Here is a 121,896-nt window from a genome sequence, read left to right as displayed (position 1 = left end):
GGTTGCTTTATGGTTTACACTTTCTTTTCATCACTGATGTGTTACGTAACGTTTTCTTAAGAGTAACTTCATGTAAATTAAAATAGCATTACACGATGTAATAATACATGCAGATAGAATGCTTGTAAATGAAGCAGAAAAAAACTTACACTAAATTTGTGTCAGATAACACAAATGTAATTTATCCTGTATTATTAGTTCAAACATTTTATTTCTTATAAGCAGGTGTACGGCCCAATCCATATGGTAAGATAGGTTGATAATATTACCATAGGAGTTAACCTTACATGGCTTTGCTATAGGGAGACGAAAAAAATGTTTCAAATAAACAAAAAAGGACAATTGCAAGCTTCGTTAAACGTTAACTTATTTTCACCTATAACCTAACATGATCAGATTTTAACGTCTTTCCGGTTTTCACACCCATACCGTTCCTGTTACACCCTCGAAATGGATCAACTAACTTTTTGCGTTATAATTTCTTCTTGTTAAACAATGTTTCCCGCCAACTCCTAAAAGAGGGGTAAAATATACTTCACATACGTCAACATTGTTTCATTTTTGTTTATAGTAAAATATTGAAGCGAATGTAGCCCAGAACTACAGGTAAATAATGGAACTTAAGCACACCAATACATCCACCCATCCCCATCCCCTTCCCTCCACTTTAATCTTCCCGTGCAATATATATGGTGCTGCATATCTTACATACCAACGGTTGATCATGACGTCATATATGCTAATTATTCAAAATACCAAACCCAATCCACTTCCCAGCCAATCAACTTAATTTCACTTGTGCTAAACTTGAACTTAAGTTCGTGTTATTCCTTTACGTGTTTATTATCAGTAGGTGGTCTTATTAAACACTGACGTAAAATAAGATCAGCCAATTTTCCAGTCAAATTTTCTCGTTATACAACCAAATACCCCTAACGTCGTGCAAAAAGAGAGACTTTCGTGTTGTCAATCTTGAACTCTGATGTGTGTTATGTTGTATTTATTTATTAATTTAATGATCATTATCAGTACGTTGACTAATTAAACACGTACAAAATTAACTAGAAACAATCATTACCATATCACTGAACTTACATCAATCTGATACTTACGCTTGCTTAGGATGAATTGCCACAATATGTCAGCTTGCGGTATACCGTAAACTGCGCTGTTAACTAGAAGATATATCTCTTTACTGCAGACCACAAATCACACTATGAAGGATGAAATAAGCCATTTACTCAGTCATAGAAATAAAACGATACAGAATCATACATTTAATTGTGAGACATAAAATATTTTGCTTTTGAATTAAAAATTAAATCAAGTCTTTGGAGTAGCTGGTTTGAATGAAATCAAATTATATATTAACTTAAGTAACTTGGCCCGAATCATACCTAGTTTATACATGTTTTATCTCCCGGTTTCACTCAATTTCTCTCGAAGGTCATCTGAAGTCAGGAGGGACGAATACTTGTTTCTAAAAAAGTTTGGAATCAACTTGAAGAGAAAGTTTCAATTTAAGGCACACAGAACGATAGCGACACTTTTATCAGGAGAAGAAGAATGTCTTGATCACAACTGCAACTTTACCAGCCTCACCTGTTTTGAAAGTAACTGTATAGACATAATATTCTATGTGATCTTAATGCAGGCCAGAACAAGTTACTACATATACTACATGTTACATAAAGATAACACTGTTGACAACATTTCTCTGATTAGGTTTTTATTGCTTCCATTGGAATTACAACATCAATACATATCAATAATTTCATATTTTGATTCCATGATACAAACTTTTGATAGAGTAACAGATAAACGGGATTAATATGTTGTGATTGTATTCCTATGAGAGACCAGGATCGCCCCTCAAAGGGAACAAGTGTGTTTGTTGCAGAGAGCTTTTATTTGTACAAGCATACAGAAAAACGGAAGATACCAAGATCAATTACAAAATAAAGTAATAATTATTTCCTTGGAAATATCTAATATCATAAACACTGCAACGCGGTGATTTCATCCATATTTATCTGTCAATCTGAGTTTTTTTGTTATGTAAATATATTCAGTTTTTCGGGACGTTGCCTGGGTAATATTGGTAAACTTGAGGCTTCATAATATCCAATAGGCTTAAAGCAAATATGACAAGAACTAAATTATAATGTAGAGATCATGAATATTCATTAATCATCAAGCAGCACCAGTAATAAAAAGAAGCAAAATAATGATACAAGAAGAATGAAAGATATGTATGGAGAGCCGATCATTGCATTTAAGGTTCATGTTAAGTATTCAGACCATTATCTTCGTTACTTTTATGTTAAAATCTTACTATAATACGTCAAAGTCACTTGTTCCTATTGTCTTCAAAGAAACATCATTAGAGATCATAATAATGGAACACAGAACTGGATTAAAAATCAAAACATGTCATTGTTATTAATTAATGTCTAAAACAACGTTTTAGTATGATTTTGAGTAATACAAATCAATAGTTTAACGGTAGACAGCCAGTCATTGTTACTATGATAACATTTAACAATATTTTTCTAATATTCACTATATGACGCGTGAGAAATATCAAAGATTAATTCAGGATATAGAAAAAAGGGGGAACGAAAGAAAGCAACTAAATCTTGAAAGAAAGTAAAATTAATAAACGGATGAAGTAGAATGCAATCCAACAATTAATGACTAAATATAACAATAATTAGAGCAAGTATTAGTTAGTCTTACAAATATAAATCGAAGAAAAATATCGGAATATAAAGAAATAAAGAAGATCTGAAATAAAATGAAACAAGTAGACTCATTTATAAGACGCATTAAAATAACAATGTAAGAACAGAATGAGAAGTATATACTATACAGAGACGATCTTTTTATTTAAGAATTACTTGATTGTACTAGATACAAAATTATGTAATGATAAAACAAGAACTGTTTAACGTTTTGCTTATAAACCTTATAAAAGATACTGTTAATGAAGCAATTATTGTACACAAAATGAAAAAAATTAAAACTTATTCAAATATACGAGTCTTGTATCTTAACAAAAATTCAAGAATCGATACCTCCAAAATCAAAAATGTTTTTTTTTCATGCGTAAGTGACCTAAAGTGACTTGCTCGTCCATAGCTTACCTATCATATAATAGTAAATATGATCGATAGCCTACCTATCACGTAATATTAAAATGATCGATAACTTACCTATCACAACATTTTAAAATGATCAGTAACTTACATATCAAAAAATAATAAATATGTTCATTTGCTTACCTATCACATCATATTAAAATGATCGATAGCTTACCTATCACAAAACATTACAATGATCGATAGCTTACCTATCATATAATATTAAATATGATCGATTACTTTTCTATCAGATGATATTACAAAAATCGATAGCTTACCTATCACATGATATTACAATGATCTATTTATGCCAACATGTACCCGCTGTTAACCAAAATTGTATTCCAAGTTTGGATTTGATCTGATTTAAGGTTGTGGAATTATTTGCAAGTTTAAATTATTGGCACCTCCCAAAAAATTGGGCCCAACAAAATTTTGCGCTCAAATGGTTCCAAAAATATTGGGCTTCATAAATTCAGGCCCAATAATGTGTCCCAAAATGCATGTAGGTTTGTAATAAAAATTGGGCCCTGTCAGCGTGAAAATGTGCCTGGATTGTTTTGGGACTTAGATTGCCTACATGTACCAGCTATTAACCAACAACTGTATACCAAGTCTGGCTACAATCTGAATTCTTGTTGCGGAGTTATTTTAATGTAAAACTCCTTAGGTTTGATCCAATAATCTCATTAATATTCATAAGGTCAACGCCAAAACAATAGGGTACTCCTTCTTACTAAGAAACATCTACATAAAGCAAGTAGGAAAAGTATCCATTACTCCGCTGGAAATGTACATCCAATATTTCTTTTTCAAAATGAGGATTCAATAAAATATGAATATACTACAGTCATTTGGGTATTAAAATCTTCAAATCCCCGAAAGCAAAGTTGTAACCCTATACAATCCAATGTCATATCAAGAAAATTAAACATAGGAATAAACAGAACATTTGCTATCAGCGTGCTGTAACTATGACGTCACACCTGTTTGCTTCAAGTTCACTTATATAACAAATTGTGACAATTTCAGCTATCGATATCTCGAAAATACAAGGTAGGAATTAGATGCTTATTATATGATTAGTCAAATAAATGTTCCCCTGAGCTATCCTTTTAAGATTTGTCACGTCATCCTATTGTCATCATGTTAACAACGATAAAACATTGGAACAGAAAGAAATGAAGAAATGCTGGCATAGAACAAATATATCACAGATATTAATTAATATCACCTCTAAGTTCTCGTAGATCGATTTTAATAACACAATGGTATTGTAGATAACCAATGTATGTCATTTCGTCTTTACATTGACGCAATTAATGTGACTCTACTAGTGTGAGATTTAAGACATTACGTAACCGATACGTCACAGTTAAATTAGTAAAAGTAGGAACGAAGAAAACCACAGAAAGTTGAATCACGCAATCCTAGTTACTGAGTGTATGTGGATACAGTATGTACAGATTTTATCCAAAGCATTCCAAACATGTCTGCTTAAAAATAGTTTAGAAGTATTAACAGAATTAAGCGTTTATTTAATGCTCTAAGTAGTAAAGAGCTTGTCGGGGAATGAGGTGGGGGTTTGGATCGAAGATAGGGGTCTGGAGTTGGGATGAATCATACCATTACACACAATTGGACCAATGAAGGGTGTTATACCCTGCACCGAGAAGTGCATGGAGGCTGTGAACAGGTCACCAGCATTACTTGACCAGGGACACACGATTAAGGAAAACCTTTTTCTTCAGTTACCCAAGTAACAAAGACTTTGTTACATAATCGGGGGAAAAGAAAATTAAAAAAATAATGCACTTGACCGTTTAATTCCCATTATACAATAAGCGTGCTGGTTGTGGTGACTACTACATAAAATTACTTGGTCACCAATGTAGAGGGTACGTCATTTATCCCCTCCTACACTACCCCCACCCCCCCCCGCCCATCCACATATACACAAAGAATAAGATAGGGATGTATAGTCTCATATACTGATGACGTAGTGGTTGATGGATGACGTCATTAGAACCTTGATTGGTTCTTAGTAATTTGATGTTGGCTTGAAGAGCAAACACATTAAGAGTTAGAAGAGAAAGTAAATGTGAACAGTAATGTAGGTAATAAAACGTAAGGAATGACTTGTTGTACACTTTACAATACTAAGTAGCCTGTATGCTCACGCAATGTATCGAATCTTTGATTGGAGTTCTTTGTAGTATTTGGAGTTATCAACAGTTTACAAAGTTAACCTAATATCTAATATACCCCCTTCTGCGAATATAAAAAAAAAAAACGTAGTAATAAATTTAAATTATGTACGCTGCCTGTGGTTAACCCCGTCTGAAAGGTGGGTAATATCGTGCGCGAGATTCTCATAGTTACTCATTCTTTCTAACATGTACTTCGCTTTTATCTTTTTGTTTTAAATTTCATTGAGCTAAATTCAAAAGACATAAGTAGTCAATTTGTTAATTGTTTCTTCAACTTGATAATCAATGACGTCATCATACTTTTTAAGTAGTTGGCGAAAATGAGGGCGCTGTCTCTCATTATAAGATAGATCGTGATCAGTGAAGCATATACATCAGATTCAGAAATGGTCAAAGGATAACATGTATCTCCCAATCGCCTACCCCTCTAGTCCCCCGAACGACAGCAACGTGACTTCCAAAACATAAAAGGTTACAGTTGTACACTTTAGCGCACAAAACTAAGTTGTTGAATATGAAGCATATAAAGGATGACTTTGAGCACAACATTAATGTTGTTATGTCGTAGACCACTGACATTCAGTCTAGGTTGCTTTTGCTATAACATTTTGTCTAATTTTGAGACAAGTTACTTTGACCAGCTGAGTTAAAGGTAACTGGTCTATATAATATAATACGGAGACAGTTATGTCAGTTCATCAAATACAACAGAAAACACAATGAGATGAGAAGACTTTTATGGCCTCAAATAACATGTTAACATCGAAGTACAAATTCTACACGGACAAATGTTGTTGAAATCATCTAACTATGCTTTGGTGTAAGAACGAAACTACAAAACTTGATTTCGTTGAGTTATTGAAATGTATAAATCACATTATTGACATGAACATTTATTCCTGTACTGAGAGGCTGACGTCATCATCAATTTAGCATTAAAGGAGTATTCCAGACATTTATCTTACCAAACCAGGAAAGTTGAAGAAACATAAACAACACTCCTTTTTTGGATTATAACAATTAAAGAATGAAATTCCGCCTTGAGTTATCCATTAAAACAAATGTAAGTTAAACAGAACTCTTTCCGATTTCACTGCATTATTGTAAATGGAATTATTAATATGATTGTACAACCTAACCTCTCTACAAGATCCATTCACAATGAATGTAAAAGTTACAGTCTTCATCAAGTCACCATGCCGTTGTCTTGAGAATATAGGCATTTGATGACGTTACAATCATACTAGACTAATTGCATGTGTATTATACTGGAGCTCTATCTGGCGCTGTTTGTAGTATTTGGGAGATATTAACAGATTGAAACTAAAATCTTAATTAGATTCTTTCTCACTAAAATTACTGCATCAATTTGAGAATTGAGTGAATGACGTCATAGTCCTGCTGATAATTGGCATCGCCAGATGAACATGCAGTTTGCATTGAGCTGTAAAATAAAGATAAAAATGATATATAGCAGGTTATATTGGTATCATAATAATTGGTCAAAAAGTATACTTATTAGTAGAATAATGGGGAAGTGATACCTAAGCATACTCCTCCTCCCGGAAAAAGCGCCAACAATACCACGAGCCAATAAGTAATTTAACTCACCGGCTAAACAAAACACCGCAACACGGGAAACAAGCGAACGATGTTTTTGTTAATAATGGAAGTAACTTATTACAAGGGATCAGCTTTGTTAATGAAATATACAGTAAAACCAATTGTAGTTATTGGCCAGATAAAATTAGATAATCACAGATATAGGAATACAAATTATGGTTATTGATAGAGATTAATATTAATATATTAAGATTGTACAACTAAAGATAGCAGACAATCACTGTTAACAAATACAATGTTAAATACTAAGGTAGAGAGTATTCAGCTGTATTGACTTACAGTGACGTGTGCCTTGCCTGGTTGAAGTTCGTCAAGCTCGACTGATAACTCTTGTCATGGAATCCCTAAACAAGAGGAAAAATATAAGTAATGAATATGTATAAGAAAACAAAGACACAAAGACAATACAGTATATAGTTAAATGTTGTAAATCATCATATACATCCATATTAAGAGTGTTATTTCAGATAAATCGAATCATGTTACATTAAAATGTGCATGCTTCAAATGTCTTGGAAATTGTTGTCCTGTTCATTATTATTATTTCAGTTATTATCTTAGGGATTCCTAACGAGTACATCTTGCGAATATTGTAGTACTGAACATGATATACACATGAAGGCTTAATCCATAAAACCATGGTCACCTATGATGTGGTCGCTCTGATTCCATGCTCGAAAGGATTTGTGAAGATTGAAATCTATAAAAATGTTCTACTGTTTGCTTGAAATATTCCAAATAAGTATGTAAATAACAAAATGAATAACATATGTCAACCCATATTGACTCATAGCACAAGGATATACCTCTCCCTATATATAAAAGTGATTTCTGTGTAAAACTGGATTACTGTACAAGAATCAGTTCACTTATCTCCGCACCCCATCCTCTTCCCTGCCGGTAACCATCAAATGATCTACTCGGGGGATTTCACCTTGATATCACGATAAATCAATCGATGCAACCCAATGTATTATCTTACATTGAAGCGATGCAGGGAAATGTTCCGTCCTGTTTATAAGCTGATCCCGTCTAGCTGAGTAGCCATTTTCAATTAAGTTGCAAAGTTTAAAATTCTCTTCGTTATGAAAGTTCGACAATTCCTTCAAACATTAATGTAATCGTTACCGATCCATATCCAGGTCACTCAGCTCTCATCGTGTGCTTTTCATAAGAATTCATAAATGTAGGAGCCAAATCAAATTGGACATTGGCTCACGTTATTATGCAATACAAAGGTGAGAGTTCAGGAGCTGGTTAAAATTGCCAGTGTACCCCATTTCTGATAGTAACAAGTTTGAAGAATAAATGTGGTTTATATATTTCCAGCTGGACCAACCCCTCTCCCTTCTTCCTCTAGAAATTTGAAGCCAATCGTAACATTTCGTGTAAAAGTTAAGTAAACTGTTGGATAGGCCGTGTCACTATCTGACGTTCATACTGTAGTACCTTTAAAAGGAAATTCCCTGAATTGATCATTATTGACATCTAAACGGATAGTTATTTTAGTTGGTTCTCTAGACGATGCTAGACTGGGTTCTGCTTTATGTTTTGTTTTGACGGAACTTGTGTTATCATTAGCATAGTTTATCTTCAGTGGAAAGCTATTAACAGTAAAGAGGTTAATTATGCATAATAATAATAATGCATATTATAGTGCGAACGACTATTAACAGTTTAAGTGTTAAATGCGAAAGACAGAGTCTTTCTTGCTGGCGTTACTTTATTTTCCAAAACGATAATTTAATCAACCAGTATAAATAACCGTCCCAATAACACCATGTTAGAGATGAGCGGTGGAAGGGGAAGGGAGAGGGAGGGGGGCAGGGGGGACTCAGACCGATGTTCAGGGGTGCTGAAAGCGCTACCCTGTGATTGTTCCCACGTTCAAGAGCTCGCTTAATACACATGGTCAGTAGTCTTGTTGGACCCGGAGATATATTGCCTACGAAGCCGTAAAAAACTAATGATATTAAGTTTTAAAAGTATTTGATGCATCCCGGGACCCCAATGCGAAAATAAACACAACTATAGTGATAGAAAATCACTGTTCCGAAAAATAATTCGCGAACATAATAGACTCCTGTACCTTTCCCGAAGCATCCGGGCATCTCTGATTACAATATATTACCATAGTCTGGAAACCTGTTAGTTTGCTAGTAGTAGGGCTATAGTAACAGTTAGACATGATCTCGTTATTTTTTTTTTGAGAGAGAGAGAGAGATGAGAGAGATTGGATAGATGGGAGAAATTGAAAAGATAGTTATAGCGAGTAAAGAAGAGACAACGATTTGTTTTGCTTGGACAAAGAGGATCAAAATGAAAACCCTGTCAAAACAAGAAATTGAAAGCCAGATTACTTTCTTACAAATCCGGAACGATGAACGAGATATCAATATACTTGGGAGCTGTAACACATTGTAGACAATACACACTGTAAACACGTTTGGTGTCACGTGATGCAAATTATTGACATATATATGTTTTATATGCTCATTTTTCGCTCTATTGTTTTGACTTTACACTGTAAAACCCAACACGTCAAGACAACTTGAAAAAGTCGAGGTAACCCGCTGCCTTAACTTTTTTAAGTTCACTCTACTAACCCAGAAACTCCATAAGTAAGACTTGACAGTAGTGGTTACAACCAACTCACTGGTTTTACTTTGTTACACTTCATGTTCATCAGTTGTGGCAACAGATATCAGCAAAGTCCAACAAATTTAATCTTTATCTGTTTTTGAGAAAAAGCTGGGCAAGTTATGGTAACTAAAACATTAGAGCTGATACAGCATAGCCTTTCCTCGTTAAACTGACAAGACCAATTCAAGTTTTTCCCACTTTCCATTATCTCCAGAGTTAACTTTGAATATTTAAGTTGACGCTACTTGGCATATTCTAGGCAGCGGGTTACCTCAATTTAATTGAGTTATGACAACAGACAATTTTAGTAAAGAAAACTATATATTGGTAAGTTAACAACACAACTTTATTTTCAACCTCTGAAGTCAGTAACAATGTACTTTAACAAGGAAATAGAAGAAATAATCAAACGCATAAAAGTGCCTAATACTTTTATCGGTGGAAACAACGCCAAAATGTATCAATAATGAGACACAGAAGAACATGGAGCATGGGTACATGCCTGCTACAATCATTCATTTCCATGATTCATTAGAGATAGTAAATACCAATTTCAAGTGCATGTGTTCTTTGGTATGAAATACAGAAGTAAAATTAATATGTTATGGCTGCTGGAAATAACCAATGTTGTTAAAAGCCAAGAAGAAAGAAGTAACCACTCCTCTCAGCCATTTACAATATGATTGTTTTAGCTAAAGACTTTTAATTTTGTGGCAAATAGTTTTATAGGTGAATCATAATTACATCATCATGTAAATAGGCAACTAGGCAACGATGCTCAAAACAGCAATGTTTCATTAACTAAAGGAATGCACTTAAAGTTGTCATTAGCAAAGCTATAGTGATGCCACCAATTGTTCTTGCACCTGTTTCATGAAAAAGACTAGTTATGATGGATATGAGCATTGTTCAATTGTGAAAACCAAGCATCAAAAAGGAACTTCATCTTTTCAATGATATGAAAAATTTCTTTTCAGGATATTTTGATCCCTTATATTAGAAATTACCATGAAACTAGCTCCCATGAAAGCTAGGGATATGTTTGGGGAATCACATACAACCTTTCATCCTAGAAAGGGGTATATGAAATCAAGCCAGGGTTCAGCAAATAGCCCCCGTTTGGTCCTTTGTACTCAAAAACTTACATTTTAATCATAAGATAAAGCAACTCTGTAAAACTCTTTTAATAATCTGAGAGGAAGCACAACAGTCTTTACTCATGAAAACCTGCATGCAAAGTAAAGTCATCATGAAAAATGTTTGTTTATAGATCTTTACAGCAAAGCACTTTATTTTTACCCATTTGGAACACAAAATACTTTGAAAGAATTCCATTGTCAATCCCTGTCTTTTGCCAGTTTTTGGATCCTTCAAACACTTGTATTACTGTGATTTGAATAGTTTCATCACAACACAGATATCTGATGCATTTTCCTTTATCAGTATATATAATATTAATACTGACTTCCTGTAAATGATTTCACAGTACATCCCTCATTGGGCTTTGTTTAGGATGAACATGTTTGTAAGTTCAAATTTTGCAAATTATTTCTGAAACATATACTATGATACCAATCACATTGATGCAAGCAAGCTGTTAGAAATTCTCCATAACTAAGCAAGTACAAAGTGATTATTTGACAAACAATGGCTCTGAATAAAAATGAAAATGTAAACTAGAGTTTAAGCCTGATAGAATTTTTTTCAGACATTTTTGGACCCTTCCAACTCACTAGAGGTGTGGGCTATTATATCATTTCTCTGCCTGAAGAAAACATCGGTATATCATAAAATTAACTTTGTTTCGCTCTTTGATTATTACAATGATTATTATTAGTGCCTATTCACCCAATCAACAATTCTTCATAAGTTGAAATGTAAAAGCAGAGAAACAATTTCCCATGGCATCCTGTTCCATATTACAATTTGTTTCAACACATTTTCAAGATTTACCAAGAAACAAGATAATTACCAGTCAAATGGAGTTTGCAATATCTCTCTGGACACCACATGAACTATTTAAACACTTCAGATGCATGATAACTATGAATGTTTATAATGGAATGTAATGCCACAGGCATGGTTTCAAATTGTTAAGAGGGTTATTTAAGTAGCCTGACGGTTTATTTTTTGTTGATAAATTACACTAAAACAGCAATATATTAACTTCTTTAACTAAAGAATATTATTGTTTAAGCTGTCAATTAGCAAAAATATTCAGCAGTCCCTTTTTCTTGAATCTATATCCAGGACACAATTTGTACTTACGATGGATCAAATAAACCAATGGTGTTGTTAACATATACAGTAGAATGCAAAAATGAAACAAACCAAAATTAAAGTAAATTTCCTCCAAGGTGGTAATAAAAACAGTGTAAGAATTTTGACCAAAGGTGACCATATTTGAATTTCTGGTATATTTGGGGCAAATACAGCATACAGTACCTTTATGCTACCAAAGGTAACCATGTTTGAATTTCTGGTATATTTGGGGCAAATACAGCATACCTTTATGCTACTTTTGCATGTAATATTGTACACACAATGCAAAATGTAACTGCTAAATTGTCACAAGGTAATTTCTAATAAAAAGTATGTACTCTTAATTACTGTATTTTAAGTATTGCTAAAACAAGAATATAGATGAATGAGCGCTTGTATTATCTGATCATACCATACACTACAGAATGAGTTATATAGCCTACCCCTGTCTCAAAGTGAAACAAGTTCTGAAACTTTTGTCTGGTTGACAATATTTCCACCATTCTGTCAAGGTGTTGGTCTAGTGAAGAAAAGAAACTGCTGTCCAGAGCAAGGTTGCTTAACCTCGAAAACTCAGCCTTCAACTGAAAGAATAAAATGAGAAATGTAGAAAACAATATTTAGTTAAGTTTGCCCCATGAAAAGAAGATGGCTCCCTCTTGCCAGGTAGCAATATTATAGAAAGCCATTTCCAAGGTGAGAGTATAAATGCAACTTGTAAGTGCATTTGTCGATGGTAGTCAACTGCCAATCGGAATCCTGGGTAAGACCATATATAATATACAGTTATAAACTAATTTTACAGGTATTTAGTGCAGATATTAGTGACAAACAAAATAAGTAATGGTGACTGACATCCATGGGTTAAAAAACACTAATTACTAATGCTAAAAAATGCTTAAAATGCTAATTACTGATCAGATCACCCTGCTGCACCATATCAGACCACATACTTTGTATCTCTTTTTTTCTGTATTTTACCAAAATTTTATACATAAGAAATAAAACATCTCTAACACTAATCACCCACTGTGATTACTTTTACTACACATTATGCACTGCAGCTACTATATCATGAAAAATACAAAACAAAATGTCCAATTTTAGTGAAGGAGACAGCACCCCCAATAAATTAATGAACAATTAAGGAACTTACTTCACTGGGAAGAAATAAGGCGGGCATCTTTCTACCATTTCGTTGACGGCTGGCGTATTTAAGACCAGGTCCTGTCTACGGTATGCAGTCCTTATCATCATTTTTTAAATCTTGTCCATGTCCCTGTTTCTCTTTTGAACTTCTGTGCAAAAGTTTTCTCAATAAGACTCCATACTTGTTGCATCTTCTCCAATTGGAATGTCTGGTAAGTAATTTATTTCTGCTCTCTTTGGTTTTTTGTGTTTTGATGAAGACGGTCCAGGGTAGGAGCGCTTCCTTGAGTTAGCGTTTAGTTCCATGCAGTCCAACTTTCTCATTTTTGCTCTAAGATTACCCATCTTAAATTTGATGCTGTTAAGCATTTCATCATAGCCAGAGGAACTTCCCTTTTCAGCCAAACAAGGATAGGTCCTCATGATTGCTTTTGCTACTTCAGTGTATTCCATGTGTGTTGGATAAGCTTTGTACTCCCAAATGCGGGTAGCAATCGCATCAAGAAACTGACTTTTGTGATCTTTGCTTAAGTCAAGGTGCTTCTTTCCTTCTGACAGATACTTTCTATTACCATCTTCAAAAACCAGTTCAAGCTCTGGGCCTACTTTAGGTACCTGAAAGACCTCTGGCCAACACCCTTGTCTCAGTTTGGCTTCTACCGACTGTATGTCATCATTTGAACTAACACTCATAGTGTCATGTGAGCTTCCGAACGAACCGACAGATGACAGTGAGGGTGTACTACTCTGATAGCACTGATCTTCAGCAATTTCAGTGTATATCACTTGGACAGATGCACATGTCTCTGGTAAATCATTTGCATTAGTTAGATTCACCATCTCACCGCCAAAGTCTGGATCAGCATATTGCAAAGTGAAACTGCCTTCAAGGCTTAACTTATCTTTCAAAGTTTCCATAAGGTTTTCAACAGACTCTGGACGTTGCTCAAGGGACACCTTCTGAATGTCCTTTGGTGACAACACTACCCTCAATTTGTACATAGTATCAATTTCTGAGCAATCCTATGCATGAAAAGAGAACAATGTAAGTGAGTTAGAAGCTGGCTATATCGTTTCGTACACTCCCCTTAGAATTACAGTACTGTACCACATAGTAATATTTTAGCAGTAAGTGCAACAACCCATTCAGCTGCAGTATACCAAATGCACTGCATAAATATGCAGTATGGCAGCTGATCTACTGTACATCTACTCTTGGCTACTTGCATGAGCAGAAATTTTGCATGTAAATGTCATCCAAGTACTGCATCTTTCAACGTTTAGTAAGGCTCATGCTTTATCACAGACAACTCAACTTAGTGTAACTCCTATTGTTCTTCATGTATATCTACAGAGTGTTTCAACACAACCACTTTAGCTTCTCTCATAGTGTAGGAAGTTAGAGGGTAGTAATCTTTAAGATTACCTGGACAAACTACTTGATCATAGTTTTCAGTCTCTGTCACTTTGTATGCTCCAATGTGGCTTTGAAAATAGATTTATGCAATTTTACTACAAGCCATCCATTGTTTTTATCAACAATAATAGTTTGTATATTTGCTAGTACAGAATGACCACTATCACTGCCAATCACAACAAACATATCTCTAAATTATACCTCATTCAAATTTGCTAATCAGTACCATGTATTAACCACATGAGCTCATGCTGATGAACCGAATGTTTTACTCCTTTGTCTCACACTGCGCAACTGTTAATGGTTAGGCCTATCTGTAAAGCTCTATAGCCTAACCTAATGCACAGCCAACGTTCAACGTGAAATGGAGCTTATAAATTTTGTAGGCTAGGCTGTTGAAATAGTGACTTTCCTAATCCAATTCAATCACGCATATAATTTCATGCTGCAAGTTTTAAACTTTGACTTGGGCTAATTTTAACAACATATTTCAGATTCAGTCGAATTTTTGCGAATATCATTACTGTATTGAGCATTAATCATTCTAAATACGAACCGTAAATCATCCAAGACTTGGGAAAGCTGGCCCCTGACGTATGTTATCTACTTAGTCGATATACGCGCGCGAGCGATCACTTACCGGTAATTTTGTTGCAAATACGCACAGTCTTCTCTTTCCAGTCGTTTTCATGTAGAAATGTTTTGATACTCGACGATCACAAGTTGAAACAACGATATCTTCATACGTTGATCTACGTTTCCGCATAAAACTTACGTAAATCATGTTGTAACGCTTATTTTAAAATTATTGAGTCATCCTGACTGTCATAACCCTTGTTCAGAAAGCTCATCTACCGGTTGGGTTTTACAATGTACAATGAACGTGAATCCAGCGTTAACCATATGAGTCTCATAATTAATTAAAATGAATGTCACGTAAAACACGAATTACCTACTTTTATTTTTTACTATATTGTTAGTTTCTCTGTACATTATTAGTATAGCGTTTCATAATTCAAAATGAAAGGTAATCCGGACGTTGAAGGGTGAAACTGACCGCTGTTTATGAAAGTATTTTTAAAGTTTTGACGGTTAAATGTTCGACATCCAAGGGCAATTTGCTTCCTTTATCCATAAAAATAGCTATAGATCTAAGTAATTTATTAATATTGTTCCTGTATCTCCATGGTTACACCTTACCGTTTGGCCCAATATTTCTACAGACCCCATATGTGAAGATGTATTACAACGATTCTACTATGAGTGACTTCTTAACTTCGCCGAAGAAAGTTGGTGGACAAAAGACGTCCATGAAGAGGGATGAGGTGGTGTTAATATAACTTTTCATCTAACTTTGGGTAACATACTCTAGTTTTAAACAACTTAGTCCGACAAATCCTCCCTTGCTCCCACCGCCTTGAAACAATGGAACTACGAGCCGCTAGTTTTATGCCTTAAGGAGAAATACTTCATCACGTCAACTCATCCGTCGCATGCATGGTGAGTAAACACCCAATTTCCCTTAGTAAAATTTCGTATACACAATGCGTTATGTAGCAGTAATCACCTTAGCTGCAAGTGTACGCTGACGTCGTATTTGAAATAATTTAAATGAGACCTACGAGGAAAGATAAAATGTGCCTTGAAATCAGCTTTTATGTTCAATCTGAACAAACATTGACATGATACCAAACGCCCATAACAATATTATTTGTTAGCTGGATAAGTCGGATATATAATGTAACAAAGTCAATTAAAAAGCAAAATGGAACCTCGTTAGTTGGTGTTATATGTGTCACTTGTTTGTAAATGTGTTTAGGCAACGACATGTTAATGATCAATGTTTTTATTTATTTTCCAAAATAAAATTTCATGTAGAGAAAAAACTGTGTATAATTGTAATTCATTACTAGCTCATTTTGACTTACATTAGAAAGGTTTGGTACAATATTCAGAAATTAGCTTTCACATTGCAAAAGAACAAAAATAAAAAGAATAAAAATCACTGTAAAAAAAACTATAACATGATGTGCTAATAAATAATCGATTACTTGAGATTAGAATCAGCGTAAACCATCTCGAAATCTTACTTGAGGCATTAAACTGACACACATTTGGGAAGTGTATTGCAAAATAAATGTTTTTTTTTCTTCAAGTTTATGTTGTAAGAGAATCAACTATCATGCACGCAGCTTCATCTCAAATTACTATAGTGCCGTTAGCTACCTACACCGTTGCTGTCATGTCTTTTATATAAACGGACCTGAACTGGAACTTACTTGATGCACCCCTCCTCCTTTTAATCCACTCTGTAAGGGATTACGTTATGACGTCATCACTCAGTCACTAAAACATCAACCGTTCATTGTTTACTAGTTTCCTTATATGTCATATAACAACAGTTGGCTCCGAGTTAGTGATTGTGTAATTTTATGTATGCTCTCGTTTCACAATGATTCTATAACCCAACGGATACCCTCCTAAACCATCCCCAGCCCCTCCCCGAGCCCAGGGAATGATTATAATGATTGTATTATATCAAAGAATACCGGTTACACTGTTGAATCGTCATATGACATTTAACGATGTTAATGTATTATGTCAGTTCCTCTCACAGTCAATAAACTGTGAACATTTGTTTCGCGGAGAACTTAATGAACAAATGAGTTACCGTACTACAAGAAATTTACTAATAAATATATTTGATACTTTTTGAATTGGTAACGAATTATGATATGTACATCAGCAGAGTGAAACAAATTAAACATTAATCATCTGCCGGTGGGGGTGGGGTGGGGGTGGGGGTTGTCAATTTAAAAGTTATCTTCAAATATTGTGTGAGGCTTGTAACGCTCCATAACATCTGACTAAAACTTGCAGTATTTAAAAGTCTATCCGTTTCTTTGTTTAGCATTTCCTTATCCATGTTGCTGAAGGAAGATTATTTAGGCCTCACTTAAACTTGACATTGAGAACAGTGCTATCATCATTACCAGACAAAAACTCGTAACTGGCCTATCTAAATTGCCTGTTTGATACACGAAAATTATAAATCTTTCCTTCCAGATGTGAAAAATGTCTAATACTCTTTTGTCTTATTTCTTTGTTCCACGGTAATTAACACATTATTGCCTGCTACTAAATTGACGTCATCAATTAACAGTAACATGAATCTATTACCGTTACTAATTAACAGGGACATGAATATATGTCTCTCTTACCTCTTCTCCTGGTAGATTACCCCAACCGTCACAGGCCTGAAAGGAAGAGAAATATTATTTTCATGAGATTTTAAAATTTAATTTCAGGAAAATATAACATGACGAGGCAAAAAATATATAATTTAGAATGATATATCTTCACAAATGTCGCAATAAACTATTCCTGCCAGGTAAACACACATCTACATTGAACACCCTAAAGTCAATAAAGGAGACAGACTCGTCAATGTAAGATGCACGGACTTAAAGGGTGTGAAGACTCGCGCAAAAGAAACATCTAATGCCGGTTATCTGATCTAGTTTCCAATGAGGTGTAACAGAAGTATAAGACACCACCATCGATCCTAAAAAGTACGCACACAGCTACTACCGTCGGTTATTAGACACTAGTGTACATTCAGTACATACAGCTGCGGTCAATACCCACAGCACAGTGTACAAACGATACAGCGATTGACATCTCAGGTCCAGCTAAGATAACAAGGTATCACGTTTCATTACTGTCTGCATTTTGTAGCGACAAGAAAAAACTTCACTTGCAAGCAACGGAAAGTTAACTTTTGAAAGATGGCGGCGCGCTGTTTGGGGCGAGTCTTCGATGCCTTTAATAACATTAATATAAAACATCAGCTTTATAGGAAAGACATATTTAGTTTTAAACCCGTTATGAAACACTGAGTGACGTCATCAAACACTGAGTGACGTTATCATGACCAACTTCTCACTGAGATGATCAGATGGCTACCATGGAACGAGAAGATGACGAGGATGGTAAAGAGTTTAGTAGAACGTCGTTGTTGGATCGATTTAATGTCAGAAAAAAGCAAAATCTGGCTTAGCCCACAAAGCAGCATATTGGTTACACCCCCCCCCCCCCCTTCGTCTAAGATGGTCTGTTTCTATCGTATTGTTAGTAGTGTAAAGATATCTATGAACGTTTGGTAAATGTAATTGTCCGATCAAAGTATACAACAAGAGACACAGTGGAATAATTACATAGATTATAGATCTTTTAACATTTAAATATTTGATGAATTATAATAAACCTTGAACATATTTTTTTATTCTAAATTTACCCTGTCAATGTATGTTCAATTAGAAGTGTGTATATGTGCACATAATCAGTTTTCCAATAAGTGACTCTCTCTGTTCAATGTTAGGCAAGGAACATTTAGACCAGGAAGCGACGGTCCGTAAATTAAGGAATATTTAGAGTGGGTTTATGTAACCGATACCCCCTGTGTGTCTGTTAGACTAGTATTGGCAGTAACCGCGTGAGCTCTTCATTGCTGTGTCTCTATGTATTAGCTGGACTTCGTTCGGGTTGCTCATATACTCTATAGAAAGGCTGTTCGGACTCGAGAGTATCATACTCGAACCAAGTGGTCTCGGACTCGTCTCGAAATAAGAAATAATTTGACTCTACTACATCAGAGTGTTTCTTATCCTATAAGATACAGATATATATACAAGTTCTGATGGAAAGAGTAATAATAACAATAGGAACGATGTGAGGATACAAGGCCCGGATGTTGCATTATTTTATCATCAGTACTTGAGTATAATTATGAAGATACAATAGTTAACTTGCTGGGTGGTAATTTTACATAATCAAACACATAACCAGGTACTTTGAACACCCCCTCTCCTCCCACTCGGGCCCAAGCTCCTTCGAGTTATTATTTTTTTTTAATTTTATATAGCCGTTATTAAAAAGACGAAAGGAATAACAAATATTTTAAAAACACTATTACTTCAGATTCACCGTTGATATTGTTTGTATCATAATGATGCTGCTTATTCATAGCACTGTACAAACAATTAATTTTCCTAGTATGTTAAAGTGCATGAAGTTGAAGAGATCTTAAAAAATCCATTTGTTTCTAAGTTTTAAGTTAAACCCAGATACGTCCTTCTATATAGAGGCCTGCTTGGACCCACACATGCACATCAGTCACGTACAATATATATACATCAATCTAAATCAATAATGAAATATAATAAATAGGGATCCCTTAAATCCCATTACAACTCACACTACTTGAACCGAGTAACATTAAATGATTGTTGAAGGCATATTGATGCGTGCAGAGACGCCAGACGTAAAGATTCTAGAGATGAAAATTATCCATTGATATTTTTACCAAGAAAACATTTTTTGACAGAGACGGTGTGGAGAGAAACACTGGAAGCACGGTAGATTCATTTCGCTTTATATGTTTTTATCTGTCTGAATATTCTCTATTTTAAAATTGATAATGTTCATTGATTCACAAAGCAATTACTTCAATAAGGAGAGCATAAAGGGGTCTATATGCAGAGAAAGAAGGACAACAAAAATCAGGAAATAGGACGAAAGTGCTGGAGTACGAGCGTGGAAAGGAGACTTCGTTATTTTCATTTATTTGTACCAACCTCGTCACAAGGTTTCTAACGAATATTGTGTATTTTACGATATATATGCATCCTGGAGAAATAACTCCTCGTCGTTGGACAATTGCAAATTTAACTCTAAATGTAATTGTCGTTACTTCAGTATGGGGACGTAGGAACCCCCCCCCCCCCCTTTCCAATTAGAATCTCTAAGGAAGTTTTTTTTCTATCTTTTGATATATTATTTAAAAATAACGAATCAAACCCGAGAAAGTGTGCCATTACGATAAGTAGGCAATACGTAGATTTTTATGACCAATTGTCTTTAATTGGCTTCAAGTTTACTGAATTAGAATAATATCCTAAAGTGCACCGTGTGATTAAATGAATTACCACTTCAATAATGCGCACACATCTATCTAAACATTTACAGTTGCACAAGGTTTCGTTTCATGTTAAATTAATAATATAATACAACAACGGATATAGCTGCTTTAGGAACACATGAATATCTTTCCAAATCAGATGAAACGGTGTTGAAAGAGAGGAGTAGGGACAGTTTATAATACAATATGGAAAGTAGGTTTCTAGCACCAACAGAAAGTTGAGCAAAATACAAAGCTTGGATGATAGAAGGGTGATGAAAGCGTTGTAATATTATCACGAGGGTTTCTAAAGTATACTGTGAGTCTGACAGGAAGTAGACACTTGACAACATGTAAGATTGCGCTCATTTCAAGATTGTCGGGTAAAATGTAGATCATATTCTAGATTAACGCTCTGTCCTATCGTGCCCTGTATAACATACTAATGTCCAATTCCTCACTGTTATAACAGTTTAAAACACATTTAGTAAACAAAAAATCTTTTAAGTCAATATCTTAAAGTTAGAAAAATCACCAAAACTAATTTGAAGTCTCTATAGCTATGCATACTGTAGCACTTTCATCCATGTAAACAAACATGTCTTAGTCCGGAGCGACTGCAACAATATAGACCATAATTATGACTAATTGTTGTCTGTTATACCAGACAGTCGTATCTGTAATTATGGATCCATAATATTTCGCTGTGTGTTACAAATGAATATGCGTCTACACGCTCTCCGTCGGCGAACAGCGGCTTCTTGTCTTTGCAGGAATACTTCTTCCAATATGTGACGCCTGCTTCGTAATACAAATCTCATGATAATCAATTAAAGCGCTAAGGCAAATTGAGCTTCCATCGCCATCATCTACTAGTTACAACTAAAAACCCCGCGAAACATCGTCAAAACCGTGACCCTTGACAGACAGCTCTACTGAATCATCGGTACTGATTTACTCCACAGAGCCAATCTAGAGCCACTAAAAAAATTGCAAGACCTGCTTCTATACAGTTTATTCCAAATCACGAATATTATATTTTCACAAATTACAAAATACAGTAGTCTTCGATTTTCTTTCATTTTATCAATAACCGTATCACCTCTTCATTCGTTTATGTAATCGCCAAAATGTCCAGCATTTGCACTCTGGAAAACGGTGTGTCTGATATTCACAATTTCGAAAATTTTCGAAATTTCGTTTATCTATGCACTCCACACACAAACAATTGGCAATGTGAACCAGTGTCTAGTGTGGTTTTAAACCATACAAAGAACAACAATGTTAAATCGCGCTGCTTCGCATCGGTCACCATCTGTTATATTACCAGTTCATCCTCATTTCTGACCATAAACTACAGGTATTTAATGTCTTATACACATGAGTGTACGTGGAACCGTCGCAGAAACATTTACCTTGATAAATTTGAGTTAATAATTGAGTAAGATTGAACTTAGAAGAAAGGATATCAATAGTGCACTTCTGTACTAGTGTTCTACTGAATGTTGAAATGCTATGCTCGTTTGTTAATTATCATAACGATGCTCGTGATTTGCTTACATAGTTTTATTATAAACATATATTTTAAAGATATGTATTAGATATTTTGTGTAAAGATATTTTAAAAGTTTGTGTCTACGTTTGGAATAAACGTGATACATAATTTACGTGAGTTATTCCTGTATTTTACTTGGCGCCCTTAACTCTCCACCCAATCCTAGACACTAATGATAAGGTCCAGGTGTTGCAATATAATATCTTTAACAATTGCAGATAATTATAAAGATACAATAAACAATTAGCCGACAACAAATTATAAGTATTCAACGATATTATCATTAACCGAGTTGGAACAACTCCACTCGAACCCCCCCCCCCCACCCTTCGGATCCTGACACATTCAAAATCGTCTAATGTATGTTTGTTTGTGTCCGTTCCAAACACGCGGGAAATAGTACAAATTTGTCTTATATTTATATTTTATAAAGAGATTGCATTTGTTTTGGTTACCATGGTATCCGTACAAGATAACAACGAAGCGGATAAGAGGAGCTACACATATATACTACAGAGTTTCTTTCTGTTTTCTAATTTGTTCCCATTGTACACGATTACAAGGATCCTTATCCTCCGCCCACCGCCCCCCCCCCCGGAGTCCTTGAAATGTCAGTAATTAAAATAGCTCCTCTTTCCTCCATATATACAAATGACTAAGATCATGGCAAGCATTACCATTCAGAATATACCAGAGTCTATTGGTTTCAAATAAAAACCATACCAGTCCTTTCATTATATCTAAGCCTGTTGGACCCACACACTTATGTCAGTGACGTATACACTAATCTGGATAAATACTAATTTAAGCAAGTGATCCTTCTAATCCCCTGAAGCTTTCTTAGCAACACGGTTAATTTATTAGCAAGATTTAATTCACAAGGAAGAATACCATAATGGATATTTATAGCTTCTGTATTTTGTGTTGTTTTTGCTACAATCTGCCCATAACAAACTTGGTCGTTAAAGGAAAGATAAGGACCTTGAAAACTTAATATTACTTTATTTCACCAAAATCACACCAGGAAAGATGAGAGTAGACAGAATATTAAAGGTTTGAAACAAACAAATGATACATGACAATAAATTTGTGGAACCCATTATTGTCTGAATCTGATTAAACGATAAATAACCCACTAATAAGTAGGAATCATGTGATTGTAACAACAGATCTCTTACTTATTTGCAGTGGAATCCAGTTATGTGTGAATATTATATAGATTGGTCAACGTTATAACATATAACGTAGCATGCAGCTTTATTTCATTTTATCGAAACGTCTACCCTGTGACTTAATTCACAACTTCATTTGAGTTAAATACTACGAAAGTATAGAAACCAACTTAAAATAAGTTTGTAAAGCCAAATTCCGCATACATCTGTTCCAATTACAATTATCCCCATTACCACATGACTAATTCGCAAAATGCCATAGAAATAGTTAAATTTAATTTATTAGTAATTACTTGAATCAAGACCAACACTTTAAAGTAATATATATGTTAGTGTTACGGAAACGACATGTAAATAATTCGTATCCGGCAGAAAGAGTTTCCAAGGGTGTTAACGCATACAAGAAAAGATGGACGAGGTTTCGAATGGTATTTTGAATAATCATATTTCTATATTCTACAAATAATATGGGTAATAAAGGTGAATGGTACAAATAAGTGAATAACAAAAATACAGTTAACTTAAGGCGCCAGATAGAAAGAAATAACCTATCTATTAAGACTGGGTCTGAAGTCGATGAACTCGATGGTGTAGTAGAGCTGGGCCTTTGCGATGATCAGCGATAAAGAGTACTTCGTCAAAAGGAGCAGCACGTAATTAATAAATGATTAAAAGTTCATCCAAGGACAGTTGAAATAGTTATAAAGGGATCCGCTACAATTCACTGGATGGAAGTGAAATATGGTATGGAAAAGGGAAGTCCATTCCGTAGGAGAAGTGAAGATAATTAGATAAAAGAAAGTCACTAAAGACGTGAAGATCATTCAGTCAACACAGAATGTAGTAATTATAGGAATAAACAGGTAACGCATTGTTACGGCAAGACAACAAAGAACCGTGCTATTGGAACGGGGTGAGAGGCAATGGTTCCCCAACAATGGTTTATAGACCTCTGACTGGTATCAGGACGTGGTACTAGCATGGACTGTTACGAGGGCGATGACGTAGAGATGACGTCATTAGTAAATGTACAGTAGTTGTGAATATGCAAGAGGTAAAGCAAGCCCATAACAGTTAGTGTTTTAATAATGCATGGAAGACCCACGTCTCACGCAAACAGAAACAACCAAAAACCCTAAACATTAATAAGATTCATGAAAACAATGCTAGCATATCAAGACACTACTCCCCCCCCCCCCGCCTCCCTGCGCTCCGATCTGGAGAGGGCGTTGTGGTCAAGTGGTTAAGGCAGTGGACTTGTGATCTAAGGATTACAGGTTCGAGTCCTGGCCAGATCATTACGTTGTGTCCTTGGGCAAGGCGATTTATCTCCATTGCCTCTCTTTACCCAGGTGTATAAATGGGGACATGCGAAGTAACTTGTAAATATAGTTGCGTGCGCCGATTTGTGGCTGCACCTTATGGGAAGTCCCCCGGGGGACACGTGGTTGTGGTGCACTGTGGTGCCCCAGGAGAGATTGATTGAATTGTGCACACTTTGGTGTGTAGGTGTGACAAGTTACCAATGACCAGGGTTAAGTTGAAAAGTCGTTGGAGAGGGCCTTGGCCCTGAACCAGACTACAAACCTAAATATAAATATAAATATAATCTCTCAATTTTTCTCTCCTTTCTTACGCAGCGATCTGAATTCTGCTTTTCTCTGAATGTCTCAAAGGATAACGTTGGATCTTTACAAACTGAAACTACTTCGATCGAGTATTCTTATTCTTTGCTGCATGTTTACATGCAGTGACGGCTATCTCGAAATTAGTTTAGAAAATACAGAGTGATTTTGTCCCATATACTTAAATCTTTGTGAACTATTATGAGTATTCTCTGTTAGTGTATAACGATACAGTATTGTAGTCAGTGGCGTAGCTAGGATTTTTTGGAGTGGGGGCCATGGGGGCTGTTCTTTCTTGTGGGGGGGGGGGGGGAGCGGAGGTTACTATCTGAGCGGGGCGCCACCTAAGTTGGCGCGGAGCGTACAGAGAAAATTAGAGATTTCAGCACCCCCCCCCCCAGATCGCAGGAGATGGCACCTGTGAAGCAAAATAGCAACCAAAAAGATGTGCAACTTTGGTGACAGAAATGCAAAAAAAGTTTTTTCTCTTTCATGCTGACTGGCCTTGCCAACTCAGCCAGACTTTTAACTTGAGGGAAGTTGGCATCATAGGCGTACGGGACCATTTCAGTTTGGGGGTAGAACTTTTTGTGCCTGAATGTTCCCGTGACACTATCTAAGCGGAGCGCCACCATCAGTTGGCCCGTAGCGCACAAGAAAATTTTTGGCACACAATGCCTCTCAGGTTGCCGGAAACGGCACTTCTGAGGCCTCGCAAGTTGCATCTAAACATTCTTTATTTTATAATCTCACGTTTTAGAAATTTACACTTCCCCAAAAATTTGGTAAATTAGAAGAAGAAAAAATGGTAACATCACTTTGAAGGGGAAAAATGGGACAGTATATTTTTTAAGCTCCTATATTTAGTTACCTTATTTATTATTTTAACACAGTACTCAGCTACCTCCAGAAAAAAAAAAACATACATTATTCAACGACACGTAGACGCTGTGTCGGGTGAGACTGCAATTTGTCTCACAAAAAAGTATAAAATATAACAAAGAATATGATAAACCTGTACTTCTAGGCTTGTATGCACTTCCCCCCACCATCCATGCAAAAGAAATGCTTCTTTTATACACTCATGTCGGGGATTATCCAGGTCAAGGTCGGCGGAAGCACTTTTAATCTGGGGGGGGGGGGGGCACCGACATCAAAGGGCACTTTGCAGAAATTCGATTGGACTGATGCAGCCTTATATTTAGTACCCTATATAACTCTTATTGTATTATCTTGTTTGTGTATACACATCACTCCATCAACGCCCCACCCCCCCCCCCTCAAGGAAAATATGCATACTAGCACTGCAGTATCCAATAAGCAAATTGGGAAACAAGGAACAAGTTTTCTTTTGAGAGAAAATGAGGTGAAATCATGCTAGTTGCTAATGTAGGAATCTTCCGAATTAGAGTTTTTTTCTTGTTAATATCTTAACAAATTTTTTCCATTCGAAAATGTTTTGAGTTTGACTCACAGAAATTCGTTAAAAGTGACGGGCTTAGCCAGGATTTGCAAAGTTGTATGCACGACTATCTGAGCGGAGCGTCACCATCGGTTGGCGCGGAGCGTACTAGAAAATTTTTGGTTTTACAAACCCCTCAGATGGCCGGAAACGGCCCTTCCCGAGTGTTCATTCTGGTTCCCTGGCTTCTTGCTAACTTGAGGCACCTCAATTTTTATGTAGAAAGAAGGCGCATTTTTAACCTGAGGAAAAGTGGGGGAGGGGCACGTGCCCCTTTTTCCCCCCGGTTCCGCCCCCTTGGTCCAGGTATACAATTGACTAGTTAGAAAAAAAAATGATCGTGCAAAAAGCGTGGTAGCCCAGATGAACTGCACTTACGGTGATGTTACACGGAAATATTCGGGCATCATGATGCTAAATAAAGAAAATCATGGAATTGTCGGGCAAAAATTTGAAAATGATTCGGGCAAGTTACTGCATAAATACTACTGCAAACCCCTGTGGGCTATCGGTAGATTTGCAGGATATGCCCACATGTGGACTTAAATAGCATTAGAGAAAGGGGATGGAAGACTAACACGCATCGATGTTTCGGTAATGGTCCACATTGGTGGCTCGGTGCTAATTAGGCCATTTATTGGGTTTCTTGAGGCAGCTGTCATCAGAATCTGGGTTTTAGTGCCAATCGATGACCGATAATATGTATTGGTAGATATCGATATCGCGCAGCACATGCACAAGGTTCGTGGTGTATGGTCGCAATCGTCGCATCGACCATTGCCATGCATGCCATGCTGTGTGACCATTCTCATGATTACTACAGATATTGTATTATTCTTATTCTGCCAGATGCAGACGAGCAAATTGTGTAACTCTATTTCCCAAATTATTGAACAAAAAATATTAGTGAATCGAACTGATGAGTTTTTTTTTACAACATTTTGTTTTTACCCCATTCCCAGTGGGGGGCCAGTGGGCGGCCAGCCGATTTCATGGGGGCCCCGCCCCCAGGCTCCCCGTAGCTACATAGCTATATAGCTGGAGTACCAGTTTTTCATATTTTGTACGAAGTGTATCTTATTTCAGACACTTCTGTTTAAAAACATATTAAATCACATTTAGACGAAGAAACAACAGGGATGAAATGAAGAAAACTGTTTGCCATTGACGACCTGAAGTTTTTCTTATTAATATTAAAAATTTAACTTTGTTGTCTCTTTCTGTCAAAGCTGATTTGACAGTGGTAGAAGGAAGTAAAGAAAAGTAATCACAATTTTATATGTCTTTCTTAAAGGCATATATTCCACTTCTTTGAATGTGAAATGGACACCACGTCACTAACATTTAAACTTTGGTATCATTCAACAATCGAGCAGTATTTAAAGGATTTCATTATGTTATCTTTTCAGTTAACACTATAGTAGATAATACACATAAATATTCACTATGTTTTGATGAAGTAAGTTTCCTTCTACAATGTAAGCAAACATGAATACAATTCTGATTAGAACTTAGCATGAGTGTCTCGTTTCTACAAGGCAGTATTGTGCTTTTATATATACCTGTGAGAGAATATCTTGAATAATACAATTAATTTATGGTTGGGTAATAAGGGACACACGGGGTGACATTTAGGTAGAAAAAACAACGATATGGAAAGCATTAGACCAACGTTTGGGGAAGGGGAGAGAAAATGTCTGTTGTTTTAATTTCGTTTCTGTTAATCACAATTTAATTCTATTGCTACCATCAACTAAGTGCATTTCACCGATAATGTTATCACAATATTGATTTTATATTTACTGGTAAAGTAACACAGAGGGCAGCTTAGCTCAAATAAGCTGACCAGAATGCATTATGAGCAACATCTGAACGAAAGGTGCACAATCTCTTACCTGCCATTGACCGGTCTGTAGATTCAGACGGCGAATATTCCGCGAGTTCCAAACTGATAAATAAAATGAAAGAAATTGATGAACAAATGTAAGTGCAAGTTAATCTTCTTTGGTCTGGAATGAAATAATAAACATTATATTCAAGCGATTTATGTTGGCTCTCGATGATAACTTCATATCAGCTGAGTAATCAATCTAGTTGATTCCTTAATTTTGAACTTATCAGTTTGCTATCATTATCATCTCAGTAATATAGCCGATCAGTCTACAATCCTTATAACTCATTCAGATTACCGATCAGTTTACTATCATTATCATCTCGGTTTTATACCTGATCAGTTTACAACTAGTATCCTCTTAGTTATTAAATCAATCATGTTAGAATTGTTATCATCTCATTAGCATAACTGATCAGTTATCCTACCAAAAACATATGACACAACTCAAATAGGAAGGAATCTTGAATTAAATTAAGAACCAAATCATGATAGTCGAGTATTCGATGCTCATATCAAGAATAATAATCCATGAGACAATGAACTGATCAGAGAACACTCAACATCAGTGACGTCATCAGAAATCACAAGAGCCATCATTAAACACTGTTTACACAAGTTTGTTAAAAGAAGAAAAAGGAGATTTGTATAATAGCAAATTTAAATTAAATTATGTATGCAAAAAGAATTGTTGATAACCACGTAGCTAGTCTGCATGTAAGAGGACTGCTGGATCTATAAGAGCATCCCAGTTCGTTACAGGAAGGTTTATGTAAAGGATCTTTTTACATGTTTTTATGCTCAGGCTTCTTTGTTTAATGTTCTTCAGACTCTACTAAAAATACATCATAGGTGTAGGTCCACGGTGCAAGTGGCAGCTGACACCCTACTTTGCAGAGTGGATAGAGTGGTAAAAGAGGGGGGGGGGGCAGGAATACGTTATTAGAGTTCCAGAAAATGCAGTGATAAAATCAAATTTTGTACACTTCGTCACTCGTCTAAATGTCGGCGCTTTCGAAATTGTAAATGATGAACAAACTGACTTCGATAACATCATCTCTGAATCTCTCTCTAAGCTGTTATCACGAGATCATTTAGTAGCTATTTAACACACATCTGTCTAAAATGGTCAAACGTTTAATGAATCGGGGCAAACGTGTTGTTTACACTAACTAGTATACTGTCTTTGAAATTGATCAATGATGACATCATCAGCAGTGACGTCACTCCATCATTAACAATGAGAATCTCGAGGTGTCCTATAAACACAAAGCAATTAAAGAGCGTACAATGTGTACGAGTCCGAGAAATAATGTTGAGGAGTGGAGATAGAGTGGTTTGTATGTATTGATATTACTCTTAATCATTTAAATAATGAATTTAGGTAGAATCTTAGTATAGATGTGTTATTGTACAGAGAAATTAAACATTTGATTGCTCGTGATGTTTGTAAAGCTACCCGGTTATCAAGATATTCAGCTTTATATTACAACGCATTAGTGACGTCATCAAAGATCATGAATACCAAAAATTTTGATATTGATAATAGAAAAAGACTAATTGTTTTTGGAATTACATTATTGAGTTAAATTATGGAGCTACAAGACTAGACAAATCATCGTCACAATCACGTGATCCCATTTCCGATGTCCTGAGAGTATGTCAGTTGTGTAAACTAAGGTTATATGTCTTGTTTCCAGCCACTTTCTTAGATATGTTTTTTTTTAAACTGTATTAAGACTAAATACATCAATCTCTCTAGTTGTCCCTTATATGGAGGAGGAAGGTTAGTATAATCTAACATCGTGTTATTATGACTTGACATGCACAATTGTAACATTGAACAATAACACCTTCCACATGTCTAAGAAGTTTCAAGAAGCCTGCATTATCGACAGAAGTGTTGATGGATACGAACAAAACTTACATGTAAGCAACTATGAATGAAGATATCATATCAATATAAATTATGTTTTGTGTCGTGGTTTGTCTCTCAGAACATCAAAAAGGCCATGACAAAACTGCAAATGAACTAAACAGAAATATCAGCAGCAATTGTATACAATAACAATCCTTGTTGAATTGAAATAGAACAGACCATTGTAGCATCTCATTGTTTCTGTTTGTTTACATGTTCTGCTTCTGGAATTTGAATGCGAGCCTAGACTATTGCAGCCGATCTTACACAGATATCATAGTTGCAGTGCGCACTCTATTACATAATCGGCCGTTTAACCAGTTCAGATCTAAGCATCTGCTATAGCTAACTGCACGTCCCTAGTTTTACGGTTCTAATTCAGTAACAATACTGGTGACGATATGACAAATGCTCATTTCCATTAAACTCAAGAAATATGTATCTCGTTTGAATACCCACGATAATTCCTTTTTCATCAGAGACTACCATAGCCTGCAGCATAGTTACATCCATGATGATTTACTTGATCCAAGCGAAGGATGAAAACTTTCTCTTGAGCATTATTCTTATTTAATGAGTAAGAACATTCTAGGCCTGAGTCGGGTAACCGGACACCCGGGTACCCGACCGAACATTCGTGTACCCGAATCGAAAACACACAAAACGGGTACCCGTTTTCTGAGGGGGGGGGGGCGGATGGGATCGCGTATAACTGCTATGCGAGTGCTTTCATGATTTCATGTTTTGAGTAATCAAGACACGTGAATACGGAAGATTCATTTAATGAAATAACTTTCTTGTAGTGTAGATGGCTGTTTAATTGCTTACAATTTCTAATTTTTTTTTCGTGTGTGGATAAAAATCATTCAACACGGAAAACGAAAATATTATACTGGTGAATAATTCTCAAAATTGAAATCTTCAATTCAACAGCAACAGTGTACTTACAATACAACATTACCTCTTGAAAACATAGCACATACCTTCCAAACAATTACCGATTTCCAGCTATTTGAAAGTTGTAAACATCGCTATACGCTTTTGGTGAGTATGTGTATAAAACCGATGGTTTTAAGGCAAGATTTTCCCATTGAATTAGTGTGGTGTTAGGCTACCATGTGGTCAAAGATAGCAGCAAAAACGAAAGTATTCGGTGATTATTTTAGTGCGAGCTAACTGCGACACAATTTAAGCGAATAAACAGATGGTTAGGCTAAATTTGTGACTCTTTGTGATTTTAGCCTACCATGTGGTCGGTGCTTTGTGGGGATTTTACGCAAACATAGTTTGTCGAGTGCAGGTGTCTTCGATGTCATCAAGCAGCTAACTCTGGTAGTCCATAGCAAGTGCTTTCCTCTCGTATAGTTATAGCTACTGTATATGTTCGAGTGTGCGTAAATATTGGAATTCTCAAAATAGCTATAATTCTTCATTCATTTGTTAATAGAAGGAAAGACTGGCAAGGAAATGTACGGGATGTTAAGATGGATTACAGACGGGATAAAAAAACAAAAATATTCCTGGCTTTTTACTAAACGTTTATTCCAAGTGCGATAGTTTAGCGATGAATCGCTACACGGTCAGGGCCGTTATGTTTAATTCAAGTTGAGAGCTGATTTTTTTTACGGGAAATCCCGTCTTGGCAACTTTTGACATTCGGGATTTGAAATCAAATTGTGGGAATCGCGCAATCCCGCGGCTAATGCATACCCTTGGTCGTTATAAAAGAAACAGTTGCAATTTCATGCAAGGTGTTTCTTTATTTCATGTTCATTTGCATTATAATTTATTATACATCAAAACATGAAAATCAGTTGTACGTAGCAACAGGAGTATCGATTGAAAACGTATATTTCGGAGATGTAATGTAAGGTGGCATAGTGATGTTCCATTTATGGGTGACAGCCCGATATTCATAAGGTTCTATATTCATAAAGTTCATTGTTCATAAGGGTCATCATCCATAAGGTTCATTGTTAATAAGGTTCGCTATTCATAATGAGCAAATGGTTCATTGTTCATAAGGTTCGTCATTCAAAATTAAAAATAAGGTTCGTTGTTCATAATTGGTAAATGGGTTCGATATTCATAATGGTGAAAAGGGTTAGATGATCATAATAGGACGAAGGGTTCGATATTCATAATGGTGAAAAAGGCTCGTTATTCATAATAGGACGAAGGGTTCGATATTCATAATAGAGCAAAGGGTTCGTAACTCATAATAGACAAAAATGTTCTTTATCATACACAATGAGGAAAATGACCCACCCCCTTTAGGAAACGTACAAGTTTATGCCGATTCCGTACAAGTCGGTAGGAAAATGGAGAATGTCTTTTGCACTTGTATGACGCACTCCTCTCCTATTATGAATAACGAAACTTTTTTTCACGTTATGGATTACGAACCCTTTGATCGATTAGGAATTTCGGACCCTTTCTCCTATTATGAATAATGAACCTTTTTGTCTATTATGGATAACGGACCCTTCGCTCCATTATGAATATCGGACCTTTCTTCCTATTATAATGAACCTTTTTGTCTATTATGGATTACAAACCCATTGTTCTATTATGAATTTAGAACCCTTTGTCCCATTTGAATAACGAACCTTTTTGTCCATTATGGATATCGAACCGTTTTGCCCATTATGAATATCAAACCTTTGTTTCCATTATGAATACCGGACCTTATAAATTATGATCCCTTTCTGTTATGAATAACGAACCTTTATTTCCATTATGATGAGCGAACCTGTGTATCGAGAAAATGCACGTTATTAATAACGATCCTTATGAACAATGACCCCTATGAATAGCGGACCTTATGAATATCGGGCAGACCCCCATTTATGTACAAGTTACATTGTGTTTGGCTAATGACGTATACAACATTACAGTAAAGACGCACATATACTGTAGCTCCTTAGTCAAATCACCCCAACCCAACACCCCCCCCCCATAAAAAAGAGATACCATAACAACCAACTAGTAAATATCACATGATCAAGAAGCGCCGCGTGAAATATGTAACCCCCCCCCCCCTCCTGCACCCGAACATTCCGCTGTATCCGTTTCTTCCTAGTAATGCGTTCGATTAGTTTTAACTGACTTAAACGACTACAATGAATCCTATAACGTTTACAAACAATATTTTAGACGTATGTAGACAAGATGGTGGACCATACAGTTAAAAACATTCAATAGATCTTTTCGGGTATTTACGCGTTGGCCGATGAATAATACTACTTGAATTGTATCTGAATCCCTCTCTAAACTACTACTTGCAAGATCCGTGGTTACTCTAAAATTTAATTTTTCTTTATGACAGTATAGCATCTCTGCGAAAATCAAACACAAATATTAAGTTAAACATTCGACAGATAACAAGTGTTAAATAGAATAAAGTATACATCGTTACCTCAATAAGTATATAATACCGATGTAAAACTGTACCGAATCGATACACAACATGTATATTTATGGCTAGAAAATTAAACTAGTACTCATCTAATAAGCATAAAGCCTGTTTTATGCACATTTCGCTTTGTATGCAGATTTACAGACCAAAACTGTAAATTATATATTTCTCTTTGATAGTTTAATGTTATTAAAGGGTGTGATGCAAAGTACCCGGAAGCTGCATAATTTTTAGATAGGGTTGTCAGGAAGAAGCTCAACCTCAACATTTTACAGAACGTTTCTAAGAGCTCAAGCGGGGTCGGGGGCTTTCTCTGGAATATATTTCAAGCCCAGGTTGTTTCTACGAGGGGAAGCCTCCTGAAATTTTTACATTTGGTGATATCGCTTGTTCTCTCGTAGCGAGTTTAAAGCACTAAAATTCAAAACAGATTTAATCAATAAATTATAGTTATCTTTAATGTAATCCAAGCAGGCTGGTGGGGACCCGCTGGACCTAAGCTGCACCCTTTGAAGATTTTTTTTTCTTTTGAAGAAATTTTAAAACACAGACATCTATCTATGAGAAGAAGTAAATTTTCAGCGGATAGTAGTGTAAGGCCCCGGTTGGGGCGGGTTGGGGTCAGGGGGGCGAAGCTCTTACTTTTGTAAGTGTATAAATAAATGAATGAAAGAAAATAAAATATGGTTTTAAATTCACATATAGTTCTAAATGCTTTCCCTAACATCATTACCCAAATTTTATTTCTACTATTATTTTTTCTAGGCAAATAGTGCATGGATGTTAATGTCTGCCAATACATGTAGATTGTACTCTTTTCAAACTAACTTAGAATAGTTAAAACACAATGTTGCGATTAGACTTAGATATTGGACATAAGTCAAGTCATATAAGTCAAACTATGACTCAGAATGTATCATTTGAAGTCTAAACTTGCCATTTTTCGGGGGAAAGACTACAGACCCCCCCCCCCCCTCCCTATATATGAACTGTCGGCTTTGACGACCCTCTGTTCCTGTATAAAACTGCAGAACGAGTGTCTTATCTTTGCCTTTATAAAATCTTTATGCTAATATTACCTATTCATATATTTTGAGTACGATACATCTAGCACCAACAGTTCCGATACACTTTTGGTCTGTTTTGTTTTCGTTTATTTTGTAATACACTTTGCAGCAATTTTAGAGAAACAAGAAATTTGTTGCAGAACTTGGAAAAGAATTAAGTTAAACTTCGCGGCTTTATTCTGCAATTCAGATTGAAAGAAGGATGTTTGTTATGTGTGTGTTCGCCTGAGGGGGGGGGGGACTGGGGGCGGGGTGTTGGGCCGAGGGGCACAACATCACTTCAAAACCTTACACAATAGTTGTCGCTGTGTACTTAAGTTTCCCAAAGTGTATGATACCACTACTTTTCGGAAAGAGATTTAAAGCATCAATTGATGTGATGGCTACTCACACAATATATTATAGGGCAGGGATCTCGAAGGAGCGAATTAAAGGAATATGACTTATCTCTTAAATCAACTAAGCCAAGCAATATGAAGTGTTGTTACATTTCTATTATTCAGTTCGTTGTTTACTATCACAATTAGACTCTGTTCTGGGTGTCTCCTTCATATAAAATGGCAATCATGTGTTGCTGATTCATTACTCTCTTGTATGTAAATCAACAACAACAACAAGTCAAAAGAAATTCACATAGTTGGTAAAGCCTTAATTAAATGTAAGACATTATAGGTGTGTCCATTATGACGTCATTGTGACAATACCTTTCACATTTCTTGATTTCAAGGATGATGGAATGGATCCAACCGGAATAGTGTCTGGCATAGTGTAGCCCCAACGAAACCTATGGAGAGAAGTAGAATAATCATCGTGTAAGATGTAGAAGACGTAGAGGAATGTCCTCCTAGTCAGGTTAATTGTTTACTAAATCATAAAAGATAAACAAAGTAAACAACAAACATGTAGAAATACAACATTGTACACAATACACTAAGTAAACGGAGCAAATCCTTGTAACAACCGCTTGCCATTTTCCGCTCGGATCACGTGATTTTTATCGTATGTTATTTTCGGTAAATTGATTGATAATATAGATCGTTTTCGTGAACCCTTCTCATTTTTAAATGAGAACTAAAATGTCTGATATTGTTAGAGTGCAATGGTAAAATATAAAATGTAGAAATTATGAATCTTAAAACTGAAAATTGTTTCTTAACCTCAGAATAGTTTAAGATGCTACAAATTACAATTTTTCAACGTAATTTCGGAATGAGAAACCTGCACAATATTGCACTAAAACGGAGGAGAAATAGAAGGTAGAGGGATAGAAGGGTCGAGGACATAGCAACATTCTTTACTGGGCGTAACAATTTATCATCTCGGATTGAAGTTAAACACAAATTGTTACTATTATATGATATACCAACGTTATTTAAGTATTTATTCAATAACTACTTCAATAATTTTACCACATTGCGCGCATTGTTTTTTGTCATTGATCTAAATCAAATTGTAAAAAAATATAACATTTTTGTGGAGTTGATAATAATAACCTTAACCATTACACAATCGAATCTTCCTATTTAACTATGTTCTCAATGAAGAGTTGCATGTGTCTAAAATATCCAACCCCCTTCATACCGAGGAGCTATTAAGACTTCCTGGACATACTTTGTTAAGAATACACTAATGCCATCGTCTTTGATTCACAAAAGAAAAGTTTTATTGGGAGGGGAAGTGGAACAAGTGACTTTGATTTTACGCAAGAAACCACTAGACTGTCAAATTATCTGAAACCCTCTCAAAATAAATAATCTGTGCATTCCTTTCCACAGGTTCAAGTACTGTATTTGAATGTTTTTAGCAACAGTTGTCTTTATACCGGTACTTTTGAACTGCATATTTTATCATTATTATTATTTTGAAGCCAAATAGCAAATTTTTAGACATGAAGACACTTGTTACAAACACACAACAACAACAGGGCACTTGAGTTTATCGAGCATGAAATGAAATTATCTGGATTAACCGGTAACAGATAGTGCATAATATCCAATAAATATGTTAAAGTCTAGCTCAGTATCACCTTACCTTATACTTGAATTGCCCAGTTCTATGTAAAACACTGCTCCAGACAATGTAAAGAAAATATATAGGTTACGTACCTTGTATCTAATTAGCATAATTAACGCATAGATTTTCTATTTCGTATGTAAAACTTGTTCTTACAATCGTTAGTTTTCTGTATCTATCCAGTGACTGGTTAAACAGGCGCTTTTGAATATTTCATTAATGTTATATATACTGTAAGGGCTATAGCGGACTTAGCAACTCAATGTACACATGTAGGCAAAATACTGGAATTAATTGTTGAACTAGTAATTTATATTGCTACAGCATTGAAAACTATTTATTAAAGGCTATATTTTAATAAAAAGGGTTCTTCCCGTTTAGACCTCTCCCAACGGACGCAAGTCATATTTTGAGCCCACCCCACCCCTCCTTTCCAAAGATAGCCCGAATGCAAACTGCATTGAGATTTCGATGACTTCAATGCACTAGACTTCTTCTTGTTAGTATAACCAGAACAAGCTGTTACAATAACAATATGGCATGATAACATAGGTCAGTCTACTATACGTGGCTATACACACCTCCAAAACAATAGGGGTCTTGTACTCGATGTTATGAATCCACACACCAAGTATTAGAGGTATCCACGATTTTCATCATTATTGAAAGTAATCGCTATTTGGCGACCGTGACTAAAAATCTACTCGCCAAATTTCACTCGCGAGTAGGCCTATGATTGTTGTTCAAGTCTCCAACGTACAGAACAAAGGTTAGACAGTTAGGCAGATGCATGGTGCTACGTAATTGCACATTAGAAAGATATGATTCTTTGCAGTACGAAATTAAAACTTTTTCCCAACAAAAGTAAGTGTTGAACAAAGTAAAACATGACGCAGAATCATAAATATGTAGGTAGCAGGCGCGTATCCAGGATTTTCTAACCCGGGGGGCGCGAATTACCATCTAAGCGGAGCGCCACCATCGGTTGCCGCGGAGCGTACAAGAGAATTTTTGGTTTTGATACCCCCAGATCACCGGAAATGGCACTTCTCGGGCTTGAAAATGAGCAACCAGATGTACACTTTTGCCTGAGAACCAAGTATTTCCCAAAAGTTTTTTTTCCATCCATAACCTTTTTGAAGATTGTAACCAGTCACACATCATGTTCGACCTGATTGCATGTCCTATGGATCATTGCTTTTGTATGTGATTCTACGTCACGGCCCACAATATCCGAAAGCCCCACTTTTGAAGGTTTTAAGCCCATTATTTGTTGAAAATTTGAAAATTCACATTTCTCGTGAATAAAAATCACTTGAAAACATACCCATGATGTTGCAAAAAATTCAATCTATGGACAACCAATATAGAAAAACCTCCTTGAACCCCTAATAGACAGGTCAAAATTGCACGAGTAGAAGAAAGTATGATGAGGAATGGTGAGGAAATTTTCTAAAATTCCGACACAGTTAATTTCTTGGTGTAGAAATATTGCAACCTCTTATAATGGCTATTATAAAACTTGGTTGAAGGAAATGAAAAATAGCCAGATATGTCCGATATCAGGTATATCGAAACCGAATACTACACACATAGGCGTAGGTCCCGTAGGAGGCGGGGGCTGATATTGGCATTGATGAGTTGAAAAAATTTCGGTTTTTTTTTCGGGCAAGTCGTTACAGCCCCAAATCCAATTTGGCTCCTACGCCTTTGACTACACACATAAACAGTTTTTTGAGGCTTTTCATCGTGGAACATGCATTTCAATGCTCACTGATATGATGTTATATCTGCTCTTTGCTTTACAAATTCGAACAGGCGTGCAGCGAGTAATTGCGAGTAGTTGGCGCGAAGCGTACAAGAAAAATTTTGGCCGAAAATGCCTCCCAGATCGCTGGAAATGACACTTCCCAGGCCTTGTAAGTTGCATCTAAGCATTGTCTATTTTGAAATTACTAGCGATGTCATAAAGAAAATTTGCACGGGGGGGGGGCGGTCGCCCCCTTCCCGAAATGCGTCATGTTCCCCGACGACTCGGTCGAGTTCAAGACCAGCCACAGTTGGTTCCATATAGCACAATTGTACTACAATTTATACAATTGTTTAAGGCGTCCATACACACACACGCGTTATGATAGACCATATATAGTAATTATATAGATACATTAGTGAGAGAGGAAAAATGGAAACGTCAAAAATGGAGTTGTCGGTGTAAGGGGTAGGGTAAGGCGCACACCCCTTCCGTAATCCTTGATCTGTCACTGGCTACCCTGTGTATATAATAGGGATCAACGCTTTAACTATGACTGTTCATCTTTCTCTTCCCGAGGTCTTGGCTCTCTTTTACTCCCTCCTTTTCTCTCTTTTTTCTTTTTCTTTTCCCTTCCTTTCTCTCCTCCTTTTCTTTTTTTCCCCCTCCTTTTCCCTTTTTTCTTCTCTTTTTTTCTCTCCTCTTTTCCTTACCCGGGGGCGCGCGCCCCCAACGCCCCCCTGGATACGCGCCTGGGTAGTCCTACTGTAGTGTCTCAAACAATTAAAAATACAACATCTGTAAAATACCTACGAAGATAGCTTAGCTTCTGTTACATTAGGGCTCCTCTACTTTACTATTATATTGCACTCTTATGCCTATAGAGGTATATGCGTAGAGTATTCATGTTTCTCTTCATGCGTTCTGAAAGCGTAGATTCGCGATATTTAGACACAATTACTTTACATGTTTTCACCCTATTCGCTGCGATTTGACGGGAGGAAAACCCCGGATGTGTGGCCGACAGTATACAATTACCCACAGATCTCTACTTACTGTATTTCCAGGAACATAACTCCTCTCCTTCGGTTTCTTTTCTGTTTCATTTTCCTTCCTTTTTTCTATTGAGTGTTGAACATACATGTTACTATCACAATATACTTATGTTCAGTTTTAATCAGCATACCACCATGATTCATGTAAAAGTTTTAACATCGCAAATTATGACGTAATGAATTCATTTCAACAAGTGAATAACTGTTTCTTCTTTTTTCCTTCTCAGCAACAAAACTAAATGAACCGTGGCCATATTTACGACCTGGATATGACCCTGGCAGTTGTATAAGTGTTTATTCTGATTGTTAACTTGTAGGTTCATTCATTGTGTACCGGGGATAGAAATATGTACTTCATTTTGCTAGCGTGTGTTATAACAATACTGTAAACCATTTGGAAGAAAGTCTGAAGGCGATGATGACAGCCTTCTAAGCCTTTCTAAATTCGTTAAAAACATTTAAGTTGCAAATTTGAAATCCATTTCTAGTTGTCGTTATCCATTATACATTTTAAACTTCGATGGAATAATTTAATCACTTTCGCCTGTTCTGTATAGATAAAAAAGAACTAGTGCAGTATATAATTCGATATTTAAAAAGATAAAAGATCTCATCAAACGAATCTTTCTCCCTGCTAAACACGAGTAATATTTTATCTCCACCGTTTAACTGTTTAATCAACTTCACAGAACAAAACTTTTCTCCATAAACTAAGCAATTAAGAACCCGCAATGTTTATAGTCACATATTAGATATGTGAGTTAAATTAAGGGCTATTCAATTATGTGCTAATTGACTTCCATATACCAACGAGAAGTACATACAGAAAAAAAAAAACAAGAAAGGGAATTTAAACATTCCGTCTATAAAATTAGTGAGAGGCGCAAGTGAGGGATGTATTAAACAACCAAGGAAATCAAGTTTACTCATTTAAAATATATAAACAAAGAATAATAATGAGAACACGTTGTAATATCATGGCATATGACATGCTAACCCGTATTGAATAAAATGCATTATTCCCAGCCACTGCTAGACACAGACTGACCTACTTATCGTCAGTTTCCATGGTTACGTTGTATGGCAGTTACAACATTCCAGGTGCACACTAGACGCGTGGCTCGTTTCTATTCTATTCATTATCTATAACCCTGACTCGTGTCATCTATTATTATGCTAATTAGGTATTTACTGGAGTTCCAGGTGTGTCATCTCTACTGCTAACTTATTTTTCTTTAGAAATAAATAGTTTGAATCAATCGTCTGTGCAGAAAACTATGTAGAAGTAGAGTAGGCCTACTGTGTGTACTAAAACGGTGATGTTATCGGGTAGAAACATAGAATGGATTTGAAGGGCCATCTAAAAAACGAGTATGTACCACGGGGAGGGGGGGTGGCAAAGGGAGAGTGGTGACGGGTCCAGGTAAGGTGTCTGAATGGGAGTGGGGCAGAGGGGCGAGACTAAACTTAACCAAGAGCATACTGGGATTGGGGTAAGGTATTTAGTCTAGATAGGGAATAAACATTGTGTAATATATTTGTTTTATAGCCAGACCACAGTGTGTTATTTCCAGTGATATTTTTTAGTTAGTTATTCCTGGAATGGCGGTGGCTCACTTATAACATATGTAAAGCAGCTTTCTTTCTAATTTATTTCATTTATGTAACTACTAAATAGTTTTTGTCTTTTCTTTCGAGATTTGGGTGAGGCGCGGTGGGGAAGGAGGGGGGGGGTGGCGGGTGCGACTTAAATATATTCTTTTTTAGTAACACGTCAGCTGTAAGTTGAAGATGTTACTGATTACTTTCCGAATGGTGAGGACGGAAAGGAGAAACTTTAACGAGGTTTGATATGTAAGACCAAACGGGGCAAGATGAGGAGAGAGAGGAGGGGTTGGTTGGGGGTGGGGGGAGAGGGTGTCTTGGAGGATTAATTAACACTGCATTGTAAAGGACGAACTAGGGACGTCATGATCGAATCAAGTATATAGTAACATTAATACGAGGAATATTAAAATATTTAAACAGTGTTTGTTTAAAGTTATGAATTATACAAAGCTGAAAGCTCTTGGTTAAATTTTTAATTATTGTTGATAATTATGTTAAAATATAAGCATGAATATTAATTTAGCTTATTTTGTATAACATTGTATTTCAAACTATAGAGAAGAAATTGATGTAGTTTTAATTGGATTAAATTTGAACCTCTGGAAGTTATAAGATACAGATTTGCCTTTAATTATATTTATTGCAATAATTGTTTTTTTTAACTATATAGTTAACTCAATTTCAATTATTTATTTCCTTCTAGTTAACTTTTATTTTGTTTTAATTAGTTAACTTATTTTGCGTAACTGTTTTTTAAATTTCGACAACTAAAACTGTTTTATTGGTTGCTTCTTTTGTATACATTTCAGTTTTGCTAGAGTGTCATAATCTGATCACAATTATGAGGAGTTTATAAGAACAAAGTTATAAGTTATTGCTATTTTCATTGCCATCATTTTACTACTTTAAAATTAATAACAATTTTCAATCTCTTTTGTTTCTTAAATTAATTGTACATAATTGAAAATAAACTATTTCGGAGGTTTCAGTCAAAATTAACAGTTATTCTTTATAAAACTTTACTTTATAATATTAATTTCACTCGCTAGAATTATTAAAATCCAATTTCTTTGTCTATATATCTCTTATTTTATCCTAATAAATATTCCTGTAATTCTAAAACCTATTTCGTTAAATTTTAACATTAACATAAACAAAGAACATTTAAACCACCACCACCACCCCTGCACCCCTCCCTCTATTACAAACACCCTCTTAAAATATTCCCTATTTATCCATCATATTTTGTATTATTAATCACATTCTACAGAATTCCAATCACGATGACCTAATTATTGAAATAAATCCAACTAAACTCATTGAATCCAATCCTTGACATTAAAATACAGCAGACTTCACAGTATTTATTGTTAGTTTAATATTGATAATTTGTATTATTAAATTAATACCCTGTTTAACTGTTATAATGATTCTAGCATCTACACCGGAATACTTACTGCAGCTCCTTCAAGCTTGTACACTGTGAGGAGTAAGACAAGATGGCCGCCAACTCTTCATTAGTTAGTCTCCTGTTGTAGTCATAGATCCACAGCTCCTGGAGAGAACTCAGGATAGAGAGAGAGAGACGAGACTCAAGGATAAGGTTCAGACCAGACTTATCAACTCTAGGAGAGCAGGAAAATAGACGCACACAGGAAATAGGAATCTAGAATGAAAGAATAGAGTTACTGATAATAGAGTAGATGGAGATAAATATATTGGATTTGGTTAGGTTTAGAATAATTATAATAAAATAAAAATAACGAAAAAAAGATAAAGGAAAATAAAGCGATAAACTAAGACATTTAGGTCGTGTTTATTTGTAAGACGGAATCAGTTATTAGAACGGAAATAAGGGGCTGATTTTATGGGGACACAAATATAAACAGGAATAATTACATTAGATTAGAGAAAATACAGTGGTAATGTAGGATTAAAGGGTTAGTTTGATTGTTTTACAATTAAATTATTCATTAAAGTTTTTATATAAGGTTTAATAAAATAAGAATGCGAGGCTACATATTTTTATTTATTAGTTAATAGGAAACAAATCTCAATGACGGGTTGAGAATTTTATAAGAAATGGGTCAATAATAATTGAGATTATCTATCTTTTGAAGAAAAATATTGATCAAATTTATTTGTATTTTTATTTAGAACTTTCAGAAGGAAAATGTAATTTAATGTTATAGGAATCATGAAAAGGAAACTTCTACTCTAACTAATACCAGGTTTTTATAAAGTATAAGGAGAGTTTGAAGAATTATATTTAAATCAATAGGTTGTTTCTTATAATTAAAATGCAGTTTAGAGAAGCAGATGTCCGGTAGATCAAATTCAAGTTTCCAGAGAGAAGGTTGACGAGGCTTAAACTCAAAATTTAATTTACAAATTATTTCATTATTGATCCAAATCCGACTATTCTGCTTGAATTATAATTATTTCTAATTAATATGATTTGTTTAAAGATGATGTCCATCTGTGTTTAATTAGTTAATTATCAAATTCATTCCTAAGTTACGGTTTGAGTGTGACATAACTTCTAGTAGATTTTTTCGAAATGTAACATTTTTCTTTCTTTGTGTTTGTAGATATTCATAAATTGGGTATTGCTTATGATCTTAACTTTCTAAACTTTATCGTTTCTTCCAATTAAATAGTACCATCCGCTAATTATATATTTTTTTTTACAAATAATATTGTTATCTGTAAACACTTCATATCCTTGAGGGTTTAATTATACTAATTAATTATTACTTTTAAGTTTAATCGGGTTGATTGGGTCTTCATTGAAATATCTTCTGTTACATGGAGTTCATCGGGTGTGAACAGTTAGCGGAACATTTAACGTTTGAGCTACGGCTCTGGCGAACTTCTGCTATTGAGAGTTGCAGCAGGGTAAAATAGGTGGCGCACTTTCAATTCAAAACCATTTTACTTTTTAAACATAATGTGGCCATAAGTCTGTTGGCTTGGAAATGACGTACAGTTTTTATAATTATGTGGGCAAAATTAAGACAAACCAGCTGTCAGTAGAACACCACGATCTAGTTGCTCCTGGAAAAACATGGACGAAAGATTCCTTTTAATAACTATGTATTGCATTTGATTATTATTAGACTTAATAGGAAAACTGTTTTATAGAGGCTCAAAGCTCTGGGCCCTATACAGTATTTAACAAAGGTATATTTCATACAAAGTGTCAGGTATATTGGCAGGAGTATGGTCATTCAACTAATCAGTTATTAAATAACATTATTTCAGTTAGCCTGCTCGGTAAAAAAGCTGCAGGTTTCTCACACAAGTGGCTCAAATGTCCGACCTGGTAGATTTAATAAGTTAGGTGATTAAAATGATAATTTTGGAATGTTATAGATTGACTTGTATTAATGCGTATAAGGCTATGTTATGTACGATTAAAATCGAGTTGAACCATTTTCTGTGATTTAAATTTTTTTGAGGAATAACAAAGTTTCTAGAGTTTGTCTATTGATACATTTTGTTAGCTAGAATGAAGTAAATGTTAGGCATCAGTACACCTAGAATGTTAATCGCTGGTTTCATTCTTCGCTTAATTTAAGATCCCTAAAGAAAACTCAGTGTCTCGATTGTATTTTATTCAATTCCTTTATAGTTAAGATATGCTTTAACTTGGACTTTTCTGATATTCAGTCAGCAACTAGGCTAAGATCTCTACTATTTATGAGTTAGATTTGCTAAGCATGTCCTCTCGCTCAGGGGCGTAGCGAAGGGGTTTTTGTTGGGGGGGTGTGGAGAATTTGATTTGCCGACGGATCTGGAAGTGGTGACTGAAATGGGGGAGAGGTCTAAGGGGAGGGGGTCTACCCCTCCCCTTTGGAAAATTTTTAGTTTTGAAACGTCCTTAGATGCAATCTGGTGCATATTTTAAGTCAAATTTGATTTGCCGACGGATCTGGAATTGGTGACTGAAATGGGGGAGAGGTCTAAGGGTAGGGGGTCTACCCCTCCCCTTTTGAAAATTTTTAGTTTTGAAACGTCGTTAGATGCAATCTGGTGCATACTTTAAGTCAAATTTGATTTGCCGACGGAACTGGAAGTGGTGACTGAAATGGGGGAGGGGTCTAAGGGTAGGGGGTCTTCCCCTCCCCTTTGGAAAATTTTTAGTTTTGAAACGTCCTTAGATGCAATCTGGTGTATATTTTAAGTCAAATTTGATTTGCCGACGGATCTGGAATTGGTGACTGAAATGGGGGAGGGGTCTAAGGGTAGGGGGTCTACCCCTCCCCTTTGGAAAATTTTTAGTTTTGAAACGTCCTTAGATGCAATCTGGTGCATATTTTAAGTCAAATTTAGCACGGAAGAAGCTCCCGTTCTCCTTTTCTCTATTCAGCTTTCCTTCTTTCTTCCCCTTCATCTTTTCTCCTTTTGCCGACAGACCTTTGCCGACAGCGACCGAATTATTGGGGGGGGGGTGTGACACCCCCCACACCCCCCCGCTCGCTACGCCCCTGCTCTCGCTAAAAGTAGATAATTATAGTTTTTCGAAGGTGATGAGTGAGTTTTCTAACATAGCCTAACTTTATTACTACTAGTCTAGCTTATAGCTTAACTAAGTTTGGCCTGGCCGCTTTCCCCCTCTAGCCTATGCCTCTATACCATACCGTCAAATTATCTCACTTATCAATGAACGCTGTCTATTAACAGTGGTTCCTCTCCATTAAATAATCCATCTTATTAACCAACAAGTCAATGGTAACAAACAACTCCCAGTCTCCCACGAATATAATACGTACTCTGCAGCTCCACTAATGTAACACTAAAACATTCGTCGTCAGTGATATAGATACTAGATGTGAACAGGTATTCAATAGCATATACAGGTGTTTTCCAGCTGTTCGCGGGTGATGTTTGAAATTTGTAACAGACATTTTGGCGCCAATAGAAGTAAATGTACGAGAGATGTAACGTTATACATACCCGGTGAAAACAGACAGTTTATCAACTGACGTCGATTGGGTATGTCTTAAGGAAGGGGTCGAGGAAGTAAATAATACAACACAACCTCTATCAATTAGATCAAGCTATCATTGACATTTCTACCTAAGCGGTAGGGTGTTAGTTCCCGTGCACCCCCTCCCCCTCCCCCACCACCGGTTAAAATTTGGGCAAATAGCATTTCATGTACACATTCCCCCACCCTATTATCTGCTAGTGGATGCATAAACAAGCAATAAACACAAAAGTTTGAATACCGTCTGTTTCAAATGATTTAAAGAGTACATGTTTAATGAATAATAAAACCTACATGGAATAACATAATTTGAACAGCCTTGCTCCGTCCTACACATCTTGCAGACACATCGTGCAGACAAAACGTGTCTGTGTCAAGTTACATTTTTGTTTTTATATATATTCACTAAATCATCATGAAATTATCGGAATAAATGTAACTCAGGCGCGTATCCAGGATTTTCAAATCCGGGGGGCGCGAATTACTATCTAAGCGGAGCGCCACCATCGGTTGGCGCGCAGCGTACAAGACAATTTCTTGTTTTGAAACCCCCCAGATCACCGGAAACGGCACTTCTCGGGCTTGAAATGACCAACCAGATGTACACCTTTTGCCTGAGAACCAAGTATTTCCTAATAGTTTTTTTTCCATCCATAACCTTTTAGAAGATTGTCAACCCGGCACACATCATGTTCGACCTGATCGCATCTCCTGTGGGTCTTTGCTTTGTAGGTGATTCTACGTCCCGGCCCACAATACCCGTCAGCCCCACTTTTCAAGGTTTTAAGCCCCATATTTGTTCAGAATTTGAAAATTCACATTTCTCGTGAATAAACTCACTTCAAAACATAGCCATAATGTTGTACAAAATTTCATCTATGGACAACCAATATAGAAAAAACTTCCTTCAACCCCTAACAGACCGGTCAAAAGTGCACGAGTAGAGGGAAGTGTGATGTAGAAGGTTGGTCAGAAATTTTCGAAAATTCAGACACAGTTAATTTATTGATGTACAAATATTAAAACCTGTTATAACGGCTATTATAAAACTTGGTTGAAGGAAATGAAAAAAATAGCAGATATTTCCGAAACCGAACACTACACACATAGGCGTAGGAGGCGCGGCGGCAGTGGCGGAGCTAGGGGTATTGGTCAGGAGTGGCGAGAATGGTCTGAAGGGGCGCTTTCGACACTATCTAAGCGGAGCGCCACCACTGGTTGGCGCGTAGCGTACATAAAATTTTTGAGTAAAGATACTCCCTAGATCGCCGGAAATGACCCTTTCCGGGCCTGGCTAATTTGCAGATAAACGAAGAATAAGGTGTCATCGCCAAATTACACCAACAAAATGTGAGAAATGTCAATAAGTAGATGAGAGCGCAATAAAAAAGTCAAAAATCACGAATAAGTAGAAACTAGTAAAGAGCTGAAAAAGGCGCCAGCAGTCCTTTTGAGTCCGTCAGGGGGGGGGGGCATCCGCCCCCCTGACCATATGGACGCTCCGCCACTGCGCGGCGGGGGTGCAGGCCCTAATTCGCCATTACTAATGTAAAAGAGAGTTTTGACATAATTGGACCTCCATGCTTTTTATACATCTACATGAGACATGTCGTTGTTTACATTAGCATCCCGCGGTATACTGCGCAATTTGAACGGACCGTACGGTACATGATGGCATGCGATGTAATAACCGATACTTGCTTATATGATATTGACAAGAACACGTTGAACGCGCGCAAAGCGCGCGAAAATTTTTGGTTATTTTTTCAGGCAAGTCGGACAGTTTTGAGGCTTTTCATCCTGGAACGCCATTTTCATGCTCACTGATATGATGTTATATCTGCTGTTTGCGTTACAAATTCGAACAGGCGCGTAGCGAGGAATTTGCCAGGGGGGGAGGCGAAGCCTGTAGGCAAATTATCTAAGCGTAGCGCCACCATAGGTTGGCGGAAGCGTACAAGCAAATTTTGGCCGAAAATGTCTCCCAGATCGCTGGAAATGACACTTCCCAGGCCTTGTTAGTTGCCTCTAAGCACTTTCTATTTTGAAATTACTTAGCGATATCATTTAAAAAAATGCTGAATGGGGGGGGCGGGCGCCCCCATCCCAAAATGCGTCATGTTCCCCGACGACACGGTCGAGTTCGAGACCAGCCACAGTTGGTTTCATAGCACAATTCTACACACGCGTTATGATAGACCATATATAGTATATATATATAGATCATTAGTGAGAGAGGAAAATGGAAACGTCAAAAAAATGGAGTTGTCGGTGTGAGGGGTAGGGTGAGTCACACTTTTACGAAATCATTGATCCGTCACTGGCTACCCTTCAGCGCTGTAATGATGTCACTGTTCTTCTTTCTCTTCCCGGTGTCTTCGCGTTTTGCTTTTACTCCCTCTTTTTCTCCTTTTTCTCTCTTTCTTCTTTTTCTTTTCCCTTCCTTCTTCTCCTCCTCCTCTTTTTTCCCCTCTTTTTTCCTTTTTTCTTCTCTTTTTTTCTCTTCTCTTTTTCTTACCCGGGGGGCGCGCGCCCCCAACGCCCCCCCTGGATACGCACCTGTAACTACACGACATTTTTCATCCCTCCCCACCCAACCACCTTTGTAATTAATTCCATTCCATGTCAATGCTGGATTATTTAGCTAAATCTTTGCACCAGCAAAGAGAGTTTAAGGCAATCAAACGATGTTTTGTCTTTCACGTACCTCGTAATTGCTCAAATCAAAATACTATGTCGACATTTAACCAATAATTGTAATAGTCAATTCATGTAGCCCCCCCCCCTTTTTCTCCCGTTTTACTTATTACCATCCTCATCAAGAAAAGTTTATTTTTTGAGAAAAAATAGTTGAAATTTGCATAAGAAAGAAATCTTGATTTCGAGAAATGCAATGGCAATTTCGAGAGAAACGTACAAGTTTGAGATAAAACGCTAATATTTTTAGTTGAGAAGTCAACATTTCAATAGTTTAAATTTAAAACAAAAAGAAATCGACATTTTACACGAAGGGAATTAAAGAGGTCGAAATCAATCGAAGAGGTTCTAAATTTTAGAAAAAGTAGTTTAATGTTGAGAATTTCGGTTATATTACAGATTGCAATTTTAAGACAAATTTGATTTTCAAGAAAAGGGTTTCAATTTTGAAAAAGGGTTGAAATTCCCAGAAATATTCAAAACTTTCGGGATAAAATAATTAAAATTTTGATATGGAAATTTTGAAATTTTTCAGTGTTCCATGTGGGTCACAATAATGACAAAATGTGTATTGTTTACTTAATTGGGATGCCCCCCGACCCCCTCCCCAACCAATTCATTTTTTGCTCCCTTCCTACGCCAATCAAGTGATTTGTCACATGTCTACATAGATATGGGGAAGGGTGTAGAACATAAAGGAGGAGGTACATCTTGTGGCTAATTTGTGTATATTTCTGATTAAGTGCATGAGCGGTAAGTTTGCCTCTCCAATCCTGAAAACGGATCGACTCTCCTGTATGGTTTAGAACCCAGTAACGTGGGTTCACATTCCAAAATTCTCCCGATCAATTTAGGAAGGGGAACGAACATTTATGGTCAGACTATATGTGGATCCGAAAGTTTTGATGTTGTTGCTGTGGAGTAGTCGTTGAATGCAATTCCATGTACGGGGTTGTGGGAGTCCTCCGACTGAAACAATTCTGGGGCGTAGTTAGACTATAATTTTTGTCTAAACTTAAATTAAGTTTGTCCTAAAAAATACTAGTGTGAAGTTTAAGAACTGAACTGACCGATGTTAAAATCACTATTGTATAATTGCATAAAAAAAAATCAGAAAATGCAGTCTTGCTCGCGTACAGTTATTCTGTAAATAGCCGATGGGTGGACATGTTGCCAAACCAGTATATTATTCCTATATACAATAATGCCTGACAAAGAGGTACACATTATTGCATGTTACCTTCATGTAGCCATGTAACTGATTTTAATGGCAGATGCATTAGTTATCTACTACTTGAAATCGGTTTGCAGGACTAGGAGAATGGGACCCCTTCTCAACCCCCATTTTAATATAGGATTTCAAGGCCGGGGGGGGGGGGGAGCAAATCCCAACTGACTTAGGTAGGTCCTGCACTATTATGGAAAGGCTAGAGAATTTAAAAATGGCGGAGGTGTGGTCGTTGGCTTGTTGAAGGCAAATCTCAGTAGCCCCGTCTCCTGAATTCTTTTTGAAAATTGATGTTAACTGGTGCACCCCGAGGCATAATTAGACCACCAATTAGGTCTTAAATTGGCTCCATACACCATGCAGTTTTACCTATGAACAATGTTTTTGTAAAGTCGTAAGGGGGGGGGGGGAGGGGTGTACACTCGTAGCAGTGGCCTTCTTCTCAGCTGAATGTAACATTGCCCCCCTCCCACCCCTCCCCGACTTCTATCCAAGTGTATAAATTTAGAAATTTTCTGATTAATGTTGAAATACCAAAATACTTTCATCTCGTCATTTCAAAAGTCTTTAGAAATGATAAAATATTGACTTCTTTGTGAGCTCGTAGTAAACAATATCCTGAAAAGTGCCAAACATGTCTAATTTTCATGCTGTCTTGGTGACACTTGTAGTGACGAAATACTATCACGATAGATTTCGCTAGGCGATAGTACGCGTTTTTCTTTGGAACTTACACTAGCCCCTTATCTTTGCTTTACTGGAATGGTCAAGACCATCAAAATATTTTCATTATTTGCATATTGCGTTTTTATTATATATTTAGTGCCGGACCCCTTTTATATTTGGACTTCGGAAGATCTGTTGTGAATAGTCAAGATGCCGTCCAAATTGTAATTTGGTGAGTTGCAGTGTAATAACTAAGTATTGTTTTGTCTTTTCCATAAGACTTATACGCTACGACCCATAACACGTATACACTTCAAGCGGCTATAGAAGATTCAATGAACGCAAAATTACCAGAAAATTATCGAGGTGCAAAATGATGAATTGACATTTCGCAGCATAATGTTGAAGATCTCACTCCTAGATGCAAGGAATTTGCCATTTTGTTGTAAATTGCTATCAGTGGCGTAGCCAGGATTTTTTTCAGTGGGGGGGGGGGGGCGCTGGGGGGCTTGAACATTTTCTGGGGGGCTTGACCATTTTTTTGTTACTATCTAAGCGGAGCGCCACCATGAGTTGGCGCGCAGCGTACGGTAAATTTTTAGCTAAAAGGGCCTCCCTGCAGATCGTTGGAAATGACACTTCCCAGGCCTTCTTAGGTGCTCTAAAGTTTTCTCAACATCCTTTATTTTGAGATCCCATGTTATGATATGGTCATCAAAGAGTTTAGTGAAATAGAAAAAAAAAACAATTTTGTAAGTTACTTTGAAATATCATGACAAATCTTTCGTGAGTTTGACACCGGCATTGACAGTTTTCGACAAATCTGAAAATTGCGTGTGGAAAATAAAGAAAGATTGACTGGGCTTTCAGCCAAGTAACATACTGAAATGACCGAACTAGATTGCGTCTAAAATATTATTTGGGTGATAGACTGATTGGCGGGCAGTGGCGGAGCTAGGGGTATTGGTCGGGGGGGGCGAGAATGGCCTATAGGGGGGCTTTCGACACTATCTAAGCGGAGCGCCACCACAGGTTGGCGCGGAGCGTACAGATTTTTTTTGAGTAAAGATTTTCCCTAGATTGCCGGAAATGACTCTTTCCGGGCCTTGCTAATTGGAGGTAAACGAAGAATAAATATGTGTCATCGACATTTGTGACAAGTGGAAGTTTATATGGGTGTTGAAAGTACATGCGCTTCATCACAATCCCCGTGGTATCTTTGTGAGTGCTCATGTTTTCGAAAAAAATAGATCGAAAACCCCGTACAGTTCTTGGAAAGAGTTTCGTACACTGAACAGAATTAAGTGCCGATAAATTAAATACCGCCGTACGTTAGAGCATTTTGTCAGTAAACTACACCAACAAAATGTGACAAATGTCAATAGGTAGATGAGAGTGAAATAAAAAAGTCAATAATCGCGAAGTAAAACATGCTTAAAAAGCTGAAAAGGGCGCCAGCAGTCCATTCGAGTCCGTCGGGGGGGGGGGGGGGGGTAGTTCTCAATGATAGTGTTGCCTCCTTTCTTGAAAATTTGGTTGCTAGTGGTTTTAAGAGCATCAGGGTACGTCCCAGAAGTGAAAACCAGATTGAAAATGTAACAGGGTATTGAGGCAATGACGCGAGCAATGATGTGAGAAACATGTGTATGATGTCAGCATTTTTTACCTATTAACATCTTCTTTGGCATTCAAGTACCTGGAGACCACCTTTCTATAAGGGTATAGTATTGCTCACTAGCTTGTTTGATCAGTTAATACGCACTGGTTACAAGATAATGATAGGCTGTTTGTATTAGTATTTATTTGCATGTTACGGATTATGGATATTTAAAAAAAAGAGTGACAAAGGCAAAGTTTGCCCGAACAGTCGAACACACAGATTCAGTAGTAAACATTATGTGTTCTGTAGTCTTGTAGAGCAAGAATTATATTATTCGACGGTCGTTAACATGCGTTTTCAGTACAGTGCGACTACTGTAGACTTCTCGGCCTATGAGCTATGTCACGTCAGGTTTTCAGCAACTATAGCCTACTGCCGGTCCGCGGTCGAAGGGTCGTTCATGAGTGGTCATCATGGAGATTCGAGACCATTCAGACCAATGATATATTTTTTTTCGCACATGTAATTTTTTTTCGACACCCAAAATCCCAGTGGGGGGCGATTGGGGGGCGACGAGCTTTCATGGGGGGCTGTCGCCCTCACGCCCCCCGTAGCTACGCCACTGATTGCTATTATTTGATCATTTATCTGAAAAAGAGGGGTATTTCCCTCGTTGCCAATGAAACGACTTGAACAAGTCTCATCTTCAAAATCTAAACAAACCAACGACACAGTGTAAAGCAGCGTTTGAAGAACGGTTGTACAACTTGTACAACTTGTACTTCTCTGTTTGTTTAACGTGATTCCCTGAAGCTACAGTACTGGCTTACTAATATGAAAATACTGCAATATATTCCAGATGGTGATACTGAAAGAAACAGACTAAGTATATTGCAATTGCCAAAGAAGAAATGTATGTCGTGTTTTCCTTTCATATTGTTAGGCTATGTACCTACAAGGACAGGGACATCATAACGTTGAAGTTATGGCTTAGGTCTTCTTTAGTCATATAAGAAAAGTGCAGCCTAACGATGGCCTAGTCCAATGGTTTTAATGACAACATTCAACAGTTCGCAATGCCAGCATAAAGCGTGTCCTAGGATCAGCACAATGTAGGACTAGCTGAAATATGGTGATGCTAGCCTGTTAGTTGGTTACAAGTTAAAGGAGAGGGTTTCCTCCCTCAGAATACTGATCACATTAGTTTATTGAGGAAGTGTTCTACATTTGCGAGATCATCCAACTACTGTATCTGAAAGGTTTTATTCAACAAAGTGGCTAAATATTCTTACGACTAGTTGTAACAATAATACCCTTTTGCGCATGCACAGTTGCTATTTTTACGACTAGGAGTACTTTTTTTAAGACCAGGAGAAACAATAATTTCCGGTTAGGTTTAGGGTAAGGGTTGGATTGAGTGTTAGAGTTAGGGTTAGGGTTACCCCTACTACATGCGCAGTTGCTTTATTTACTTTTAATTCGCATGAATTCGCCGATGTCGTAAGAATAGTTTATAAATAATTGTTACGACTAGTCGTAAGAATAGCCACGGCCTTTATTCAAACTATGTAGTCATAAAAACCTACTCTTAAAGTACTCTGGAGTTGTTTCCTCTCCTGGTATATATATTGTAGATTTAAGTACTAACCTGCCAGTGAGTAAAGGTCAAATGAAGTGCAAGGTTTTCCAGAGATTGAGATTCAATATCCCATATCATATACAAACATTTTTGTAGTTTGTCACCCATAATACTGCAGTGCTTTAGACTTCCCTTGCTGGTCAAAGACAACCCATTATTGGAACATATCCAGAATTTCCAGGGTTTGTGCTGGTAATGCTCAGTTCCTATTGACGTATCTTTAGCTTCAATATATATCACAAATCAAATATGCACTTTACATAATTTACTTACTAAAGGTGTAGGGGTCTTTTACAACTAACATGTAAAGTTGATTGCTCACAAAGACTGCTGTAGTGTCACGTTGCTATCTGAATACAAAAGTTCCTAAGAACTTTCAAAAAGCTTCAGAAACCAAACACTAATCACTAACATAAAATGATCAATGATTGGATCAAAGTGGAACTGCTACCATGGGTTTTCTTTGTAAGTGAGTATACTTTTGTTTCTGAAGTCTAAAAATATCTGAATAACTAATTTGATTTCATGTTTAGTGTTTCACTTTTGATTTAGAAATCACTGAGGCTCAGTCTGACGGCTCCATGATGTAATAATTCAACGGTAGGAAGAAACCCTCTAGTAATTATGAAGACAGAGACTGTACTTGATAGAGGAGATCAGGACCTATGAACCTATCAAGCTTCTTCCAGTATCCTACACTTCTTGATGCACAGAGTTCCATAGGAATGGTAAGAATGAAGTAAATCTGGTTGTTGTGACTTGATTCACCAAACTGATGGCTAGCAAGCATGGTTAAGGAATTTAAATTTCCCTGCCACTCTTTATCAATATCATGTCGTGATAACATGTCTTCCTTGCATATTTGAGAGCTAACTACCATTTAACATAAACATATTCAAACATATACAGGCACTGGCATTAGGGTGGTCAGCACTTGGCCCCCCCCTCCCCCATAGGCTCCACTTGGTCTGCAAAATCACTATCAGAGAACATTAAATATCTGAAAAGTGAAAATGCCTCAGCTAAAGTCCCCAGGGACTCCCACCAGGGCTTAGATTTATACTTCATAGAAATTACATTTTTCTCTCTAACATGTATTTACATGCTTCATACTTAGTACAAGAGGACATGAAGTAGAAGAGATGTAACAGAGCTCTTCTGAAGCCCCCAGCACCCGGCCAGGGCTCAGCTATATATTCCACAGAGTAAAATCAGATTAAGTATTTCTATTACTGACATGTCCTCATGTGCTCAAAATGCAGATTCCAGAAAACTATGTGAAAACACTGTACTGAAGATTTGGAGAGCTTTGCATTACCCTTGTAAGTCCAGCCACTATAAACACTATAAACACAATTGGAAATACTTCCTACTAATCTGAGAATGTACAGCTGTGAATAAAGAATTGTCACTTATGCTTGTTTAATTTTTAAACATTGCTGAGCCAGTCACTGCAGTTGGATTTAAGAAATCTAATTGGTCTCAAGACTGATCTTACTTCGGCGACTAAGTACGGTAGCTTAAGAAAATATATAAGTGTCCCCAAATTTCAAAATTTGGAATTTGCTTTCTCAATATTTGGAATTTTTATCTCAAGATTTTCACCTCAAAAGTCAAAATTTTGACTTTTTCATCTCTCAAAACTTTTAACTCAAAATTTTGAGGTTTTAAGTGTCTTCATCTGCCAAATTTGTAGAAAGAACTAACCATATTGTATGGCTATTGACCAGCTGAACAGGGTACTTTATAAACCTTTGGTGATCTAAAATCTAGAAAGAGACCCCCCTTCCCCCCGAGAATGGTGTAACTAGGTCAATGTAGCCAATGCAGTCTCGAGGGCCTGGTGCCATTAAATAAAGAAAAATAATATGAAAACACATCCACCAAAGCTGACACACTAAATTAGATACAATTACAGTATCTCCTAATGAGTGGAAATTCAAAAGACATTCTGTCCTCAATACGAAAGAGAGGTGCGAAATCTCACAAATTTCTCAGTCAAGCCCAAACCATGCATGGTTGGGTTCGTGTGAGGTTGGACTCTCCTTTGGGAGCTCATTTATATCACTGCACCACACCTTTATGTGCCACTTCCACTAAACAACGGACAACCCGGTTCAAGTTTGATGCTTAACTGGCTAATTGTTTTTACACTTAATACCTGGTTATTGGAAACTGAACTGTACTTTCCTTCCTCTGTATTTTTTTCTCTGTGATTGTTCATGTATACATGGTAGTTAGCCAGAGACTATTTCTGACTGACATTCTCAATGTCTCCTATAATTAGGACTTAAATCTCATTCACATCACTTTCTTTTCTCTTCATTAGGTTAATTATGAAGCGAGCTGTTAGGGGATCACCTATTCCACCTGTAGTTACCAGTTTTTGATGGAAGTCACGTTCATACTGTGTTGACAAGGACAATGAATGGTTCATCATCTGATATTTCCTCCATGTGATGGTAATCACATTAATGGTAAGTGTTGAACAGTATTGATAACGTTTCAAAGATGTGTGGTAGATTTTATGGATAGCGTCGCAGATCGAGGAATACTCTTTTATCTCCATTCACTCTCACTAAAATAATGTATATAAAGTTTTAACTCATCTTCTCAAAATACAACTGACAGGATTACGCCCTAGTAAGGACATTAAAACGATCGGATTCTTGCTGGATTAATCCAGTACTTGGTATGTTTGTAATGACCTTGCTACAGTATGACACAATAGCTACCTCAACACCCTCTGGTACATTTTACCATTTGCCAAACTGAAATAAAAATTGCCTTCTAGGCTCATATGAATAAAGTCTTCTAGAACTCCTGACACTCCCAGAATTGTAAAACTGGAAGACAACTTGTTGGTTTATATGAAAGTAGCTTGGGTTACCTACAAATATGTCTTCTGTGTAGGTATTTATTTTCTTCAGATTAAAATAAAAAAAACTTGAAATACCATTTTAGATATTCCATAATGCTGTAGAAACATTAAAGAAGTCAACTAAGTCTGTATTGCTGAGCTTTGTGTTAGAAGTATTTGTAATGAACACTCCATCAAACAAGAACACCTTGATTAATTTAGGTAGGTCACACATATGTCACACAACTATGGATATAATCTTGAAATTTAATGTGTTATGTTTGTTATGATATTTATTGACTGTAGTACAGTAGAGATAACTGTTTTTAGCATTTGCTTAAATATTGGAATTAGGATTTGAAATATAAAATTGGACAGTAGAATGCAAATCAACTCCACCTTTATTATTCATCTCAAAGATGTCTATCATATCAGCTGAAGATTATGGTTGGGTTTGTATCTCCTTTCCTACTTCTTTGTTAATTTTAGCCAAACTCCTGATAAACTGTCGCACACCAGTTCTAAGATTCACAATCACATCTTGTGAGGCTAAAGAAGCATCATTCAAATAAGGTGTACACAAAATCAGTAACATAGAGAGCCAGGCACAGTTCCATGCACAGTTGTGTCACCAGATCCACTTTTTTTAAGTCTTTGTTTATCCAAAGTTAAAAGTATATCATTCTTGATCACATATTTCACTGGGCACTTAGCTGACGTACAACTGTAGCCTCCACCCAACCCTCACCCTCTCACAACAGGACTGGACCGAACAACATGGTATGAAATAACAACTATATGTCAAAGTCTGCAGATAGAAAAATATGTACTTTAACTCAATCAATTATAGTACAATGTCATCATTTCCGAAATCCTACAAATTCATCAACCTCTAGACAGTACAGTGAACCAATGGTTCCTAAACTATGTGACCGAAACAGTCATCATGTTTTCTTCAGGCTCCATCTGTTTTCAGGGTTACATTGTTATTACTTGTGTTTCTCAATTGAATATAAACCAGACTGGATTGCTAGTGGTATTGCTTAAAGTTTGTATTGAAGATTCAATGCTTGTCTCAATTTCAAATGAATGTTTCTTTATATTTCAATTAGTTTGGTATTAGTTGAGCTGTATATACACAGTGGGAAGCATTATGAGACCTTGAACTCATCTTGTACAGTCTATAGATTTGTATTCTAGTTGCATTAGTTTCTTTACATTGTTATTATAATTATAACTGAGTAATTTATTTTGAAACTACAGTAGCATACCATACTGTATGTTTATAGTAGCTGTGTTCTGTGTTTGACAATGTTACATGGTAGAATGAAGCTACTTGCAGACCGGGTGATGTCAATTTACATAAATAATAACATTATAACTGATGACCAAATGCATTTTGTTTTTTCTCATTATCAGGTAAACTGGAACTATTCAGTCCTGAGATCAGCCTGTTTAGGGATTTACCAGTTTCATATCCGGATTGCAGCTCTTTGAAGACATGCGTACAGTTTACATTATCAGGATAATGATTGTATGGTCCACCACCTGATTCTTACCCCTCCCACCCATCCCCCTCCTCCATGAGAATGCAAGTTTTTAATTGGATATATTTACTCCATGACATATCAGATGATCCCTCAAGGGAAATTTCCTCACCGAAAAGTCTATCATCCAGGACCCCCCAACCCCCAATCACTGCAAAACAAGACCTAAAATATGAACAATCTAGTTAGAACACTGCTAAAAGTTGTGTCTTAGGGATTCTGTGAGACCTCTTTTGTTCAGTGCTTCCCTAATTGTAGCATCATCTCTACAAATTGTACCATAATTGTAGTTTTCAATAGGATGCAATTCTGATGCCAAGGACATCTCTAATCTTTCAAATCTGACCAATTTTAATGGTCATTAGACATCCATTGTTTCATAATGTAACAGTTTCATTCCTGTGTGAGCATATAATGCTAATGAAGGCTTTCTATTGTCACATCTCCAGGTTGAGTGGATATTATATAATTTATGGCAAGGTCCACCTATCCCATCATATTATATAGTTGTCAAGGATGATGATAGGTATTGAGTATTGCACTATGTCTAGCAACAGTTTACGATTCTATCACAGAAGATCATACAACACAATATGACAAGTTCTTTTAGGATTCAGCATGTTATGTCATCTGAAATCTTTAATGCATTTGTATTATTTTTCTGTTCATAAAGTTATTGTGTAATTCAGTTTTTCTGTTATAAGAGTGTGTTTGGGTGGGGGGGGGGGGGGTGCATCATGTTGCTGCATATTGGCAAAGTTAGAAATTAAGTTACTGGGAAAGTTGTGAAAGCAAAAACACTAACATTTATGTAATAGAGCAGCCTTTGCTTCACACTGGTATGCAGATAGTTTGAAAAAAAAAGCAATCTAGACCAGTAATATTGCCTAACTTTGCTTGACTTCAAAGTAATAGAGTTAGAAATTTGGGAACAACTTTATTGGCCTGCTGCACCAAACAACGTTAAAAGTACCAATTAGAAAGTGTGCTGACCAAATTAGTCTAAACCATAGGATTGCAAACATGTTACCAAGTTTTGCCTTTTGTTTTCTTTATGGATAAATTTCCAAAAATTATTAAACTTTAAAATAAGAGCTCCTTGCAATAAAATGAATGAACTTGCAATTATTGAGTCATTTTAGCATAAGCTTGTGTATCTGTGAGCAATGGAATAACTGTTGAGTAAATATTAAAAAAGGCAAACTCAAAAACAAGGGATTTTATCGTTTGCATTAAAACATCTAGTTCAGATATGATTCTTATTGTCTTTGTCTTTATCTCCTCATTAGGTAAATGTGGATTAATCTTTCTTGAGACGATCTTTGGGGTCACATGATGTGTATCTTGCACAGAATGGTTTACAATATGCTGATGGTAATGATTAGTGTATAATTAGTGTATAGCAGGACTGGTAAGCTGGGTTGTAGTTATAATTAGATTTGATTCTGGGTAGAAAGTGACTTTGTTACTGCCTAAATCCTGGAGGAACAGCAATTGTTTTGAATCTTGCTTGACCAGCAAATTCCCTAAGGGCCAGAGGGGAAGATAAAGGCCTCAACATACAGTACATACACCATATGTTAGACACTGCATGCCATACATTGTATTGTATACCAATGTGTAAAACTACACAAAGAGGTGTATGTGTTTAATATCCAGGTCCATTTCTTTGTTTTGTGTATTCATCATAAATGAAGGAACAAAATATTCAGATGACTTGATCCCTTCTAATTTATCAGTTTGTCATACTGTAGTGCTGGGTGGCAGGTAAGCGTAGTACTCGGTCTTAATAGTGCAGCCAGACTCCTCTGTATTGTCAGCCTAATTAGGCAGTAAAATGTATGGCAGGCTCATAAACAATCAATTTAATTCATAAGTGCATGTGCCCTAACAATTAAATAGAGTCACTGCACACAAAATGAGACCCATACACACACTAAGTTAGAACCATACCCACACTAAGTTAGAACCATGTAGAATGACTAACAGGAACCATAAAAATCTCTGTTTCCATCCTAACCTTTCCAACCCTTCCCCTCTCAGTACATATAATACCTAGGAAAATTGATGTCAAATTTAAATCAGAAGATAATTTAGGTTTTATGTCATTTGTCAATGAGCTATATACTAAGGGATTACAAATGGAAGTCTTTAGTGGGTTTACTGTAATGTGTGGATATGTTGTTGTCAGTCAGTAATACAAGACATGCATGTAGCTTCTGGACCATATGCATGTCCTCAGAGTAAAAACCAAAGTAATTCAGAATTCCATTCTTAGCCATTGGTCAACAGTGTTGAAGGATTCTCTTAATGTGTTCTGTTTAAGATGTACATTATTTGCACTTCAGTTATAATACTGGCCGTTTAAGAGATATTTCCAGGAAACTCCAGCACATGTGCTTTCTACATATATTTTCTGTTGCAGTACTATGGAAGATAGCCCACAAATTTGTTAGAAATATTCCAGCAATTTTCCAAATATGTCTTTTATTGGGGGGGGGGGGGTTCACAACTCATAGACCGTAACATGGAGTCGATCAGATACCACTTCAAGTGTTGTAAATAACTGTCTGTATTTATTACCTCAGATGCAAAACATATTCCTAAAGAGCAGCTTTAAGATAAAGGCAAAGGTGCTTTTAATAATGATATTAGTCCTGTGCTGTTAGCTATCTGTATGTCAGTCCAACATACCCAAAAATAAAAACAGAAATATAAAACAATATATATGCTGCCCTGATATTACAGCTATATAAAATATTCATATATACTTATTAATAAGAAACAAGGGAAGACGTTGATGTCTGTTACAAAAATGATCACAGACCCGACCAATTTTCATCTTGATAAATCTAGTGAATGGAAAGTTGAGTTATTTTATATTTTTCTTTAACCTCCAGGTGATACCATTTTCAACATTTCTTTGGTACATTTCCTCCAAGAAAATAAAAGAAAAAAGCAAGTGGGAACACATCACTGATGACATAACTTCCTTTGTGGCGGAGATTTTGGTGAGTCTTTACATAATAATTTCTCAACAGTCAGTTTGTGAAATTGTAATGGGTTGTGTTGCATACTTGTGATCAAATCTACAGGCCATATGTACGTAAGGACATCTTGCCTAACTAGTTCTATAAATAACATCAAATGTTTTTTTGATTCAAATTGTTTCATTGTGTAGAACTAACAAAATGTACTAAGAACAATGACTAGTATTTGTATTTGCAAAGAGGTAAATAGTATACTGTAGCATGTTACCTTCATGTAGCCATGTACCACATTTTAATGGCAGATGCATAGGTTATCTACTACTTGAAATCGGTTTGCAGGACTAGGAGAATGGGACCCCTTTTCAACCCCCATTTTAATATAGGATTTCAAAGGGGGGGGGTAGCAAATCCCAACTGACTCAGGTAGGTCCTGCACTATTATGGAAAGACCAGAGAATTTAAAAATGGCGGAGGTGTGGTCGTTGGCTTGTTGAAGGCAAATCTCAGTAGCCCCGTCCCTGAATTCTTTTTGAAAATTGATGTTAACTGGTGCACCCCGAGGCATAATTAGACCACCAATTAGGTCTAAAATTGGCTCCATACACCATGCAGTTTTGCCTATGAACAATGTTTTTGTAAAGTCGTAAGGGGGGGGATTGGAGCGGGCCGGTAGGGGTGTACACTCGTAGCAGTGGCCTTCTTCTCAGCTGAATAGAACATTGCCCCCTCCCACCCCTCCCCCGACTTTTATCCAAGTGTATAATTTAGAAATTTTCTGATTAATGTTGAAATACCAACATACTTTCATCTCGTCATTTCAAACGTCTTTAGGAGAAGTCACGCCTAACAATGTCAACAGTAATAATTCTCGTATTGTATAGCATGTCATCGGGAAGCGATTAGAGGGGTGGGCATAGGGTTGTGAGTCGCACGTTTTCATGCAGATGGGAACAATCTCAAGAAGTGATGGGTGCGTCAGCCCCCGCCCCGGCAATGATACGCCTTTGGGTCAACTACATGATATTCACAGGAAATGTGCTCAATTCTCAAATCTCATGCAAAATTTATTTTTAGATTAATTGTATGAGTTACGGTACTAGATTTGGGGTAACAATTAGCAATCAGGTTGGAGTGTATTACATTTTATCTGTGGATGGCAATGTTGCATCGAAGAACACATGAATAGTGCAGTTCGCATATAGATCCTGGTCTAATACCGAAATGCGCCATGTTCCCCAACGACTCGGCCGAGTTCGTGACCAGCCACAGTTTTTTGCATAGCACAATTGTACAACTGTTTAAGGCATCCATACACACACGTGGGTTATGATATACCATATAGAGTATATATACATTAGTGAGAGAGGAAAAATGGAAACGTCAAAATTGGAGTTGTCGGTGTAAGGGGTAGGCCGAGGCGCATGCCCGTTCCGAAATCATTGATCCGTCACTGGCTACTCTGTGTATATAATATGGATCAGCGCTGTAATTATGTCACTGTTCCTCTTTCTCTTCCCGGTGTCTTTGGCGTTTTTCTTCTGTTCCCTCCTTTTCTCCTTTTTTCTCTCTTTTTCCCCCTCTTTTTTTCCTTTTTTCTTCTCTCTTTTTTTCCTTCCTCTCTTTCTTATCCGGGGGGCGCGCGCCCCCAACGCCCCCCCCCTGGATGCGCGCCTGCACAAGTTTAATAAACACAAGTTTTCACTTGTTTGTAAATGCGGCGTACCAAATGTGTGCAGTTCGCATGTAGGCTACTTGTGTACGACAAAAAAAAACAGTTAAGTTCTATGCCGGCAAACAATTTACCTGCGTCCTCTTCGATGCTAGGTGAATATCACGTCTTTAACTACGATTTAAGAAACGGCTGTTTGAAACATCTCACTAATTCTTTCGGCGACTTTAACCCCTATTCATTGAGCACAATAGCATAACCTGCGTATAAACTCGTACAGGGATTATACGAGGTGTCTACGCGGCAATTTGTTTGTCAACGATTTTATACGCGATTGTACTTGTTTATACGATCCTGTGCGCGTACACATGTCCAGTTATACATGAGCGGTACTGTAGACTATTTATTTAGGAGTATTTATATAATTTCAGTTGAAAATGACCAACCTCCCTATTTTCCCCTTATTCTCCCGGTTTTTGGCCCTGAAAAATGTTATTCTCCATATTTTGGGGTCAAACAGATTAGGTCTGTATGCATCTATCAAGCTTCTTTCAGTATCCTACACTTCTTGATGCACATGAGTTACATAGGAATGGTAAGAATTAGGTTAATCTGGTTGTTGTGACTTTATTCACCAAACATATGGCTAGCAGGCATGGTTAAGGAATTTAAATTCCCCTGCCACTCTTTATCAATATCATGTCATGATAACATTTCTTCCTTGCATATTTGAGAGCTAAATACTGTTTAAAATAAACACATTTAGATGGCATTAAAACATGTATGCACTGGCATCCATAAGGGTGGTTATAACTTTCCCCCTCCCCCCCCCCCCATTGGCTTCACTTGGGCTGCAAAATCACTATCAAAGAACATTAAATATCTGAAAAGTAAAAATGCCTCAGCTAAAGTCCCCAGGGACTCCCATCAGGGCCTAGATTTATACTATATAGAAATTACATTTTTCTCTCTAACATGTATTTACATGTTTTAAACTTAGTAGAAGAAGACAGGAAGTAGAAGAGATGTTACAGAGCTATTCTGAAGCACCCGGCTAGGGCTCAGATATTTATATATATTCCACAGTGTAAAATCAGATAAAGTATTTCTATTACTGACATGTCCTCATGTGCTCAAAATTGCTAGCAGATTCCAGAAACTATGTGAAAGTACTGAAGATTTGGAGAGCTTTGCAGTACCCTTGTAAGTCCAGCCCTATAAACAGAGAACACAATTGGAAATACTTCCTACTAATCTGAGTATGTACAGCTGTGAATAAAGAATTGTCACTTATGCTTGTTTAATTTTTAACATTGCTGAGCCAGTCACTGCAGTTGGTTTTAAGAAATCTAATTGGTCTCAAAACTGATCTAACTTCACCGACCTAGTACGGTGGCTTAAAACAAAAAATAAGTGTCCCCAAATTTCAAAATTTTGAATTTGCTTTCTCAATATTTGGAATTTTGATCTCAAGATTTTCACCTCAAAAGTCAAAAAGTTTGACTTTTCCATCTCAAAACTTTTTAACTCAAAATTTTGAGGTTACAAGTGTCTTCATCTGTCAAATTTGTAGAAAGAACTGTCCATTTTGTATGGCTATTGACCAGCTGAACAGGGTACTTTATAAACCTTTGGTGATCTAAAATCTAGAAATAGACCCCCCCCCCCGAGAGTGGTTTAACTAGGTCAATGTAGCCAATGCAATCTCCAGAGGCTTGGTGCCATTAAAGGAAGAAAAATAACACATCCACCAAAGCTGACACACTAAATTAGATACAATTATCTCCTAATGAGTGGAAATTCAAAAGACATTCTGTCCTCATTACGAAAGAGAGGTGCAAAATCTCACAAATTTCTCAGTCAAGCCCAAACCATGCATGGTTGGGTTTGTGTGAGGTTGGACTCTCCATTGGGAGCTCATTAATATCACTGCACCACACCTTTATATGCCACTTCCACTAAACAACGGACAATCCGGTTCAAGTTTCATGCTTAACTGGCTAATTTTTACACTTAATACCTGGTTATTGGAAACTGAAGTGTACTTTCCTTCCTCTGAATTTTTTTCTCTGTGTTTGTCCATGTATACAGGGTAGTTAGCCAGAGACATTCACATATCTATTTCTGACTGACATTCTCAATTTCTCCTATAATTAGGACTTAAATCTCATTCACATCACTTTCTTTTCTCTTCATTAGGGTAATTTTGAAGCGAGCTACTAAGGTATCACCTATTCCACCTGTAGTTACCAGTTTTTGATGGAAGTGTTCATACTGTGTTGACAAGGACAATGAATGGTTCATCATCTGATATTTCTTCCATGTGATGGTAATCACATTAATGGTTAGTATATAACAGTGATAGTAATGTTTCAACAACCTCTGGTAGGTTTTTTGGATAGCATCTCAGATCAAGGAATACTCTTTTACCTTCATTCACTCTCACTAAATTAATTTTGTATCAAGTCTTAACTCATCCACTCAAAATACATCTGACAGAATTAATCCCTAGTAAGGACATTAAAATGATCGGATTCTTGCTGATTAATCCAGTAATTGCTATGTTTGTAATGAGCTTGTCATGACACAATATTTGCCCAAACACCCTCTGATACATTTTAACATTTGCCAAACTGAAATAAAAATTGCCGCCTGAGACTCAAATGCATAAAGTCTTCTAGAACTTCTGGCACTCCCAGAATGGTAAGACTAGAAGACAACTTGTTGGTTTGTATGAAAGTAGTTTGGGTTACCAACAAATATGTCTTCTGTTTAGGTATTTGTTTCCCTCAGATTAAAACCAAAAACTCAAAATATCATTTTAGTTATCCCATAATGTTGTAAAAAAAAACTATTTCAATGGTTCTAACTGAACACTATAGACTCAAGTACATGCCACAATAGATACTTTGAGTAAAGCACTCTTCCTTACTGTGGTCCAAAAGTTATCACAGACCTCTTGAATTTTCACCTTGATAAATCTAGTGAAAGAAAGGTTGATTTATTTTGTATTCTCTCTTTGACCTCCAGCTGGTACAGTTTTCAACATTGCATTGCAACGGTTTTCCTGTATATGTCTTTCAAGGAATTGAAAAAGAAAATTCAAACATCCAACATCACTGATGACATTACTACTTTTGTGGGTGAGTGTCTTTACAACTCAATTCTCAACTTTCAGTTTTTGAAGTGGTAATGGGTTTTGCTGAATACCTTTGATCAAGGCAATAGAGCTGTATTAAGTAATTATATTTTAGTGTATTTATGCATATTTATGCATATTAGACCACCAGACCCAAACAAGAATACAATGGGATGTATAGTTACAGCCCTGATCATAAAGTGATGTGCATATTCATGTGTGTTCTTATTTGAAAGGAATATAATACATTTATGAACTACATGCTGTCAACTTCCGAAAGTGATCCCAACATTGTGACAAGATAATTATTTCATTGGTTATTATCTTGCTTTTCCACAATTTTCTTTCATGGACCAGGCCTGGGCACTAACATATTCTTTACCACCCCAATGCAATTTGTTTGCTTCACATGTGTACTTATATAGTTCATTCCTTTTCATTTAAAGCTGAGAAGAAGTCAACCCACAACAGCATTCCATAACAAGCACATCAGTATTATTACAAAGGATAATTTAAATAACCTGCTTTCGTGTCTTCCAAGGTTAGCCAAGAACCATTTACCTTTTTTTTAAGATTTATAATATCACATTTGTTTTATCAAATCATTGCTGCTACATTTAGACAATGAGACAATGGTCATTTTTCCACACAAAATAATAGGTGTTTTGTGCATGCGTGCTGTCGGGGCCTTTTTTTTTGATGTGCTATATTTCTTATATTTCCGACTAAGGGATTGAGATGAAAGAAACTTATTCAGAATGTCCAAACTTTTCTGAAAGGAAATTTAATAAGTTAGTAACGTTGTTGTCTATCCACAATGAGAAGAAAAATCAAAACCCAAATGATTAAAAACAAAAAGAGTTGAACTGTTAATTGCAATAAACTGTTGTAATATAAATCTAAACAATGTGTATGGTAAATATGAGTCACAAATATTAAATAAATTAAACCAAGACGGGTGAACTTTTTCAACTTAAGAACTTATTCTGGTGTAGTATCAATACACAAATTGATAATTACCTGATTAGCTGAAGCAACTTCAAGGACTTGTATGGTAGAACTCTGTAATAATTTGGAATCATCCCAGGAAATGTCAATATACCTTGAAACCAACTTCTTAACTGACTGCCTGAATTGGTCTGATTGTTCTTCTTGTTCAAGCATACAAAGAATTGCAAACTGACATCCCTCTTTGGTTTCTTGCAGGTGTTTGATGATGATGTCTGCTGCTGACTTGTTGAGTCCACATGCAAAGCGATAGACATACTGGAGGTCAAGCGGGTTGATGCTGTTCAATGTTTCTTTCACTTTGATTGATGACGCTGCTGAAGACGCTCCTGCAAATCCAAGCAGACATATTATATGGGTTTCAGTGTGTATAGTTTACTGCAGGCATCATATCAAGGTGGTGATACATTATAATAGTGTTACTGTACCATGGCCTTATTTGTAGCATCCAATCGTTAATTTAATTAGCAACCATTGTATATATGTAGTTATTTGTAAAACTATCATTCACATGGTGTATGTTAATGATGTTTTGTTTGATGGTGTTATGACATCATTATTATCACTGTAATTAAAACATGAAACAGGGATTGATTCAAATTTGTGCTAGGCAGTAGACAAAATGGAGACATAATGGCATATAGTATTAATGGTCTATCTGAGGTTCAAAGAAAGATTCACTGTGCCTGAAAGAAACTCAGACAAATATGTCAACAATTAATGTTATATTTTGTGAATTAGGTTTACAACCCTATACCTAACTACATTACATGCTTCAGTGTTTCATTTTAGGTCTAAGCACATGCCCAGTGATTTTGCATATTAACCCTGAAACCTGCCTTAATTGCATGCTTTGTTACTGCTTTGTAAGTACTGACAGGCCAGTATGACAGTGAATTGTAACCCTACGGCTGCTTTGTTGCTGCATTGTTTTAAGTACTTAGAGGCCAGTGTGACAGTAAATAGAACCCTGAAACTTGCCTTAATTGCATGCTTTGTTACTGCTTTGTAAGTACTGACAGGCCAGTATGACAGTGAATTGTAACCCTACGGCTGCTTTGTTGCTGCATTGTTTTAAGTACTTAGAGGCCAGTGTGACAGTAAATAGAACCCTGAAACTTGCCTTTTTGGCATGCTTTGCTTCTGCAATGTAAGTACTGACAGGTCAGTATGGCAGTGAAGGTTGCATACTCCTATTAGCGTCTATATCAAGCTGCCCCAAGTGTTCTACTTTAGGAAAAGTGCCAATTACGAGTAGGAGAACAACTTTTTTGCTATGTTATCAATTAGGATGTGCTTTTTTTTTGGCTTGGATGTTAAAAAGCACGAATGGAAGCACATGTGGTGCAAACATTGGGTCAATTGAGGCAATTTTAGACCAGTTAGCCCTCCCAGGAGCAGCATACGAAAATTGTTTACGACTGAGTAAAGAGGTTTGTTTACAAGTGACTAAAAGTTCCGGCTCTCTTAGCAAAAATTCTGCATGGTCTTAGTACGGAAAATTGATAGTGGCAAACTTGTCAGCTATCCAGTGATGGGTAGCGTTTAGGATTAGAGACTACATTACTTTTGTGATATAGTGTGTAAGTCAATGGGGCTTTTATTGGGCGTAGGTCTGCGCACAGAACAGGATGGCTTACCACAGTGAAGTCATATGCAATGTAGTGAGTGCTATCATCATCATTATTATTCAATTTAATGTAGGTCAGTCTGACTGGCTTACCACAGTGTCCCATTGCTTATGCTACTTGCCCTGTGAGGACTTCATTAATTAAAGGTAGGGTCAATTGGGGCCAAATGTTATATGAAGTTATTTGCAGCCAAAGGGAAGAATGAGTCAAATATGCATCTCTGCTAGATGCTTGCTCACATTGTCACAACGCTTGATCAATTCAGTCTGTGAAGGGGCACATTAAACAACACAGAAAAAAGTCATAGCTTATTTTGTACATATAACAGTGAAAACTTAGAACTGGATGTATTTCTCTCAACCAGGCAAATTTGTAACATACTCTAACAGACCTCCTATTGTTTTGGTCAAGTGCTCATACTATTGTCAATGAATACAGAAATGTATGAGTGGATGTATTACTATGTTCTAGTTCTAGTTAGTTGTTTTAGTTGGTCCTTTCATGTCAGTGAAACAGAGAGCAAACTGTGGAAACTTGTAAAATATATATATATGTTAAGAATGGAATCATCGTATATTTGAAGAAGCAGCTCGTTGCATGTAATCTAAACCTCAATGTTTTTGCATTCCTGGTTAAGATTTAAATTATCATGTTTACAACAGTACACTGAGTATTTGGCATTCAGATTGATATCCTAGTGTACAACATTCATGCTGATACAAAAATACTTGTTTATTTGTTTATTACTATGGAGTACGACCTTAAGTTCCTTTTTCAGTAACAGATTACTATGCAAATTATTATGCAAATAATTGGGCATATGCATTATACTATTGACCTTAGGTGAGTTAGGGTCATCAGTGTTGCTGCTCTATAGTTCTACTCTGCTAGAATTGGTAAAGGTTTTGACAAATAGTTCTTAGCATATTACCCTCGAAATTGTCAACTTTCTTTGAAAAACAATTACAGAGAAAAGAGAGAATTTGCAGAGGATGGTTTAATTTTATGAGGTCATGGAAATAATATTTGGTTTTTCTGATATTAGGTTTTGACTGGTTTGTCACATATTTCACTCTTACAATGTCAACCAAATTACAGATTCCTTTAAATGTAATTTATTAGTTCGTGTTCTTGTCTCTATACTTGCAAACTAAAGTTGCCTAGGATGAAGATAGTCACAGCGTTTGTTTACGTTCTAACATTTTGTGTATTATTATAGTGGTAGTCGACCAGGCCATCTATGAAATCTTTGTGAGATGAGATATTATCAAAAGCTTCATTTTTAATACATTTTGGATTAGGTTGACTAAACAAATAATCGAACACTAAAAGGAACATGGAATCATATACGATTTTGTAAGGAAAATACCACATGGCTATTTTGATAAATGATTGAAAAATGATGAAAAAAAACAAAGATATTTTTAGCAGCGTTGTCTTGATGGTACCATTCATTGTGCTGTTGCCAAATGCAAAATATTACCAATTCTATATTATTCATATCTTTGTGATACAAAATGTGATGAGGATCTGGTTTATATATTTACTTCCATATTTTCTATCTTTACCTAAGCATTTTTGAGAAGCAATCATATTGAACCACAGGAAAAGCATTTTAACAATATGTGGAGATAACTGACGAGCACAAATAGCAACAATCTAGTTCATAGGTCGAATAACGTGTTTTTTAATAGATACAGAAGTCAAAGTATCCAATATGGTTATACATTCACAACAACATACGAACTTGTGTCCATCCTATGTTACCCAGATGTGTACAATTTGCTTGTAAATCCAGTGTTGTCAGCTTTTTTCAACATTGCTTTGATCTTCCTGAGGGTATCTCTACCTGTAGCGCTCTTGTCTTCAAATACAACAAGCATACATATATAAAGATCCAAACCCAATCTTTGTTATGTTGAACTGGGTCAGTGGCAAATGATGACTTTATTTGCTTACATTGTCACGCGTGTTGTATAAATGTTAATTTGCATATATACATACCAGACACTGTGGGTTGGGGGTACGAGGAGCGTAAGCTGTTTATCTATGCACATACAAGGACATACGAACAATACTTCCATCTCTTAGGTTTACTCATTATCTTACACATCTAAGATGACAAACTGTGGTCATGCATCAATATCTGTACTGAAGACTTACCTTCACTAAGAATGCACACCAGATGATGGGAGGCATAAAATTCACAGATGATTTTGTGCCATATTCGTGCTTCCGTCTTATATCGACACTGGGAAATGTCAAAAACCACTTCCTGTGCAAACATCCCAAGCCTAATATAGTTATCATAGAACTCTTGTCCAAGTTCTGAAACTAAATAGGTGTTCTCCCATGTCAGCTGCTGGTTCTTCCGTGTGAGGCCTTCAAAAGCAATACGATACAGTTTAGCTAGTTCCGTTTTAAAAGCAGACACCTCAGTATTAGCACATTTCTTGCTTTTCATATGGTTATGAACGCATGCGATCACATAAGTAAAAAATTTTGTTACTGTGCTAAATATCTCGATTTCTGGCCTCTCGTGTGCTATGTGAGCGACCATAGTGGAGAAGAGAGGGACCTGACAGAGATCTCTTAAGAAGGGGTTTCTCTGAAGCTGCTCTTCGATCCGATCTGCCAACTGGACATCATCAGCCACCGCCTTCAGCACATAGTTTCGACGTTCAGCCACCCCAAACCCTGTTAATCTGATTCGTTTTGTTTCGGGGTGTAAGTTAGGCGGGAGGTTCAATGTCCTGGTAAGTATGATGGCAAGAATATCTTGAAACATTTTCATCTCAATGATGGAGAAGATATCTGTTTCGGTTTCATTCTTGTCAGGATACTCGTCATAACTGTCAAATAACATGACAACAGACTTTGTATATACTTTGAGGATTTCCTTAATGCAAGCTTCATCCATGTCCTCATCTTTGGGCACTATGGAATTCTTTATGGCAGTGTATATAGACTGTACACCTGTCAGTTGCCTCAACTGGAGAAATATAAGTATTTCTACATCTTTGAGAGGAGATTCAGGGTTGTTAGTACACCAGTCATAGACAAACTGTGATGTAAGTGTTGATTTCCCGAACCCAGGGTCAGCCTCAATTAACGTTCTCTTTGACTTAGTTTTGGAGCTGCTCAGAATATCGTTGTAAGATTCTAGCACATCGGGCTTTTGCATGAAATCACCCTCCAGAGCCGAACAGTAAATACCTCCCTGAACAAATATAGTGTTAACCTTACACTTGCTCATGGAAGGAAATGGCTTAGCTGTTTCGTAGTGCTTTCGATAGGCTGTTTTTGCATACTTGATGAGATCGTTTTTCCTTCCTGAGATTAAAAAAAACAAAGAGTTTTTAGCACTTGAAAGGTCACACATTGTGACCTTACTTCTGAAACAAACTTATCATCGAGTGGGTTTAAGTGAGACGTGAGTGCAGTATAAAACTCAAAATTGTGAAATTCAGTTTACGTAAGGTCAAATATCAGTCACCAAGTATGTCTAGCGTACTTTGTAACTACTTTTTATTGGTGACGTAACGTCAAATCATGTAATGGGTTACCAATTTTTATTATAAAAGCTACATATTTTTAAAACACTGATAGCAATGGATACTTAACTGAATTTTTCATTAACTATGTTGCACTCACCAAAATTCAAATGCTCATGATAGCGGAGGCGAAGTCAAAGTAGAGGGTGTCAGCTATCATAATGTAATCAAATATGTCTAAGCATTGAGTTAATGTTAAATATCTCTACCAATAGCGTTGAGCTTTAACAGAAAATCCATCCACTCACTCTATAGAGCGTGGAACTGCCAATGTAACGCTTGCGTTCATTTATTAGTGAAAGAACGTCATCATCAGGTGGTAATACTTCCATGTCGTGCATGCTCTCATGTTATGGTGAACGTGTTATTTCACTATCAATCACTTAATTAGCATTGCTTACCCACTTGGTAAAAAAATTTAGAATTTCTTTAATCCTTGAGCACACAGGATGGATTTAACTAGCACATCCATGCATATGTTAAATCCTCAACATATATATCATTAAGGTAGAACATCTTCTTTCATATGTATAGCATTGGCTGAATCTCATTGAACCACTGGGTTTATTTTTCTTTGAAAGAGTTTATGAAGATGTGTATTTACCGTAGAGAGAAACGTTTTCTTTTGTATTACAAGTGAGCATATCTTCAAACAATCTAGGATAATAATTTTCTAAAATCCATTGTTCGGTGTGGAAGTGTCATCTAACGCCCGCCGCACACTGTACTAACTATTAAAACTCGACGGAGGGAACTGTCATTACTCGGGAAATCATGGATAGTTGAGCACTGTGCGTATAGGCTTAAGATTGCTACATGACTTCAGGCGCGTAGCCAAGGGGGTGGGGGGGGGGGCAAAGGGGTACCGCTCCCTCTCCTGAGCATATATTTTGTATTTTTTCATGATATCGCTATTAATTTCAAAATATAAAATGCTTAGATGCAACTTACAAGGCCTGGAAAGTGCCATTTCCAGCGATCTGGGAAGCATCTTCGCGCCAATACATGGTGGCGCTACGCTTAGATGGTTTGCCTACAGACTTCGCCCCTCCCTTTGCAAATTCCTCGCTACGCCCCTGTATGAATTTGCCGGTTGTAAGTCGGCTCCAGTCAAGTTCCTAAGCTCATTAATCAACTCCAGTAGTAATATTTGTGATATCACTTATCAAATATTATTGTCATATACTATTTATTATCAAATTACTACAGTTATACCCATGAGTAGAAAATAAATGTTAAGCGCATCGACTTGAAACATTATTGGCCTCACTAACTTTACTACACACCATAGTCTGAACAATGTAACATATAACTACTTATTAAAAGAGAATACCAATGTCCTGAAACAGCTTATACAAGTATACGAATTTAACTGGAATATGTTCTGTTTACCATTCGCTTCTGTCAGAGATTCAAAAGGAGAACACTTTCAGTTTCAATCCATTCATGGAATATTTGCTACAAAGTACTTGTTTTACATAAAATCAAACAATAACCATTGGATACGTTTTGTGAGAAAATGGGGCATTAGAATATTGATTTTTGGACATGTAGCATTACCTAAGAATTCTATTAAAATATCTCATTCAGATGTATTGTAGACGGCTTTGACCTTAGGATCGAGAATATCCAATTTGAATTACTAAGATACTATACATCCAATAATCTTGTGTTATTATTACACACAAACTAGTGCATCTACTATTGTTAAAGGAACAATTTACCTCCAGCTATATAAATGAAAGAGTCTTTAGTAAATAATCGATTCACCACTAACATTGTAGCAAATCCTTCGAAATTTACCAATCGCAGGAAATCAATGGAGGTAATGTGCATTCTTATGACTTGTGCGAGTGCATACGAACATTCATGTATAAAGATATGCTTTCAGTTACAGTACCTTCTAATTGAGCCTTAGAATGATCATCACTGGAACATAGTTCCTCATACAGCTTTCTTACACGCATCTCAATCCCAAAAAGACACATTTTCTTCAGCGCACACAGAAGTGTCATGATACTTGTTGGCTCTATTTGTCCTCTCTCTTCCATATAACGAATCATGATAAGGCCTGCACTGGCTGTAGCATTGCTCAACTCTTCTATGACGACAGGCGGATATTCAAAGAACGTAGCAAGATCAAGAACAATTTTAACAGTCAGAACGGTAGCAAGTGCAACTTTAAAACTACCAAAACCTGTTGAAAATAACGAAAGAGGATAAAAGACACCTAACTAGCACATGGAACACTCCTTCAGATATGAATGAATGTAGTAACAACGGATGCGTTAGTGATATGAACATAAATACTTTAAACTTATCGATCAAAATGTAATGACCTGTTAATCCCTTTCACTTTCAAAAGTTTGATTTTCATATGATATTATGTTGTCAAAATATATTCATGATATCCGCATTAAATTCGCCAATATTATAGTGTTTTTATAAAAGAAAAGTGAATATGGATTCTCAACTATATTAGAAAACGCTACAGTGTACCGTGGATTGTAAATAAAACAGCCTAACACAAGAAACGACAATTTACTTACTAAATGCAAATTGTTCGGTTTATAAACTTACCATTTACTGCCTTCTTCACATCTGGTTTGATGTCCACGGGATTAACATTGGCAGCCATCTTAGGTCTGTAATTTTGCATGCAAAATAAACATCAATTTGACTGGAAATTCTATGTAAAGTTCCACGGTCAAGGCATTAACTGGATTACTCAGGATATAAATGGGTTTCTAGAATATTTATACTTTGAATGGTTAGTGTTACAGTTTTTGGGCTGATTGTCTCTCTCATGTTATTGATGGTGCAAACTTTATAATTGGTATACATGATGTGTATGAATCTAACTTTTATTGTACATAACTGCGCATAACTGTACAGTTATGATACGAATTTGAATTGCTGATTATTCCGGCATATGAAAGGATTTGAAAAGAAAAAAACCGGAAGGTTTTTTCATAATTTAAAAATTGATAGAACCGAACGGGAATTGATTTTAAAGGCCTAAAAAAGGGTTAGCACAAATTGTTTGCGATATTGTACTTATATATCACTGAATTCTCCAAATAGTAGATTGGTTTTACTATACATCCAACCTATACAAATACTACTAAAGTTCTTTCTTAATAGTCGTATTGGATGCAATCAATCTGAATGAACTTGGTCTTTTATGATTATAATTGTAGTCACTTACTAGGTACACCTCAATGATGTGTGTTAGCGTAGTCACATTGACTGTCCTATATACTTTGAATGTTTGTTCACTTTATCTCTCAAATACATGTTATATTGAAAATAGTATCGACATGTCACTGTTATCCACATAAAAAAGTTGTTACGATGAACACATATATTTCTTTTCATTCACTGCAACAAATTATTACTACTCTAGAGCTGTATAGGGCACAGTTATTAATAGAGACAGAAACAGAAAGTCGACAAAACATTAATTTTAAAGTAGTTGAGTGCAACTTTACCAAACCATCTCAATGTTATTCAATATTATCTTCAAAGTAAAACGACATTGGTACTAATCACGTGTTGAGGTAAGAAAAACTATTGGATTTGCTTGATCTTGAAACATTATTAGAATTAAACTATTCTAAAGTTTATTGTCGATCACTTGAAAAATAAGATAATGTAATAAATGTTACGTAAGTACAAGGACAGTAGTCATATTATTTCGTTTGCTCTTTATTTTGAGGAGTCTGGAAGTACATGATGACATTTAATTTGAAATCAAGTATCACCTTATTGGAATTGCTTTTGCATGTTTTCATACCTATTCACATAGTTGTTCATAGTTGTACCAATTCAACATTATTTCAAAATAACATTATAAAAGGATGATATTACTTTCTATGTCCAAAGTCATTTAGCGAAATAAGGTCTTAGCTATAAAAGCACGAACTTACAATAATTCGTCAATCAAATTCCTTGTCAAATTACTGCAATAATCACAACAAATTCATAACGACAATAAAGTACAGTAGCTTTTCTTAACAAAAATTGCTCATTGGTCAACATCAATGATATTGTTTGACCAATACTCCCCACAAATGTTGAATGCTCAACAGTAACACTGCTCACAGCTCACAATCTTAACTAATAATTTGAATCACGGCGACAATACTTAACTTGAGTAGGATGATACAATACAACACGTTTTAAATTCATAACGCTTTACAGGAGTCCATTTGAGATCATACTAGCTCTGATGTATGCAACATTGCAAAGAAAGGATCAATAAAAGTCACACTGTGTCTGCCCTTGCATTCCATCGTGATATAAAACTACACTATTGTGGTAGATGTTATATAAATTAAGGGAAGCTAATGATGCGTTTGATTGTCACTTTCAGCAAGATCCAGGTAATTATGGTCAGTAACAAGTAGACCTAATGGCCGCATGGCTCAATCAGTTGAGAACAATAGTATACTTAGACGCGGTTCTTGTTTCGTTTCGCTTCGTTTTAGCATTCACTTAAAGTTCATATTGATTATATCAATCTAACGAAAACTTTATCAGATTGCTAACCTACCATCGGTGTTAACCTTATTATAATTTGTTTTACCCAGTGTTTCTTTCTTTTGATCGACCCATCAATAGATCTATCCTATCCATCATATCCATCCAATCCATCCATCATATCTATCATATCCATCATATCTATCCTATCCATCCTATCCATCCTATCCATCCATCCATCCGATACATCCATCATATGTATTCATCTTATCCACCCATCCTATCCATCCATCCTATCCATCCATCCAATCCATACATCCTACCTATCAATCCTATACATTCATCATATCAATCCATCCTATCCATCCTATCCGCCATCCATCATATGTATCCTATACATCCATCCTATCCATCCATCATATCCATCCATCCATGAACCATATCCATCCATCCATCCTATCCATTCATACTATACATTCATCATATTCATTCATACCTATTCAGCCATTCATCCTATCCATCCATCGATCCATCTACCCATTCATCCATCCATCCATCCATCCCATCCATCCATTCGATCCGTCCATCAAATCTATCCTATCCATCTTACCTATCATATCCATCCATCCTATCCATCCATCCATCCATCCTATCCATCCATCCTATCAATCCATCCATCCATCCACCTATTCATCCATCCATCCATCCTCTCCATACATACTATACATTCATCCTATCCATTCATACCTATTCAGCCATTCATCCTATCCATCCATCCATCTACCCATTCATCCATACATCCGATCTGTCCATCAAATCTATCCTATCCATCTTACCTATCATATCCATCCATCCTATCCATCCATCCATCCTATCCATCCATCCTATCAATCCATCCATCCATCCACCTATTCATCCATCCATCCATCCATCCATCCATCCATCCATCCATCCATCCATCCATCCATCCTATCCATACATTAATCTTATCCATCCATCCATCCCATCCATCCTGTCCGTCCTATCTATCCTATCCATCTTTTCTATCATATCCATCCATCCTATCCATCAATCCTATCCATCAATCCTATCCATCCATCCATCCTATCCATCCATCCATCCATCCACCCATTCATCCAACCATCCATCCTATCCATACATAAATCTTATCCATTCTATCCACCCATTCATCCATCCATCCATCCATCCTATCTATCCTATCCATCTTACCTATCCTATCCATCCATCCTATCCATTCATCCTATCCATCCATCCACCCATTCATCCATCCATCCTATCCATACATCAATCTTATCCATCCATCCATCCCATCCATCCTATCCGTCCATCCTATCTATCCTATCCATCTTACCCATCCTATCCATCCATCCTATCCATCCATCCTATCCATTCTATCCATCCTATCCATTATATCCATCCATCCTATCCATCCATCCTCTCCATTTATCATATGCATCTTATGCATTCGTCCTATCTATCCTATCCATCCATCCTATTCATCCATTCATCTTATGCATCCATCCATTCATACTATCCATTAATCCTATCCATCAATCCTATTCAGCCATTCATCATATCCATCCATCCTAACTATCAACCAGTCTATCCATCCTATCCATTCTATCCATCCTATCTGAATATTCTCTATTGGCAAACGACAGTTGTTTTCTTTTTAAGTCTTCCTTTCCGACATGGATTTTCATGGAGAGCCAACGCATTTTGCGTTGCTGGAAAATAACTGAATAAATTTATGGAGAAAGTAGGCTGCTAATTGAAAGTATTTAATAGCAGAATCCAGTAGATATGGGCAAAAACCACACCATAAGACACATCATAACAGAAATACATAGCAGAAAAGATAACGTTTCTATATGTGTGGTTAGTTTACTAAATACATTTTCTACTATAGCATCAACTGCTTCACTTACCAGTTAGATATTTCTACCAGAAACTTTCTATAAAACTGGGGTGATCAACACTTCTCGCATAACCGATGGAATCTGTAAACCGATAGAAAACTCAAAATTATGTAATAAAGAAAGTCGCGTCAACCTACGTTGGTGAAAAACCTAACGTAGTTGTTATGGTATTTAACACTATTGAAGTTGTAAATAGTATTATGAGTTACTTTTATGTTGATATCTTGTTCGTAATCGTGTTCGTTCAGCCGTTGAAAGTTTGTCACCCTGGTATTAGTATGGAAGCAGACGCAACCAACATGAAAGGCATTGAAATAGTGTCTAGTAACATAAGCATTCCGTATCATATCTTGCAGCGGCTTGTCAGTAAAACACACCAAAGTACACGTAAAGCTCTATTACCACGACTTTCCCGGGTATCATCAGGTAAAATCGAGTCGATCGGAAAATATAGTGACAAAATTATGTTAGGATCAGAGATATATAATGGAATACAAGGAACATGAGATAAGGAAAATACTGATAATATATACAACGTGAATAAGGAATGAATGCTTCAGTTTTGGTATTTACTTTCCTTTGGAAGAGAATATTTTGCTATTGCTGTGTATGTATCATAATTATATTTATTCTATGAGGAAATGGAGGGTATGATTCTAATGAGTCTAGCATCAAGATTAAAATGTAGAGTAGCCGAAATAGCGAATTACACACCACTGTAAAGATTAATGGACCATACATTGGTTGTATGCATGACTACACACAGATGTTCGTAGGATTGTGTACGGATTGTTGTCTTGTTTACACAAGAGCAGCAACGCTGCAGAAGCTCATGTAACCTTCTATTTGAGATATTTGTTTTTCTTGTGCATTAGACATACGCGAGATATCGGTGTTAATTCCTTTTCTTCCATCTCCTCTCGCCCTTGCCCTTATGATCCTTTTTAGAAGCCATACTTCTTTTTAAAGTACAGAAGGTTGTAAACATTTGTTTTGAAAAAAAAAAACATAAAGATTTTTTTATTAAATTGTCTCCATCTCAGTTAGTACCTTACATAAGTATGTAAGTGATAACTCTAACATACCGCTGGAATGTTAACTTAAACTAGTTTTGTCTCTTGAATACAATATATTCGTCGCCTGAGCCACATGTAAATGTTCCCCGCTATATCAATATAGTGAACTGCCAATATGGCTATATGGTCACCAACATCGATTAAGGTCGTATCACCGTATTTACAGCATGTACGCATGCTCACATGTACGTCATATATCTGGTACCTTCTCAGAAAGTAAAACTTTATTTTACATACGGATCGTAGCAATGTGACATTCAACCTTTATTTTTGTCGCAGGTACTTAGGTATAACCTGCATAGTGAGCTTCTACTTAATGCGAATTAATCCTCGACTCTAAACATTAATTTTAAATGCACTAGTTGTTGTGAGGACGGCTACATCGAAATAGAACTTGAGGACATGTAGTTAGGTATAGTTTTTATAGAAGCTTTAAACTGCAAATTCTGTGAAGGGACAAATACACGCACATAATACAGACAGCTTAATACAGAGGTTACCACAGTGAACACAAAAGAAAGATTCCACTACCAAAAGTCTTTACAGGGGATGTTATTACCCATCATACGTCACGCTACAATATCATTGTGGTAGTGGTGAGGAACAAATTACAATATGTTGACTTCATATTCTTTCAAGGTACCTGTGCAAGTATAGGTTTTCTAGTTGTAGATAGCTGTCTCATCCGACTGGTGACACGTGACATATGTACTGTAGGGAGTTGTGGGTACGTTGACTTACTTTTTTAATTCCTTAATTGATTAGAATATATTTATTGTTAAACAAAGAAGAAAGCACACCACATAGGAGAGTTCAAAATCAACAGCAAATGCAAGTCACATACACAATGTACCTAAAATGGAACAACTCGGATACAAATTGACACTAAATGGGGTCTATATACAGTCTAGCGTGTCTGTTTTGTGTGTGTGTGTGTAGGGGGGAGTGGTGGATTACAGTGGCGGAGCTAGGGGTATTAGTCAAGGGGGGCGAGAATGGTCTGTAGGGGCATTCAACACTATCTAAGCACAGCGCCACCCCAGGTTGGCGCGAGCGTACCGACATTTTTTGAGTAAAGGTACTCCCTAGATCGCCGGAAATGACCCTTTCCGGGCCTTGCTAATTTGCAGATAAACGGGAATAAATAGGTGTCATCGCCAACAAAATGTGACAAATGTCAATAGGTAGATGAGAGGCAATAAAAAAGTCAATAATCGCGAATAAATAAAAAGTGGTAAAAAGCTGAAAAGGGCGCCAGCAGTCCATTTGAGTCCGTCAAGGGGGGGGGGGGGACATCCGCCCCCTGACTGTATGGACGCTCCGCCACTGGTGGATTCCCTCTATGTCACCAGGTCTTGCAATATACCCACCTCACCTAATTCCTCCATTTATTAGTACAATCTATTAACCTTATTTACTCACCTAATGGTGGTTAAATTGGATGTCCTTTGTTCTGGTGTAAATAACATTGACTCAACGACCTTTAGTTTCAATAATATGGGAGTTCTTTATTGTTATATTCAATCCTTGAATTCTTGGTGTCGAATGGTCCTGGAATGGGAGGTGATTTCCAACTGTTTGTTTCTGGAAGAGGTGATGAACACAATGCCATAGCAATATATCAAGCCTTTTTAATCTAAGGACAATGTGACTGTATCGGAATTCCTTTACAAAAACCCAGTCAATATATCCAAATTGTGCAGACATCAATCCGATGTACAAATCTATTTGGAGAAACACATCCACTACTTCGTGTATTACCGTGATCGCCGTGTTAAACCTGTCGTACAACTGATGTGCCATACGTTGTGATTTGAGTAATTGTATCACACTTACATACTGTTTACTTTTATTTCAAAAAACCTGTAAAATATGGGTCCTTTCTTCAGTAAACGTTGTAACATAACAAATCTATTCATAATTATCCAACCGAGGCAGAGGTCATACTACATATACTTTAGTAGGGAAACGTCAGTTACTATATACTGTATACACTGATGACGTGAAAGCTTTTATAACGCCTTTTAGAATCGTCCTGTTTTAAGTAACGCTTTTTGGTTATGACACGCACTTTGCATATGGGTACGGTTCAATGAGATTCTCGCTAAATTGAACCTACTATAACGGTTATATTTAGAACTTAAATCACATAGATCATCGCACTATGAAGTCCTTGCCTAGCTAAGTGTTAGCTTGGATAAAGTACTAGAGCTCCTTTGTACTTGTCGACGAGCCACCCGACAATTACTCAGCCTTCGTCGTATACGTTAACCTTGACCAAATATTTCAATGCGGAATCGCGTAAAAAAAAACGTTCCAACCCCGTGACGTGCTCCCTTGTGACACTGAACGCTTGTAGTACTCATTTAATGTATTGTAACTCTGTCAGCTCCAGATATGTTGTAGCGTAGTCGGTTGGTAAGTAATGTGTGTGTGTTGGGGGGGGGGGGGGGTGGTAGGGATAGAATCGAGGACACCGTTGAATAAAATACACTAACAGTGCATCCTGAGATTTATAAGTATATATACTTGTTTATATACAATGTTCCTGTAGTACATCTTTCCCAGTGTGACAAACAAATAAATATATATAAGTAGGAATACCCCTACGACTAAAACACGACACACGGATAACGTACATAAACTAACCCTATCCCGTCACAACTATTCTGTAATGCGCAAGTTGCCTAGCAGCGCGTTTAACTGTCGGCATTGCGCTATAGACAACGCAGCGCAGCAAATGATGAATTCGTCAAAGGCCACGCAGCGCAGTTAACGATGGACCGCGTCAGCCCTACGCTGCAACGGCCTTGTAACCGCACAAGCAGTGTGCGCAGCGCAGCTGCAGAGTGCATCAATCCGATCCATATGTCTTTTGCAGAAGCCCAAAAATAACCTTGAAAACATTGCCTCTGACAAACGCTATAAACTTCGGCAAGGATTCTGCCTGGCAACTTGTTCATAATGTATACCAAATTAATGTATAAAACCGCTACTCGCATAGCAATATAAACGACCCCGTAACTGTGTAGAAGCCTATACACGAGTAACTGACCAATTACGACATATCTGATAGCATTGAAACATATCAGAAAACAATAACAAGCCAATCAACGATCTCTACCCTGCTACGAAAATGAGCTGACCCCCGCCCCACGGTATATCCGTCTCTTGTTACTTCCCCGTATACTAAGTTCAGAGACAAAAATGTCCACCAGACTGTTTACATAAACCCCGGCAGCAAGAACCAACTCTCTTCCAGCAAGCAATACATTGATACCCCTAGATACACAGACTATCGCACATACCAAGGACCCCCCTGCTTAAACATTAAACCAGGGTTACCCTAACTTTATTCCCCCACGAACCCCTGTGGATGTCACAGTTGTCCACGAACCCCCAACTTTTCGAGACACGATCCTAGTCATTATTATACTATAATACGCATAACAGCCTGTCTGCTGTGACTGTTTCATAATTCAGTTATTTATCACAAGTCATATGCGTATGGAACGCGAAAAGAGTTGGTCGATAGGTACGACTTTTGTAAATTACTAAATTATATGGCCCTACTATAAGGTGACCATATTTTCCTGACTGGAACCAGGGACATTTATTGCGTGACTGATATGGGGAGGGGTCTAATGGGAGGGGTGTCTTAGATGTAAAATGGGGATACTTAGAAGCACTGTTTTAATCAAATTTATTTTCAAAAATGTAGCTTTTTCTTAGATGAAATTCACTTACTTTACGTGATTCTTTGAGAGCTTGTGAGTGGTTATGCTCACAATATAATTGTGGTTGTGTCGCCGTAGTTGCCAATTATACGGTCGAAAGAGTGCTAGGCTAGATCGAGCTAGCATATTTGAACAGTGTTTCCACTTTACACTGGCCCACCTGAAATACTGGTTATAAGTTCCGTTCTGCGACTGCACACTTGAGTAATTTTTTTATACAATTATTTTACTAATAATGTGGAATATTTTCGAAATTCCTGAACATTTTGACGAATCGGAGACATTTTCGGGGACACTTGTTCATCGGGGACAGCACTCCGTAATCGGGGACTGTCCCCGAAAATCGGGGAGGTCTGGTCACCTTACCCTACTAAAGGTTACGTAAGCCGCTTTCAATTATAACAGAAAGCAAAGACAATTTAAGGTGCATAATGTTGAGACGTGATAGGTTATTGCACAAACAGTACTTTTCTTTTTTATGACTAAACTCAAACATTTATATCTCAGCAACAGAAAAGATGTTTCTCGAATTCCCCGCCCCCACCCCTATTTAGCCTTCTTCAGCGGGCTGGGATACTACTGTAATCAGTATTTTGCTTGCAAGTTGTTATAACTTTTTAAAGCACCTTTTTGCGTTTTGTCGCCGTTTTCCCACCCTATTGACATGTCCATCGAGTGGTTTTACATAAATTCATCATAAAACAGCAAACTACGATATTAGCCAAGTTTTTCTCCTGCCAAGAGCATCAATTGGCGAGTAATTAAGGACTTCTGCAGATAATGAGTAGAGTGTCTTCTGACAAATTCCTTATTTAAAATTATTCGTATACAGTTCCCCAAATCCATTAGTTTGAATTCAACCAATCAGTGAATAGCTGACAAGTTTAAATATGAGCCATTGCTTAAAATAGATTCATTCAGTAATCCGAAAAAGTTGAGTCGTTATCACAGCCATACAGAATATATACAAATAGAGCATAGTGTTGTAGTACATACTGACGTTCTGGGTTGCTTACGACGCCGGCAAAGTAAACAGTCATTATTTAGCTCATTATTCAATGACGTTCGCAGAATTTAATTATTCATGTTATGGCGGGGTTGATTTCGATCCTAACGGAAAATATCTTCGAGAAAGACAACGTTCACATTTATAAATTATACTACTTTATACCACCATTTGAAGTTAGATTTGAATAGATAAGCTAGGTATGTATGTCGTTATGGCATCGTAAGGTCAATGAGGTTGAGATAATCATAGAAAGGACTCAAAAAGCTGCTTTAAAACTTAGAAAAGTAGAACTCGATCATTCACTTGATAGCAAACACAAAATGATCATTTTCTTAGCGTTTGGTTTGACTGTGTAAATAATCTATAAATAAACATAATTTGCGTGACAGTCATTCAACTTAAATTTCTAATACGAGATGGCAATCATGGCTTTTACAAAAATACCTTTACTAAACCGTTTACTGGCAATTATGTAAAAAAAACTTCGTTATTTTAGTCTCTCCCCAACTACTTACTTGCTTAGATTTCTAGTTCCATAAAAATACACATGGGAACGACGAATGCAATGGCTTTGTTTGTATCCCAGAACCGTGGAGGGATCAATTGACCATTGCAGTACTGTCGGATATTTCGTGTTTCTTTCGTTTCTTATCCTACCCACCCCATGAATTTACGTTCCTGATACAAAAATAATCTTCGTAAAATTCGAGTAATGACTAGTCTATGACAAGAGTGATAGCACATCAGAGGAAACAGTCCTCCCTGAAAGTGTACACTATAGATTTTAAGCAATGGTGATCAGTGTGGATTAACGTAGTTCAGTGTTGGGAACATGTCCAGTAATTGAGAAGACCTAGCTATGTAGGTCTGGATTTAAAGCTTGCAGAAATTAATCTAACAATAACTGTATTCACATTAAAGACATTTTGCTTCCAGCATATTGCAGTGTACAATATCTGGCATAGCGAAGACAGTGTACTTTTACAAACTTAGTAGTCGGGTAAGTTTCGTATGCAGAAAATACTTTATAAACTTGAACAATTGAAACCACTCATGCGAATTTGTTGCCACAAAGAGACAATACTTGTAATATAGAAGTATAGACACAGTGACGTCAGATGGAATAATTGTAGCATGGCATCCGTTACGGAGTTTAAGCACTTTATAGTTGTTCTTGCTGTTTAAATATACGCTTCGATGAAAAGTAGATTTTCTTGAACAAGCCATAATCCATGACATGTTTTTTTTTTATATTTTGATGGGAGGGTACTGGAGTACAAGTCTTCTGCCTGGCTATCAGGTATTGCACTATCCGTACCTTCCTTAATTCCTTCATTGATTAGTACAATATATTAACTTTATAAAAGTCCAAGGTACTTGTACAAGAACATGGTTTGTTGTACAGGGTGTGTTAGTTGTAATATGTGCCTTACCAAACAAAATGCACGTGACCTATAAAATGTACAGCGCATGGCCGGGTGGCGATTTTTTTTTCCCAAACAGGTTCTCAATTACGGAGTTTTCAGCCAATGAGATTGCTCGTGACGTCAGCATCAAACGCTTGATAGTTCGAAGACATACACTGAGTTACACACTGACACTTAATAAAGTCTTGTTACGCGGTTTCCCTGCAAACGCCCTAACTTTTACTTTTAATGCTTGGATAACATGTTGACCTTACTTATGATACATACGCTACATTCTATCGGTTTCGTGTTTACGTCATCCAAGATTCGTCAGCCGTTCTATTGAAATCGGAATTCGTTTCGTGGAATGGGTAGGCCTACCCCAAAATCAACTTCACGACGCGAGTTCAGCCGTGAATGAATATACGCCAAACAGTTTACTGTATAGTCAAGGCTTCATAATTGACGCACCCCCGTAATTGACGCACCTTCAATTATTACTAGCAACGATACAGCAGGCCACCTAAACTGTTTGCAGTCAAGAAGTTACATATTTCATGAGTTTGAATCCATTTCAGCTATTTGATGACCAAATTGTGGAATTTTTAAGCTTTTAACACCCTTACCCCGGTTTTGTACGTTTTTTTGAGCACTTGGAAATCGTGCACCCTAAAAATAACCAACATTTCCTCAATATCATGGACAGCACTACTCTCTGGGACCTGATCTGTCTAAGCTTAGAGGCTCAAAGTATCGCAAACAGCATATAAAGTCAAAGGATGTATACTAAAGCGGTAAAGCCTTCACTACAGTTATCAACGAATGTGTCAATTTAGGGGTATGAAAGAATTTGACACGGCAGACATTTTGTTGTCAAGTTCTGCTCAACTGTACGTTGCATATGCACAGAACAATAAATATATTGAGATCATTACATTTCTGAGGAACCACACATATGAAAAACACATACAGTTGAGTGATTTTGATTTTTCCTTGATAGAAATCGTTGATCAAATCCTTAAGTGCGTCAATTATGAGCCCACCATGCTACAGTATGATGTATTTCCGTCACTGCACTGTGTACACAGTTATAATACATATAGGCCTATATCGCATGTGTTATGTACCCCTGTACGAAACTTTCACTGTGCGATGTTATCGATAAATGCCTTCACAGAAATCTTCGATCAAAGTAGATCATACAATACTAGTGTGCTCAATATGTCTAAACCAATTCCAAACACATCTACATATATTTACGAAAAGCTGCGGGTAATTTTGAACGGGTATATCTTCGTTGCAACGAATGGATGCAGACATTTTGATAACCTAGAAGTGAAGGTTTATTGTTATGACGTAACTTTCCCTACCAATCATGAGCGACTATTTATACACAATTGAGAACCTGTTTGGGAAAAAAAATTCGCGGCCGGGTGGCGAATATTTTTTTCCCAAACTGAACTGACACTGAAATTATTTCCTCGATTCTGATTGGCTGATCAAAACCGGAATGGTAGTCTGCGTTTATCAATGAATGTATGTGACACTGTTAGTGTAGATCATACCAATCCTCATGAGCCGCATGGTGTCCAAAATACGTGTGTAGGCCGTATACAGGCTAAGTTAAAGTATGTAGGCCTAAGTGTGCCTACATGTAGAAACAATGTGAGGCTAGTCCAGTTATCAAGAGCTACTGTAAGGGCGGTAGGGCCTATATTGGTGAATTTGAGATTTCGAACTAATACGAATACGTATATACGGTTAATGCAGGCCTACTAGGTCACCATGTACAAAAACTTCTAATGGTGCCGGTAAACATATGTGTTTCGTAACTAAGGGTTATAAGGCTATACACAACTAGTTAACAAGTCAAAAGACAAGTCAAATGCCATGTTAGTGTACACTCAATGGCTGACACTCGCTCGCGCGTCTTCATGGCCACTACATATTCGACTAGGCCTATCTTGATTCATTGACTGAGTTCATTTTGAATTTATTGATTTTAAAAAACTATAAGTATCGCAACTCCGAATGTACACAAACACCTCGTACATATGTACATCGGCTACATGTATACAATTACAAATGCACCGTGTTTTATTGTGTTGTATACTATACACAGTACAATAGGCTACATTACATGTATGTGCTGTGTAGAGCGGAGTCAAGCGAGTAAACAAACGATCGAGGACTGCCTATAATGGGCGCAGTAGTTGGGAATAGTTGCTTCACTATATACTTTCGGCCATATGTACCTACCAAAACTTCTGGGAAGTTGCTAATGTGAATATCTTAAATTTGTTCGTGTTGATCATACTGATATCGACAGATTATGGAGGATCCATGTTGAAAACTAAAGTATATCACGTGCTCGCTGAGAACCAATCAGAATCGAGGAAATAATTTCAGTGTCAGTTCAGTTTGGGAAAAAAATATTCGCGGCCGGGTGGGGGGTAACGTTAACTCTCGAAGGGACCTGTGAAACTTTTTTCCCTAAGTTCCTAGACACAATCGTCCAAATAAAATATCTTTATTCCGCAACGGGAATGCAAACGGGCTAAGCGTAGAGCAATAAATGCTCAAATTAGTGCATGTAATTAACAAAAAAAAAAAAAAAACAAAGAAGAAAGTGAACCACATAGGTGAGTTCAAAATCAACAACAAAGGGAAATCACACATACACAAACTCACTCCAAAATGGAATAACTTGAATACATATTAACACTAGATGAAGTCTAGCGTGTTTGTATGTGTGTAGGGGGAAGTGGGGGGAGTGTTGGATTCCCCTTTTGTCAGCAGGTCCTGCACTATACCCCCTCACTTAAATCCTCCATTTATAAGTACAATCTATTAACCTTACTTACTTACCGGTACCTAATCAGGTTTTGACTGGATGTCCTTTGTTCTGGTTTAAATATAATTGACTCAATCACCTTTAGTTTCAATAATATGGAAATCCTTCATTGTTATATTCAATCCTTGATAATTGGTTCTAGTATCGAGATGTCCTGGAATGGGAGGTGATGTTCAACTGTTTGGTTGAGGAAGTGTTGATGAACATACAACGCCATAGCAATAGATCAGGTCTTTCCAAATCTAACGTCACAATATGGGAATTCCATTATACAAAACCATGAACATATTGTGCAGACATCAATCCGATATACAAAGCTATTTGGAGAAACACATCCACTACTTCGTGTATTACCGTGATCGCCGTGTTAAACCTGTCGTACAACTGCTGTGCCGTACGTTCTGATTTGAGTAATTGTATCACATTTTCTACTGTTTACTTTTCTTTGAAAGCTTTACTAAACTATGAGTCATTTCTGCAGGTAACGCAGTAGCATAACAAATCAATTCATATGTATCCAACCGAGGCAGAGGTCACACTATATACAATAGCAGGGAAACACCAGTTACTAAATTTATACGCTGATGGCGTGAAAGCCTTTGTAACGATTTTTTTACGAATGCGCCTGTTTTAAGTAACGTTCATTGGTTATGACACGTATTTTGAATATGGGACTGTTCAAATGAAAATTTCTCTAAATCAAACTTATAACGTTATCTATTTAGAAGATATTCACATTTCACCCTACTGTGAAGTCCTTGCCTAGCTAAGCTCTAACTTGGATCAAGTTCTAGTTTTTAGTTTGTACCCCGAAAATAATCTTACCGCTTGTCGACGAGGCACACGACAATTACTCAACAATCGGCGTGTACATTAACCTCGATCGTATATGTCAATGCGGAATCGCGCATAACAACGTATACTAACCAATGTGACCCCTTATCCCTTTTGACACTCAACTCTAGTGGTTCGCCTTGAATGTATATGATTCCACAAGAACTGAAGTCATGATCTTATAGCTACCACGTTCCTTGTGAAGCTATACCTGAACAATGGAATCTAGCTAAGTGGTACATTTCTCGATGTTTACCGCAATTTTCAAGTAAAACATTTTCATTGTGAGCACTTTTTCAACCAACCGAACTGCAGCTGGAACTCACGCAGCTAGTCAAGACTGTACACAAATGTACACAGACACGAACAGCAGACGACAGGACAGTTGTTCCTTAGCAACATAAATTTCCTTGCCAATTTCTATATTCTGCAAATATTTTTGCTACCCGTGTCATATATCAAGTCGAAAGGATAGCAATAAATCGAAAATTTGACATCTTATTTTCAAATTTCCACTGTCTTTTCTGAAAACGTTGGCCATTTTATTGTAAATTTGTCACTCATTGCATTTTCCAAATGTGGGCAAGGGGGCTGAAGATTTGACAGTCACGTTGAACTTCATTAGATAATTGTATATTATAAGATGTGTGAAGGCAGCTTTCTTTAAATTGATCCTATCCCCACCCCTACCCCCCCCCCCCCCACTTTTACTTGTGATTTCTAAAAAATAAAACTGGCTACAAACTTTTTTATTATTATTATTATTTATCTTTATGGGTAAATTGATTGATCACCGAAGATTGAATTTGAAGAATTGGAATACATAATTTCAATGAGAAGAACAATTTAGTCAGTCCCACTGTTAGCTGTTTTTTTTATTTAAGATTTGCTTGTTTATTCTCCAATCCGATAGATATTTCAAATGTTATAGCATATTTTGTTTGTTCCGAGGTAGAGATATGACGATTTCTCCTAAATTCGCTGAAAATTTGACAGAACAAAAGTTTGAAATTTAGCATAATTATTCCGTATTAATATTCAATCAGCAGCTGCACGAAGTTCATGTTTTCCATGCTCTGAGTGATTTTAAACAGCTGCTATTCAACTGTTTACACCAGTATAATTTATTTTATAAGTCATTTTTATAATAATGGTTAATAGGCTGCAAGTTATCTTTATAGAAGAAAAATCATGGGCCAGTCCAAGTCAATTAATGATGGGTTGTACTCTGTTATTGATGTGAAAGTAGTCTATAGGCTTGTAAGAAGTAAGTTGTTCGGGCTGCTAAAGATTTGACCAAATACAATGGTGCCAAAAAAAATGAAAAGAATAGTGACAGTGTTGTCGCCAGGTACATTTATCCGAGTACCAAGAACTTTTAAGTCCTTGAGGTTCCCGAGAACCCAGGTATCCTAACCCGATTTCTGGCTTGTTAGGATCCGAGCACCGAGTGCCAGTTTCCGAGTACAGTATTCTATTTACAGTAATCAGTACCGAATACGAATTATACTATGTCATATGAGTACTTTTGATTTCTTAAATATTTTAAAGAAACCTAATATTTATAACCCTTCCCGGTGGTAATTATATGTAAATGCTATACCAGTCGAATATGAAGACAATGCCCGTGTCTTGTTATTGTTTGACAAATTTTCAAATGTAAAATGTCTTAAAATGATGGGTTAATAGGGGTGCAAGTGTCATATTAATACTACAAACATGCTATAAATTGGTATATGTTAGAAACATATATACATCACTTATGCTTTCTTTGTTTATGCTATATGCACTGTACTTGGTAATATAGTCGGCTATTCTGCTGCAGTAGAAACACAGGAGTACGGTGACATAACAGAGTAATAAAAGTCATCGATAACTTATAATAACTACCTACTGTAACGTCAGTATTACGAAACTGTTTGTTTTAAATAACTCGTCACGAACGAGTATCAAGCACTTTGAATCGAGTACTTAAGCATCAGAGTGCGGGTGCGAAAGAATGAGTACCAAGTACTGTTCACCTAGTGCGAGTACCGATCATTTGGAGACAGATGTTTGAATGCCACTCGAGTGCCGGGTGCTTTTCGAGTACTACAACACTAGAAAATAGCTTCTTGACAATACTTAACCAGTTTTTTATATTTCTAGTTTACTAGTGCTTAGCACAAATTTCAACTACAGACACAAACAAAAGGACCTTGGAAACACCAAATCTCTCCCGAAACTGAAAACACAGATACCGATACGGTCAAACTTCTTTAAATCGTACTTACTAATGAGCAACTGATTAATGTAATTTTAAAGTAAAATATCTTGTTTTTCAATCGGATTTATTAGACAAACCAAGACAAAACTGATCAGCAATTGATTGAACATATTTTATGTTCTTGTTAGGATCATCTTATTTGCAAACCGCTACGTTGAATTGATCAGTTAATAATAATGAATGATATTTTAAAGCTTCTTTGATATATTATTATCAAAGAAAAAAACAGATCGTGAATGGTTTGAGTAGATCACTAAGCTACTTTCAAATAATTATGATAAAAGTCCGACTAAATTGAAGGGAAGAGGCTGTCGAAAACTTTCGTTTTCGAAGGCGCTAGACCTTTTTTTGCGGAATGGTCACGCTATTAATTCTGAATTGTCAGAGTTTGCCCCACGATCACATACAATTAAACTTTCGTTACAACTGACACAATCTTCTATATTTTTCATAAGTGCAGTTTGCGAAAACTTAGAAATATTCTATTCGAATTTGAAATTTCGTCGACCTTCTCAAATATCCAAACCCAGAAGACGCGTGCACAATATACGGTTTTACGAGAAAAGAGACAGAAATATAGAACTCCGTAATATAGAAATGTTTTTGTTTTCTACCTTGTTCCGGATCACGATTATTTTTTTTTATCATCTAAGCCTCTTACCTGTTTTTAATTTTTCCTACGTCTGCAACTACGAGGTAAAATAAGACCGGACCGGTTAATTTTTGACGGTTAACAGGTTAATTATTTTATTGTAAACAGGTTAATTCTTGCTCATGCTCATATGTCATTAATGTGATCAATATTCGCATTGGAAACGTTTCTTGTTTTACTTTTTGTACAATACAGGACTGTGTGACATGTTTGAGATCTACTTGATGATCTTGTAAATGAATCCAACATTAACAGTGTTGTATGAACAGTACGTTATTTATTAAACAACCCTTCAACGAAGATTGCAAACAGTCGTGTATTTTTACGTCATGCTGACATCTTCTGATGAAAATGGTTAAATGAAGTAGTCACGCTGATAAATGACTATGATTGTTAGTCAGGGTTAATTCCTCATTCAATGTACAGAGGATATGTCACGTGACCGATTTCAAATTACAACCTTAAGAAACGGGTTAAAATCTTATACATTTGTTATCTCAAGCGCCTCAGTCGGTACACTACATTTGGCCTGTGTATTGATGTATTGTCATGCTCTGCGCCTTACCACTTTTATACGTCAATTGATGATCACTTACTGCTTTACAAAACTTTATCGTTTTTTACCTCTAAACCAGATTCCGTCTGCTCAGTTTGGTCAAAAATGGAAAAAGAGTATGAAGCGTTAAATGAGACCGCTTTGTCATACCTCTCTATAAGGCCTCCTACTATTCTAACTTAACATAACAGCTGTAATCAGCTGATAACTTCAACGTGGTTCCTGTGTATTCAACACAAATGATAGACAATGACTGCACTAAATAATTCCGTCTCCATCAAGAAAGTGAAGGAATATTGTTTTACACAATGCACCTATTTGTTTTGTTGGCGGGAGGGTTGGGGTAGACTGAGGTGGCGATTGACCATCGGAGGATGTTCAAAACATTATTTTAGCCACAAAACAATTTAGCCTGTTAATTGTTAAGCCGCTATTTTACTTTTTGAATGGTATCAGCGGTATGTTTGTTTCCTCTCCGATCGATATATCAGGAAAGGCGATTGAAATTTATCACCTATCCTTTTTAAAGTTAACAGCTACTGCATAACTAGTTTGACAGTAACTTCAAACAGCTGCCATGTTAATGTTTACATCAGGGGATACGTTTTCTGGTATTTGATTTATTAAACTTACTTATAACAAATGTCATTATAAGTTGCTTCTTATTTTTAAGAAATCAAGCTGGCCTAGTTCAAGTTTTTTTTTTCATTCTGGGTTGTGTTTCTGGTTGTTGATGTGACGATAACCTAGGTCTTGACTTTGAGAAGTAAACTGTTGTACTTGTTTAACTTAGTACCGTTTATTCAAGTTTATTAATATTAACAAATGTTTTCATTGGAATGTGTACTAACATGAGATGACGAGTGGTCAACGGGACAATACTTTGTCTTCCAACATCTGTTAATCTCCCAAAAACCTTTCGGGAAGTCAGGAAGGTAAAATTACCTATAAACTTCACCACCTGATATGAATTATCGTTATGCTATAGTTTAAAGTGCATCCCGGTATACAACTTAAGTGATCCTCTCGAAAAATTAAATCCTCCTCCATAACTTGGAGTCATTTTCTCAGCCCACGAAAAGATGCAGGTCTCTGAAAACTATTGCTCCTGAATTCATGGTACATCACTTTGGATTACGAAATGATTGCGAAATATCCACAAGGTAAAATCCTGGGATATTGATCCAAAGAGAATAATTTGCACAAACATTTCCATATATGTAGAGCACGATGAGAAGGTTGCAGTGTCTTTTAATTGATGCCTTTGAAGTAAATATTATTTAACTAAATGGTTACACTATCACCAGCAGTCCCAGTAAGTTAAATTGCATATGTTGGAGTTCATGCTCGAGCAACGAGCCTATTCAAGCTATATTAATACAATACTGTATGACTAACAGAACGTCTGTCCCTGGAATGTTACACAAAGCTAAAGCCACCTGAGGTTTCGTTCTCATTCAGAATCGGATTTTACTCGTATTGTTATGCTAATCTTACCGGATATTTCCTCGCATGTCGAAATTATTCTTGAATCACGTGGAAGGCGAAGCAAAATACCCACTAATGATATATTCCAGTTTTATTCTGTCGGAAAAATTGGATCATTGCTCAATGCCGGTCTTGTTTTGAACCGGTACTCCAGGTTTTACAACTGAAAATAAAAGCTTATAGGCAAGAAAACTTTATTATCAACATTATAAACATTGGACCGCTTGCTGGTTAATAATCGGAGTTTATCATTGTTAATCAAGGTTTTTCGACCAACAATGCAGGCTTATCGTTCAAAATGCTAGATTACGGACTAATTAATTGTTTGTATCCATATATGCCAAATGTCCGTAACGAGCAATATTTCGATAGCCACCCCGTTCAAGTTTTGTACATAAAAACAAGTTTGGCCTTTTACTCCCATCATAAACATATCGTTCTAACGAATGGTTTAGCTATAGATAAGATTAGCCTGTAAATGTATAGTTGTATTCACAACGTTTAACGAAATCAAATTGGTTTTAATCTCTCAAAACTCCCCAGCCCAACCTCCTAGGAATGGAAATAGCTTTAATGGCAGTAAGCTGTACATTACACTGATTGAACCTTTGTTTCCCTTGATGTTTATATCGATATCGTTATGTTCTTTATATATTCATTATTGTGAGCATCAACAACAAATGAACGTCAGGTCTACCCTTCCAATCTCAATCTAAATAATCCTACAACCTCACTCTGACTATCCTGACCGTAATCCACAGTCTTCATCTTACCGTAACTTTGCTATAATCAAAATATAGTTGTGTCCTTCTCCCGTGTGATTCAAACTTTATTATTTTAGAGGGCGCTCGTATCATTTATTCACAGAGATATAAGAAGTGTGCGGCGATCAATGCTAATATTGTTAAGTTCAGTGCAGAGAAATGGTTTCACTTTGAATGCAATATATTTTAAGTTTGTTTTTTAGATTGAATGCTAGTCTGTAACGTTGGACTTTTCGTTTTAGGCTAAGTAGATTATTGTTTGTATACTCAAAACAAATATTTCAGTTGATTTTGATAAATATGTTATTCGCTTCAGGACTACCGTAGCAAAGTTGTTCGTTAAAATTGTTATGCTTAATTCAAACAAACAGTAAATTAAAGTTTGGATGTTTCCAGTTCATCATCAGTTCTTCAAAGGATTTAATCTAGAAAAAAACATAGCTTGGTGACGACGGGTTACAATCTCTATATACTTTATTAATTTTTCTCATTAACCGACTTAAAACAAGATACTTTAATTTGATTAACTGCAATCTAATTTTGAATACTCTGAAGAATTTGGTAACATTCTTGGTAAGTCGTAATACGGATGCTTTATGGTTTACAAAGATATGAACATTTTTCTTTGCGTCACTGATGTGTAAAGTAACGTTTTCTTAAGAATAACTTTAGGTAATTAAGATATCAGTACACGATGTAATTATACATGCATATATAATGCTTGTAAATGAGGCAGTAAAAACTTACACTAAATTTGTGTCAGATAACACAAATGTGTTTTATCCTGTATTATTAGTTCAAACAATTTTTTATTGCAGCAGGTGCACGGCCGCAGCCACATGGTTAGATAGGTTGATTATATTATCATAGTAGTTAAAATTCATGGCTTGCCTGGGGAGACGAAATAAAATGTTACAAATAAGCACAAAAGTACAATTTAAAGCGTCGTTAAATGTTAAATTATTTTCACTTATAACCTAACCCAACATGATCAGGTTGTAACATCTTTCCGGTAACAGAAGTCTTTCACACCCATGCCGTTCCTGTCTAACCCTCGAAATGGGTCAACTAACTTTTTGCGTTATAATTTCTACTTGTTAAACAATATTTCCTGCCAACTCCCAAAAGAGGGGCAAAAATATACTTCACATACGTCAACATTGTTTTATTTTTGTTTATAGTAAGATATTGAAGCGAATGTAGCCCAGTACTTCAGGTAAATAATGGAACTTAACCACACTGATACATCCAACCCCTCCATTCCCCCTTCCATCCACTTTAATCTTCCGTGAATTATATGTGGTGCTGCATATCTTACACACGAACAGTTGATCATGACGTCATATATGTAAATGATTCAACATTCCCAACCCCCATCCACTTTCGAGCAAATCAACTCAATTTCACTTCTGCTAAACTTGAACTTAAGTTCGTGTTATTCCTTTACGTCATTATTATCAGTAGGTGGTCTTATTAAACACTGACGTAAAATAAGATCAGCCAGGTTTCTTGTCAAATTTTCTCATTATTCAACCAAATACTCCTTATCGTCGTGCAAATAGAGAGAGACTTTCGTTTTGTCAACCTTGAACTTGGATGTGTGTTTGTTGTACTTGTTTATTAATTTAAAGAATATTATCAGTACGTTGACTAATTAAACACATACAAAAATAAATAGGAACAATCATTACCCTATCACTGAACTTTTCATCAATATGATACTATCGCTTGCTTAGGAAGAATTACCACAATATGTCAGCTTGCGGTATTCCATAATGTTCGCTGTTAACGAGAAGATATATCTCTTGCACTTCAGACCACAAAGTCACAGCATGAAGAATAACATAAGCCATTTACTCAGTCATAGAAATAAGACGATACAGAATCATACATTAAATTGTGAGACACAAAATATTCTGCCTTTGAATTACAAATAAAAACAAGTCTTTTGAGCAGCTAAACAGTGTTAAACAGATTCTGGTTTGGTTTGAATGACATCAAATTATATTTGAACTTACGTAACTAGGGCAGAATCATATACCCAGTATATACTCATTTTCTACCGGTTTCATTCAGTTTCTGTCGAAGGTCATCTGAGGTCAGACGGGACCAACACTTGTTTCTAGAAAAGTTTGGGATGAACTTGAAGTACGGAGAGCCAAACGTTCCATAAATGTCGAAAAAGAAAGTGAAGTGTCCAAGTTAATATATATATGTCCAAATCGATATCAACATGTTACAATTCGATATCAGCATGTTACAATTCGATATCAGCATGTTACAATTCCATATGAACATGTCGAAACAAAATACAATATGCCATTGCGTCTATCAACATGTCAAATTCAACATCAGCATGTCGAAAACTTGTAACAGCATGCCATTACTACATTGGTCATGTCAACATGCTATATTTACGTCGTGCTATAATTTTGGCACTTCGGCGCGCGCCAACGTTTCATATATGTCGAGATTTATTTCAGTATGTCCAAAACTTGTGTCAGCATGGTGAGCGAAGAGTAGTGAAGTATTGCCATGACAACGTTGCACATGGTTCGTGTCGTTCACACGGTACTATGGTTGAATCATGGAGCTATAAACAGAAGGAGAAAACCCACTTTGAAGTATCATTGTAACCGACAAAATTTGATCGCCATAAGTAAACATGCCTCAGGGCACAAACACGGGTAAAGCCATCATCAGCTATTACGTAATCCTGGTACAAAGGTCATTTCGTATATAGCGTCCCTCACAACATAACAACAGACACTCCGATCCTAACGTATATGTAATTGAAATAGTATACGCAGTAATCATATATGTTACGTTACGCATACCTGTAAGAATTTCGATCGGAATATATCTTTCATTTCTCACCGAATCATGCGAAGATTAGTATTTAATAATTAATTGTTTATCTCAGCATATATTTCATCGCAATATATGAACAAGTAATGGCGAAATAGGTACTTTTAGTCAAGTATTTTCCGATAAAACTTTTCTTCGTTCGTTAGGCAAATAACGTTAGTGCTGTTTGTTATTGCATTGGGCACCTAGTGTTATAAAATTAACAAAATTAATTTAACACGAAACATGGCTGCCAAAAAACTTTGCATCCGCCGAGGACATTAGAAATGTTCATGCTACAGGATATAGTTGAATTTGAAGCTGATGATTGAAGAGTTTGAGAGGCTGGACGTTCCAGACGACATAAATTTGGAAGATACAAATGTTGAAAAACATGAGGAACAAATTCTAAGATAATTAGCAGGTTATGTGCCATTTGCCCTTAAAAAACGTTACATGAAAGTTAAGAGTACTCAGAATGCTTTAATATTTTTACAGTACTTAAACTGTATGTCTGTTGCAGGTGAAGGTCACAGTTTTTTAGATTACAGTAAAGCCTGGGTGGAAAAACAAAATAGAGGTGGATTAATCTTAGTTAATGATAATATTTTCATGCTTTTCAAGACTGGAATTTCAGACAAAGCAAATTTTAAACATGAAGACCTTGCAACGTCTGGTAGTGTAAAACCTGTCTCGAAACCAACTGGAGGAGGGTAGGGGAGGTAGATGGGGGACGGGTACAGATTAACTCTAAATCAGGAGGCAGACACCAGAGTGGTATGTTTAATAAAAGTATAATTTCTCATCTCGTTCTACATCTACAGCGTATAATACACAATATTAACATTTGCCCAATATAACGTACTGGGGTCGGGCACAACCCAAGGATACGCAGGCATAACACTGGGGCTGCGCAAGGGTCGGGCAGTCTAAACATCGGCAATCCACCGGTGTCGGGCAGCACAGGCTTCGGGCATTCCGCTGGACTCGGGCAGCGCAGGTGTCGGGCACTGTAAAATGCCTAAACACATTTGTTTGGACTTAGGCAAATATCAAAGGCTTTACCACGAGGAAGGAAAGTTCCTCGTCTTGCACTCGACCGACTCTCCGACTCTCTGACTCACTCATTTACGAAAGAACCCTTCATTAAAATACCCCGGAAATAACCCCCGTATACACACGTCCGTACATAAACTGTAAAAAAAGGCTTAGACCAATCATGGACTACCTGTATATAACTACGATGGGTTGCGACCAATGGGATCGACTCACACACCTACCGCCGTGCCTGCCTATGCCAGTCACGGGAATACATCGATATAGCAAAATTACGTAATCAGTTCCTGTTCCTGTTTCGGATAAACATCTCTCGTTACCTCCGCGGAGCGCAACAGATGTAACCCCTGAGGGAACGAAACGTATCTCACTAAGGAAAAGTCGTAGCTTTCCGCTACAGTATATTCAACCATAGTACCGTGTGAACGACACGAACCATGTGCAACGTTGTCATGGCAATACTTCACTACTCTTCGCTCACCATGCTGACACAAGTTTTGGACATACTGAAATAAATCTCGACATATATGAAACGTTGGCGCGCGCCGAAGTGCCAAAATTATAGCACGACGTAAATATAGCATGTTGACATGACCAATGTAGTAATGGCATGCTGTTACAAGTTTTCGACATGCTGATGTTGAATTTGACATGTTGATAGACGCAATGGCATATTGTATTTTGTTTCGACATGTTCATATGGAATTGTAACATGCTGATATCGAATTGTAACATGTTGATATCGATTTGGACATATATATATTAACTTGGACACTTCACTTTCTTTTTCGACATTTATGGAACGTTTGGCTCTCCGTATTGAAGAGAAAGTTTAAATATACGGCACACAGAGCGATAGCGACACTTTTATAAGGGGAAGAATAATGTCTTTATCTCGACCACAACTATACCTCACCTGTTTTGAGAGTTACTGTTTAGCCATAACCTTCTGTGTGACCTTGATGCAGGACATAACAGAGTAAGAGGTTGATATTACAAGTTAGTACATAGACTACATGTTACATAACACTGTTGACAATATTTCTCTGATTAGTTTTCTTTTATTGCTTCCATTGATATTACAACATCAATATATATCAATAATTCCATTATTAGTTTCTATGATATGAACTAATGATGTAGAAACATATAAATGGGATGAATATGTTGTAATTGTATCACAATGAGAGACCAGGATCGCCTCAAAAGAAACAAGTGTGTTTGGTTGTAAATATTGTATATGTGTACAAGCATACATAAACACGGAAGTTACCAAGAACAATTACAAATAAAGGGATAATTATTTCCTTGGAAATATGTAATATCATAAACATATACCGCAACGCAGTGTTTCTTACATATTTATCTGTTAATCTGTGTTTGTGTAGTAATGGAAATATATTCAGTTTTGCGTGGCAGGGCTTGGGTTATATTGGTAAACTTCATGGCTTCATAATATCCAATTTAGTTAAAACAAATACGACAAAAACTGAATTACAATGAAGAGATCATGAATATTTATTAAACATCAATCAGCATCAATAATAAGAAGAAGCAAAATAACGATTAAAAAAGATCAAAATATGTATGGAGAGCCGATCATTGCATTTAAGGTTCACGTTAAATATATAGAACATTATCTTCGTTATTATCATTATCATGTATTGTCATGTTATCTAACTCTAATACGTCAGTCACGTGTTCCTATTGTCTTCAAAGAAACATAATTAGAGATCATAATCATAGAACAAAAAACTGTATTGAAAAGCAAATCATCTCATTGTTATTAATTAATGTCTAAGACAATGTTTTAGTATGATTTTGAGTAACACAATCAATGGTATAACGGTAGACAGCCAGTCTTTGTTATTATGATAACATTTAACAATATTCTTCTAATATTCACTGTATTACGCGTGAGTAATATCAAAGATTAATTCATAACATAGAAATAGGAGGAACGAAATAAAGCAACTAAATCTTGAAAAAAAGTAAAATTAATAAACGGATGAAGTAGAAAGCAATCTAATAATTAATGACTAAATATAACAATAATTAGAGCAAGTATTAGATATAGTCTTAGAATTGTTCTAAATCGAAGGAAAATGTCTGAGTATAAAGATAATAAAGATCTGAATTAAAACGAAACCAGTAGAATCATTTATAAAGCGCATTAAAAAACAATGAAAGAACAAAAGCAAGAGTAAAAGTTATGTAACAAGACAAGACTGTATATGAAGCAATTAATGAAGGCAAAATGTAACATTTCAAAACTAAACTAAACTAATATTTAGGACTATAATATCAACGGAAGGTAAATATAGACGATACAATATTAAGGAAAGTCCAACGGTTGCTATGGTTACTTGATTAGTGGAATATTAAAGTGTTTTACGTCTTCACCCAATACGATATTATAATATTTATGCCCACATGTACCAGCTATTTACCAACAACTGTATTCCAATATTGGAGACAATCTGATGTACTTGAAGGTTGTGGAGTTATTGCAATATAACATTTTGCCCGTTCCCAAAATTTGGGCCAAATTAAACTTTGCGCTCAAATGGTCCCACAAATATTGGGGCCTACAACTTCGGGTCCAAAAGTGAATCACCTCATTAATATTCATAAAGTCAGCGCTAACAAATAGGGCACACCTTCTTACTATAATACATCTACATTTAGCAAGTACGACAAATATCCATCACTCCGTTGTTGAGTTATCGCGGACCCAAGCCAGTGTCACAGAAGCAAACACAGACACACGAACACGACATCACCATCGCATAGGTTCCTTTTGCCTTCCACAAGGAATCAAAAAAAGGGGGGGGGCGAGGGGAGTCTAATTTTCTTTGTCAAAATTGGTTGTACTAAACTATGGGTATTGTAATTATCACTTACCTTTAAACAAAGTTGGGATCTTTCGCAATTTAAAGTCAAACCAAGGAAGTGAAAACATTTGCTGTCAGTGGCATCACACTTGACATCACCTGACATCACACCTGCTATGACATCACACCTGTCAGCTTCAAGTTCACTTTCAGTAAAAACTGCTAAAATGTCAGCTATCGATATCTCAAAAACGCAATATAGGAATTGGATTCACATTTCACCAGGATGCTTAGTGTGTGATTCTCTGTAATAAGCCAAATGTAAATTTTCCTCTTGATTTTCATTTTTAAGATTTTCGACGTTACAGTCAGTTTTGATTCAAAACATAACGTAAAGCGCTAACAATAATGGGAACCTGTCTATCTCCTTAATTTCTGTAGTAATGTTATAAATCCTATATCGACGTCATGTTATCATACCTGGAGATATATAACTACTTGCGCATGATCAAAGCATCCTTAACTTGACTGTTACGCTCGAAGAGTTAACGTTAACACTCAATAGAAACGTGTGTATGTTTGTTTTGTCGGTGAACTATTTTGAGCGTTCATGTTATATTCTTCGTGCGCTGATGGGATCAGTTAATACTGTACATCGAATAGGATATGCCGTACAATTATTAATAATAAACGCAATTATTTAAATGATGATATGAAATGTACAGATCATAAATCAATGAAAACATTCATAAAGCGAAGCTTAAAATAATTATCCAAAATAAAGTATTGATCGGTGAAGTTATTAAAGTCTCAGTTACTTAATATGCACATACTATACATTTGTTATATGATCATATAATATGACGTAACATGACGTCATCTTATTGTATTCATGTTAAGAACGATAATACATAGGTACAGAAAGAAATGAAGAAATGCTGACTTAGAACAAAAACATCACAGATATTAATTAATATCACATATAAGTTCTTGTAGATCTATTTTAATAACACAATGTTAGTGTAGATAACTAATGAACTAATGAATGTTATTTAGTCCTAACGTTGTGGCTCTACTCTAGTTAGATTTAAGACATTACGTAACCGATATGTCACAGCTTAAATCTTAATTTATTAAAAGGAAGAACGAAGAAACCACATAAAAGTTTAATCACGCACTCCTACTTACCGAATGCATGTGGATACAGTATATACAGATTTTAAACATGTGAGCTAGAAAATAGTTTAAAAATATTAACAGAGTTAGGTGTTTATGTATTGTTCTGAGTAGTAAAGTGTTAGTAGGGGAAGGTGAGGGGGGGGGGGGTGGTAGGAAGGTGGAGATAGGGGTCTGGATTTTTGATGAATCATATCATTACACACAATTGGATCAATAAAGGATGTTATACCCTGCAACGAGGAGTGCATGGAGGTCGAGAGCAGGTCACCAGCAATATCTGACCAGGGATACGCGAGTAGGTAGAACAACCTTTCTCTTTATTTAAACCGCTAGCAATAAAATTCAAATTATATATGCTACCTATGGTTAAACCCGCCTAATAGGTGGGGTAATATATCTTAATTAATAGTGGACGCGTTTCTCATAATTACTCATTCTCTGTAACATGTGCTTCTCTGTTTTTGTTATGTTCTAAGTTACATCGAGCTAAAGTCAAGACACACACATAGTAAATTGTCAATTGTCATTTCTTAAACTTGGTAATCAGTGACCAGGTGCGTATCCAGGGGGGGCGTTGGGGGCGCGAGCCCCCCGGGTAAGAAAAAGAGAAGGGAAAAAAGAGAAGAAAAAAGGAAAAAAGAGGGGGAAAAAGAGGAGGAGGAGAGGAAGGAAGGGAAAAGAAAAAGAAGAAAGAGAGAAAAAGGAGAAAAAGAGGGAGGAAAAGCAAAACACGAAGACACCGGGAAGAGAAAGAAGAACAGTGACATCATTACAGCGCTGAAGGGTAGCCAGTGACGGATCAATGATTTCGTAAAAGTGTGACTCACCCTACCCCTTACACCGACAACTCCATTTTGTGACGTTTCCATTTTCCTCTCTCACTAATGATTTATATATATACTATATATGGTCTATCATAACGCGTGTGTAGAACTGTGCTATGAAACCAACTGTGGCTGGTCTCGAACTCGACCGTGTCGTCGAGGAACATGACGCATTTTGGGATGGGGGCGACCGCCCGCCCCCCCCCCCCCGCCATTCAGCATTTTTTTAAATGATATTGCTAAGTAATTTCAAAATAGAAAGTGCTTAGAGGCAACTTACAAGGCCTGGAAAGTGTCATTTCCAGTGATCTGGGAGACATTTTCGGCCAAAATTTGCTTGTACGCTTCGCGCCCACCTATGGTGGCGCTACGCTTAGATAATTTGCCTACAGGCTTCGCCCCTCCCTTGGCAAATTCCTCGCTACGCGCCTGTTTGAATTTGTAACGCAAACAGCAGATATCACATCATATCAGTGAGCATGAAAATGGCGTAGCAGGATGAAAAGCCTCAAAACTGTCCGACTTGCCTGAAAAAATAACCAAAAATTTTCGCGCGCTTCGCGCACGTTCAACGTGTTCATGTCAATATCATATAAGCAAGCATCGGTTATTACATCGCATGCCATCATGTACCGTACGGTCCGTTCAAATTGCGCAGTATACTGCGGGATGCTAATGAAAACAACGACATGTCACATGTAGATGTATAAAAAGCATGGAGGTCCAATTATGTCAAAACTCTCTTTTACATTAGTAATGGCGAATTAGGGCCTGTACCCCCGCCGCGCAGTGGCGGAGCGTCCATATGGTCAGGGGGGCGGATGCCCCCCTGACGGACTCAAATGGACTGCTGGCGCTTTTTTCAGCTCTTTACCACTTTTTACTTATTCGAGATTATTGACTTTGTTATTGCGCTCTCATCTACTTATTGACATTTGTCACATTTTGTTGGTGTAATTTGGCGATGACACCTTATTCTTCGTTTATCTGCAAATTAGCCAGGCCCGGAAAGGGTCATTTCCGGCGATCTAGAGAGTATCTTTACTCAAAAATTTTATGTACGCTACGCGCCAACCAGTGGTGGCGCTCCGCTTAGATAGTGTCGAAAGCACCCCTTCAGACCATTCTCGCCACTCCTGACCAATACCCCTAGATCCGCCACTGCCGCCGCGCCTCCTACGCCTATGTGTGTAGTGTTCGGTTTCGGAAATATCTGCTATTTTTTCATTTCCTTCAACCAAGTTTTATAATAGCCGTTATAACAGGTTTTAATATTTGTACACCAATAAATTAACTGTGTCTGAATTTTCGAAAATTTCTGACCAACATTCTACATCACACTTCCCTCTACTCGTGCAATTTTGACCGGTCTGTTAGGGGTTGAAGGAAGTTTTTTCTATATTGGTTGTCCATAGATGAAATTTTGTACAACATTATGGGTATGTTTTGAAGTGAGTTTATTCACGAGAAATGTGAATTTTCAAATTCTGAACAAATATGGGGCTTAAAACCTTGAAAAGTGGGGCTGACGGGTATTGTGGGCCGCGACGTAGAATCACCTACAAAAGCAAAGACCCACAGGAGATGCGATCAGGTCGAACATGATGTGTGCCGGGTTGACAATCTTCAAAAAGGTTATGGATGGAAAAAAAAAAAACTATTAGGAAATACTTGGTTCTCAGGCAAAAAGTGTACATCTGGTTGGTCATTTCAAGCCCGAGAAGTGCCGTTTCCGGTGATCTGGGGGGTTTCAAAACAAGAAATTTTCTTGTACGCTGCGCGCCAACTGATGGTGGCGCTCCGCTTAGATAGTAATTCGCGCCCCCCGGGTTTGAAAATCCTGGATACGCGCCTGGTGACGTCACCATATTATTTCAGTTGGTGGCGAAACTAAGGTCGCTGTCTCTTAATATGAAATATAGTGTACAGTCTCTACAAACTTTAGCAGCATATACGTCAGATTTAGATATGGTCACAAGATAACATTTATGTCTCCACCACCTTGTAACCCATCTAGTCCCAGAACGACAGCAATGTAACTAACAAAACCTAACAAATTTCGTCTTGTAGATTTTAAAGCTCAAAACTATGTAGTTGAACATGTAGTATATTAAAGGATAACTTTAAGCTCAACATTAGACCACTGGCTTTCAGTCTAGGTTGTTTTACTACAGCATTTTTAGACATGTTACTTTAAACAGCTGAGTTCACCAGTAAAGATTACTGGACTATTTAATATAATACGGAGACAGTCATGTAAGTTCATCGAATACAAGAACAAATTCTACGTGGTACAACATTTACACGGACAAATAGAATTGAAATTCATCAAAATTATCTCTGATTGGAATGTGAAGTTAAGAAACCTTATCTTTGTTGAGTAACATTAACATTTATGAAACAATAGCTTTACATTAATATTTAGACCTGCACTGAGGAGCCTACGTCACGGTCAAATTAGCTTTTAAGGAGCATTCCAGACATCCAGCATATTTTAAAGGTGAATATCTGACAAAACCAGAATAGCTGTAGAAACTTTAATAATATGACTTATTTATTGACTTTTGAACTTAAGACTAAGAGTCTGCCGAAAGCCATCCTTTATAACACACATGCAGTTACCTACATATTTCACATCTTTGTATGATTTGGAGTTATTAGTTGTATTGTACAACTTAATATCGAAACAAGATCCATCCATACTGGCTGCAAAAGGTACAGTGTTCATCAAGATTACCTTTAATGAAGACAGAAATATTATGACGTCACAATCACACTAGTACGCGAGATTTTTTTCCCAGCGCGGTAAAGGCCATCATTTGCACACCTCGCTTCTCATTGGCTGGGTCTTGCACTGTTGATGCTCATTTGGGAAGTTCTTGCTAACGCTATGCGTGTGTGTATGTATATGAACATACACGTGCACGCAGTGGATCGTGATTCGCATGTGTATTATACAGGGGCTTTACCTGGCGATGTTTGTAGTATTTGGGAGATATTAACAACCTAAACCCTTTATCAGATTCTTTCTCACTGAAATTACTGCCATCGTTTTGAGAAGAGAGTGAATGACGTCACAGTCCTGCCTGCTGATGATTGGCGATGTTAGATGATCATGTATTTGAGCTGAAATATAAAGATAAAATGATATATATTAGGTAATATCGCTATCATCATAACTGGATCGAGCAAACTACTTATAAACAGAACAATGGAGAAGTAAGACCTACACAACCCCCCCCCCCCCCCATAAAAAGCGCCAGCAGTACAATAAGCCAACACCGCGACACGTGATACAAGTAATTAAACCAACCAGCTTAACAAAACACCGCGACACGTGATACAAGCTATCGACCGGTATGAAGTTGCCCTCTTTAGTCACATAATCCATAGCAGCGCCCTCTCCAATGCCTTTGTTGTCCTCGTAGGTAGGTATACATTTTTTCTTATATCTATTTGAAGTTATGTCCTTCTTACGCCTAAGCAGCGGAAAGGAAGGTTGTGTACATCTAAAACTATTGTAATAATGAACACATACTCTTTTTTATGTTAATGGAAGGAACTTATCACTCATCTTCATACATTTAATCAGGGATCAGCTTGGTTGTAAAAACAATATAATAAAACCAATTACAGTCGAAGCAGATAATATTAGTGACCAGATAAGATTAGAAAATTACAGATATAGGGATAAAAAATGTGGCTAATGATGGAGATTTATTTTAATATATTAAGATTTTCCAATTAAAAGTAACATACATAATCACTGTTAACAAAGACAATGTTAAAAACTAAGGTAGAGAGTATTCAGCTGTAATGACTTACAATTACTTGAGCCTTGCCGGGTTTCTCTTGTAACTCCTCTCATCGAACTCCTAAACAAGAGGGAAAAGTATAAGCAATAAATATGTATAAGATAACACAATGCAGTGTATTTAAATGTTGTAAATATTAATTATATGCAGCCATATAAGAAGTGTTATTTAAAAGATAATGGATTCATGTTACAACAAACATTTTTTTTTACCTTTTGTAAATTAATTTTGCATGTTTTCAAATGCATGGACTATTTTTGTCTTGTTTATTATTATTTCAGTTATCATTTTAAAGATTTCTAACGATTAAATCCTCTGAATATTTTGGTACTGAACATGATATACACATGAAGGCTAAATCCATGAAACCAATGTCACTAATGCTGCGGTCGCTTTGATTCCATGCTTGAAAAGACTAATTTGTGAAGGTTGCATTCTATAAATTTCGACTATTTAATTGAAATTGTGACAATAAGTTTATAAGTATTATTGTAACCTCAACATGAAACATCATGTAAAGAACACCGCCTCCGCAGCTTCATTCGCATTATACAAGATCGGACAACTCGCCAAATACCTCGACCACAAATCTACCGAACGACTCGTCCATGCATTCATTACGTCCCGCTTGGACTACTGCAACAGCCTCCTGTACGGCATTCCATCCACTGAACTTTCCAAACTTCAGCTCATTCAGAACTCGGCCGCCCGTCTTGTCACACGTTCCAAGAAGCACGACCATATTACTCCAATCCTCCGTGATCTGCACTGGCTGCCCCTCCATCTTCGCATTCGTTACAAAGTTGCCCTTCTTGCCTTCAAAGCTATTCACGGTATGGCCCCTAGTTATCTGACGGACCTCGTCGCTTCCTACTCACCACAACGTCGTCTCCGCTCGTCGTCCGAAACCCTCCTTTGTCGTCCTCGCAGGTGCAACACTAGATTCTACGGAGACAGATGTTTCAGCGCTGCAGCTCCCGAAGTCTGGAACAATTTGCCTTGCGACCTTCGTGAAGCACCTCATCTTAACCGTTTTAAGAAAGATTTGAAAACTTACCTTTTTAGCTGTTTTTAACTGTCACAGTATTTCCTTCTTTTTATATGGTTAATAGTTTGCTTTTTAGCCTGATTTATTTTTGTAGGTTACGATAGTCTTATCCTCTTAGCTGTTTTTCTGTATATTGTATTTCGTATCTTTTTGAGTTTGCATCTTTTGGTTTCTAGCCTGGTTTATCTGTTTTTGACTTTCTTTTCACTGTACAGCGCTTCGAGATTTTTGGGAGGCGCTTTATAAGTAGTATTTATTATTATTATTATTATTAAGTAACAAAAATGAATAGTAAATGTCAACAAATATTGACTCTGGGAACAAAGATATAATGGGGGGGGGGGGGGAGACATGGGTAAGACTCATACCAATGTTCAGTGGTACAGAAAGTGCTGCACTGCGTGTGTTCTCACGGTGTAAGAGCACACTTAAAGACCCTAGTCAGAGGCATTGTTGGACACTGGAACATATTGCCTACGAAGTCATAAAACTCCTGCAATGGCTATTGTTTTATGTACTCCCGAGACCCCAATGCAAAAGTAATTCCTATCACTGTTTTGTAAAAATTGTTCGCGATCATAATACACTCACTTCCTCTTCCGCAGCATACGGGCATGTGTGGTTACCATAGTACCAATGTCTGGGAACCTGTTAGTTTGCAGGTTCTATGCCTATAGTAACAGTTAGGCTTGAGTTCGATTTTTTATTCGATCTTGATTTTGTTTTTGAGAGAGAAATTGGGGAAAGACCATGGTATTACCTTTTAGTCAAGAGTAACGATTACTAATATTCATGTTTTTTACCCTACATAAGTTTTGTGGGCCAAAGAGGATCAAACTCAAAACCCTAGAAATGAAGAATTGAAACCCAGAATCCTTTTTATAAGACCTTGATAATTTCTTACAAATATGCTATTAGGTTTATCAACAGAAAAGTAAAGTCAGCTAGCAGGCTAGTGGCAGCGCCTACCACAAACTAAACTTGGAAGTTATTCTGATGTGTTTGTTGTATACATGAGGAAAATGTCGGAGCTTCCATAAACGTGGTACCAAAAATAGGGAAAAGAAATGGAATAATAAGACGTCTAACATAGTTTTGCTAACAGCGAGATATCAAATACTTGAAACTGTCACACATTTTAGGAAACAAGGAACTTGAAGCAAGTTTGATGTCACGTGTTGCAACTTATTTGACAGATTTGTTTTAATTGCTCATATTTCTCTCTATTATTTTGACTTTAAAATGGACGGGAATCCAACGTTCCCCGTAGAAGTTGCAGCAACAATATTGAACAAAGAAAAAAACAATGGAATAAGTGTGTTTTCATATTATGATGTCTCTATTTGAAAGAACTGAATGAATGTTTCATGGAACACGCATTACCTACTTTTTATTTCTTACTATACTATTTCTGTTAGATTCTCTGTACATTATCAGTGTATAGTGATTCTTAATTAATAACGTTCAAGGCAATACGGACGTTGAGGGGTGAAAATGGCAGCTGTACATGAATGTTTTGTGATCTTTTAGTGACGTTCAATAAACGTCCATGAGGTGTGGGGGTGGTGGTAACATACATCTGCATCCAACTTTGGATAACATATTTTAGATTATAATTATTCACTATAGGACGAATCTGCCCTCCCTCGGCCTTCAAACAATGAAACAATACAAGCCGCTATTTTCTGCCTTTCAACAGAAATACTTCACCACGTCAACTCATCCGTCTTCTGCATGGTGATTATACAAACCCAGTATTCGTTATTACCAGTACGTCCTAACAATCCTAGCTGTACGTGTAACCTAATTAAACATTAACAGGGTCTCACTAATTTAGATATAACATGCCTTGAAAAACAGCTCTTGTGATAATTCTGGAAAAGAAGACATAATTCGATACTAAACGTCCATTAGAATATTGTCTGTTAGCTGGACTAGTCAGGTGTCATTATATATAATGACACAAATTTAAATAAAAGGAAAGAAAAAATAACCTTCTTCGGTATTACATGCACCATCTGTTGTAAATGTGTTTAGGCAACATGTTTACGATTAATGCTTGCATTAAATAGTTCAAACTGAAGTAATATGTGTTTGAAAATAAATAGAATGATGCCTTATAATATCTTATTTTGACTAGTAATATATTTGCTGGTTAAATATTTTAAATATTGGCCGATTACACGGTTAAATACTGACAGTATCAGGTTGTCCTAATAATCAACCCAGTTTTAGACAACAATCTTCTCTAAAATTACTTGTATTTCTTGCCGCTTTGGGCTGACAGGTCAGAATTGATTTAAGCATATTGCCCAATTAGTGTGTTTATTGTTTTGATTTTTTTTTGAAAATGTTGAGGAGTCACCTCACATCCACGTAGGTTTATCTTCATTAAACACCTTCGCCGTTGCAATCAGGTCAGTTTTGTCTGAAGATACCCTCGTTGTAACTTACCTGATGCACGTGATCCCTCAGATACTAAAAGATTTTTTTTTATTGTTTCTAGTTTCTTATATTTGGTTTCGCAACAGCTTGGTATGCTCACATTCCACAGTGAATGGTTTCTACTCTGAGTTAGTCATTTTCTGTCACAATGGACTCTCTCGTATCACAATGACGATGCTATAACCCAACGGATACCCTCACAACCCAGTAAATCATCTTGCTCCTAGACTCACTCATCAACCGAGAAGACAAGTTTATCTCTTCAATTTCATTAATTTATGTGTTTCTGTTCTGACAGACTCGTCAATGTAAGATGTACGGAATTAATAACATGAATATAAACATCAGCTTTAAAGGGAAGACAAAGTTAGTTTTAAACCCGTCATCAAACACTGAGTGACGTCATGAAACACTGACTGACGTCACTAAACACTGAGTGACGTCATAATGATGAACTTCCATGATAAGGGAAAAGAGGGCAGTATCTAAAGATAGACCCCTATCGATGTCATAGCAAAAAAAAAAAAAAAGGCAAAATATTGGTTAGCCCACGAAGTATCATATTGGTTACCCCCCTCCCCTTTCGACTTAGATATTCTGTTTTTATCGTATTGTTGATCGCGTAGAGATATCCATCAAAGTTTGGGAAATTCAGTTGTATGATGAACACATCAAATGAAAGACACAAGGGGAGAATTAAATATTGCCAAAGGCCCAAAACAAATTTCATAAATAGGTAAGCTGAGCCTCCGCAGTGTTGCTGCATGTTATTATTTTATTTTATTGACTGTAACATATTAAGACTAAAATGCTGACTAATTATTGCTCATATTTGACTACTGTCATATTTCAAGGGGAGGGGAAATACCCCCTCATTTCCCCCAACCCTTACGGACTCTCATAGTTTCTCGGATTATAACATATTAAGAATAAAATGTTGGCTAATTATGTTCATATTTTGATTACTGTCATATTCCAAGGGGAGAGGAATACCCCCCTCATTTCCCCCACCCTTTACGGACTCTCATAGTTTATTAGACTATAATATGTTAAGGCTAAAATGCTGACTAATTATTCCTCGTATTTTGACCAATGTCATTTACCAAGGGGAGGGGAAATACTCCCATATATGCCCCACCCCTTGCGGACTCTCATAGTTTCTCTGATACTACACATCTAATTACTCACATCTGTTGTAGGCCTTTTTTCTGTCGGTTGGTTGTAATGACTAGTGGTTACGTCAACGGTATGTTCGTCTTGCTCATCATCATCACCACCACCACCATCATCACCGGCACCACCACCATCACCATCATCATCATCACCGCCACCGCCACCACCACCATCCTCATCATCATCAGAGGTCTGTGTAACAGAAGTAGAAAAAAACTTTTAGTTTAAGTTTAATATACAGCTCCTTAATAGTCCTGCATGTCGAGGCTCATCAATGTAAGTGAATGGATGTACAGATCATAAGGTGAGTTCCTCAGATGCAATCCAAAACGCAATGGGTAAAACATACCATTGTCAGTAGGGAAACATACCATTGTCAATGGAAAAAACATACCATTGTCAATGGGAAAAACATACCATTGTCAATGGGAAAAACATACCATTGTCAATGGGAAAACCATACCATTGTCAATAGGGAAAACATACCATTGTCAATGGGAAAACCATACCATTGTCAATAGGGAAAACATACCATTGTCAATGGGAAAACCATACCATTGTCAATAGGGAAAACATACCATTGTCAATGGGGAAAACATACCATTGTCAAGGACAAAGGAATTTGATTCAATCCAAGGATTCCAGAGATTTTGCTCATTTAACAGGTGAATATAGTGAACACATCAATAACAATAAAGTAAAATAAACAATCATTTTCTTTTTGTTAGTGGATTGTAACATATTAAGACAATACTTCTGTCTACAGTCTCTATTTAATTCATTCTCCCACATAATCGCATCTACTAAAATACTCTTCCATATAATTGTAGTTTGACTGTGCTGTATCAATAAATGCAATATTGTAGAATCAGATTAGTCTAATAGTTCTAGGAAAACCACTCATTATATACTCTTTAAGCTGATTGGCCAGTTATAGTTATTTCTTCTACCAATTTCGACCATTTCAAGTTTTTATTATAAAATGTTGAGGTTATTACGAAATTCAGAGACAGTCCAGACTAAATCAAGCAGCAGTGAATTCAATACGATTTTCATCATCTGATTACGCTCGATCGCTAGACCATCATGACATTAGTATTATCATGCATAAATTAGCTCCCTTTATCTATTAGTTCATATCTAAATATAATTATGAAATATAACACAATAATTCTTGCTATCCGTCAATTACTGTTAAGAATAATTGCCACAGTATATGAACAGTTACTCAAAATGAACAGTCTAATATGCGTGATAAGATTATAAAAAATGGTTATAGTTATCATTAGCTCACTTTTGATGAATTCTTAGCTCGATATTATATGCAATATACAAACATCAGCTTGTTTTCAAGAGGCAAGCGACCCGTGATATAACAACATTCCAGTTACTCAACAGACGTAGGAAGACATGTGGTTATATACTGTACATATAAGGAGGAACAGTAAATAGTAAGTTATCAGCAATTAACACGAACTCTCACACAATTCCATTTTTAAAATATTTTCTTATTGATGATGATCATGTAGATTTGACGAGCTTTACTGTCAAATGCCCTCTATTAATGACTTACTGTAAGGCTGTCTCACGAAGATAAGCTGTTGTTTGCTTATGGAATGCATTAGAACGTTCCCACGTACGTAGGTTTGTTTCAAGCAGGGAGTTGAACAACTCACTGCTTCAAGCATGCATTGGTAAAGCTAAAATTAAAACCGCAGATAAGCCCTGTAATTTGAACCCGCGTTTCAACGATTTAACTCCAGGCATGGGCGTCAACCCTGGAGGGGGGGGGGACACGTCCCCCCAAATGTCTCCCCTATCAGATGCCCCCCCCCCCCACACACACACACACATTTTGGAAAAGAGTAGTGTCGTGGCTTTATTTGGTTAGGGCTTACACATCTCAGGATCATCGAATATTAGAAGTTCATGAAGTTCATGCGCATGTGTGAGGTCCTGAAAATATAATTGAAGAGGTTTGTCTTGCCATCCTTGTTTCAAATTTCATAGAAATGTATTCTCGTATACCTAGCAAAACATTTAAACTGACAAAGTCCCATTGGAAGTGTGTCACGGGTGGCATTACAAGTCATTGGTGGTTTAACGTGCTGGCGTATGACGACTTTTGGCCAAATTTGCGCTAAGCTCACTAAACGAACTCGGATCTGGACTGTGCCTAATATAGTTATTTGAATTTTTATTAATGGCGTATGAGGAAATGCACCATTTTGTGATATGACGCCCAGGACGGCAAGTCGAGAAACTCACATGCAGTCGCGGCGGATAGCTTCCTACGCCTATATGTCCAGGAACATTTTGGGACATCGTTGCTATATGCCTATATCTGAGGCCCTGGGGTCATTCCTTAACAGCCTTGGTGCAATATAATGTGCCCATTTCGAAGTTAATTCATTCACAATGTGTTAGTTGTCATGGGTTTGAACAAATGAGGGGTATTCTGACCTGAAACATAGGGCAAAATGGGGCTGGGGTTTCCAGTTCGCCGCATCTTTTGTCAACTTGCACTGGGTTCTAATTATCATGTCAATTGGAATCACTATTAAAAGAAATAATCCACCAAAAATTAAGGCCGCATGAACTTTATTGCAGATTTCCTGAGTGACGAATTTGCAATTTTCTCCCGAAATCACGCAACTAGATGGCTGCTATCCAGCCTGGCAAGTGCAATCTCCAGCGATCTGGTATGCATTGAAATCTGAAATGTTCTTGGTACGCTGCGCGCCAACTGATGGTGGCGCTCCGCTTAGATATTACTCACGGCGGGAATACTCGAAGCGATTACACCACCCCCCCCCCCCCCCGCGTTTCAATCTGATCGATGCCCCTGACTCCAGGTATAGCGGCGTGATCGCAAAACCTTGGGAACACGTCCAAACCAGGTTCAAGGGAATATATTCCGCAATTTTGTATTAAACATATTCTCAGTATCACAGACAATGTTCTTCTGTTCATAATAACGTAATAGTTTTAAGGGCGTATTCAATATGATCAGCATCCGATTTCTGTCCTCGACTGTAATTAAAACTTAACTGTCGAAAAAAAAGATATAGTTGAAAAACCAATTTAATGATTGCAAATGTGGGCAAAGGATTAGGCATTTACTTCATTTGTATGTTGACATATTCGGCGGAAATGTTCAACACGTTTTATAAGTACAGATCGTGACGAAGCCAAAACAACGCGGCAAATCCATGACATCCTTGCAGAGAACATAGTTACAAAATTGTAATATTCCATCAGAGAATACGAGCAGCGATCGACAGCTATGCAGATGCCACTATCATTGTATTTTGCTAGTCAAAGAAGTTATGGCGTGTAGACTAAACGTTTTACTGTCACCGTAGCACAACCTAAGTAGCCTGAGCGTTGCACTCGATCTCAAGCTATACATGTAATCGAGAATGGGAATAGGCCTAGCTGTCTTTAGTAGTTATCAAAGCAACATGTATATCAATTTCCTTTTATAAATGTATAATACAGAGTTCAGCAACATTAAAAGTGAACGTATTTATGGAAAGTTGTGGTGTGCTTTTACGAAAGTTCGGCTTATCGATTAGGCTTTTTTAGGTCTAGAACATTTGACCTTTGTTACTCGATCAATACATCATGGCTCAACATGTTTTCATCCCACCTGGTAGGCCTACGCATAACTATTTGAAGAAATATATATTTGTACATCCCCTGATGATCAGCTGTAAGAGTATGTGGTACATTATGATTCTTAAGCAGCTTTTATAATGCATTCCATACAATAACGGGAAATTAATGCTAACCCAAACTGCGATGATCGCGGAAAACCCTACAAGTGTATCACGATAATCACGTCATATCTTTCGTTCATCATTGTTTGTTTTTCCTTGTATTTCGGACCATAGTCTGAATGACGTGAACGAAAACTTTGCGGTATGTCCTATCAAGTTTCGACATAATACTTGGGTCGCAACAAATGCCAAGCAGTGCGAATACCTCATCGTCCGACCACATACTTTGCTTAGTCTTATTCGACATGTTGTACAGGAAAATATTGTTAATAATAATAATTGCCTTTGCCCATTATCTGGAAGTCTTCAAGAAAGCAGTTGAAACTTTATACTGCATGTATGCAGATATATGCGGGCAGCTACACTGTGTACTCAGAGACACTTATTTACCTTGGCCTATTCATATATTCCTGTGATACAAAATTGACCTTTAATCATCAAAATTGACCTTTAATCAGTCACTTTTACCACGTCTTCCTTGCCACTTTGAGAAATTGTATCTCGCGATCCTTATACTCCACTATACAAACCTTCGTATGATTTTGAATACTCCATAAACATTGCCTAATAAAACCACCGTACAACGTTTGCCCGCTTAAATTCGGTTTACTTATGCACTAATGTTGCTATTGGATGGGTTGACCCTGTTCGCTAGCTTCAAGTAATTTCAGTTTATATTAGGGACGTAGTCAGGGGGGGGGGGCAGTTGGGGCAACTGCTCTCCCTTTCAGGGTCGAAAGAAAAACTGTTGGTTTTTATGGCATGGTATTTTGTCATTGCTCTTTTGATCATGAATACTCGTCAGCTCCGTTAACTCTATTATAATCGTAATAACATCCAGGCCTACTGATTCAGCTACTGGGTTTGTCGAATGCAAGTAGCTAAATTTAGCCTATAGCCTATTACCAGCCTACAGTTGGCCACTGCGTAATAAAATACATATAGCCTAAATAACCGCACTCGGTGAAGAGTCACGAACCGTATGCACAACGACGACGACAACGTGCGTTCTCATCCTTTCTATGATTCGTCATAAGTTGTTGCACGAACAGCATGTTATGAAGCTAAGCTACCAATCGTTAGTGATACGCGCTTCCTATAAATAATTATTACACTGCTAAATATGAAAGTTAATATTGTCCATCAGTTAAGTTCGTCAAATGTATTAAAGTCCAGACATTGGACAATAAACAAGAACCATCCTACTGGAAAAATTGTAAAGGAGCACTTTATGTTTGTCTTTCTGATATACTATTTAAAAGAACATGTAAAAGAATAATTCAAACCGGAAACAAAATTGCTGGAAATATGATATCGTATGATCATGATGAAACTGGCAAAACTTTGCACCAGATTGCATATAATGACCTTCAATGGTTCAAAAATTGCTCAACCCCCCCCCCCCCCATGTCAATCGCAAAATGTGCTCCCCTCTCCCATGCAAATTCCTGGCTGCGTCGCTGGTAATTATATTGGCTCTATGGTAAACAATTTTCTCAATGCTTTGACGAAGATGATATGCAGATTGTCCATGTGAGTGTTAAATAGCCCCGCCTCCTCCAAAGTAATAATATTAAGCGCGCTAGGAAAAAGCAATGTATTTTGTTTTGGTAATTAACTATGTCGTCGAATATAATTTGTTAAAAAAAATCCCCTTTGTTACATTAACATAGCTTTTGTAGTTAGTAGTCTATATAGCCTTGAAGCAGATAACTTATACTTAGTTTCTTACTTGCTTAACCAGAGTGATTAGACCAGTGGTTACAAATGTATCGTAAAAACAAAAGTGCAGTCGCCAAAGATCGGGTGTCTGACTGACACTTACCGTATCGTTGACGAGTCGCGCGGGAGGGGGGGGGGAGGCAGCAGTCGTATTTTTTTGGCTTCAAAACCCATTCAGTTGGAATTTCAGCCACTACACCCGCCCCCCCCCCCTCCAATCATCAGGCCTTAGTTACGTCCCTGTGTGTACTACTCAGCTATTTCTTAGGAAATTCCTTCAATCTCACTGCATCGGTCTTACACAGTTTATCTTAGCATGAGACAAACTTAAAAGAAAATATTCGATATTCTTACTTCTTCATCTGTATCATCTTCAAATGAACTATATTCGCCGTAACCCTGCAAGAAAGAGAAACAAATACTCATACATAACTTAATAAAACAAAGGTCATCCTTATTAAAGTGCTTTATATCTATCTGCCTGTTATTTATGTTCGCAGATTTCCGAATAGTTACCTTTCACCCTACAGCTGTCCTCTGGTGAGATTAAAAACGAACCAAAACACGGAATCTGTTGATTATTAAAATTTATTAAGAGGAGCACGAATTGTGACGATGTTATTTTAACAAGATTCAAAAATATTTACGGTTTATACTCAAGAGTTTAAACATTTTATTTTCGTGTTTTCCGTTTTTTTCTTTTTCACCCTTAGCCAGTCCTCCATGTACATCGAAATCACTGAAAACACAGAAACTAATATATTTATTTGGAGGAGCATTAACAATAACTATAACGCACTTCCCACATTTTACAGTTACAAACAATTGCACGTTAGGAACAAATTCATGTACTGCTAATTTCGGTTTCCGTAAAAATTGGAAAGAACCAAATAAGTAAACTTGCAGACATGCGCTAACGTCTCCAATAACGTCAAGGATATTTAACTTACGTTATAGTAATCTCAAATTGATGGGAATTTAAACTCTTAAAAGGGCCTCCTTATTGTTAAGTTGGTAATAATTTTACTAGTCATGGTAGTTACTAATGTTGTTGCTGCAAATGAATTAGAAAAAAAATATATATATATTACATCAATGGTTACTTCTGGTTGAAAAAACCCAAATATGTGACCAGAAAAGTTAAGTCAGCTAGCAGGCTAGTGGCAGAACCTGTATACCCTAAACTACACTTGAAAATTATGCTAATGTGTATGCTGTATATATGTTTGGGTGAAGGACGGAGATTCCAATTTTTAATAACATGCAGGTAGCGAAAATGGGGTAAAGAGATGGAAAAACGAGAAGTTTCACGTAGCTTTGCTAACAACGAGATATCAAGATAGTTGAAACTGTCGCACATTGTAGAAAATAAGAACTCGAAGCAGGTTTGGTGTCTCGTGTTGTAAATTATTTGACAGATATTCATTTAATTGTTCATTTTCCGCTGCATAGTTTTGACTTAAGAATGAACATGAATCATATACGGTCCCCATGCACGGGAGTCGCATAATTAATAAAGAAAATAAACGATTAAAGATGTGTGTATTTATATGATGATTTCTCTATTCTGAAAGAACTGAATGAATGTTTCATGAAACACGAAATACCTACTTTTTTTTCTTACTATATTGTTAGCTTCTCTGTATAGTATCAGCATAGCGAATCCTAAATAACAACAATGGCAATACGGGTGAAAATGGCTACTGTATATGTCAATAGTTTAACGGTTTTGACGGTTTAATGCGTTTAATAGACTTCCATGGGGGGGGGGGGGGGGGGGGAGGTGTAATATACAACTTCATCAAACTTTGGATAACCAATTTTAGATAATTTAGTACGACGAATCCTCCCTCCCTCTGTCTTAACACATTGGATATACAAGCTGCTATTTTTCTGCTTTTCAAGAGAAATACTTCATCACGTCAACTCATCCATCTTCTACATGAATGGTGGCTATACAAACCCAGTATTCGTTATTACCACTACGTCAAAACAATCCTAGCTGTACGTGTAAGCTGACTAAACATGGCTCAATAATTTAGATATAACAGGTTTCGAAAACAGCTCTTATGATAATAAAGTTAATAGAGGACATAATTTGATACTAAACATTCATAAGAATATTGTCTGTTAGCTGGACTAGTCAGGTGTCATAACATATTAAGACACAAATTTAAATAAAAAGAAAGAAAAAAGAACCTTCTGATTAGGTATAACATGCGCCATATGTTTGTACATGTGTGTAGGCAACATGTTTAAAATTAATGTTTACACAGAATATTTCAAACTGAAGTATTATGTGTTTGAAAATAAATAGAATGATGCCTTATATCTTATTTTGACTAGTATTATATTTGCTGGTTAAATATTTAAAAATTGACCGATTACACGGTTGAATACAAACAGTACCAGGTTGTGCTAATAATCAACCCAGTTTTTGACAACAATCTTTTCTAAATTACTTGTATTTCTCGCCGCTCTGGACTGATAAGTCAGAATTGATTTAAGCATATTGCTCAATTATTGTGTTTATTCTTTTGACATTTTGTTAGAAATGTTGAGGAGTCACCTCACATCCACGTAGGTTCATCTTCATTAAATACCTACGCCGTTGCTATCATGTCAGTTTAGTCTAAAAGGACCCTCATTGCAACTTACCTGATGCACATGATCCCTCAGATATTAAAACATTTATTTTTTATATTGTTTCTAGTTTCCTTATATTTGGTATAAAAACAGCTTGGTATTCTCACATTCCACAGGGAATGGTTTCTACTCCAAATTAGGCATTTTATGTCACAATGGACCCTCTTGTATCACAATGAATAAAAATGATGCTATAACCCAACCGATACCATCACAACCCAGTAAATCATCTTGCTCCTAGACTCACTGACATTGCAACAGAGCCTATCAGTTTATCTCTTCGATTTCAATATTGAATTTGTTCCTGTTTGACGGTTATGTGATGACGCTTACATGCAAACTTTGTTCCATCGTTTCCAAATTTCTGTGAGAAGCTTAGCTCCTCCTTAACCATCCCCACCCCCTCCCGACACCAGAGAATGATTCTAATGACTTTATATTATCAAAGAATACCGGAGTAGAGATTTATGTGAGATTTGAGTATAGACTTCTACTGTAGGGCTGGCATTTTCTGTTAATAGAGAAAATTGTTACACCTGCTTTTTCCTTTTACAGTCAACCTTGCCTGGACAGCTGAAATTTAAAAAGTTAAATTTCAATTTCGTGTGTGACTTTAAAACACCAAAACATCGGAATAACCTTGTAGTATTAAAGGTCTATTCGTTTCTTTGTTGAGCATTTCTTTGACAGTGTGTGCGTAAGGAAGATTATTAAGGCCGCATCTAAACTTGTCATTGAGAACAGTGCTATAATCATTTCGTGATATAAACTTGTAACTGGCGTATCTAAATTCCCTTTTCGATACACGACAATTGTAAATCTTTCCCCCTTGATGAGAAACAAAGTCTAATACTCTTTTGTCTTATTTCTTTGTTCAACATTAATTAATACCTCTTTTTGTCTGTTATTAAAATTACCGTTACTAATTAACAGGAACATGAATCCATGTCTCTCTTACCTCTTCTCCTGGTAGATTGCCATTTTCGTCACAGTCCTGAAAGGAAGAAAAATATTATATATTCCTGATATTTTGAAAATGAATTTCAGGAAAACATAATATGGCGAAGCAAAATATATATATATATATATATATATATATATATATATATATATATATATATATATATATATATATATATATATATATATATATATATATATATATATATATATATATATATATATATATATATAAGTTACAATGATATATCTTTACAAATATCACAGTAAACTATTCCTTGCAGGTAAACGCACATCTGTATTGAACACACTAAAGTCAATAAAGAAGACGGACTCGTCA

The 121,896-nt window shown here is 36.7% G+C and overlaps 3 protein-coding genes and 2 long non-coding RNA genes across 8 annotated transcripts; 3 read left to right on the top strand and 2 right to left on the bottom strand.

Annotated features, from left to right (window-relative positions):
* Nucleotides 1-1,712: 1,712 nt before the first annotated feature.
* LOC139970031 (uncharacterized) lies at nucleotides 1,713-89,133 on the bottom strand. 2 transcript variants are annotated; one of them, XM_071975593.1, is made up of 12 exons: nucleotides 88,680-89,133; nucleotides 78,593-78,664; nucleotides 74,742-74,806; nucleotides 74,062-74,358; nucleotides 70,771-71,940; nucleotides 66,989-67,305; nucleotides 42,398-42,606; nucleotides 35,219-35,298; nucleotides 28,116-28,168; nucleotides 17,669-17,704; nucleotides 7,256-7,320; nucleotides 1,713-6,797 (listed from the first exon to the last, which is right to left on the bottom strand). In XM_071975593.1, the coding sequence occupies exons 3-12, from the start codon at nucleotides 74,797-74,799 to the stop codon at nucleotides 6,710-6,712; spliced, it is 2,373 nt and encodes a 790-aa protein (XP_071831694.1). In that variant the 5' UTR covers nucleotides 74,800-74,806; nucleotides 78,593-78,664; nucleotides 88,680-89,133; the 3' UTR covers nucleotides 1,713-6,709. The 2 variants fall into 2 exon arrangements, with proteins under 2 accessions (XP_071831694.1, XP_071831695.1); XM_071975594.1 differs by lacking the exon at nucleotides 88,680-89,133 and adding an exon at nucleotides 81,082-82,328.
* On the bottom strand, nucleotides 13,147-15,301 carry LOC139970071 (uncharacterized). Its single transcript, XM_071975707.1, has 2 exons — nucleotides 15,088-15,301; nucleotides 13,147-14,053 (listed from the first exon to the last, which is right to left on the bottom strand). Exons 1-2 carry the CDS (start codon nucleotides 15,229-15,231, stop codon nucleotides 13,196-13,198), a joined length of 1,002 nt encoding a protein of 333 aa, XP_071831808.1. The 5' UTR covers nucleotides 15,232-15,301; the 3' UTR covers nucleotides 13,147-13,195.
* LOC139970110 (uncharacterized) lies at nucleotides 51,223-58,892 on the top strand. Its single transcript, XR_011794013.1, has 3 exons — nucleotides 51,223-53,037; nucleotides 54,316-56,240; nucleotides 58,043-58,892. It is a non-coding gene; the product is annotated as an uncharacterized lncRNA (long non-coding RNA).
* Nucleotides 58,895-67,737, top strand: LOC139970098 (uncharacterized). Of its 3 annotated transcripts, XR_011793995.1 has the most exons (6): nucleotides 58,895-59,544; nucleotides 61,071-61,181; nucleotides 65,029-65,173; nucleotides 65,860-65,972; nucleotides 66,415-66,509; nucleotides 67,175-67,737. It is a non-coding gene; the product is annotated as an uncharacterized lncRNA (long non-coding RNA). The 3 variants fall into 3 exon arrangements; XR_011793994.1 differs by lacking the exon at nucleotides 58,895-59,544 and having other exon boundaries at nucleotides 60,674-61,181; XR_011793993.1 differs by lacking the exons at nucleotides 58,895-59,544; nucleotides 61,071-61,181 and having other exon boundaries at nucleotides 64,483-65,173.
* A 19,149-nt stretch (nucleotides 89,134-108,282) lies between the features above and the next one.
* On the top strand, nucleotides 108,283-108,855 carry LOC139970204 (uncharacterized). Its single transcript, XM_071975842.1, has one exon. It carries the CDS (start codon nucleotides 108,283-108,285, stop codon nucleotides 108,853-108,855), a length of 573 nt encoding a protein of 190 aa, XP_071831943.1.
* The last annotated feature ends 13,041 nt before the right edge of the window (nucleotides 108,856-121,896 follow it).

This window comes from Apostichopus japonicus, chromosome 7 (assembly GCF_037975245.1).
Source record: "Apostichopus japonicus isolate 1M-3 chromosome 7, ASM3797524v1, whole genome shotgun sequence".
Classification (NCBI taxonomy): domain Eukaryota; kingdom Metazoa; phylum Echinodermata; class Holothuroidea; order Aspidochirotida; family Stichopodidae; genus Apostichopus; species Apostichopus japonicus.
Note: the sequence above shows the minus strand (reverse complement) of the source record. Positions and strands in the feature narration are given on the sequence as shown.

What these genes read in the sequence shown, in the direction of transcription:
- LOC139970071 (XM_071975707.1), bottom strand. Translation starts at nt 15,231, where the DNA reads ATGATTTACGTAAGTTTTATGCGGAAACGTAGATCAACGTATGAAGAT. An exon ending in TATTTGCAACAAAATTACCG is followed by an intron (nt 14,054 to 15,087) that starts GTAAGTGATCGC and finishes TTTCATGCATAG; the next exon opens with GATTGCTCAGAAATTGATAC.
- LOC139970031 (XM_071975593.1), bottom strand. Translation starts at nt 74,799, where the DNA reads ATGGCTGCCAATGTTAATCCCGTGGACATCAAACCAGATGTGAAGAAG. An exon ending in TTCTAAGGCTCAATTAGAAG is followed by an intron (nt 71,941 to 74,061) that starts GTACTGTAACTG and finishes TTTTAATCTCAG; the next exon opens with GAAGGAAAAACGATCTCATC. An exon ending in AAGTTGCTTCAGCTAATCAG is followed by an intron (nt 42,607 to 66,988) that starts GTAATTATCAAT and finishes CTTTCATTCTAG; the next exon opens with ATTCCTATTTCCTGTGTGCG.
- LOC139970204 (XM_071975842.1), top strand. Translation starts at nt 108,283, where the DNA reads ATGAAACATCATGTAAAGAACACCGCCTCCGCAGCTTCATTCGCATTA.